Below are 144,179 nucleotides of genomic sequence, written 5' to 3' on the forward strand. Positions count from 1 at the left end.
AGGCATTATTCAGACAACATGGTCTGACCACCTGTATAGGCTTCACAGCAACTGTCTAATTAAGGGTTTCCTCATTAGAAGCAGACAATGATAGGTAATTTACACTTTATACGGAATTCCAGGAAGACTGGCTAACAGACAATCCCATATGTTACAGTCAAAAAATGAAGGAAATATGTTCCTGTTATCCTTAATATCATCAGCACCTCAATATATCTCCACAGCCACTGTCAGCCCTCCCTGCGCTCTGCTGGCCCCCTAAAAAAAACACCAGGCTAGCAACAATCTGCTTGTCGCTAGCCTGCTTTATTTATGTGAGGCTGTCAAGTCGCGACCTAAGAAGTACTCCTGGGTCGCGGCTTAGCTTCCTATTGGAGGAAGCTAACAGAGGCAAAGAGCGGCGGGGGGAGCCTGTCATGGAGGCGGCGGTGAGGAGGAGGCTGAATGACAGCTTCACATAAATAAAGCTATAGCAGCATAGAGGGTGATATAGCGGCTGGGAACGCGGAGAATCAGCCGCGTTCCCAGCCTGTCGGCGGCTGTCGCCGAACCCGGAAGTAGCCGCCGGCGGGGACAGGACGATCGGAGCGGGGCTGCGAGGGCACCATCCAGCTTCAGGGGGCTGAGGGATGCCCCGGTGAGTAAATATCATTTTTGGGGGGGGGGGGCTTAAGTATTCCTTTAACTATGATAAGGCACCGATAAGGCCCCTTATCTCTGTAAGGCACACTAACTCTGATAAGGCCCCTTAACTCTAATAAGGCACACTAAGTGGCTTTTCACTCCAGAGCTAACACTTAGCGCCGGTTAGTGAATCAAGCCCATTGTGTGCATTACACCTCTCTTCCCATTGAGGTTGGAGGGGCTTTCTCTGGGGTCACATGGTGGACGCCAGAGCCAGGACATTGTCCTCCAGCACCCAAGGCTGAGACACCAAAGTGTCCGCCCCCCCACCCCAGCAGTCGCACACTGATTGCTATTAGAACCCCACAAACACGTCTTAATCTTTTGTTATCTGGCTTGCAGTCACTGCCACATATCTCCTTTTCTTATTTCTCTTTGTTTCAAACACAATAGGGGAATGATAGCTGAGTGAGATGTGTGCCTCCTCCAACAGTGCGCCCTGAGGCTGGAGCCTATCTCGCCTCTGCCTGGCCCTGGTGGACATCCAGTTGTTTTTGACCTTAGAGAGCAACGGTCCTTAAAGAGAACCTGTACTGAGCAAAATTATTTAAAATAAACACATGAGGTAACTTCAAATGAACATTACATAGTTACCTTGCCATCAGTTCCTCTCAGAAGCTCCCCATTTTCTTCTTACAGTGATCCCTTCCAGTTCTGACAACATTTTGTCAGAACTGAAATATATCAGTTGCTGTCAGTTATATATCAGTTGCTGTCAGTTACAGCTGAGAGGAGAACTGATGTGTCCATGTTTCCCTATGGCTCAAGTGGACGATGTTACAGTTTAACAGTGTGCTGACCAGGAAGCTGTTATGGGTAATAGCTATTTTCAAAATGGAGGACAGATAATTCCATTGATCACAGTGGACAAACAGGGTGCAGGAGAGGAAAAATAGATTGAGGAGTAGACTACACAGGAGGTAAGTATGACTTGTGTATGTTTATTTTGTCTTTTAATTTTCAGTTCAGGTTTTCTTTAACCAGTCCTGATGAACAGGGGCGTAGCAATAGGGGTTGCAGAGGTAGCCACTGCATCTGGGCCATTGGGTCAGAGGGGCCCTGAAGGGCCCTCCCTCAACTACAGCATTATCTCTCTATTGGTCCTGTGCTCATAATAATCACTTCTATAGATACTTTGAATAGTGGTAATCATTAACAAGCTGTTCCCCGTCCCCTTCTTGCACCTCTGACACTGTAGTTGCCATTGGCAGGTTTTGGTGCACCGTATCAATTGTTATGTATAGAGTGCTTGCATCGGGGCCCACAACTCCTTAGCTACGCCACTGCTGATAAAGCACCCCCAGTCGAGTCAGGTTCATTGTCTCCACTTGTCTCAAGTGAGAGAGGCACTCAATACTATTGGTAATGTGGCACTTGTATTGGCCTGAGGAAGCGTTCTCACAGCTGTGAAACGTGTTATCTGTGCATTATAAATCATTTTGTCTTATCTGACTGTTATCATTGAGGTAAGCCACCTGATTTTTGTACGTTTTATTAGATTTTAACCTAATTGTATCTTTACCTGGGCACCTCTTTACCTTTTTGTGTAGTTCTGCACATGCACATTCATAGTTCTACTGATCAAATATATCCATGCCATCAGCAGGGCTGCCTGTGATCTACAGTTCCTCAATGACTGCAGGATGCCCAGTTCAATACTAAATTATAAGACCAAATGAAGTCCATCTGACACGACTGGGTAATTAATAAAAGATTAGGTGTAATAAGCGACAACTCAACTAGCGCCAACAACAAAGCCCATATAGAAGCATCGTTTTCATGTGACTTGAGTACCACAATGCTATACATCAGGGATTAAGAGAACAAAGATCTCCTTCCAGCAGTCCCCCCTTACCTCTCTGAATATGCAGAGCGCTCTGCCTTTGTTGTGACATGGAGACAAAACTTAGCTGTTTAAAGGGGAGATTATCATCAAGACAGTATGTAAGCATGACCTGACAAAGGCTGAGCACAGTGTTTTCACCCTTTATTTCACTAGACAAAAATATTTGTTTATCTTTGCTTACTATCATTTTCTTATTAGAGCTTCAGGCATTTATTAAGGCATTGGTAGATTCCTACTGCAGAATAGTTTTTTAAAAGTTCAGTTCAAAAAGTAGCAACAGTGACACTTGCAGGTTAAACACTGTATAGTACTTTGTAAATGGGGAAAAAGCTTGAATAGATTAAAAAATGTATCAGAAAAAAATATGGGCAAGAGGAGTAAACTGAAGTAGTTGTTAAAATTTTAATTTTTCATTTTTTTTAGATGTGTATGCAGCCTTGCACTCCTATCCTGTGTGATAATAATATGTGGACCAGTGATATAATGAACTAGAGACAGACTGAGGCAGTGTGCCCCTGAGCAGACTGAGGCAGATCTTACTTAAAGGAGTCATCAGCCAATCTTTGCTACCCCACGATCTACTTACCTGGGCAGGGGCGTAACTAGAAGTCCCCGGGCCCCCCTGCAAGAATTTGAGCGGGTAATGTGAAGCTCTTGCAGATCAGCAACCTTCGTGGCGGATGGAGGTAATTATAGCTGCCACCGCTGCTGCTAACACTTACATAGATGCTGGAGGGGAGCGCAGAGGGGAGAGCCCGAGGTGAGGGAGGGTGGGGACCGTCCCCCCTCCCCACCGAGCTCTCCCCTCATGCTGCAACTCCTCTTGCCCCCCCAAAACGGCCAGGAGCGGGCCCCAGCCCCCCCCCCCCCACACACACACACGGGGGCAGGGGCTGCTTCCCCTATTGTTACGCCAGTGTACCTGGGGCTTCCTCCAGCCCCTTGCAGCTGACATGCTCCACTCTCAGCCGCCGGCCCAGGGTCCCCGCCGGTGCAGAGGGCGACCTCGATCAATCAAATCCACGTTGTCCGGACTGTACTGCGCAGGCAAGGCCGGATTTATTATTTTTCCAGCCCTAGGCCAAGTATGTTGTGCACCCCTTCCATGTACAGCAGTGCCCCTCCCATTCCATGTGCAGCCCCCTCTTCCATGTGTATCATCCATGTACTACAGCTCCCTTGGGCTTCTGCTTCCGTTTTCATGCATTGCTCCACATTTGCAGCCTTCTCTTTCATATGTAGCAACCTCTCTTTCATGTTCAAGTGCCCCCTTAGACTTCAGCCGCCCAAGGCCTGTGCCTTTGAGGCCTTTTTTAGAAATCCGGCCCTGTGCGCAGGTGCAGTAGTCCTGTCCCTGCGCAGTACAGTCTGGACAATGTGGACCTGATTGACAGCGGCGCTCGCACAGGCGCAGTAGAGGACAGCCTGGCGAGATGCTGTCGGAACCCCGAGCCAGCGGCTGAGAGGGGAGCTGCGGTGTGGGACATGTCAGCTGCAAGGGGCTGGAGGAAGCCCCGGGTAAGTAGATTGGGGGTATCAGAGATTGGCTGATGACTCCTTTGAGATATATAAAAATGAAACTTAAAAGAAACTCGAGGTGAGTGACCTATGGAGGCTACCATATTTATTTCCTTTTAAACAATACCAGTTGCCTGGTGTCCTGACAATCTCTCTGGCTGCAGTAGTGTCTGATTCACAACCCTAAAACAAGCATGTGCATAGCTCCCAACTGTCCCCTTTTTGGAGTTCCTCTTTGGGAACCCTGTCCCTCTGTCCATTGTGGGTGGAAAAACAACATATTTTTTCTTATGAAATCTTCATAGTATGCATGACCAGGGGTGTGTCGGGGGAGGGGTTGGGGCATTGGCTTAGAGGTATAGCAGGGGTGTGGCTTAAGAGTCCCTCTTTCTGATCTCAAAAAGTTGGGAGGTAGGTATGTGGCCTATCCAGTCACTTGAGTCAGAGCACCTGATCTGCATGCTTGTTCAAGGTCTATGGGTAAAAGTATTGAAGGCACAGGATCAGCAGGATAGCAAGGTAATCTGCATGTCAGCCTCCATATCCTTTTCACCAGGGCTGTGCAGAGGATCCTCAAAGGAATGGTGCTCAAATTTGAAAAAATGGGCCCCAATCAATGAATTGTGTTAAATTGAGAGGGCATAGTGAAGCCTGGGATCTCTGTCCGTCTTGATCAGCACCCAAGAAGAAGGGGTTGCCAAAATGCAGTGGTTGCTAAGCATAAGTAAGTGCCAAGGTGCAGTAGGTGTTGAGATGCAGTGGGTGGCAAGATGCAAAGCTCCAGTTTGTGCTAAGCTGCAGTGGTGCTGAGGTGCCAAAGTACAGTCTGTGTCAAGCTGCAGTGGGTACCAAGATGCAGCTTGTGCTAGGTTGTAGAGGGTGCTAATTATTGGCTGTAAATGTGCAGTGGGCGCTAAGCAGTATTGGGTGTTGAATTCTAACGATTAGTGGGTGACAAGTAAGTGCTAATTGGTACAGGGAGCCATATGAGTGCTGGGTGCATGCCAAGAGTGGGTACTAGGTGCATGAAAGTGCAGTGGACAGGACATGGGTGAGTAGTGAGTGCTATGTGGGGTCTGGATGTGTGCCATGGGAAAGTACTGAGTGCAGAGCCGGCGCTATCATAGGGGCAAATGGGGCAATTGCCCCAGGGCCCCAGCATCCAGAGGGGCCCCCAAGTGTCCCCATCCACCCCACTGAATCACAAAAATGTTGTGTCCGAGGCTGGCGCCCCCAGTGCCCCCAACTTCCTGCTCCTCCATTTGGACTTTAGTGCCCGATGTGAGAAGCAGGAAGTGGAGAGCAGAATTTACAAGGGATTTACAAGGGAGACAGATGGACCTGCAGCTCCTGGAGGGGAGAAGGGGAGCTACTTGCAGAGAAGGTTGCAGTAAACCTGCACTGATGCTGTCGGTAAGGGAGGGAAAGTGAAAATGACTGGCAAGCCTCTCATATATGCCTTTTGAAAACTGATTAACCCGATTAACTGAAAAGTGATTAATCTGGCTCCTTCTACTCCCCAACCCTTGGTCAGAGGGGCCCCCAGATTACTTTTGCCCCAGGGCCCCACTGTAGCTAGAACCAGCCCTGACTGGGTGTCATATGGGTTCGGACCATGGGTGTGTACTGGGTGCTATTTGGGCGCAGGCCATGGGAGGGTACTGGGTGCAGTTAATGGCTAGGTACTGGGTGACATGTGGAAGCTGATTGCTATGTATGGGGGTACTAAATCCCATGCGGGGACCAAGTGCTGGCTATGGGGGGGAACTTGATGCCATGTAAGAACTGGGTGCCAAGTGGGTACTGAGTGCAGGGTGCCATGTGGGTGATGGGTCCTGGCTAGGGGGTAGTGGTTGGGGGATATGTAGGTTCTGGGAGTGGGCAAAGGATGTCACGTGGGTTCTGGGTATGGGTGAGTATCAAGTATCATGTGGGTGTGGATTGCAGCAGGTGCCATGTGAGTTCTGGGTGTGTGTACTGCATGTCATGTGAGTGTTAGGTGTGGGTACTGGGTGCCAAGTGGAGGCTAGGTGCAGCTGAAACTACTGCAGATGAAACATGTGGAAGCAGGTACTGGGTGTTAAATGGGTACAAATATTTTGTGTTATGCCTGTACTGGGTGCTAGCTATGGGTGGGCATTGTGTGTCATGTGGGTTCTGCGTACAGGTACAACAGATACAGGTACTGGTTATGTGAGTGCAGATAGTGGTTGCCATGGGGTGGCTGTGTGCAGGTGTGAGTACTGGGTGCCATGTTGTGGCTGGGTACAGGTACTGTGCCATGTGGGTACTGTATGCTGGCTGTAGGGGGAAGGGGTACTGGGATACTCGATGCGAGAACTAAGTGCCATATGGAGGTCGGATGCAAGTATTTGGTGCAGTGTGTGTGTGTGTGTGTGTGTGTGTGTGTGTGTGTGTGTGTGTGTGTGTGTGTGTGTGTGTGTGTGTGTGTGTGTGTGTGTGTGTGTGTGTGTGTGTGTGTGTGTGTGTGTGTGTGTGTGTGTGTGTGTTGGGAGGCTAGCCAAACTGGATATTATGTAGATGCTTGGTGCAAGTACTGGGTGCCAGCTATAGGTGCTGCTGGGGAGGAGGGGTGCCGCTGGGGTAGGGAAAGGTCACTGTGGGTGCTGGGGAGGAAGAGGTCAGTGTGGATGCTGTGGGGGGTCACTGTGGCTTCTGGGGGAGGGAAAGGTCAATGTGACTTCTGGGGGAGGGAGAGGTCATTGTGGGTGCTGAGGGAGGCAGGATCACTGCAAGTGCTTGGGAGAAAGAGATCCCTGTGGGTGCTAGGTGCAGGGAGAGGTCACTGTAAGTGCTGGGGGAGGCAGGATCGCTGCAAGTGCTGGGGAGGGAGAAGTCACTGTGGGTGCTATGTGCAGAGAGAGGTCACTGTGGGTGCTATGTGCAGGGGGAGGTCACTGTGGGTGCTGGGGAGGCAGGATAACTGCTAGCGCTGGGGAGGGAGAGGTCACTGTGGGTGCTAGGTGCAGGGAGAGGTCACTGTGGGTGCTGGGGAGGCAGGATAACTGCTAGCGCTGGGGAGGGAGAGGTCACTGTGGGTGCTAAGTGCAGGGGGAGGTCACTGTGGGTGCTGGGGAGGCAGAATAACTGCTAGCGCTGGGGAGGGAGAGGTCACTGTGGGTGCTAGGTGCAGGGAGAGGTCACTGTGGGTGCTGGGAGGCAGGATAACTGCTAGCGCTGGGGAGGGAGAGGTCACTGTGGGTGCTAGGTGCAGGGAGAGGTCACTGTGGGTGCTGGGAGGCAGGATAACTGCTAGCGCTGGGGAGGGAGAGGTCACTGTGGGTGCTAGGTGCAGGGAGAGGTCACTGTGGGTGCTGGGGAGGCAGGATAACTGCTAGCGCTGGGGAGGGAGAGGTCACTGTGGGTGCTGGGTGCAGGGAGAGGTCACTGTGGGTGCAGCCGTCAGGGAGACATCATCTTACTTACCCCCACTTGCACCCACACAATTCACGGAATGGCCACACTAGGTTTACTATCCAAAGCATCTTTACTCCAAAGCGTCCCAGGTGGGGGCAGAATTTCCCACGGGGTGGGTGGAGAGGCCCAGGGAGACTGTGAGGGACTGAGTGGCCTCAAGTAGTGTTGGGCGAACATCTAGATGTTCGGGTTCGGGCCGAACAGGCCGAACATGGCCGCGATGTTCGGGTGTTCGACCCGAACTCCGAACATAATGGAAGTCAATGGGGACCCGAACTTTTGTGGTTTGTAAAGCCTCCTTACATGCTACATACCCCAAATTTACAGGGTATGTGCACCTTGGGAGTGGGTACAAGAGGAAAAAAAATTTAGCAAAAAGAGCTTATAGTTTTTGAGAAAATCGATTTTAAAGTTTCAAAGGGAAAACTGTCTTTTAAATGCGGGAAATGTCTGTTTTCTTTGCACAGGTAACATGCTTTTTGTCGGCATGCAGTCATAAATGTAATACATATAAGAGGTTCCAGGAAAAGGGACCGGTAATGCTAATCCAGCAGCAGCACACGTGATGGAACAGGAGGAGGGTGGCGCAGGAGGAGAAGGCCACGCTTTGAGACACAACAACCCAGGCCTTGCATGAGGACAAGAAGCGTGCGGATAGCATGCTTTGTACCACCATGCAGTCATAAATGTAATAAAGATAAGTGGTTCAATAAACAGGGACCACGCGGCAACGCTAACCCAGCAGCAGCACACGTGATGGAACAGGAGGAGGCGCAGGAGGAGAAGGCCACGCTTTGTGAGACACAACAACCCAGGCCTTGCAGGAGGACAAAAAGCGTGCGGATAGCATGCTTTGTACCGCCATGTAGTCATAAATGTAATAAAGATAAGAGGTTCCATAAACAGGGACCGGCAACGGTAACCCAGCAGCAGCAGCAGCAGCAGCAGCACACGTGATGGAACAGGAGGAGGCGCAGGAGGAGAAGGCCACGCTTTGTGAGACACAACAACCCAGGCCTTGCATGAGGACAAAAAGCGTGCGGATAGCATGCTTTGTACCGCCATGTAGTCATAAATGTAATAAAGATAAGAGGTTCAATAAACAGGGACCACGCGGCAACGCTAACCCAGCAGCAGCAGCAGCAGCACACGTGATGGAACAGGAGGAGGCGCAGGAGGAGAAGGCCACGCTTTGTGAGACACAACAACCCAGGCCTTGCATGAGGACAAAAAGCGTGCGGATAGCATGCTTTGTACCGCCATGTAGTCATAAATGTAATAAAGATAAGAGGTTCAATAAACAGGGACCACGCGGCAACGCTAACCCAGCAGCAGCAGCAGCAGCAGCACACGTGATGGAACAGGAGGAGGCGCAGGAGGAGAAGGCCACGCTTTGTGAGACACAACAACCCAGGCCTTGCATGAGGACAAAAAGCGTGCGGATATAGCAGCAATGCTTTTTGCCGCCATGCAGTCATAAATGTAATACAGATGAGAGGTTCAATAAACAGGGACCGGAAACGCTAAACCATCCCAGATGTTCATCGGTCATGTTACTTGGTTGGGGTCCAGGAGTGTTGCGTAGTCGTTTCCAATCCAGGATTGATTCATTTTAATTTGAGTCAGACGGTCTGCATTTTCTGTGGAGAGGCGGATACGCCGATCTGTGATGATGCCTCCGGCAGCACTGAAACAGCGTTCCGACATAACGCTGGCTGCCGGGCAAGCCAGCACCTCTATTGCGTACATTGCCAGTTCGTGCCAGGTGTCTAGCTTCATGCCCGGTTTCAGGTCCAGCGGTGCCAGCCACAAATCCGTCTGTTCCTTTATTCCCCTCCAAATTTCCTCCCCTGTGTGCTGCTTATCCCCAAGGCAGATCAGCTTCAGCAACGCTTGCTGACGCATGCCAACAGCTGTGCTGCACTGCTTCCACGATCCTACTGCTGCTGGTGCTGGGTTAGCATTTCCGGATGAGGTACAGCTTTGAGATGCGTTGGAGGAGAAGGAGTCAGAGAGGTAGGTGCTGCTGTTGTTATCCAGCTGTTTGCGGCGTGGGCAACACCCGCGCCGTAGCAGGTGAGGAATCGCTGCCAGGCTCCACAAGGTTCACCCAGTGCGCGGTAAGGGAGATGTATCGACCCTGGCCGAACGCACTCGTCCAGGTGTCAGTGGTGAGGTGAACCTTGCAGGCAACGGCATTCTTCAAGCTTCGGGTTATTTAGCTGACCACGTGCTCATGCAACTCAGGCACTGCAGAGCGCGCAAAGTGGTAGCGGCTGGGAACCACGTAACGTGGGATGGCCACTGACATCATGCCCTTGAAGCTGTTTGTCTCCACCACTCGATATGGCAGCATTTCGCAGGCCAGAAGCTTGGCTATGCTGGCTGGCTGTTACTGCCACGGCCCGGGGGTCATTTGCTGGCAATTTCCTCTTGTGCTCAAACATCTCAGAGACAGACAACTCAACCGTAGCGCTGCACACCGAAGGGCTGTTGGTTGTTGTGTTTGATGAACACTGGGAGACCTCAAGAGCACTAGTCCGGAAAGTGACAGTGTCAGCATCGTCTGATGTTTGTGAATGTTGTGAACCACGCAATGGCTGGGCTACTGCTGCTGCTGAGGCGGGTCTGGTGGTGAGTCTGGTGAACCCAAGGGAGGCAGTGTTGCTGGTGGTACCCTGTCCTGCCGCGTTTGCCCACAGAGTGGGATGTTTGGATAGAATGTGGCGGCTCATGCTGGTGGTGGAGAGGTTGTTAATACTTTTCCCCCTGCTCAGGCGGGTCTTGCACACCTTGCAAATCGCCATGGTAACATCCTCAGTGCAGTCTTCAAAGAAAGCCCAGACTTTAACTGGCTGAGGACTCGGACCTCGTGCGTGATGTGCTGGTGCTGCTTAACCCACTGCTGGACGCTTGAGAGGTCATCCAAGTAATTATCTGGTCCTGTTCTTTTGGATCTGTGAGGGTTGTTGTCCTGGACAACATGGGCAGTATTGAGTGGGTTTTCTTGGGTGCTCCCCTGTGGCCTGTACGTGAACCGTCAGGGGAAACACCTCTTCCCTTGCCCCTCCCTCTTTCACCGGATTTCTTCCTCATTTCACTTATCCTTAAAGTACACGCTGACTGGCAGCAGTACAGTGGCAGTACAGAAATGCTATACAGTGGTGGGTGAGCGGTGTACCACTATTGTCAGCAGTGACACAGAGCACAATGCTATACAGTGGCGGGTGAGCGGTGTACTACTGTTCCCAGCAGACACAGAGTGGAAGTAAACACAATGCTATATAGTGTGGCTGAGCCGTGTACACAGAGTGGCATTAAACACAATGCTATATAGTCTGCTATATAGTCACCCCGAACAGGGTGATGTTCTGCAGAACCCGAACAGTGGCAAACACTGTTCGCCCAACACTACTGGGAGGGAACGCAGATTTTAGTACCTAAACACACGATACAACATGTTTTCCGGGGTCGGACTCTGAGGCACATACAGATGGTCCCGATCATCATCCTCATCATACAACTCTTCTCCTGAGTCTGACCCACCCACCACCTCTGCCACCCCAACATCCCCAGACACAGACCCCTCATCGTCCTCAACATTAACTTGGGATGCTGGCCTGAGCCAGACCTCCTCCTCCACATCAGGCCCCATCATCTCCTCAATGGCAGCCCTCATTAATCGCTCTGGCGACGGACTGATGGACACAACGTTCTCCTCCGGGGAGGGCTGCTGCTGACCACTGGCTGCTGGGGTGGATGTTATAGCTTGCGTGGGGCGTTGGCTGTTGCTGTTGTTGGGAGTGCTGCTCACAGCGGAGGTCTCTGGGGAACTCATGTTGAGCTCATATAGTGGTTGACGGTGAGTGGAGTATTACTGATCCCAGCAATATACACACTGACTGGCAGAGTACGCAATGCTATATAGTGTGGCTGAGCGGTGTACACAGAGTGGCAGTAAACACAATGCTATATAGTCTGGCTGAGCGAGCGGTGTACTACTGTTCCCAGCAGAATCAGAGTGGCAGTAAACAATGGTATATAGTCTGGCTGAGCGGTGTACACAGAGTGTCAGTAAACAATGGTATATAGTCTGGCTGAGCGAGCGGTGTACTACTGTTCCCAGCAGAATCAGAGTGGCAGTAAACAATGGTATATAGTCTGGCTGAGCGGTGTACACAGAGTGTCAGTAAACAATGGTATATAGTCTGGCTGAGCGGTGTACACACAATGCTATATAGTCTGCTATATAGTGTCAGTAAACAATGGTATATAGTCTGGCTGAGCGAGCGGTGTACTACTGTTCCCAGCAGAATCAGAGTGGCAGTAAACAATGGTATATAGTCTGGCTGAGCGGTGTACACAGAGTGTCAGTAAACAATGGTATATAGTCTGGCTGAGCGGTGTACACACAATGCTATATAGTCTGCTATATAGTGTCAGTAAACAATGGTATATAGTCTGGCTGAGCGAGCGGTGTACTACTGTTCCCAGCAGAATCAGAGTGGCAGTAAACAATGGTATATAGTCTGGCTGAGCGGTGTACACAGAGTGTCAGTAAACAATGGTATATAGTCTGGCTGAGCGAGCGGTGTACTACTGTTCCCAGCAGAATCAGAGTGGCAGTAAACAATGGTATATAGTCTGGCTGAGCGGTGTACACAGAGTGTCAGTAAACAATGGTATATAGTGTGGCTGAGTGGTGTACACAGAGTGTCAGTAAACAATGGTATATAGTCTGGCTGAGCGGTGTACACAGAGTGGCAGTAAACACAATGCTATATACTCTGGCTGAGCGAGCGGTGTACTACTGTTCCCAGCAGACACAGAACAGTAAACAGAATGCTATATAGTGTGGCTGAGCGAGCGGTGTACCACTATTCCCAGCAGACACAGAACAGTAAACAGAATGCTATATAGTGTGGCTGAGCGAGCGGTGTACCACTATTCCCAGCAGACACAGAACAGTAAACAGAATGCTATATAGTGTGGCTGAGCGAGCGGTGTACCACTATTCCCAGCAGACACAGAACAGTGAACAGAATGCTATATAGTGTGGCTGAGCGAGCGGTGTACCACTATTCCCAGCAGACACAGAACAGTGAACAGAATGCTATATAGTGTGGCTGAGCGAGCGGTGTACCACTATTCCCAGCAGACACAGAACAGTGAACAGAATGCTATATAGTGTGGATGAGCGAGCGGTGTACCACTATTCCCAGCAGACACAGAACAGTAAACAGAATGCTATATAGTGTGGCTGAGCGAGCGGTGTACCACTATTCCCAGCAGACACAGAACAGTGAACAGAATGCTATATAGTGTGGCTGAGCGAGCGGTGTACCACTATTCCCAGCAGACACAGAGTGGCAGTAAACAGAATGCTATATAGTGTGGCTGAGCGAGGTACACAGAGTGGCAGTAAACAGAATGCTATATAGTGTGGCTGAGCAAGCGGTGTACTACTATTCCCAGCAGACACAGAGTGGCAGTAAACAGAATGCTATATAGTGTGGCTGAGCGAGGTACACAGAGTGGCAGTAAACAGAATGCTATATAGTGTGGCTGAGCAAGCGGTGTACTACTGTTCCCAGCAGTGACACAATGACAGGGGGGACCCTGGCTAGCGTGGCTGGAGCGCGAACTACCCTGCCTGCCTACCCAAAGCTAAACCCACAGACAAATGGCGGAGATATGACGTGGTTCGGGTATTTATTTACCCGAACCACGTGACAGTTCGGCCAATCAGAGCGCGTTCGGGTCCGAACCACGTGACCCGTTCGGCCAATCACAGCGCTAGCCGTCGGCCATGCGCTCTTAGTTCGGCCATATGGCCGAACGGTTTGGCCGAGCACCGTCAGGTGTTCGGCCGAACTCGAACATCACCCGAACAGGGTGATGTTCTGCAGAACCCGAACAGTGGCGAACACTGTTCGCCCAACACTAGCCTCAAGGGGGCTGAAGGAAGCTCCAGGTAAGTATAAATCCTGAGACTTATTTCATCTCAGGTACACTATTAGGAAAAGTAAAGTAAATTATACTTTTCAGAGTTAAAGTCTTCATCAAAAGCTACTGCATGCCAGCTCTGTTTTTTTTTATACATAGACAACATCAGCAATCTCTATTTCAAAGTAGGTGCTTCCCCCAACCCCCCCGGACTGTGTTTAATGTTCCTTTCATAGCATAGCAATTTCATAGCATTCTACTTCTTCTGGACTCAGGGAACCTCATGGCCCATTAACTGTTTTAAGGTAAGATTTTAGCTTCTTTTAAAGACCCGCAGACATGCTGACTTATGGCTCTGTACGTTTTCACAGTCATGGCTAGCTTTAAGACGAGGAACCAGCATGATCTAAATTGTCATTGCTTCAGGATAGATTCTCTGCTATTCATTAAATGCACACAAATGAACACAGCGGGAGCTGGGCCTATCAATAATATATTCAACGATTTTCTCTGGTCTGTCAGCAGCGCTTACAAGAACCAGCTGACAGCTGCAGTGACTGTACATTTCTGGAGAGAAACTTCGGCCAGGCCTTGGCAGATCTGGTATGGGACGACTTGTTCTTGGCAGGACTAGCAAATGCCACACTCTGCCAGGGCTTCAATTCTCTAACACAGTCATCAGTGATGCCCGCCTGGCATTAGGCCTACCAAGCAGAGCATGAACGAAGCTGGTCCTTGTAGAACTAGACTGTTGGCTGTGGATTGGGGGTGCCATCATTGTAGTCCCCCCATGTATAGAATGGCTCTGCAACATAGCATTAAAAATAACATGTATGCCAGGCCGGCACTTCTATAGATGTGAAGGGGGAAATTGCCCTAGAGGCCCAGAGCCTGTAGGAGCCCTCAACACAGTTAAGTTGGGGGTGATCTGGGGGAAGGACAATAGCCAGCTCAGGGACCCTGGGGTTAAATGTGGCTGCAATAAAGACCCCTAATGGCAATTTTTGGTCGGGGTGTGGTGGGAAGGGGTCTGTCAGGGGCCACTAGGTTCATTTTGCCTGGGGGCCCCATTGTTACTTAAACCGACCCTGCATGTATGTATTTAATTCGGAACTGTGTTAACGGCCTGAGCACATGGTTGATTTTAGCAACCTGTCTCATTGTGCGATACGCATGGTCATAGACGAGGGGTGCCCTTTGTGTTGATCATGCTCTTCCAGTCAATCGCAAAGGACCAATGAGTAGATCACTGTCATGCATGCCGACCTCAAAAGAGAACGCTGAAGTGGAGTGCCATACAAAGAGATAAAATGCTGAAGTGGAGTGCAGAGTCAGTGGAGCCACTAGGATCCCTCTTCAGCTATGTTGCACAGTCTCATCTCTAGGAGCATCTCTCTGTTGAAGGGGTCATAGAGATGAGACTGCGTGGCAGGCAGGGCTGAAGAGGAATCCTGGCTGGGCCCGCAGGTAAGTGAAGCACACTTCGCATATAGGGGGGAGACTACCTAATACCGAGGGCACATCTGGCTGTCTATGTAAGGGAATGGTCTGCTAATACAGGGGGAACATCTGGCTTTCTATGCTGGGGAGGGGTATGCTAATACAGTGGGAACATATGGATATTTATGCTGGAAAGGGGGCTCCTAATTCTGGGGGTACATCTGACTGCTTATGTTGGGGAGGGGGCTGTTAATACTGGGACACATCTGGCTTTCTATGCTAGGGAGTGGGCTACTAATACTGTGGCCTCATGGAAGATCTGCCCCTGAGCATACAGCTGGGAACATCAGACTTGGAGAAGGACTTGGCAAAACTGGTTGATAACTAGTTAGGTAACTGTATACAATGCCAGGCAGTTGTAGTTAAAGCAAATAAAATTTGGGGATGCATAAAACTGCAAATACAATTTTGAGATGCTAGTATACTGCTTCTTCTGTAAAAGTGAGGCCACTGTATGGGATACAGTGTTGAGCACCACAATATGGCAAGGAAATTAATCAGAGGGATGGAAGATCTCACTTACCAAGAAAGGTTGGACAAACTGGGCTTATTTAGCTTGAAAAAATTCTGAGGCGACTGAGAGGAGACCTGATTAAAGTGTACCCAATGTGGATTTTAGGGGGACAAATGCGTCTGTGTTCTCTTAGCATCTCTCTCGGCCACCTCTTCCCTCAGCTGCCCCTGCGAATCCGACACCAACTTGTCAGTAGCGTAATGGGGAACGGGCATCCTTGCTGGAAAAGCAAACCTGCATAAAGCTCCCTCTAGCATTAGGAACACCCATTCTCTGCCTCTCCGTGCCACTTCCTCATCTCTCCCCACCCCTTCTCTGCCTCTCTGTGCATTCTGCTCAGTGATGATAAGCAGAGAGCAGAGATGCTGCAGCATCTATTTAGAAAGGGGTCCTTCACATTGAGAGTTGTTAAAATCTGGAATACCCTACCTCAAAAAGCAGTTACGGCAAACTCTATATATGCATTTAAGGAAGGCCTGGATGCTTTCCTTGCAGTGAAGGGCATCCATGGCTATAAGTACTGCAGAGTTGATCCAGGAAATTGTTTTACTGCCATCTGGAGAAGGGAAGGAATGTTTCCCTTTTATGGCTAATTGGCCCAGGCCTTGTAAGATTTTTTGCCTTACAATGGATCAGCTGGGATATGTGCAGTTCCTAGACAGTATTTTTTTTCTTTTATGCTTGAATTTGATGAACAGATGTTTTTTTCAACCAAACTACCTACATGATTATGTTACTGAGCACAAGGATGCATGTTTTTATCTTTAAAATGTTCACCATCTAAGCACTGTGTGTTCAGTATTTGCAGGAGTGGCAGTACTTGGGGGTGTAGCTAAATTGGAAGGAAATTACTTGGAAGCGTGGCTATTTATGAGCTGAAGGGGCAGTATTTGCCTCGGTGTATCTGTATTTAGCTTCCTCTTCCCTTTATACTTAAAAGCCATTACTTTGCCTCCTTCAAAATGAGCAACTCAAGTCAACAGCAAATGATAAGTTTTGATAGCTAAGTGGTTGCTACAAGCTGTCACCTTCCATCGAGCTCTCGACTTTTACCTAAGTTTACCCTTCCCATGTCCCACTTTGGATTTGCCAGCAGGCCAAACTTCATTGCAGAGGCCCTGAAAAATTGATGTTGAGCGAAGTGGAGGCCTTTCAGCTCTCAAAAGAATTTTCCCTGTCAAGAACATCAGGGCAGACATTTTAGCGGCAGCCACAGGGGTGACATTTGCAATTATCTAGATGCTGCCAATTGAACTATGCATAACACAATTCTTTTCTAGAGCCTCTCAGCCCACAATAGCGATTCCTATCACGGTGGCTTTTGGGATTTTTAAGCAGGGCCAGCAAGTCGTTCCCGAATAAATGTAATTTGCGAACCTGAGATGCAAAGTGCTTTGCAGCCGTGATAAACAAAATCATCCCCGGCAAACACATAAACCGCGTAACAGATTGCAAAGCAAAAGTGCGAAAAGTAAACAAGTGGAATTACTGTTATTTCTCATATGCGTTACAAGCCTGTGGTTTTAAGGTATTCATAGATTATTATTATTATCACGGTGATCAGGAGCTCATCTTCCTGTGTGCTGTAATTGCTTGGCTTGCTGGCCATTAGAATGAGTAACAGAATTGTTCCCTTGTAGCGTGGCTCTGTACGTTTAGCGCAATTAGTCACCTTAACTGCTAATCATTTTCAGCGGGAGCTGACCAGTGCTTAAGCCTCGAAAGAGCAAGGCTGCCCCCTCTAGTCACAGGGGGATATCCCATCTGTAGAGCTGCGTTCAGACTTGCTATATGTCATGGGACTTATCAGTGATGTAACTACAATTCATGGAGACCTTTAGTAAAAATTTGATGAGGCCCCTCCAGTGTTCACATCCTTTGCCTTGCCTCCCCTTGGTGCTTTTCATGGCCTTGGGGTCCATCTCACAAGGGTCAGAAAACAAGTGTGGCCATCATCATTTTCACACTCATAACATAGCAGAGATATGTATAGGAGAGAAGGGAGGTTAGTAGTTGAGGCCCCCCACAGCTCTTGCCCCCCCCCCCCCCCCCCATAGCTGCGCCACTTGGACTTATGTACCGTAGGATGCCATGGAAACACAAAGTTTAGGGATAAGCACAGAGCAGGGGTATGTCCTAATGTGTATCTGCCTCTCCTACTTGGTTGAAGTGAAAAATAAATAAAACGTTTGCATGTACTCTGTAGATGAGTGTTAGATTTCCAGGCAATCACTGGTTTCCCTTCAGATCTTATGTCCCAATCACCACCACCACACTGTTCTCCTAAAGTCAAGTCCCTTACTTTAAAGTGTACCTGAGGAAGTGCAAGGGGGGGAAGATGGGATACAGAGGCATGTTCCCTGGTCCCCTATGTGCTGCTCTCTACATATCACTGGGATTCCTGTTGGTCCGCATATGCGCGAGGTGACCCTCTATGCTCTGTTGTTTACACCACCTGTTTCATCCATAGACTTCCATTACTCCAAGCTTTGTGCATTAGAGGGTTACTTAAGCCTGCAATAAAAAAAAATACAGTTTTACTCACCTGGGGCTTCTGCCAGCCCCCTGCAGCCATACCGTGCCCGCGCAGTTACGATCGGATCCTCCTGTCCCCCGACGCCAGATAGTTTCATTTTGCTGACAGGCCTGGCCTCGCTTGGCCTTCTTCACATTCCTGTCGGCAATAGCGTCCTGCGCAGGATGCTATTGAGATGGGAAAGTGAAGAAGGAGACACGTGGCCAGGGCTGCGCAGGTGCAGTAATTGAAACTAGCTGGCGGCGGGGGACAGAAGGATCTGTGAGTGACTGCGCGGGCATGGTATGGCTGCAGGGGGCTGGTAGAAGTCCCAGGTGAGTAAAACTGATTTTTTTTTACTGCAGGCTTAAGTATTCCTTTAAGAGCAGTGCTTGCTCCCCTCTAGTTATTTCCCTGTAGACAACCCTCAAGCAATCATTTTGCAGTGTGCAATCCCCCCCATCCCCCTCATGTTCACAAAGCAACCCTAATACTCACTGCCACTTCACAGCCTTTCCCTTGCCAACCCCTTGTGACCCTAAAACCTTGGGAAGCTAATCTTGCAAGGGTCATAAAACACAGGGACAAACTCAGGATTTTCAAGGGGGATTCCTGAAAGTTCTCCCTCAACCATGCACAATAAAGTGTAATAATATGGTAGAGCATCATGCTGGGTGCACATAATGCAATTTCCAATCCGACCGACTGACAATGGGATTGATCAGATGCAGTTTGGATATAGATAACAATGAGGACATCCGGCGTTAGTAGTGAAGGGGAAAGTGAAGCATTCACACAGGGCTGTGCTCATACCTGAGTTCCCTAGAGCTGCTCCCTGCCCTGTACACACGCTGCTGCTCCATGCCCTGTACACACGCTGCTGCTCCATGCTCTGTACACACGCTGCTGCTCCATGCTCTGTACACACGCTGCTGTTCCATGCTCTGTACACGCGCTGCTGCTCCATGCTCTGTACATGCGCTGGTGCTCCATGCTCTGTACACACGCTGCTGCTCCATGCTCTGTACACACGCTGCTGCTCCATGCTCTGTACAGACGCTGCTGCTCCATGCTCTGTACACACGCTGCTGCTCCATGCTCTGTACACACGCTGCTGCTCCATGCTCTGTACACACGCTGCTGCTCCATGCTCTGTACACACGCTGATGCTCCATGCTCTGTACACACGCTGCTGCTGCATGCTCTGTACACACGCTGCTGCTCCATGCTCTGTACACACACTGCTCCTCCATGCTCTGTACACACACTGTTGCTCCATGCTCTGTACACACGCTGCTGCTCCATGCTTTGTACACATGCTGCTGCTCCATGCTCTGTACACACGCTGCTGCTCCATGCTCTGTACACACACTGTTGCTCCATGCTCTGTACACACACTGTTGCTCCATGCTATGTACACACACTGTTGCTCCATGCTCTGTACACACACTGCTGCTCCATGCTCTGTACACACGCTGCTTCTCCATGCTCTGTACACACGCTGCTAATCCATGCTCTGTACACACGCTGCTGCTCCATGCTCTGTACACACGCTGTTGCTCCATGCTCTGTACACACACTGCTGCTCCATGCTCTGTACACACACTGCTGCTCCATGCTCTGTACACATGCTGCTATTCCATGCTCTGTACACACACTGCTGCTCCATGCTCTGTACACACACTGCTGCTCCATGCTCTGTACACACGCTGCTACTCCATGCTCTGTACACACACTGCTGCTCCATGCTCTGTACACACGCTGCTACTCCATGCTCTGTACACACGCTGTTGTTCCATGCTCTGTACACACACTGCTGCTCCATGCTCTGTACACACGCTGCTGCTCTATGTTCTGTACACACGCTGCTGCTCTATGTTCTGTACACACGCTGCTGCTCTATGTTCTGTACACACACTGTTGCTCCATGCTCTGTACACACACTGCTGCTCCATGCTCTGTACACACGCTGCTACTCCATGCTCTGTACACACGCTGTTGTTCCATGCTCTGTACACACACTGCTGCTCCATGCTCTGTACACACGCTGCTGCTCCATGCTCTGTACACACACTGCTGCTCCATGCTCTGTACACACGCTGCTACTCCATGCTCTGTACACACACTGCTGCTCCATGCTCTGTACACACGCTGCTACTCCATGCTCTGTACACATATTGCTGCTCCATCCAAAGTCAACTGTAGCAGAGAACGAAAGGGTGCAGTGCTGTGAGCTGCAGGATGACTGCAAATATTCTGGTGTCTCAACTTGTGCCTGTCCTCAGACACTGTACCAGCCCTGGTCTGAGGGGGGATTCTGGGCAGCTGTAATCCCCCTGCGTTTGCCTATGAAACAAGTGTGGACATGACAATCGTCACGGCCATAACAAGTGTAGCCAAAAAACACCTGATGTGAAGGATGGACTCCTCTATCAGAGGGAGTGAAGTAGTAGTTGGGGCTCCCTTGCAGCTCTGGGCCCCCCTGTAATCGCAGGGCTGCTCCCCTGTGTTTATGCCTCTGGTAATGTATTCTGCCCAGAACTTGTACACGTCCCTTAAACAGGAATGCAGCTGGGGATCTCCATTGCACACTTCACTGCACTGTACAGGTATGAATGATCCCATAGAAAACGCATTGCAAAGTTTTTCCTGTCTGTTGCACATCTGCCACCTGCAGCGTTAAGACGCCAAGCACCCAGCAAAGTGAGAATGGCCGCTTAATGTGAATTAAATTAATAAATTATTGATACAAATGCTCCTTAGAGAGAGAAGCCCTTTTCCCTGTTAGTTGTTTACCAGCATCTGCCATCGCTTAATGGTCAGTATTCCAAACATATGGCTCTCTGCGGGGTCCAGTTAGGTGCTGGTAGCTAAGTGCGTGTAATTGCACGCTCCACGTTCCCCTGTGGTTATCTGAGCCAGGACCTGTGAAGGAGAGCGGTAATAGTCGTGCAGCAATCTGTCATTACAATCACGTTCTAGAATATTATCTATTCCTGCTAACTTAAATTAAAGTCAGTGATGCAAGTTTCCCACAAGTAAAGAAAGATTGCTTTATTAACTCTTAGTTTGATCTTCTGGGTGATAAAATACTTAGTAAGCTCTATAAATATTCATTTATTTGTACCAAGCAATCTATATATCCAATGGATTAGGCTAAACACAGGCATTTGGGCTTGTTTCTGAGCTATAGGTACTGTACGCTGTATTGCTGCTTTATGTAAAATAACGATAGAAGCAAAATATATTTATTAGTAAAGTATATGGATAGTTTTCCAAAGCCTTTAAATATATCATGTACAGCTAGGTACCCAAAATATAATTTAAAAAAAATTAAGACTAGGGATGGGACAAATCCACAATTTCTTCGAATCCGAATCCGGATCCGAATCTAAAAAGGTTCTCGAATATCTCGAACCTTTCGAATCCTGCACATAAGAATTGTGCAATCCGTGGTATAGTTGCCCGCAGTATAGGTACCCAGGCATAGGTAGCGAGGTAAAGGTGCCTTCAATATAGCTAGCTAGGTATGGGTGCCTTCAATATTGGTAGCTTTCAGTATAGGTAGCAAGGTATAGGGGCCTGCAGTATAGGTAGCAAGGTATATGGGCCTTCAGTATAGGTAGCAGGGTATATGGGCCTTCAGTATAGGTAGCAGGGTATATGGGCCTTCAGTATACGTAGCAGGGTCAATGGGCCTTCAGTATAGGTAGCAGGGTATATGGGCCTTCAGTATAGGTAGCAGGGTATATGGGCCTTCAGTATAGGTAGCAGGGTATATGGGCCTTCAGTATAGGTAGCAGGGTATAGAGGCCTTCAGTATCGGTAGCAAGGTACGTGTGCCTTCAGTATCGGTAGCAAGGTACGTGTGCCTTCAGTATCGGTAGCAAGGTACATGTGTCTTCAGTATCGGTAGCAAGGTACGTGTGCCTTCAGTATAGGTAGCAAGGTACGTGTGCCTTCAGTATAGGTAGCAAGGTATACAGGCCTTCAGTATAGGTAGCAGGGTATATGTGCCTTCAGTATAAGTAGGTAGCAGGGTATAGAGGCCTTCAGTATCGGCAGGGCCGGATTTCTGGCAAGGCCACATAGGCCATGGCCTAGGGCACCAGAAGTTCGGGGGCGGCTCAGTGAGGGGCAGTAAAGCTGTTCTATGCAGCCATCACTATCTACAAGGACAGCTTTAACCTTTGAACTCTCTGTCCTGTACTTGTGTCGTCCCTGCAAGACCTGTAAGCTCTATCCTGCAGGTATACTTCAGCCTAACTCTCATGGTGACTCAATGGGTCCATCATTAACAACTCGAGATGGCAAACATAAAAGTTCTTAAGGAAAACATAACTTATAATCTATACGCGTATTACTGAAATGGTTATTGTCTTTGACTTCCAATGATGGAAAGTAAGTTGAATTCTCGGGCACATAGAGATAACAACCATATGTATAGTTGGCCTTGGGCGGTAATTAGTACAAATCCGGCCCTGAGTATCGGTAGCAAGGTACGTCTGCCTTCAGTATCGGTAGCAAGGTAAATGTGCCTTCAGTATCGGTAGCAAGGTATAGGGGCCTTCAGTACAGGTAGCACGGTACATGTGCTTTCAGTATTGGTAGGTAACTAGGTATAGGGGCCTTCAGTATAGGTAGCAGGGTACATGTGCCTTCAGTATAGGTAGGTAGATAGGTATAGGGGCCTTCAGTATAGGTAGTAAGGTACATGTGCCTTCAGTATAGGTAGGTAGGTAGGTAAAGGGACCTTCAGTATAGGTAGCAGGTTTTGTGCCTTAAGTATAGGTAGGTATGTAGGTAGGTAGGTATAGGGGCATATAGGCAGGTATAGGGTCCTTTGGGTAGGTAGGTAAAGGGACCTTCAGTATAGGTAGCAGGGTATAGGGCCTTAAGTATAGGTAGGTATGTAGGTAGGTAGGTATAGGGGCCTTTAGGTAGGTAGGTAGGTAAAGGGACCTTCAGTATAGGTAGCAGGGTATAGGGCCTTAAGTATAGGTAGGTATGTAGGTATAGGGGCCTTTAGGTAGGTAGGTACGTATAGGGTGCCTTTAGGCAGGTAGGTGGGTAGGTAGGTATGTAGGTAGGTAGAGGGACCTTCAGTATAGGTAGCAGGGTATAGGGCCTTATGTATAGGTAGGTGTATAGGTAGGTATGTAGGTAGGTAGAGGGGCCTTTAGGTAGGTAGTCTAGTGCCCCCCAGCATAGGTAGTTTAGTGGCCCCCCACCTGCATATGTAGTTTAGTGCCCCCCAGCAGCATAGGTAGTTTAGTGCCCCCCAGCATAGGTAGGTAGACTAGTGCCCCCAGCATAGGTAGTTTAGTGCGCTCCAGCATAGTTTAGTGCCCTCCAGCATAGGTAGTTTAGTGGCCCCCCACCTGCATAGGTAGTTTAGTGCTGCATAGGTAGTTCAGTGCCCGAGCCCCCCCCCCGGCAGTCTAGTGCACCCCGACCAGCGTAGGTACTCTTACTGCCCCCATACTGTACCTGTCTGCTGTTCTCTCTCCCTCCGTCCGTCCGTTTTCAGTCTCAGCGAGGTCTGCTACGCGAGAGCGACGTCCACACCGTCCACACCTCGGGCGTTCACTGAAATATAGGCGGGGCGGCATCAACGTCATCACGCGGTGACGGAACGCGAGGTCGGCAGTGGTCGTGATGACGTGGCGGCGCATCACACTGCGATGGAACGCGAGGTCGGCGGAGGTCGCGATGACGTCACAAGCGGCGCAGGTAATGTATACACAGCGATCGCGGCGGCGAAACGTGGCAGCGGATGCGTCGGATTCGTCGGATTCGTATGCGCTAAAATGACATGGGGATTTGAATCCACGAATCTCGGATCTTTCTTAAGATTCGAGGGATTCGTGGATTCACCAGATTCGAGGTCCCATCCCTAATTAAGACCATTGAACCCTTTAGCGGACAATTTATTTAAAGCCTTGCAAGTGCCCTAGGTCAATTTATTTTAGCATTTTTATTTCTTATTTGTTAAATTTCCTGGCTTCTAATTAGTACTGCTGTAATGTGTATTTATGTCTACTTGTCACTAGGGGGCAGTGTGAGATAATAACAGAGGACTTCTGCTTTCAGTTTTTATGCTTTCTGCTAGTAGAGAGAGATCAAAGCGTTCCAAGAATTTAAATCACACTTCTGCCAACTGAGGTCAAAAGCAGTGTACTTATCTTAAACGAGATAACTGCCATATATTAAGCAGCAAGCAATTTCTTTCTTTGTGCATAGATTTCTCTGTAAGGCCTGGAACCCACTGAAAAACGCAAACGCAAAACGCAACCGCTAGCGTTTTGTCTGAGCGGTTTGCAAGCGGATTCATACGCGTTTTGGGTTGTGTTTTGCAACATTGTATTTTTTTCCCCAGCGGGTGCCTAGCGTTTTGCGTTTTGCGTTTTTATCCTGATTGGTCCTGTGAATTATTTTTAATTTTGTTACAGTGTGCTGAACCGCAAAACGCTAGCAAAACCGCTCAGTTTAGGTTTTGCTGAGCGTTTCCGCTAGCGGTTCAATACTTTACATTGAAGCGCTAACGCTCCCAAAATGCTGCATGTCCTGCGTTTGCGTTTCTGAGAAACGCAAACGCTCCTGTGGAAGTTGCCCCATCCATTAACATTAGCCCAGCGTTTTGGCAAACTGCTAGCGTATCGCAGTGCTGCCAAAACGCTGCCAAAAGCGCTCCTGTGGGTTCCAGCCCTAAATGAACATTCCGTACAGATCACCTGGCAGAATTAAAGATGTCACCACCAGTGATAAATTTCAGAATGTAAATCGGGAGGGGGGGGCGAGATTTTACAGTGGGCAAACACTTACTAAATAATTTATCAATGAATATTGTAAAAAAATAAGCATTTTTTTTAATTATGTTATTTTTACTACAGTTCCTCATTAAATAGGGTATCCCAGGTGTCTTTTATTCTGGCTCAATAGTGGTTAGGTGAGCTGTGCCTCAATGTTCTAAAGCAGTGTTTCTCAACATTAGTTATCATATACCCCTTTTTAAAGAGGAACTGTAACGACAAAACGGCCCCTGAGGGGTACTCACCTCGGGTGGGGGAAGCCTCAGGATCCTAATGAGGCTTCCCACGCCATCCTGCGACCCTCGGGGGTCTCGCTGTAGCCCTCCGTACAGCCGTGACGCAATATTTACCTTCCTGGCTCCTGCGCAGGCGCTCTGATGGCTGTCGGCGCCGAAGTAGGTGGAAATACCCGATCACCGTCGGGTCTGCTCTACTGCGCAGGCGCAAGTTTCCGGCGCCTGCGCAGTAGAGCGGACCCGGCGGAGATCGGGTATTTCCGTCTATTTCCATGCCGAAAGTCGCCACAGCGCCCCCGCTGGAGCCAGCAAAGGTAAATATTGAAGCTACAGTCGGCTCTGTCGCCGGCTGTTCGGAGGGCTGCAGCGAGACCCCCGTGGGACAGAGGACGGCGTGGGAAGCCTCATTAGGATCCGGAGGCTTCCCCCACCCGAGGTGAGTACCACCCAGGGGAGGTTTTTGTTGTTACAGAGTCTCTTTAAAGAGACACTGAAGCGAAAAAAAAATAAAAAATATTAGAAGCAAAGAAAATATTATTATATTTTTATTTTCAGCTATATAGTTTTTTTATAACATTGCATCATTCTCTAATATCTGCAGTTTACACACTACTCAGCATTCTGAATGATTTTACAGAGCAGCCAAGTGAACTTTTGACCTGTCCTCTACCGAAGAAAAAAGAATACAATTACTGAGGCCTCTTACACAGTGCGACGTTAAAGTCGCACGTTAAAACAACATTTAACGCAGAATAACTCACTGCAATGAAAAATCAATGCCCCATTCACTGTGCACACTTTGCGTAACTAACGCTGCATGTTAAGTGAAAGTACTGCATGCAGTGCGTTAAACACGTTATTAGCTGCGTTGGACTTTTTGCTCATGACTATGACTAAGGGCAGATTATAGGCCTGACACGCATCAGATGATCCTGTGGTTTTATTGCACTTGTCATGTGGAGTTCCTAAATAAAGAATACCAGCGTTTGTTCAACCACTGCTTGGTTTGCGGATCCTTCTGTGTATACTTGTAGATTGGCGTGGCTTACCAGATCCTGCACCCATTGGTATGATCTAATAGGGGGTTGAGCGTTTTTGAACTTTTCCTTCACTCTTTGCACATGCTCAGTAATGACTTGGAAGCATACTTTTCATTGCCAGTATGCTCTACTTTATGCGACGAAAACGGGGCATTACGTTTTTTGGGAGTTGCGTTGTAATTTGCGTTGCGACTTTAACGTTGCATCAAAACCGAGTGTCCTACTGTGAAAGAGGCCTGGCAGTTGAGATAACAAGCTTCAGAAGACAGAGCTCTCTGCGACTTTGAAAGTCGTGGAGCTCAATGGCTCTTTTTGCATAGATAGCAACTGGAGTTTCTTAACTCTTCCTGTACTGGAAACAATATTAGATTTATGTCTCCGTTCCTAATGTTTTGTTTCTTAGCTGTACTACACATACAAATCATTATATCATAATTTTTTTACGCTTCAGTGTCTTTTTAATGACAAGAAGGCGAATGGATCTGCACCACATGAAATAATGGTAAAAATAGCTCTTCATTGTGACACTAGACAGTAGGCCCATTACAATAATGGGCGGTAGAACCTCCTCTAAGCTTCACCACTCCTCCCTCTCATTTTCCCTAATTTTCGCCAACCTCTCTTTTCAATTTGCATCCTCCTCTTCCATAAGTAGCAGTTCCTCTCCCATGTCCAGCCGCCCCCTTGGGCTGCAGCGTGGCAAGACCCGGGCCTTTCAGGCCTCCCAAGAAATCCGTCCCTGCATAGTTCCTTTGCTGACACTAAGGGACCACCTCCTAGCTGGCAACCTTGGCAGCTACTTGACCAATGAGCGATTTAAGGAGCCTCTTTACTTTCATTTTTCAGCATCCGATATGCCTGGAACTGCTGATCGTTTGACAGGCAATTTTCATCAAGGGTGACCTCTAGTCATATATTTTTCATGTTCAGCATCTACCAACATCTCCGAAAAGGTTTGCTTTAAGAATCGAAGGAAATTGAGGTTTATCTGGTATACGTAAAAAGCAGGCAGAGACTCTTCAAGGGTTAGGAATTAATTTCACGAGAGGTGGAAGGGTTTAATTCACGGCAGAATGGCTCTTGACTCTTTGGGCATATAAATGTCAGATTCTCAGAGTCATCCATCATCGTCCCTCGTTCTCTACTGTTGTGCTTGATAAGGCCAAATGCTGTGGGGATGATTAGAAGAAAAGAAAAACAACACAAAATGACATTATAAAAATAGTGACATAATCCCTGCAGACAAGATTTCTTTTTGGAAACCTTTGTGTGTCAGCCCTCAAAACATGAATATTTATGATTGTAAAGCCTATGCAAATCAGATAAGCCTTTTTAAGAGGATCACAAAGGCCCACAACTGCCACGGTATTTCTGATTCATTAACCTCTTGGCTGATCTTATTTGTGTATCGCTGGACGTGAGTTCATGTTTCGTAGATTGATGGTTGTCAGGTGCTGGATGGACTGGGATCTTCTGCAGTGTTAATGTGCTGTAACTGCTATGATGGAATTAACCATCAGGCCTAAGTGAATTGCAAGTGTGTTAACTCAAAGCGCTTTTGGGCCTGGAACGCCTTTTAACCCTATTTTCATAATCCCCCATTTCACACTTCCCAGTGTCGTTCAACAGGAAGAATTTCAGGCATTTCTCATAGATGGGGTGATCGGATGTATAAAACGTGGAACAAGAAAATGTAGAGAAAAGTTGAGCTGTTTCCTAGAGCCTGCAATCAGGTTTGATTGCGCAGAATGCTTCTGGTGATGGTGGCGTGCATCCGAGCTGCACATGCGCAGTGTGTGGCGACAGGAGGCAATTGTAAGATACATCTGGTAAGCCAGCAGAGGACTGAGGCCGAACTAGAACAAAAATCAAAATGGAGTGCTCTCTAGTGCATTATTCTTCATCTAAAGTTTCAACAAATTTAAAGTTGCACTAACAAACTCTGATCTGAAGAAGGCAGAGCCCACCGAAACGCGTCATTGTTATAATTTAAGTAGGCCTCAGTTATTTGGACTGAGTTTTAGGTAAAAGGCTTGTTCGCAGAGTATACCTTTAAATAGAGGTTTTCGTGATGCAGGCAGAAGCATCTCAGTGTCTGCTTGAAGCAGACGATACAAGCAGATACTGAGAAGATGTTCCTGAAGGAAGGCCACAGGCCTACACTGCCCCAGACAAATGGACTGTGAGAACAATCAACATAGGCCATATTTACAAAATATCCCATTCTTGTATGTAAGTGAAAGTGGTCATGGAATATTAATCGAGTAGGTGGGTATTATGACACCACGAGGGGTCTAAGCCAATAGTCGGGTCTGGGGGATGGCTAAGATGAGGTCACATTTAACTCTTTCCTAGTCAGTATTAAAGGGCCGGATGGGCCGACGGAGGGCATTCTTATTACTACTTTCATGCTCTCTATATGCCGACTGGAACCCCTAATTATTTCCTTTCTTTATGTAATCTGATATAATGTATGCTGTACATAGTTAGTCTAGATGTAACGTAGGATAGACATAAAGAGGACCTGATTATCTTCAGCAGCTGTAACGCAAGGCAAGAATCTGCTTGGCTAAGATATGACGAACTGTATCTGTATATCTGTTTCCTTAATAAATAACTTGTACATTGAAGAAACCTGAAAATGGTCTATCTCCAATAATGCTTGCTGTGTGAGAGTCAAGTTATCTCACAGTCTGTGAGGTGCAACTCTACGAAGTTGCTGGTGTCGAAGCAAATAGGTGATTTATAACAGTCATGACGTATTAGGTGCTGAGTCGTGCCCGGAACCGCGTCCGCTCCACTTGCCGAGGCTAGGTTACACTTGCGCAGAGGAAAAACCCACGCTACTGGGGGAGGGGAGTGAGGGGAGACCTACGCGGTGGTGATATGATACAGAAATGGTGACCAGGCATCGGCATATGTGATAAGCCCATTTACTCATAGGAGTTTGTAAGTGCAACTTTTAACTTTGTTTAAGCTTTTAATAAAGAATAATGCACTAGAGAGCGCTCTGTTTTGATTTTTGTTCTAGTTCTGCACACTTGGTTCCCACAAGCTTTGGTGGAGCAGCAGACTCTAGTGGCATTTTTGGATTGGTCGAAACGTTTCTGGGAGAGCAGTTGTTATTGGATCTGCTTTTGTTGCTTAGAGGGTTGAGGCAGCCTGGGAGGATGGGGAGGGAAGCCTCAGGTATGCATAAATGCTTTTTTTTTCCATCTCATGTTTCCTTATAAATAGAAATTGAAGCTCACTGCCTCATCCGCTAAACGCATTGTCTACTCCCTTAGTGTCTCCACCCCACTACCCTCTAGATTGTAAGCTTGCAAGGACTGCGATCTCCCCCTTGTGTTTCCTGTTTTTGTGTATTTCATCAAATGAACATGTAGCACTCTTGCGCCACTGGTTCCCTGTTTCAAGTCTCAGCCAGGGCACTATTTGCATGGAGTTTATACAGTATGTTCTCCCTGTGTCAGTGTGGGTTTCCTCTAGACACTCCGGTTTCCTCACAGTTCCAAAGACATACTGATAAGTCAGCTTATTGGCTTCTCTCCAAATTGGCCCTAGACTTAGATGAACATATGACTATGGTAGGGATTAGATTGTTAGCTCCTCTGAAAGACAGTTAGATGTTGATGCTATATAGATCTTAGATAATTAATAATGTATACAGGACCCCCCTGACATCACTAAAATATCCAGCATGCCGAACATTTAGCGTCACAGACACCAACTAACTCCCTGACAATGAAAGACTGCACATTTTTTTCTTTGTAGGTCTGCTGGGAAAACCTAAAATTATATTTTTGTGCTTTCAAGAAGCTAATAGGACCCAGCAGGTACACCCATCCATTGTCTAGCAGAGATCATCATGAAACAATTGTGGCCAAATAGCCAAACCTCAGCACTGATTATTTTAGGTTTGAATATTTAGCTGTAGCAGAAGGAAATTTGTTTACCCAAGGGCTGGAGTGCGGTACAAATATGAGTGCAGGCAACAGTGAAGCATGGTGGAGGTTCCATGCAAGTTTGGGGCTGGATTTCTGCAAATGGTCCTTAATGCTGAGAAATTCAAGCAGATACTTATTCATCATGCAATACAATCAGTAAAGCATCTGACTGGCCTCAAATGTATTCTTCAGCAGGACAATGACCCCAAATACACAGCCTTTGTCGTTAAGAACTATCTTCAGCATAAAGAAGAATGAGTGCTGGATATGATGGAATAGTTTGCGTAGAGTTCTGCTCTGAACTTCATTAAGTGTGTCTGGGATTAGATGATAACCTAGGACTTGAGGCAGCCTACATCCACAGAAGATCTGGAGATAGTTCTCCAAAATGTTGGGAACAATCTACTTGCTGGGTTCCTTCAAAAACTGCAATGCAAGTGTACCTAGAAGAACTGAAGCTGTTTTGAAGGCAAATATTGACAACTATTCAAATAGAAGAAAATCCAGGCACACAAACTATTGTGTTGATTTATATTTATTTTCTGTTCATTCATTTTGCACTGCTAATTGATAAAAAAAAACCATTAACACGTCTCATTCTACTTCCTGATTCTCAGATCAGGAACTAGAGCATAAGCGGAGCAGCAGAGGAGACAGGAGGAACTTGGACCTCTAATGCCTGGAGCCCAGGGAAGGTGAGCTGTAATACCTGTCTTGCTATACCTGCCCCCAAATTGCACTCCTCCATCCCTCCCACCCCAGTCATCACACACTGATTGCTATTCGACTAAGAGGCGCCCCAGAGCCCCAAACTCCCCCCCCAACACTTTAATCAATAGTTATTTGGCTTGCCATCACTGCCATGTATCCCTTTTTTTATTTCTCTCTGCTTCAAACACAGTAGGGGAATGATAGCTGAGTGAGTTGTGCGCCCCCTCCTGCACTGCACCCTGAGGCTGGAGCCTCTCTCGCCTCTGCCTCGTCCCAGCCCTGCTGCCCACTGTGCCGCTCTCTGGGGGAGGCGGGATCTGGGGGGAGGCGGGAGGATAAAGTCTCAATATGTAGACAAGATAAGGTAAAAAGACAGTGGGAGCCTAACATTATGGGGGGTGGAGAGGGGGGTGGAGACAGTGTAAAGATTAAGGAGGTTGGTAAAACTTCAAGTAGCCCATTTCGTGTAAACAAAATTGGTAAATGTGTTGGTAAAAATATAAAGTGCATGGTAACCAATGCTCGGAGCCTTGCAAATAAAATAGACGAACTAGAGTTCATTCTGAATGACAAAGGCTATGACATTGTGGGAATAACCGAGACATGGATGGATGAAAGCCATGACTGGATAGCTAATTTAAAAGGATACAATGTGTTTAGGAGGGATAGAACAGGGAAAAAAGGTGGAGGGGTTTGTCTCTTTGTTAAGAATTCTTTTACAGCTGTCCTCAACGATGAGATGGAGGAAGATTGCGAAGATGTGGAGTCCGTTTGGGTAAATATTCATGGTGGAAATAAAAGTTGCCAATTGCTTATTGGGGTATGCTACAGACCACCTCTTATTAATGAAGCTGCAGAACTGCGATTACTACAGCAGATTGAAAAAGCTGCAAGTAAAAACGAGGTCATAATTATGGGCGACTTCAACTTTCCAGACATTGACTGGGGTATTGGGGCTACCCATTCTGGTAAAAGCAGCAGATTTCTTGCAGCACTACAGGACAATTACTTGACTCAAATGGTAACGGAACCAACTAGGGGGAATGCGTTACTGGATCTGATCATTTCTAATAGACCAGATAATGTATCAAATGTTCAGGTTCAAGAACATTTGGGAAATAGTGATCACAACATGATAACGTTTGATCTGGTGACTGATAGGCCACGGGGCAGCGGGACCACTAAAACTATGAATTTTAGAAAAGCAAAGTTCAATCAAATTAGGCAGGCACTAAGTTTGGTGAACTGGGATAATGTACTACAAGGGGACGACACTGAAGGGAAATGGCAAGCTTTTAAACGTATTCTCAATCAATATTGTAGTATGTATATCCCATATGGAAACAAAATGTCTAGGAATAAAAAAAGGCCTCTATGGATGAATAGAAAGGTTAGGGATAAAATGAAGAGGAAAAAGAATGCCTATAAGGTCCTAAAACAGGAGGGGACTGAGGCTGCACTAAGCAATTATAAGGAGTGCAATAAAAATTGTAAAAAAGAAATTAGGCTGGCAAAGATCGAAGCTGAAAATCAAATCGCTAGGGATATCAAATCTAACCCAAAAAAGTTTTACAAGTACATCAACTCTAAAAAAAGAAAGGTTGACTGTATAGGAATCCTAAAGGATGAGGGTGGGAACTCAATGGTGGACGACCAAGGTAAGGCAGAGTTATTAAATGCTTTCTTTGCTTCTGTCTTCACAAAGGAAACAGCACTGTTGCAAATTACAGAGGCAGAAGAGTCTCAATCTTCTAACTGTAATATTGAATACTTAACGCAGGAAGAAGTAAAGGCAAGACTAAATAAATTAAAAATAGACAAGGCACCTGGCCCGGATGGCATGCATCCTCGGGTCCTAAGAGAATTAAGTTCAGTTATAGCTAAGCCCCTTTATCTTATTTTTTGTGACTCTCTTGCAACTGGCAGAGTCCCAGTGGATTGGCGTACAGCCCACGTTTTCCCATTATTTAAGAAGGGCAAAAAAATCTGATCCAGGAAATTATAGACCTGTAAGCTTAACATCAGTTGTATGCAAACTATTTGAGGGGTTACTAAGAGATACTATACATGACTTCATAGTAAAAAATAATCTTATTTCTCAGCATCAACATGGGTTTACTAAAGACAGGTCCTGTTTGACTAACATGCTCAGCTTTTATGAGGTAGTGAATGCTAATATGGATATTGGGAATGCTGTAGATGTGATATACTTGGACTTTGCAAAGGCCTTCGACACTGTTCCCCACAGAAGTCTGGTGCAAAAGTTGAGGATGCAAGGACTGGGGAAGAGTTTGTGTGCATGGATAGGGAACTGGCTAATGGAAAGAAAACAAAGAGTTGTGGTCAATGGATCGTACTCAAAATGGGAGACTGTTAGCAGTGGGGTCCCACAGGGGTCTGTACTGGGTCCAGTGCTCTTCAATTTATTTATTAATGACCTAGTAGATGCAGTAGTGAGCAATGTTGCTATTTTTGCAGATGATACAAAATTGTGCAGAATCATCAACTCTCAGGAAGATAGTGTCATATTGCAACAGGATCTGGATAGGATGGCTATATGGGCACATACATGGCAGATGAAATTCAATGTTGACAAATGTAAAGTCATGCATTTTGGTCGTACCAATGGTCTAGCACCATATAAAATAAATGGGATACAGTTGGGAACATCAAACTTGGAGAAGGACTTAGGAGTACTCATCGACAACAAGTTAAATAATCGTACTCAATGCCAAGCCGCTGCAGCTAAAGCGAACAAAATTTTGGGATGCATTAAAAGGGAAATAAAAACTCGAGATGCTAGCATAATATTGCCCCTGTTTAACTCTCTAGTAAGGCCACATTTGGAATATGGAATTCAGTTCTGGGCACCACATTACAAAAAAGATATTGCAGTTTTAGAGCAGGTGCAGAGACGAGCTACAAAATTGATACGTGGGATGGAAGGTCTCGCTTACCAAGAAAGGTTAGATAAACTGGGTTTATTTAGTCTAGAGAAAAGACGCCTTAGAGGAGATCTAATTAACATGTATAAATACATTAGAGGGCAATATAATAGCTTGGCGGATGAGCTTTTTGTCCCTAGGCCTTCTCAAAGGACTAGAGGACATGAGCTGCGCATGGAGGAAAAACGTTTTAGCCATTTATTTAGGAAAGGGTTCTTTACAGTAAGAGTGGTTAAGATGTGGAATGCATTGCCACAGGAAGTCGTTATGGCAAACTCTATACCTGCATTTAAAGGGGGCTTAGATGCTTTCCTTGCGTTGAAAGACATCCATGGCTACAATTACTAGGTTATGCCTAATGATGTTGATCCAGGGATTTTATCTGATTGCCATCTGGAGTCAGGAAGGAATTTTTCCCATTTGGGGCTAATTGGACCATGCCTGGTGGGGTTTTTTTCGCCTTCCTCTGGATCAACAGGGGTATGTGGGGGACGGGCTGGAGTTGTACTTTGTACTGGTTGAACTCGATGGACGTATGTCTTTTTTCAGCCAAAATAACTATGTAACTATGTAACTATGATAAGGGGGAGCACAGGTGGAAACACATTGACAGGAGGGAGTCCAGAGGAGAGGGATGGAGGATAGGAGTAGGACCCCATCCCCCTGCCCATGCCACTCGACACCAGGGAAATGTATAGGTGTGGGGGGGATATTGCCACTAGCAACAGGGAACTGTATAGGGGTGGGAGGGGAGCCACTGTCACTAAACAGCAGTGAAATGTATGGGGGGGGCACTGACACTAACTCCAAGGAAATGTATAGGGGTGGGGCAGGGCATTGCCACTAAACAGGGAACTGTATAGGGGTGAGACGGGGGCCACTGCCACTAGACAGCAGGGAAATGTACAGGGGAGGGAGGAGACCACTAGACCACTAGGGGGGACACCATAGAAGCTTAGGAGAGGGTCGAATCAATACATCCATAATGTGGAGTGTCTGCCTCTGCTGTTGGAAAACCTGCTCCTGGCCCCACATGAAATGTGAAAAAAAAATGTCGGCCTGAACTCTCATAAATGGATGCATGCATGACCATAGTCATCAGATCATGGTCATCCAACAACACATTGGGAGAATGAGCAGCAGAGTTAATGTCACGAACTACTGACCTTTATGTATTTCCCAAATGCATTCATATTGTTATATTACAAAAATGTTGTATTTGTGTTTTGTGCTCTGTTCTAAACTTCTTTATATTTTCATTTCAGTTTTTCATTACACCATTTCTCCTTTCCCAGTGTTTATAATTTAAAGGCTTTGTTATTTAGTTGTTGAAACATCTACGTGCCAGGTTTCTAGGTTCCTCTACCATCTCTTGACAACGCAAACGTCGACTTGTTTACAGGTTGGAAATTAAATGTCTTCCTGTTCTTTTAACAGCAGCAGCTGAACATTAATCTTAAATTGTATATTTCATGGGCCATTTATAATGAAAAACATGAATTTGTGGATGTTTTCCAAACTATATTATGTACAATGATGGAGCAAGCAAAGGTCAAGCTTGAAAATATAGAGGTGAGTTTTACAAGCTTACATTCAATTACTAGAGCTTACCGTAGCCTTGAACAGTAAGTTAGTATACTGGGGGAAGGGTTGTAAATCCAGTAATGGCTATATACTGGTGGCACCTGTACAAATCCCCTTCAGCAACTGATTTATTGGGCAGGAGATTAAATTCTAGAACTTTTTTTTTCACGCAGGATGAGAGTGACTATAATGCATATTATTATGTACCCCATGTTTGTTTCTTATTTTGTACAGCGCCACGGAATATGTGGGCACTTTATAAATCAATAATAATAATAAAAAGGAGGATCATAGCAGATGTATGCAAACTACCTTCGATCATCTAAATTAAAAGATCATTTCTTCACAAAATGCCAGGTGTAGATGTTTGCCTTTTATATGGCTTGTACTATAAATGAGCTCCATGCCATACTTTACATATTTCCTGCATTTCAGTGCGTGGGCAGTTCAAAGAGCTCTTCCACTATAAGTTCCCATATATAATTACACCCAAGTGCTTTTGGGTGAGGACAAAGTGATAAGAAAGAGGACCACATTCCTTAACATTGTGAAACTTTGTTTTATAAGAGGGGCGAGTTTTTGTCACCACCTACCAAGGAATATAACTTCGTGAAGGCCCCACTTCTAGCCATTGCATACAGATGATATGTACAGTTGGTGACAAAGGAGCAGGGACCACAGAGGTCACAAACACAATGGGGCTTTGTGTTTTAGAGTTAAAAAAAACTTTCATACCCCCTTCCTTCTGATCTAGTGCTCAAACTACCCACCATGATGCATCAGTGTTTCCAACACTGTCACACTTACCACTCCCGGGTTCAAGGAAGGTCCTCCGGTACCGACGTGTTTGGGAATGGGTGGTATGTGGGAGGTTCTAGACAGTCTCATGGCAACAGTACTCCAAATAGAGTACACAGAGCTTTGTTGTCAAGGCTCCAAAGAAGAGCTAGCTATTTGAGCTATACTGTCAGATTAGATATTAGCTGGCTGCAAACTGAAACTGAAAAATCACTTTAAATGGGCATAGCAATCTGCTATGGGGCCCTGGAGCAGAGGGGGGCCAGTGGGTACTTTATGTATTCACCATAAACTTTATTGTGTTCCTCCACCCTCAAACTTTGTCTCAGTGCCCATGGGCTATGTGTAGTGTTGATTGCACGAGACTGTAAATTGCCCAACAAACTCATATCCATAGAGTAGGGGCAGGTGGCATTTCTTATGAGTGCCTACATCTGAGGGCTCCATGAAACTTTTGCTATGGGACCCCATGATCTCTAGCTACGCCACTGACCTAAATTACCTTAAAACTACAAAAAGAGTTTTGCAACGCTAGTCCACATTTATCGTAGTCTGATAACGAAAGTGTAATTTCCCTTTAATGACTATTTCAAATAAATGTGACAACATTATCTGCATCAGGGGCAAACCCAGGATTTTCAAGGGGGGATTCCTGAAAGGTCTCCCTCAGCCACGCACAATACAGTATAATAATATGGTAGGACATCATGTTGGGTACACATAATGCAATTTCCCGTCTGACTGACAGGATCTGACAATTATTTCCTAACTGTCCAATCTGCTTCTGATCGACAATGGGATTGATCAGGAGAAGTTTGAATGCTGATAATAATGAGGACAGCCGACATTGCTAATGAAGGTGAAAGTGAAGCATTCACACAGCAGGGCACAGGGCTGTGCTCATACCTGAGTCTGTTAAGTTCCCCAGAGCTGCTTCATGCTCTGTACACACTCTGCTTCTCCATTTAAAGTCAACAGTCACTGCGAAAGAAAGGGGGCAGGCCCCACATAGTGCAGGCAGCAGCATGGTGCTGTGAGCTGTAGGATGCCTGCAGATATTCTGGTGTCTCAACTTGTGCCTGTCCCCAGACACTGCACCGACCCTGGTCTGAGGGGGGATTCTAGGCAGCTGTAATCCCCCCCCCCCCCCTACATTTGCCTATGTGCATCTAGATAGTCTTTCCATATATGCACAGGAGCTGCCATCCTACTGGTGATATCGGCTCTATTGACAGAACATGGAGAATTCACTGGCCTGTGGTTTGTGTGACCCCATCAAGTCAGCATTGAGTGTTAACTGCTACAGAGAACCAGCAAACTAATCACTGTTTTGTTTGTACAAGACACTGAGAGATATGGAGGAGGTCCAAACGGTTCTTAAACACAGAATAAACACAGCTAAGAGCTAGAGGCGCTGTAATTTCAACAACCATGATGTATTAGAGAAAGAGTCAGTAAGGAGTAGAGATGTCGTGAACGGTTCGCCTGCGAACGGTTCCAGGCGAACTTTGGGGATTCACGTTCGCCTGCACCAGGAGAAATTTTGCGGAAGTTCGATTCGCCCCATAATGCACTATGAGGGTCAACTTTGACCCTCTGCATCACAGTCAGCAGGCACATTGTAGCCATTCAGGCTACACTAAGCCCTGGAGCCCCACCCCCCCCCCCCTTATATAGGGCAGGCTGCGGTGGCCATTAGCCTCACTCGTGTGCTTACTAGAGAGTAGAGACAGACTAGGGACAGCTGCTGCAGACTTGTTCTTCTAGGGACAGATTAGTTAGGTTCTTGGCTGCTTAGCTTGCTCCTGGCTGATTGTTATTGCTTTTATAGCACCCCTCAATAGCTCTTTTCAGAGCTCATCCTGTACTTTTTTTTTTTCTGTGTGTCAAACTGACACTTTTTTTGCATGCACAGCCTTGCTAATTGATAGTGTGTGTGCCACTGCCAGCAGCCCAGCACATTCAGTGACTACCTGTGTGTGTGACAGGGAGCTGCACATTGTACTGCCCAGTACTGCATATACCCAGTACCTGTTGTGTTTACTTAACCCACCTCATCACTGCATATACTTAGCTTTGTGTTGAGTAAACTCAGCTCACTGCATCTAACTACCTGTTGTGTTGCGTGAACCCACATCACTGCATCTAAGTACCTTTACTGTTCAGTGAACCCGGCTCACTGCATCTAACTACCTGTTGTGTTGAGTGAACCCACCTCACTGCATCTAAGTACCTTTACTGTTCAGTGAACCCAGCTCACTGCATCTTACTACCTGTTGTGTTCAGTGAACCCATCTCACTGCATCTAAGTACCTTTATTGTTCAGTGAACCCAGCTCACTGCATCCAACTACCTGTTGTGTTGAGTAAACCCAGCTCACTGCATCTAAGTACCTTTATTGTTCAGTGAACCCAGCTCTCTGCATCCAATTACCTGTTGTGTTGAGTGAACCCACCTCACTGCATCTAAGTACCTTTACTGTTCAGTGAACCCAGCTCACTGCATCTTTCTACCTGTTGTGTTCAGTGAACCCAGCTCACTGCATCTAAGTACCTTTATTGTTCATTGAACCCAGCTCACTGCATCCAACTACCTGTTGTGTTGAGTGAACCCAGCTCACTGCATCTAAGTACCTTTAATGTTCAGTGAACCCAGCTCACTGCATCAAACTACCTGTTGTGTTGAGTGAACCCACCTCACTGCATCTAAGTACCTTTACTGTTCAGTGAACCAAGCTCACTGCATCTTACTACCTGTTGTGTTCAGTGAACCCACCTCACTGCATCTAAGTACCTTTACTGTTCAGTGAACCCAGCTCACTGCATCCAACTACCTGTTGTGTTCAGTGAACCCACCTCACTGCATCTAAGTACCTTTACTGTTCAGTGAACCCAGCTCACTGCATCTAACTACCTGTTGTTTTGAGTGAACCCACCTCACTGCATATACCTAGCATCCCCCCAAGATGGACAAACCAGGTAGAGGAAGAGGTAGAGGCAGACCCAGAGGAAGGCCACCAGGCACTGGCAGGTCTGTGCGAGGTGGTGTTGCTGTGATTTCATGCGGACCTGGCCGAAAATACAGTGCTCAGAAGAAGGCACGTGCCATCACTTCCCAAGATCAGGACGTGCTTGACTATTTAACACAGAACACCTCATCTACCGCAGCCACCAGCGCTACAACAAGCACCACATCCGCTGCATTTGACACTTCGCAGGAGTTATTTGGTGGTGGTGGTGAAATCACTGATTCACACCCACTACTGCAACAACAGGAAGAAGGCGCAGGTACACCACCTCATACGTCTGAGTTAGGTGGCGATAGTATGGACGTAACGTGTGAGGAGGGGGATGATAAACCACCTGAAGTTGGTGCAGTTGAAGAGGTGTCTGAGGAAAGCGAAGCTGGCCAGGAGGATTATGATGACGATTATACGGATACCACATATGTTCCCGGTAGAGGAGATGACCAGGGGGACAGTTCAGAGGAAGAGTCAGAGAGGAGTAGGAAGAGACGACTCCATGATAGAAGCAGAGGGAGCTCGTCCTCAGAAACAGCTGAGGGCAGTGTCCGGCACCATGTATCGCCAGCTATGGCCAGCCAGCCAACATGCCCTTCAACGTCAGCTACTGATGCCACCGTAGCGCCATCACCCCAGGGGGGCTCAGCGGTTTGGAAATTTTTTCACGTGTGTGTCTCAGATCGGAGCAAAGCCATCTGTTGTCTCTGCCAGCAAAAATTGAGCCGTGGAAAGGCCAACTCTCACGTAGGGACAAGTGCCTTACGAAGGCACCTGGAGAGAAGGCACAAACAGCTATGGCAAGAACACCTGAGGAAAAGCAGCACCCCTCAAAAGACAAGCCACCCTCCTCCTCTTCCTCCTTCAGGTGCATCGTCTTTATCCACTTTCTCCCTTGCACCTTCACAGCCACCCTCCTCCACACCGCCTCTTCCCTTCAGCGGTTCCTTCTCCTCTGCCCACAGCAGTACCCAGCTGTCCGTGAAGGAAGTATTTGAGCGTAAGAAGCAAATGTCTGCCAGTCACCCTCTTGCCCGGCGTCTGACAGCTGGCGTGGCGGAACTATTAGCTCGCCAGTTATTACCATACAAGCTGGTGGAGTCGGAGGCATTCTGTAAGTTTGTGGCCATTGGTACACCGCAGTGGAAGATACCAGGCCGCAATTATTTTTCACAAAAGGCCATACCCAAACTGTACCATGCAGTTGAAAGGCAAGTGGTGTCATCTCTGGCACACAGCGTTGGGTCAAGGGTCCACCTGACCACGGATGCCTGGTCTGCCAAGCACGGGCAGGGCCACTACATTACATACACAGCCCATTGGGTCAACCTGGTGACCGATGGCAGCAAGCAGGGAGTATGTGGCTGTGCAGCGGACCGACTTGTCACACCTCCACGGCTTGCAGGCAGGCCTCCAGCCACCTCCTCTCCATCTGCTACCACCGCTTCGCTGTCGTCATCCTCCTCCTCCTCCTTGGCTGGTGCCGTGATCTCCTCTCCAGCTACACAGCCCCAGCACCCCAGGGCCTATGCTGCATGCCAGGTACGACGGTGTCACGCAGTGTTAGACATGTCTTGCCTGAAAGCGGAGAGTCACACTGGAGCAGCTCTCCTGGCTGCTCTTAACAAACAGGTGGAGCAATGGCTGACCCCGCACAAGCTTGAGATCGGCAACGTGGTGTGTGACAATGGCAGCAATCTCATTGATGCGTTGAATTTGAGAAAGCTGACACACATACGCTGCATGGCACATGTGCTGAATCTGGTCATGCAAAGATTTGTGTCCAAGTACCCAGGCTTAGAGGATGTCCTGAAGCAGGCCAGGAAGTTGTGTGGGCATTTCAGGCGCTCTTACAAGGCCATGGCACGCTTTGCGGACATTCAGCGTAGAAACAACTTGCCGGTGAGACGCCTGATTTGCGATAGCCCGACTCGCTGGAATTCCACCCTGCTGATGTTCTCTCACCTGCTAGACCAGGTGAAAGCCGTCACCCAGTACGTGTATCATTACATTACAGGGACACAATCTGAGAGGATGGGGATGTTGTGGCCCAACAACTGGACACTGATGCGAAATGCATGCAGGGTCATGGAGCCCTTTGAGGAGGTGACCAAACTGGTGAGTCGCGATGAGGGCACCATCAGCAACTTGATCCCCTACGCCTACTTCCTGGAGCGTGCCGTGCATAGAGTGGTGGATACAGCTGTGGAGGAGCGTGAACGAGAAGCGTTACGGCAGCAGGAGTCGTGGGAGCCATTTACACCCGAACCCGATGTTTCCACAACACCTGCGGCAGCACAGAGGGTGGAGGAGGAGGAGGAGGAGGAAAAAGAGGAGTCGTGTGGGGAAGGAGAGGGGTCAGACTCTGATGATGGTGATGATGAGGAAGGTGTTTCTGTGGAGGAGGAAGAGGCGGCGGAAGAAGAACAACCACGGCAGCCGTCACAGGGGGTTACTGCTGCTCCACGTTCCTGTGGTATTGTTCGTGGCTGGGGGGAGGAAGAGGAGTTGCATCCCGTCACTGAGGAAGAGCAAGAGGAGATGGAGAGTACGTCTGCATCCAGCTTTGTGCAGATGCCCTCTTTCATGTTGTCCAGCCTGTTGAGGGACCCCCGTATCAAAAAATCAAGGCGAATGACCTGTACTGGGTGGCCACGCTACTAGACCCTCGGTACAGGCACAAAGTGGCGGACCTGTTACCAACTCAACACAAAGCGGAAAGGATGCAGCACTTGCAGAACAAGCTGTCGATGATGCTTTACAATGCATTTAAGGGTGATGTGGCTGCACAACGCAATCAAGGTACCACTGGCAGTAACCCTCCTCCTCCCAAGTCCACGCAGGCAAGGACAGGATGCTCCAGCGATCTCAGGGTGATGTCGGACATGCGGACGTTCTTTAGTCCACTCCTCGCCATAGTCCTTCCAGATCCACCCTCCACCAACGCCTGGACCGGCAGGTAGCTGACTACCTGGCCTTGAGTGTGGATGTAGACACTGCGAAAAGCGACGATGAACCCCTGGACTACTGGTTGCGCAGGCTTGACCTGTGGCCAGAGCTGTCCCAATTTGCCATACAACTTCTCTCTTGCCCTGCCGCAAGTGTCCTGTCAGAAAGGACCTTCAGTGCAGCTGGAGGCATAGTTACTGAGAAGAGAAGTCGCCTAAGTCACGACAGTGTTCAGTACCTGACCTTTATCAAAATGAATGAGGAATGGATCACGGATGGCTACTGCACGACCGAAGACTAACTCAGTCCTCACACACAGCATCTCTGCCTGCAGACCGCTTGCCTTCTCCGCCACCACCAACAGGGTCCAGGACTCTAGGCGGATTCCTGAATTTTTAAGGCCGCTGCTAGCAGCGGCCGCTACACTAATTTTTCTGGTGCGTGTACATGCCTGGCTAATTTTTCTGGCTGCACTGCGGGCGGCTGCAACAAAAAAACAAAAGGCATGTACATGTGCCCATCCTCCTTCGTGATCATTACCTTGCCGCGGTGAAGGGGCTTGCGTATCACAATGAAGCAATGACCGCCGGCTATTTGAGTGTCTCGGGTGGGGGTGGCACACAAAAGATAATAAGGTCGTTGCTTCATTGTGGTAAGACCAAATTTGATCAGCTGGACAGTCACTGTTGTTCTATCATTGAGCTACCACAGCCTGGCGACCATATGGGCTTGAAAAACACCACGGCCTACACTCTGGCCACGTTGCGCAAAAGTCCAGCATGGCTGTCACTACGCAAACAGCCCGGCGACCATATGGGCTTGAAAAACGCCACGGCCTACACTCTGGCCACGGTGCGCACCAGTCCAGCACGGCCATCACTACGCAAACAGCTGTTTGCGGTGCGCTACACAGTGAGTTTGGTGTGTCAGTGTGAAGCAGAACTCTAATTACACTCCCTGATTAATGTATACCCATGCAAGATGTTTGAAAGCACTTTAGGCTTGCAATTTAGCATTCAATGTGATTTCTGCCCTTAAAACGCTGCTTTGCGTCAAATCCAGATTTTTCCCCGGGACTTTGGGCATGTATCCCACTCCGCCATGCCCCCCTCCAGGTGTTAGACCCCTTGAAACATCTTTTCCATCACTTTTGTGGCCAGCATAATTTTTTCTATTTTTCAGAGTTCGCCTCCCCATTGAAGTTTATCGCGATTCTCGAACTTTTACGCGAACCAAACCTTCCGCGAAGGTTCGCGAACGGGGTTCACAAACCGAAAATCGGAGGTTCGCGACATCTCTAGTAGGGAGTACCAACAAGCCCAGGTTGTCACTAACATTAACACTAAGATGGCTGAGGAGTATGCCTCTGTCACCACTAAGGGGTATCTAGTCCATCGGCGTAGCAATCACCCCTGCAACCCCTGCCATCACGGGGGGGGGGGGGGGGGCAGAGGCTTTCCACCTCCCTCTCCTTAACCGCAAGTGCAGCCAATTAGAAAAGAACCCCCCCCCCCCCCTCCTATTCACTCACGACAACCATGTGCAGGAGCATGTGCAATTTTTTTTCAGCTTCCAGAGACTGTGTCAGAGCAGAACACTCTCTGCTGCCATTTGCCAGATCCCAATCCCGTGGGGTTCAGGGACAAAAGGGGCCCCATGCTCTCATTTTTGCAGGGGGGGGGGAGGCTATTAAGTCTAGTTACACCCCTGATCTAGTAAATTTAATATGTACAGTATACACTGAAAGCTAAGAATTGATTGGTTCTTTACTTCAGCACAAGAGTTGTTTTAGCAAGGTCATGTACTTCTGTGTATTCAGTGTGCTTCTAAGTCGTACTGTAATAGGGATTGTAACATTAAAAATTAGACAGAGCTAAAAAATGTACATGAAACCCCTTTTTTTCAAAACTCCCTATTTTTCTAAAATAGGTCCCTATATGTCCCCCAGTATTGCTGTTTTCCTTTTTACTTGGTCTGGGTGCATTTGCCAAACTGCAGGGACTGTGCAGTGCCAGAGAGATTGTGTGTTTCTTTGTTTTTGATTTTCTTTTGTTTCTTAGCTACAATAACAAGCTACAATCACAAGCTTATCTCAGCATGCAAATAACAAAAAGCTTCCTATTTTGAATAAGATAAGGCAGTATGAACAGAAGATAATTGAATTCCCCTCTTCCTTGAAGAGTTTACACAGTGATATTGTAAGCCTGTTGTCTAGGCGATGTTAACAGTGGGAGGGACAGTAAGTTGTTGCAGTAGCAAGGGAAAATTAACACTGAGGAGAATTGAAAAAAAAAGCAGAAAAGGGCAGAAGTGATGTCACTTTTGGCATGACAGAAAAACAGTAAAGATGGAAACCAGCAGACATTTCTTTTTTCACATTTTTCCTAAATCTGACAATGGACACTAAAAACAACAGGATATGTAAGCTAAATAGGTAATTTCTTTTTTTTTCTTTTTTTTTTTTCTTTATTTTAGTTATTATGGAGTTTCATCCCTCTATGCCAAATGGCAGCCTTGACGCTAATTTATAATTTATAAATGACATACTGTAAGCTGGTATTCCCCCTTTAAGAAACCAACAAGTTGATCTTAAACAGAAAGATGGGCTTAGCCTGCCAAGTCAACATGTCAGGGTGATGCATAGATCAGGAAAAGCGTGCAGCACAGCACAGAACAGTATTTAAATAAATGATCCGTCATTGTCACAGCCAAGTATAAACAGAGTTTACATTAGCCGAGATCCTCAGTAAAGGTCCCATACAGTGAGAGGGCGTTGACAATATTTCTTTGGGTTGTGAGAAATGCCGTTTCCACTATAATAAATATTTAGCTTCTCTGTCTAATCTATCACACAGAGGCAGGCTTGGGAACTCGTTCACATTCCCAGCAGGGATGGCAAACACTCTTCTCACAGGAGAATCAGCTGTAGTCTTATTATTATCCTATGCTGGACACAGGCACAGATCTATAGTCCTGTCCTCTATTGCAATTTAATATTTTTTTCTACTGGATCTTTGAACCAACGCCGTGGCCTATGTGGGGAAAAGAAGAAAGGATCTTGGGAAACATCGGTTTCAGAAGATAAAAGTAAGTTTCTTTGCTTTAGTTATCTGCAGATTTTGCAATATTTTTTCCATCTTTACTTATACAATAATATAACAATTCAGTACTGAAGGCCAAAAGTACAGATACATCAGACGATATATGAGCAGATTGACCAAGAGACAGATCTCTCTCTGATCTGAGACAAATCTGTTGCCCACCTGTACACCGCAGGCCGGTTCACGATCAAATTCAGCAGGAAATCTCTTGGGAATCGACCTTGTTTCACCAGAGGCATAGCTAGGGTTTTTAGTGTCCGGGGACAAAGATAGTTTTTGCACCCACACCTGGACAAAATGTGCGTGGCCACACATCAGAATGTGCTCAAGGTCATGGGTGGAGTCAAATGTACAAATGCTGTTTAGATAGCCAAATGTGCCCCCTTCCCCTGTTCAGATAGCCAGATGTGCCACCCTTTAAGTAGCCAAACATGCCCCCATTTAGATAGCCAGGTGTGCCCCCCTATAGGCAGCCAAATTTGGTATATATATAGGTAGCCAGATCTTCTCCCCTTTCCCCATTTAGATAGTGAGGTGAGCCCCCTTATAAATAGCCAGATGTGCCCACCTTTAGATAGCCAGATGTGCTCCGTGTTTCTGCCGCTGTTAATGCTCCTGCACTTCTCTGCAGAGGCAGGGAGGGAAGCAGGGCACGTCGGGCAGCCAGCGAGCCACCTCTCACGCATGTAGAGGTGCAGTGGCCGTGCTGAGTGCCCTCACAGTGCTGCGCCTGGGGACATTTGTCTCCCCTTGCCCACTCATAGCTACTCCTCTGTGTGACACCTCATCCACCTCCTCATCCCCCTAATGTAAATTGTGATGCCCCCCGCGGGGCTCTAGGCAGTATACTTTACCTGTTGGTGTCCGCCGCTGGCTCAATCCTCATACATGTGCCCCACGTGGTTGCCCGCTTAACCGTCAGATGCGTATCCACGTATACGCCGGCAACCATGTGGGGCATGTGTATGTGGACGGAGGGCAGAGCACAAAGCCAGAAGCGGACACCGACAGGTAAAGTATACTGCACAGGACACGGGGGGGACATTTTACATTAGGGGGAACAGCGCGGGGGGTTCCGTTGCATTTGTTGCTCGTCCTGATATCGCATGCCATTACCATTGCACACCTGATCAAGCATTTCAGCCTTTCATCTTGCAGTATATCCGATCAATACACGCAACCAGTTTCGACCCAAAGTTGATTCATTAATCGGGCATGTTTTTGGCGGCACCGATTTTTATCTGATCTAATTATAATAATCAAATCCAATGGTTGATCACCCGCCAAGTTGCCTGATGTATAGCCGCCATAAGGCTTGCCATCAGGAGCATAACTAGAAACCACTGGGACTCCTGCACAACTTTAGAAGCTCCCCCCCCCCCCCCATCCAACCACAAACCATCCTCCCAACCCCACCCCACCCGTACACCAACTGCTCCCTCCCTCTCTCAAAAAGGAAATCAGTCAGGATAAAGATACACACACACAACACAGACACACACACATACTATACACACACTCACATACATAGTGTATACACACACACACCCAGACAGGCTGTGTGTCTCACAATTTGCAGCAGCAGCAGCGTAACATCTTCTGCCTTGCCTGGATTCAAGGCTGGTTGTAGACATTTTGCTGCCTGAGGCAAAGTTGTGAGGATGCCCCCCCCCTGAGTTGGAATGATGGCACACAATTTGCACCGCACATTATAGCCCCTAGTATTGGTAGCTAGGTACAGTTGCCTCCAGTATAGGTTAGCCAGGTACAGTTGCCTGCAGTATATGTTGACCAGGCACTCTCTTCACTTCCTGTTTATGCCTGGTGCCTGGTTCCGGGCCATATCTTTCCCTCCTCTATGAAAACACTAACTGTCCCTCTCTGGGCTCTGTCCCTTACCTCCCTTCCTCAATGCCTAAAACTAATTGTCCCTGTTCCTGGCCCTATCCTCCTCTCCCCAATGCCAAAACTAATTACCCTCTCTGGTGCCTTGTCCTAAGCTCCCCCCCCCCCCCCATGCCTAAAACTAACTGCCCCTCTCCGGTGTCTGCCCCAAACCTCCCCAATGCCTAAAACAATCCTCCCATCTCTGGTTCATGGCCCCGTCCTCCCCTCCTCAATGCCTAAACTAACCATCACTCTCTAATGAATGTTTGATTCATTGTGCTAACATAAAAATGATCTCACATGCCAGTGGGTGTGATATGTATTCTGTTGTTATCTAATAAGATTATTTGAGTTGGCCCAGTTACCACAGAGCAGAGACTTTCCAAGATGCTGAACATACTTTGCATATATCACGCCTTACCTTTACCAACTGACGTGACTGACATAAATATACTGTACATGCATAGGGTGGGATTTCAGGAGATGAGTGCCAGAGCTTGAAGACAGAAGAGAGAGAGCTGTGTAGGTTTGAGCAAGATAGTAGAGACTTTTAATCAAGCTCAGAAGACCAGAGGATGCACAATATATCATTGTTATCGAACGGTTATGCAAAAAATTAAAGCAAGAAATAAATAATTAATATTGTAATCTTTAGTGGCAAAAATCTGCAAAATTTCAAGTGTGCTACATGATAAGATAAACATCACGAGATTGATTCACAAAGTGGTGCTAACAGTTAGCACGTTTGTGAAAAGCCCTCTATCACGCCTAAAACCTCAAAGGCCGGTGCGCGCAGAACGTCGCATCGGGTGCGACAAAAATGGCACACCCTATGCACCTTTAAGGTGGCATTGGATGCGCTGTAAACGTTGCATGGATGCAATATATGTTTCACGCGCACCAGCCTTTGTGCGCGCAAAGTTTTGCACGCGGGACTTTGCACGTGATTTGATTCAACTTGGTGCGTGCTAACTATTTAGCACCCTAATTAGTACGCCCAAAGCCTTAAGGCGTGCTAACTAGGTTAGCACCGAATAGTGAATCAGGCCACTGCAAACTGACTACACATGAGGAAGTGTAAGCAATGCAAAGGTGTAAGCGTCAGAAATGCAGATTGAGAACATAAGCAGAAGTAAAGCAAAGCTTGTAACAACGTTATAGCAGCCCTCAATACGACATCCAGCTGCATGATGGTGAGCATGTGTAGTGCACACTGGCACACAAGTCGGAACAGACAGAATGCCTTCTGTTGGTGGCCAAGTCTATGCTGCATATCAGCTCCAAAATTCATGCGGCAATGGTGGAGACTGTTTGCTGGAACTTGGCTATCTGCTGAATTGCCGCAGGGGAAAGGTCTGCTCCTTTACTTCCTTTTGATTCTTGTCGCCCCTCTTGCGCCGCCCCTCCCTCTCACTTCATAGTCTCAGCCCTTTGAATTGTGACACGATCATACCAGCTCAATCCAATGCTTCCTATTGGCAGGTTTTCAGGGGCCAAACATAATGCAAGCGGGGAAAAGCGCACGCGGGCCAAATATGATGCCAATGCAGGCCAAATTTGGCCTGCAGACCAGAGTTTGACATGTATGAGCTAACTTAACCTGTACTACTAATCCACCATGACCATTAACCGTAACCCAGGCTTGTGCAAAGGATTCAGAGGAACACTATCAATACCCAAGTGTTCTAAAATGACAATCTATATATATAATAGACTAAGTGCCTCAACCTTCAAACAAGAAGAAGAAGTACTTTGCATGAGAAAATTTATGCGTGCTCAAACACCAAGTTTAAGGCCTCTTTTCCACGGACTGTTGAGCTGTGTGCTCAGCAAGCAGTTACCAGGCAGCAGCGAGCAGATACCAGGCAGCAGCAAGCAGTTACCAGGCAGCAGCAAGCAGTTACCAGGCAGCAGCAAGCAGTTACCAGGCAGCAGCGAGCAGTTACCAGGCAGCAGCGAGCAGTTACCAGGCAGCAGCGAGCAGTTACCAGGCAGCAACAAGCAGTTACCAGGCAGCAACAAGCAGTTACCAGGCAGCAGTGAGCAGATACCAGGCAGCAGCAAGCAGTTACCAGGCAGCAGCAAGCAGTTACCAGGCAGCAGCAAGCAGTTACCAGGCAGCAGCAAGCAGTTACCAGGCAGCAACAAGCAGTTACCAGGCAGCAGTGAGCAGATACCAGGCAGCAGCAAGCAGTTACCAGGCAGCAGCAAGCAGTTACCAGGCAGCAGGGAGCAGTTGTGAGCGTTTGAGAGCCATTTCACTGCCTATTCACAGTCCATGGAAAAGAGGCCTTACCCTAGCAAGTCTGACATTGAAAATCTGGCCTAATTGGCTATTCATGAGGCAATGCTCATGCAAATGCATGCACAAACCAATACCACAAAGCAGTCACCCTGCTACATGCTACATTAGCACTATCCGGCTAAGTGCACACCAGAGCGGTTCGGCAGCGTTTTGAGATCCACTTGCGGCTGCGGATACGCTTGGGTAATGTATTTCAATGGGCTGGTGCACACCAGAGCGGGAGGCGTTTTGCTGAAATGCATACTCCCGAGGTGAGGCATTTTTTGGATTGCGGAGGCGTTTCTGCCTCCAATGTAAAGTATAGGAAAAACGCAAACCGCTCTGAAAAACGGCAGTTCAGAGCGGTTTTGCAGGCGGTTTGTTACAGAAGCTGTTCAGTAACAGCTTTACTGTAACAATATATGAAATCTACTACACCAAAAACGCTTTACAAAACCGCAAAATGCTAGCTGAAATGCTACAGAAAAATAAGAAAAAGAGTTTCAAAATCTGCTAGCATTTTGCGGATCTGCTAGCAGTTTTTGGTGTGCTCCAGGCCTCCAGGAGCGCCACGGGGAGGATTCCCAATGCCCCCTTTTTATACAACTGGGGGGACCGCAGGGTCCCAGGCTCTCTCACTGCCTGGAAACCACAGCGGCACCCCGGAGGGGGAGGCTGGGTGGCGTGGACGCCCCCCCCCAAGTGTGGCCAGCGCAGGGGAGAGCCGTCTGCACCCACCTCCCAATATTAAAAACAGGCACTTACCTTAACGTCCATTGCGTTCTGCTACATGCGCATTAATTTGGGGGCACCACATGAGAAAGGAGAGAAGCATGGGTCACCCCGAGCTTTAGAGCTCAGGGCTGGCTCACATACAGCACTCCAGAGGGGGGGGGGGGGGGGATTACAGGCGCACTCACTCCAGGGTTCACACCACCGGAGCAAGCCATCCACCACCTGCCTCCAAAGGATACAAACTGCACAAAATGCTTTCCATGAGAAAATTAATGCGCATGTAGCAGAACCCAATGGACGTTAAGGTAAGCGGCAGTTTTTAATATTAGGAGGTGGGTGCGGACGGCTCTCCCCAGCGCTGGCCACGCTTGGGGGGGGGGGGCGCAGCTGCGCCACCCAGCCTCCCACTCCGGGGTGCCGCTGTGGTTCCCAGGCAGCAAGAGAGCACTTTGCAGTATTGGTTTTTTGACCCTGCATAGTTTGGCATGCGAAAGCAAATGCATATTTGCATGAGCATTGCCTCATGAATAGCCAATTAGGCCGGATTTGCAAAGCCAGACTTGCTAGGGTTAAACTTGGTGTTTGAACACGCATACATTTTCTCATGGAATGCCTACTTCTTCTTGCTTCAAGGTTGAGGCACGTACTCTATTAGATAGATAGATGCGGCGTATGCTACGACGCGGGTTGGCTAGTGTACACATAATGTCTAAGTAACTGTGTAAACATTTTCCTACTTTTCATATTAAATATCAGAGGTAAAAGCTGTAATTTGTTGTGTATAGGTTGTAGCAATATTGGAACAATTCATTGGTAAAGGGGTGCTTCAATTTTACAGTGCAAGTGCTGTTCTTTGCATGGGGTGAGACTACAGAGCTCTACAAAGCTGTGGTGTCAGATTTCACACACCATTACAAACAAGAAAAATTTCCTCTGCTCTCCTGCAGACAGCTTAGGCAGAGATACATGTAGCTGCAGTCACACACAGGGTTAACACAGATGTAGTGTGAGGGATTCCCCCTCCCCTCATGATTTACTGGCCCATCACCCTGCTCAGCTTAGCTGTCAGTTTTGTGTGAAAGTATTTTGATAACAGTAAACAAAGATGTAAGCAGTGAAATGTATACACCACCACTTCCCAAACCATGTCTACCTCAATTGAAAAAAATATGTTAATCAATAGTCTTCCTCTAAGAAAAAAAAATTACAAAAAGTAAGCATGGTCATGGCCAACTGTGGGAGTGGCCAAATAACTAATAATAATATATCAAGGAGGTAACTAAAAATCAGTTGTGTCCTCCTGCTCCAGCAAACAGAAAAACTTTGGATGAAGATCTTAAAGAGAAAAAATCTGAGACATAATAAAATAGGTATGTACTGTTTTTCATTACAATCATAGCAATTTTAGATCATAATTGATCAGATATATGTACCAAACAATCGGGCTGCAAGTCTCACCTAACAATGAAATTAGGCACTGTCCCCCCAATTAACATAATTAGGCAGCATGTACCCTACACAACATAATAAGGCAACTTGTGCCACTAAATTACATAATTAGACAGCATATCCCCTAAACCATGATAAGGCAGTGTCCCCTCCAAACCTCATAATTAGGCAACATATTACCCAAACAACAATTGACCAGTGTCCCTTTAAAAACTTAATTATGCACTGTTAAGCAATGTATATCCCCATATAGCTAATTATAGGCAGAATGTCCCCCAAAGCAACATAATTAGGCAGCATGATCCCCAAGCATTTTTCTTCCCCATAACAAAATCAGGCAGTGTATACCCGCAATGAATTGAAAAGCCAATGTCCACCCAAACACAACTATGCCAACCAGTGGGCCCTGTAAATGACTGGGGAGTCTGAAATAGCTCTTCAAGTATTCATTAGTCCTGGAGGCTGCACGGAGGTCCAAAAAGGTAACTGCGACCAACTCTAGGAAAGCAAAGTAGGTGGAAGCAGAGATGGGTTAAGATGTGATGTGGCCCTAGGCAAGGTAGTAGATTTGGGACTTCCTTGTAATCTTTTTGGTAAGCTGAAGTGGAGAGAGGTCAAAGAAGGTGGCTGCTGGGCCCCTTGACATCCACTAGGCCCTAGGCACCTGCCTAGGTTGCCTGGTGGATGATCCTGCTCTGGGTGGAAGAGGATGCAATACAGTATTAGTTGAAACTGCATTGAGAGTAAGGCCCCATACACACATCAGACCATAGTCTTTTGAAAATGAAAGATCACAGACCAATCTTACCACCCTTCATGTAGTATGAGAGCCATACTCTACACAGTCTTTTCTATGGAGCTGAACTTCACATCAGAAAAAAATCTTTGCAAGATGCTGCACACACAGATGCTGTACAGACACAAAAGATCAGTATCTGCAAAAGATCTGTTCCTGCCAAAGATCCGGTCCTGCAAATTGCAATGATAGTCTATGATATCTGCAGATCCTCATACACACCTTGTTTAACAGACATTCATCTGCAGATCAGATCCACCAGGATGGATTTTCAGATCTGCGGATGATTGCTTGATCTGCAGATGAATGTCAGTTAAATCATGTGTGTATGATGATCTGCAGATCTCATAGACTATCATTGCAATTTGCAGGAATGGATTTTTGGCAGGAACAGATCTTTTGCAGATACTGATCTTTTGCGTCTGTGCAGCATTTGTGTGTGCAGCATCTTGCAAAGAATTTTTTCTGATGTGGAGTTCAGCTCCATAGAATAGACTGTGTAGAGTATGGCTCTCATACTACATGAAGGGTGGTAAGATTGGTCTGTGATCTTTCATTTTCCAAAGACTATGGTCTGATGTGTGTATGGGGCCTAATAATGACCTGTGTCATCTGGAAGCCATTTAAAGCAAAATTTAAAGCACATGAATTGTATGAGTAGTACAGATAATGAATAGAACATTAGCCGCAAAGAAAAGAGTCTAATTTTTTTTATTTTCAGTTATATACAGTAGCTTTATATATATATATATATATATATATATATATATATATATATATATATATATATATATATAACATTTCATCCTACTGTCACAGTTGCAGTTTGAAAATCACACTCTGACTTATTAAGCTGTAAATAAAGCAGGAATAGTGACCCTTTGAGCTTCCCTGCAGTAAAACCTTATCTCAAGCTGTCTCTCAGGGCTTATTCACGCAATGAGCACTTTGAGCTTTTTAAAAGTGCTGGTGATTTAAAAAAAAAAAACGCTTTAAAAGTGCTTGAGCAATAATTTTCCATGTGAGTGTTTTCACATGAGCAATGAGCTTTCTTTCCAATCGCACACATGGGTCCTGTAGCATTTTATGAGCGTTTGCGCTTCAATGGAAGATATAGGAAACTAAGCTATAGGAATCACTGAGCGTTTCAAAAGCGATTGGAAAGGCGAACAACAGAAATAGCATTAAACAAGATCATTTCCAGGTAAAAGAGTTTACTTCCTGATTGAGGAAAAAAACGCTAATCGCCAAGCAAAAGCTCTTGGCAAAATCTTGGCACTTGCGGTTGCGCTGCTGATTTATAATGTGAACTAGGCCTCACTGGTTATTGGCTGTTTAAGTGCTTCAGAAAACAGGACTGTATTTCACCCAGTGGGTCGGAGAGCTCAGAGACGCTTTTTTTGCATAGATAACAACTAAACTGTCTTAACTCTTCCTGTACTGTAAAACAAGAGGAGACTCTTTTCTTTGCTACTAATGTGCTATTTCTTAGCTGTACTACACATACAATTCATTGGGCTTGATTCACTAAGACAAATAGCATGCCTTATCAGAGTTAACATGCATTATAAGAGTTAACATGCCTTATCAGAGTAGCACAGCGAGCGCTACGAACTTATGCCTGCTAACTGGCAATGACCAAAGCTCCACTCGTCCTGCTCTGACCCCCTGTGGGTCCAGTCATTTTAAAGGACATTATCCCCGCATTTTGATTGGCCCAATAGGCTGCCTGTCAAGTTTCCTGTCAAGCGACAGGCAGCCTATTGGGCCAATCAAAGGGCATGATTCAAAAAAGGGTGCTAACTTAGTTAGCATGCCTAAAAGCCCCTTAGCACGCCTAAAGCCCTTTAGGACATGCAAAGTTTTGTGCCAGGTGCGATCAAAACGTTGCACCCGGTGCACCCAAAACGTCGCAATAGGCGACGTTTCAGGCGCACCTGGTGCGACGTTTTAGGTGCACCCGGTGCAACGGTTTAATCGCACCCGGTGCAACGCATCACGCGCACCTGCAGCGCTAAACTTTGCGTGCGATCAAGCATTAGGCGTGCTAACTGCTTAGCCCCCTAGTTAGCACTCCCAAAGCTTTTAGGCGTGCTAACTGAGTTAGCACCCTTTTGTGAATCGAGCCCAAGGTGTGCTAACTCTAATAAGGCATGTTAACTCTGATAAGGCATATTAACTCTGATTAGGCATGCTTAGTGAATCAATCCCATTATCTCAGAAGTTTTTTTTCTGCCATTGTATAGGCAGAGGAGGGGATTTATTTTACTGCTGTTGCCACATTTCTTGAAACATTCTCCATCTCTCACCACCACCTGCAAAACCAATAGACAAATACCATAAAATCTGCTTACTTTACTTCTACATCTATTAGGTTTTCAGTTGCGCACAAATTCCTCTCTTAATAGATACTAAATTAAGATTTTTTTTATTGTTATTACCGTACTTTTGCCAATTTAACCAGTATATATTCTAGACTGACTCAGCCGCACAGAATGATCATATAACCACACAATGTCAATATTTTATTACATTTCTCACATTAAGGTGACCAGAACGCCAGCTTTAATCTGAGAGTCTTATAAAAAATTCATTCTATGGGGATCCCCTACGGCTCGAGTCTATTCATTTTTCATAAGTGTCCTGACATTAAAGTAGAGACCCGGTCACATTTTACATGTAGCGGCTGGCAGATATTTTATACGGGGCAGGATAAAGGGCTCTTGCGCACTGTTACGCACCTCGCTTCCCCGCATCGGATGATGTAGATGAAGCTGTTTTATGTCGTAACTGTTTATGCGGCCACTTTATGATGAGAAAATGCAAAGACAAGTTTCACAAAGCATTATGGTCCACCAGAATATATTAAATATTCAGCAGTTCTTAAGATAATGTCGCTTTTAAAGTTACTGTTTTTACAGTATTTAAGGTTACTGGCGGAGCTCAGGGCGATGTTAAAAAGCGCTCTCTATTTTTTTTATTGGTGTATGGCGTAAAGACGTCAGTGTAGATATACAGTTATAAACGACACCCAGTGGTGTAGCTAAGGAGCTATGGGCCCTGATGCAAGTTTTATATTGGGCCCCCCCAAACACTCTATACATACCAATTGATGCTGTGCACCAAAACCTGCCAATGGCAGCTACAGTGTCAGAGGTGCAAGGGGGGGATGGGGAACAGCTTGTTAATGATTACCACTATTCAAAGTATCTAATATCTATAGAAGTGATTATTATGAGGACCAATAGAGAGCTAATACTGCAGTTGAGGGAGGGCCCCTATTGCTATGTCCCCGGCTACACCCCATATAAAATTTCTTTCTTTCTTTCTTTCTTTCTTTCTTTCTTTCTTTCTTTCTTTCTTTCTTTCTTTCTTTCTTTCTTTCTTTCTTTCTTTCTTTCTTTCTTTCTTTCTTTCTTTCTTTCTTTCTTTCTTTCTTTCTTTCTTTCTTTCTTTCTTTCTTTCTTTCTTTCTTTCTTTCTTTCTTTCTTTCTTTCTTTCTTTCTTTCTTTCTTTCACATGTGGACATATGTAAATGAACATATAAAGAAAAAAACATGGAAATTGACTTTACAACATTTATTTAGGATAATATGCCAGTTTGCTCCCGTGGTACAAGTAGGTATACCTTTGGCTACAGTACTTGGTATTGTTTCTTTTGGAAGAAACAGCTTCATTTTGGTGTTTCTTATAACCATCCAACCAATGACATAGGGAAAGGGAACGAAGACGCTACAACCTCACCTGGGCCAGTGGCCTAGCTAAGGCACTATGGGCCCCGGTGCAAGGTGTACATTGCACCCTCCCCCTAGCACTTTAAACATAATAATAATCTTGCCAAGAACAACCATGGTGTCAGAGGTGCAAGAAGGTGATGGGAAACAGTTTGGTAATGATAACTACTATTCAAAGCATCTATAGAAGTGATTGAAATGATTATTACCAGCACAGGACCAATAAAGAGCTAATACTGCAGTTGAGTGAGAGCCCCTCGGGGCCCCTCTGGCCCAAGGGTCCTGGTGTGGACACAACCTCTGCATCCCCTATTGCTAAACCACTGACCAGGGCCCTGGTCCTGAGGGGCCCACAGAAGGTCCTCTTCCAGTTGCTGCATAAAATCTTTATTGGTACTGTAATGATTATGGTGACCTCTATCTATGCTTAGAATAATAATAATCATTAACAACCCATTCCTTCTACTTTGCATACATCTCACACACACACTCGCCATCCTTGGGATGATGGTTCTGGTGATCTATATCAAGTGATTATTATACATAGAGTGCTGGGTTGGGGAGGGGGGGTGTAAAATTTGCACTGTGCTCATGGCTTTAAAGCTACACCACTGTGCCTGAGGCCTCCTTTCCATGGATGTCTGAACTGCTTGTTTGTCCAGCAGTTCAGCATATCGTCTGCCGCCCATGACTGCATAAATATGCTGCCGAATGTCAGCGGCTTTAACACCACACGTGTCAAGCGCTGGCACATGAGATGAAACCGCCATGCTCAGACACAACTCCATGGGGGCTTGTCCGCTGCTCATGCTGAGAGCTAGCAAGCACTTGACTGGTGGATGGGACTGACCAGACCAGCTGACAGGTGTGGAATGCACCACCTGTCAGATGCTCTTGGAAAAGAGGCTTAATGCTGGGCATACACAGCACGATAATGCGCCGGTATCGAGCCAGCGGCTTGATGCCAGCACATCCCCGCTCGTCCACGCGTGCTCCTTATCAGCCGCTCGATTCCCCGCCATTGTCCGCCAGCGGGCATCGAGCGGGTGGGGATCGAGCGGGGTCATTGGACCTGCGGAATATTATCAGCTCCCGGCATCAGCTGCTCGATACACGGTACAGAAACGTACCGTGTATCCCCAGAATTACTGTTATAACTCAAAGTGGACTAGCCTGCTTGACTTTACAATGTTTAACCACTTAATGACAAGCTGACTTATAAAAACATCCTGCTAGAGCCTCTTAATGGCTCCAGGACGTTTTATAAGTCAAACAGTGCTGCTTCCGCTGTGCGCGTGTACTAGGGACATCATTAAAATCTTGTGATAACCAGAACAAATAGGCAGATAAAATGCGTGGGTTTTATGCATAGTAGCAGTGTTTATATATAGGGGGTGAGATTGGAGAAATAGTGTATTTTTTCATTTTTTTCTTGTTTTTCCCTTTAAAATGCATAGAAAATAAAGTAATTACTGAAAACAAATATCAACCCCAAAAAGCCCAATTGGTAGTGAAAAAAACAAGATAAAGATAATTTCATTGTGATTAGTAGTGATTAGTCCCTTTTATTGGCAAATGAAAGGGATGAGCACTGAAAGGTGAAAATCGCTCTTGTCCATTAGGGTAAAACCCGCTTTGGGGTGCAGTGGTTAAACAAACTCCATCCTAGACAACAAAATCACATCAACAACAATAAAGAACTTGCAAACATATAAATGCAGCGATGATAAGCAAATCCACAGCAAATACAAAGAAATCCAAACTATACACACAGCAAACTATACACAGCAAAGCTAGGGTAGGGAGTGAGCAAACAAGGGCAGAGCCGAACAAGTCAGGATTTCAGGAAACAGCCTTGAACTCAGCAAACAGACACAGGTAGACTGGGAGACTGTTTCAATGCAAAGCCAACAAAGAACTATGTACATTTGCTTCCCAACAACCAGTAGAATTCCAAGTAGTACAACCATAAAACACATGCCACTTACAGGTAAAAAAATGTATCTGTTATCTTACACTCACAGGCAGTTATCCAGTTTAATCTTTCTCCTAAGTTTTCTCCTAGGAGATACATTTTTATCTTCTGTTCTGTAACTTTTCAGCACTCTCTGCCAATGAAAAAGTACCAAAAGAAGGTGAAAAAGTACTGCCAAAGGGCTTGATTCACAAAGCGGTGCAAACACTTTGCACGCCTGTGAAAACCCCTTTATCACGCCTAAACTCAGTTTAGGCATGATAAGAAGAAACTCGCGCGAATTTTCCGCGCGCAAAGTTTTGCGCGCGCACGCGCGGAAACTTCACGCGGGTTAGAGCACAAAGCGGTGATAACTTTGCTGGTGCAAAGGTTATCACGCCTAAAGTCTTTTAGGCGTGATAACTGAGTTATCACCGCTTTGTGAATCGAGCCCAAAATGTTTGTGCTTGCTGGTGGCTTAAAGGGCATTTTATTGACAAGATGTAATAATATAACTTAAAGGGGCACTACAGCAAAAAACTGTCAAATTTAAAATGTGTGCAAACTTATATAAATAAGAAGTACATTTCCCTATAAAGAAGTACATTTCCCTATAAAGAGATGGACTAGTCCAAAACCTGTCACTTCTGTCAGATTTCTACTACCTACTGTAAGTGACAGCAACATAGGAGAAAAGTCATTTATGGCTCATTTTACTCTGGAAAAAAATGTACTTTTTATTTGTATATGTTTGCACATATTTTACATTTTACAGTTTTTCGCTGTAGTGCCCCTTTATGAGAAGACTTAGGAGAAAAGGTGAATTGGGTCTGGCCCGCAGTCTCTAACATCAAACTGGATAATTATTTTTCCCATTCCTGAACACAGATTTTTTTTTTAATAAACTGATGTCTAAGTGGTTTCTTGCAATCACAGACTGTTTTATCGCTCCACAGTATCTCGATGGGATTTAGAGCTGGACTCCAGCTTTGCCATTCCAGACCATAATCTTCCAATTATTAATATGTGTTTTATTTTTAGGTACATATTCAGGGTTATCATCATGTAACAAGGTGCATTTTCTATCCTGCCTCATTTTCCTCGGGTAAAATTAAGAATTCAAAGTGAATTCCATGATGTGTAAGCTGCCCAGGCCTGGATGCAGCAGATCAAAGAGTCGGGTGCTGTACAGAAGCGTTGTTCTGTTGCTGTGGATGAATGATGAGGGACAACAATGCGACATTTGATGGAGCTGCTTGCAGCAGGACTGGGTAAGGAGGACAAAGATGCGCTTGAGGCTGGGAACACACTTGGCAGTGCGGAAAACGTAGCGTTTTGCTGCATATGTGTTTGTGCGTTTTAGTGCATTTTCCATGCATTTTCTGTGTTTCTCTTTTTGTGTTTTTCCCGCACATGCGTTTTGCATGCATTTTAATGCGTTTGCAGCTCGCATATATAAATCGAATATGCGTTTTGTGTGTTTTGCATGCTTTTTTTAATTTGTTTTATGCAAATCACCAGGAAGTCAACAGGAAGCAAAAATATATACTCAAACTTTTTTTGTTTTTTAAACGCATAAAAAAGCATACAAAGCACATAAAAAAACGCACTAAATTGCAAAACCTCTGTGTCACCATTGACTTTGCACATTACAGAACGCAGACATATGCTTTTTTTTTTTTTCATAAGGCCCATTGACTTGCAATTTGTGCCTTTTTGCAACGCTAGTGTTTCTGCCTAGCGTGTTCCTACCCTCACAGAGACAATCTGGCACTCAATATCTCCCAGTGACGCACTGGGGAGATTGTACACAAGCTAGATTTTCGTTAGAGGCAGCTCTGATTTGGGGATGGTCAATGAGATGCAAATCATTTTGAGTTGATGAAGGATTATGCAAATTTTGTGTGCAAATGTATGCAGCTTGAAAATGGACCAATCGGATTTGATTGGTACATTTTCAAGCTGCATAACTTTGCAAACAAACGTTGCATAATGCTGCATCAACTCAAAATTATTTGCATCTCATTGACCGTCCCCAGCGCTTCTGATGAGTTGCTTGTCCGTGGACCCTCTAAAGTGTACAAGACATTAGGCTGAGTTTCCACTACATCCTTGTGTTTTCCGCTTGAAAGGTCACATAGGCCTGGTGCACACCAATAACCGCTAGCAGATCCGCAAAATGCTAGCAGATTTTGAAACGCTTTTTCTTCTTTTTCTGTAGCGTTTCAGCTAGGGTTTTGCGGTTTTGTGTAGCGGTTTTGGTGTAGTAGATTTAATATATTGTTACAGTAAAGCTGTTATTGAACAGCTTCTGTAACAAAAACGCCGGCAAAACAGATCTGAACAGGCGTTTTTCAGAGCGGTTTGCGTTTTTCCTAAACTTAACATTGAGGCAGAAACGCTTCCACAATCCAAAAAATGCCTCACCCCGGGAGTATGCGCTTCTGCAAAATGCCTCCCGCTCTGGTGTGCACCAGCCCATTTAAATACATTACCCAAGCGTATCCGCAGCCGCAAACGGATCGCAAAACGCAGCCGAATCGCTCTGGTGTGCACTAGGCCATACACAGGAAAGAAAAATCAGCAAATTTTAGGCAAATTATTATGAGGATTTTTTGCATTCATGTAACATATTGTAAAGTTTGTCCACCATTGCTTTCTATGTAAAGCACATGCAAATGTTTGCATTTCACATGTGGAGGCATGTGCACTTTGGATGCCAGTGGGTCTGCAGCAGGATGTGCGATTTTTTCCACACAGCACATCGCAGATGGAAATTCATATTACATGGAAACTAGCCCATGGGCTATCATTAGCATGATTTCCAAAGCAAATTTTTATTCAGAAAAAATGTGTAAAAATCGGAAATGGAAACTTAGCCTCAGTTGCAGTTAATTACATACAATTTCATGTAAATTAATTGCATTGGTATGCATGGAAAAAAACAGAAAGCGAAAATTTGCACACAAAAAAATGGGAACAATAAAAGAAAAATCACAAATAGCAAATAACGCAGGGATAATTGTTACGGCACCCTTAGTGTAAAGAGTACATATAGCATATTGCTCAAGGCAAATCAGGAAAATAAGGCCCAGGAGCCCTTACCAAAAAAAAGGGCGCCATCACAGGCACCTATTATAAAAAGAAGGGAAATTTGGGCACACGTTGGGGCCTGCTATAATGCTGAAATGTACCTTCTTTGCCGCAAATCGCACCCATTATAAACACCATGATTTGTAGCAAAAGAAAGTACATTTCAGACCCCAGAGGTGCCGCAATGCAATGCTGCAATTTACATATCCACATGCCTCAACACCTTCACTTCTATCGGGTGCCACCGGGTGCCAAAATTGACCTCCTTCTAAATCCCAGCTTTGCAGCAGGGCTAGGGTAAGGTTGGGGAGTGGTTAAGTGTTAGACATAGGTATAGGGACATCTTAGGGTTAGGTACAGGTAGAGGGAGGTCTTAGGGTTAGGCATAGGTAGAGGGAGGTCTTAGGGTTAGACATAGGTAGAGGTAGGTCTTAGAGTTGCCATTGGTAGAGGAAGGTCTTAGGGTTAGGTATAGGTAGAGGTAGGTCTTAGGATTGGCATTGGTAGAGGAAGGTCTTAGGGTTAGGTATAGGTAGAGGGAGGTCTTAGGGTTGACATTGGTAGAGGAAGGTCTTAGAGTTTGGCATTGGTAGTAGGAGGTCTTAGGGTTGGCGTTGGTAGATGAAGGTCTTAGGGATAGGTTTTGGTAGAGGGAGGTCTTAGGGTTTGAAATCGGTAGAGGGAGGTCTTAGGGTTAGGAATCAGTAGAGGGAGGTCTTAGGGTTAGGAATAGGTAGAGGGAGGTCTTAGAGTTAGAAATCGGTAGAGGGAGGTCTTAGGGTAGCCATTGGTAGAGGAAGGTCTTAGGGTTAGGTATTGGTAGAGGGAGGATTTAGGGTTAGGCATCGGTAGAGGGAGAGTTATGTGCCAGAGAAAGGTTAGGTTACAACATAGTAAAATATCAGTATAGCTTACCAATACTTTACTATTGGAATTAAGTAGTAGAATATCAATCATTTTATTGATATTTTACTAGCAACAACTCTTTTTTTTCCAGATGCCTTCTTTACATGTATGTGCTCAAACAACGAATTGTTTTTGATATTGCTCAGTGGATAATATCAGTAAAATAAATGGCAGCTTGTAGCGCATGATTTATAAGCGTCTCCTTGCACAAATCCCAGCCAACTTCATGAGTCATGGAAATTTTGCTGGGATTTGCGCAGAGAGACCTTTACATAGTCCATATTTATGAGGGTTGTACAGAAAGTAATGCCCATTTGCCATTCTCTTCCACAACATGCTAACAAATTTATAGACTGACACAGGCAACAAATACTCCTAGTTCTCGGGCTTAGAAGATCAACTAATCCAAATGACAGCAGCCTTTCCAGTTGTACGTAACCAAGACAAAAATAAAATGTTATTAAACATACTTCGCGAAATAGCTTAGCAGGTTAAAGTGACACTGAAGCGATAAAAAAAAATTATGATATAATGAATTGTATGTGTAGTACAGATAATTCATAGGACATTAGTAGCAAAGAAAATAGTCTCAAATTTTTATTTTCAGTTATATAAACTTTTTTTTAAAAAGCATTGCATCATTCTCTAACATTTGTAGTTTACCAACTACACTCTGTATTTTAATCCATAAAACAGAACAGAGCTAATGATCCTTTGAACTTTTCTGCAGTAAAGCCTTAAAGAGACTCTGTAACAACATTTTGAGCCTTATTTCTTCTATCCTATAAGTTCCTATACCTGTTCTAATGTGGTCTGTCTTAATGCAGCCTTTTCTAGTTGCACTGTCTCTGTAATAAATCTTATCATCTTTCCTCTGTCGGCTCTGTCGGCTCTGTCGGGCTCAGGCTGGAATGTGTGGAATGTGCAGCACTGCTTGTGATAGGCAGAAGCTTTACACACCCTCTCCAAGCTCTCCTCTCAGCCTATTACACTCTGGTTAGCAGCCATGTCTTTTGTTTGTAAACACTGCCTAAAACTGGCAATTACAAGCCAGGATTGCAGCAGGGAGTGGCAGAAACAGCACAGAGGGGTCCAGGAGAACATAATGAATAGAATGGTATGCTTTTTATTGTAAGAATTTTAGAGTACAGATTTTCTTTAAACAAAGAAGAAACAACGAGAGACAGGCTGAGTTAAATGCTGCAGAAAACAGCACTGTAAACAACCAAGCTTGGTCGAAGAGCTCAGTGAAGCTCTTTTGCATAGATAACAACTGAAGTTTCTTAACTCTCCTAGTAATGGAAACAATATGAGACTCATATCTGTGCGACTAATGTTCCATTTCTTGGCTGTACTACATATACAAATAATTATATCATACGTTTTTATCGCTTCAGATTCTCTTTTAGACTACTGAGGCTCTGCTTAGACCTGAACCCTTTTCAGTGCTGAAGTCAGGCAAGCTAGATATCGATATGTCTGTCAACGCGCTCAGCAACTTCCCTGCCTTTACTGGTAATAAATAGGAAATACAGTGCATTGTTCCAAATCTTCCGCTTCCTCCTGGTATGTTTTACAGCATACCCTCCGGCTATACATTACGGTCTCATATATCTCTGTACATTTCCCATTTTGAATGTATTATGTATATGTATAAAACATACATTTCCTTAAATCCTGGGTGTATAATTCCATTCAATTTATCACCATGTACTGCTGAAATAAATAGCACGTCATGCTGATGTGAGCTACACAGTGTATAATATTCAAGGCTAAAATTAACCTATCAACCCATGTATACATATATATCCTACTCTGATTTTTATATTATGCACGATGCATTAGGCTGTAGTTTCCTCTCAGCAGGGCCTCCAGTTTGCTGTGTTTGTTGCTGTAAGCACAGCATGTGCCCATACTGGAGTCTTTTATATTTCTGCTTTTATCCAGCTTTTGACCTTTTTTTCGGATTTTTGCAGATTTAAAACTGCACTGTCATATCAGAGCAAATTCAAAGGAAAAAGCTACAGTACACAAGTGAAAGGACTTCGGGGAAAATTCAGGAGGCCAAGTCAAGAACATACACATGCTTTGGACCAAACTGGTTCCATACTCATGTTTTCTACAGATACTGGCAGCAGAAATCCAAATTCCATTAATAACCAACTGCCGCCTGCCAACTCAATATCTCCCAACTGATCCTTCTTCTGAGGGACAGCGGACAGGTCCTCTTTGATAACAAAAATCTATTTTCCTCATTTGTCCCTCTTTTGATTGTAATTGTTATTCCCATCCAGTAATCCAGCACCTATTCCATAAAGAGACATTGGACAAGACTCCCTAACACTGCTACAGCCTATAGAGCATGTCCTAGTGGCTGCATCGCAAGCACTTTGAGTCCAACAGTATAGAGGTATACTCGTGTGTAACACGTTTCGTGGGTCACGGCCCACTTCCTCAGGAGGCGCCACACAAGTTATGAGACTAACAACAGTTGCTCCGGTTTTCACTGCCTGAGGATGTGGGCTGAGACCCACGAAATGCGTCACAATTTTTGGAGTACATAATAAAAGGGGTTTTGATGACTCTTCTGTAGGAAGGTAAGTTTTATTTCCTCTTGTTTTTACCACTTTAATTAATTTTATTCTAATTGGCACCTGTTTTAGGCCTAGTGCACACCAAAAACCGCTAGCAGATGCGCAAAACGCTAGCCGTTTTTGTGAGCAGATTTCAGAGCGATTTCCTAGGCATGTTTAGAGAGGTTTTCTAAACACGCCTAGTGTTTTTTGGAGCGTTTTTGTGTAGCAGATGTCATATATTGTTACAGTAAAGCTGTTACTGAACAGCTACTGCAACAAAACCGCCTGGCAAACCGCTCTGATCTGCCGTTTTCAGAGCGTTTTGCGTTTTTCCTATACTTAACATTGAAGGCAGAAACGCCTCAGAAATCCAAAAAATGCTGCAGCCCAGGAGTTTACTTTTGGGGAAAAAACGATCCACTCTGGTGTGCACCAGCCCATTCACTTTCATCAGCCAAGCGGTTTCCCCCTGCAAGCGTTTTAAAAAACGCTTCAGAACCGCTCTGGTGTGCACTAGCCCTTACTTGTATACATAACTTATGTAGGGCATATTTACACGTGTGGTGGTAGATTACCCGAAAAACAGTATTACGCTATGTATAATTACTTTCCTCAAAGTGTATGATCTATATACTGATGGAGCAGTACTGGAGCATTTGGTAACTTTAACTGGAATGTGTTTTGGAGCTCCCAGTGATTCCAGATGCTATAAGGAGATTGTATTGGCCACATACTTTGAACCCATAGCTTCAATGGTTGTGGTAACTGGTTAGAGAGCATTGGATATCAAACTAATAATTTGATAATTGATAGTTGCCCAACAGCCTGGCAGTTTCTGGCCATCCCTTTGTGTCTCAAAAAGGACAATGACATTGCATCTAAACAGTGAATACACTAGGACAAAGAGAGGTCCTGGAGAAGATCAAAGCTCTGCCAGGAACATCCCCTCTCCTTCCCCATGTCTCCCAAGGTTCAGTTGTGCCATTGGCAACATTCATTCCTCTGCATACTTGTGTATTTAATGGGTTGCATTGCAGGGGGCTTCAAAGGCGTAACTATGGGGAGATCAGTCCCTCCCTACAACCAAAGATAGGCCCTAGGCTGTGAGGGACCACAACTTATTACTCTGCCTCCAATATAGGCTCCACCTGACCACATTGTAATGGGAGGGGTTATGTTGGCAACAATTGCTACATGAAACCTAGAAGATAGGCCCTCTTGCCATGCAGATTACCATGGGGTGAGAAGGAAGGGGATGTATAGGGGTCCATCAAAATTTTTCTGGGGGGTCACTGTGATTTGTTGTTAAACCCTTTGAGAGTTTCCTTCATGCTTTCTGAATTTGTAATAACTAAAATATTGTAGACAAAAGAGACATAAGAGGTAACCGGGCCTAAAACAAAAATGTTTTTTTTCGATCCCTGATGGTTACCCGTACCTTTCAACTATCTATAGAATGAGAGAGACCAGGAGCCCAATGGTGCAGTATTGTAGGATGACTTGGTATATGTGTATATGAATGTATAAGAAACATACTCATAAAGGTGGGTTGCAACCACCATCAGAGCCTGCAGGAATATAACCGTCCCCAATCGGTTTTCCAGGTCTGTCTAAGCAGATGCTGATTGGTCACTCTGCTTAGAAAGCTGTGAGAACTGCAGGGTCCTCGTGACTGTAAATCCCAAAGGGTATGGATTATGCTAAAAACACTGGTGGAGGCGCCCTTGATGATAGACAACAACTAAAGCCATTATATAGGTGACAAGTGAAATGTCTTACCTTCTAAAAAGGACCAAACAATAATTAATGGAAAAGGTAATTATTGATGCACAATTGACAACACGTTTCATGGATCTCGGCCTGCCTCATCAGGTCAACAAAAGTGCCTGAAATGCTGTCAGTCACGAGTGTGTGCACTTTTAATAAATTAAATGCAATGCCAATAGTGCATCAATAAATACATTTTCCATGAATTATTGGTTTGTCCTTTTGAGAAAGTAAGACAATACACTTCTAGGCCCAAACTAAAGCTACTATATAGGTGAGAACAGGGCAGCCCAATTCCAGTTCTCGAGTGCCATATCCATGCCAGTGTTTAGGATGGACTGAGAAATGGAGAAATGTGTTCTGCTTGATGATTCAAACCTTTCCTGATTCAGTCCCATCAATTAATTTGAGCTGTGCTATAAAAGGGTGCAAGGACCTCGGCCCATGAGGCCTGGAGTTGGGCATTCCTGGCCTAGAAGGTGAGATAAGTATCTTTAAAATGACTAGAAAAAGCTATCAAAGGATAATAACTCTATTTTTTATCAACAGCAGCCATATGGAAACAACAGGGATGGGGGGCTCGAAAAGAGTGGTTCATTCTGTATCAAAGTAGATCATTCCTTTAAATAACTTTATTGAATTCATCATAAAGCATAAAAATGGAACTTCTCACGCCACAAACAAGAGCATAAAATAATATATGATTACCCAGTATCATTTATAACGCTCACTAAACCAAACATCGATAAGAGGCTTGCCTTTTTACAAATTGGAAATCGCCACCATAAAATTTATGGCCCCCAAATTTCACACGCAGGCTGAATTCCACCAGAGCGTCGTTCCCTTGGGTAATGATTTGCTACATAAATATGTATGTGTCGCCTTGAAGGGCTGAAAATGCTGATAATAAAGATAAACTAAGTATATATAATCACAATAGATGTTCTCTTTTTTATACGACTCTATTTGCAATAAAACGAGATCCTCCGATATGGGAAAATTGCTAGGTTAGGAAATAATTGAATGGAGCCAGGGCAGCAAATACGAAAAACGGAAAATCTCAAGAGCAACATCATTTAGTAAGTGGTTCACATGTCAGATATTTATTTTGGATGTAGACCTGGAGCTGGATCCAATAGTTACGCTATTATTTAGCCGATCTTTATTTTAATGTTTTACGGCGTTCTAGATGTCTTCCTCGGTAATACGGCAGGAAAAATGCCCATCGCCAGCCGTAATATATGGGTCATTTTATTTAGTCTGGTGTCAGGCAACATGCGGTAATTTATGGCGATGGTGGGAGTAATTTAAGTCAGCAATGTCATACAAGGACTTGCCAACACTGAATCATGCGGTGTTAGTTCTACTTTTTAATGGTTTTCACTTAGAAAGGGGCCGTAAAATACGGGTTAACCTATTCACTGCAGTGCAGGTCTCTGGCCTAGATAGAACTGCAGTCAGAGGTTTTATGGGTAAGGCTTCATTTATTTAGTGCCCATGGTGTAGTGTTCTTCTACTGGTTGACAGGAGTCCTGGAGGGATGGGGGGGAGGCTGACAGGTGGAGGTGGGTATGGGATACTCACAAGTGGTCACAGAGGCGTAGCTAGGGTTCTCAGTGCACGGGGACAAAGACAGTTTTTGCGCCCCCCCCCCCCTTGGACAAAATGGGCGTGACCACACATCAGAATGTGGCCATAGTCATGGGTGGAGTAAATTGTTATTAAAATAGCCATATGTGCCCTTTCAGAAAGCCAGATGTGCCCCCCTGTTCGCCATTTAGATAGCCAGATGAGCCCCCATTTAAATAACCTTTTTCTGCTGCTAACGCTTTTGCGCTTCTCTGCAGAGGGAGGGAGAGAAGCAGGGGCACTTCAGGCAGTCAGCAAGCCACCTCTCATGCATGTGGAGGTGCAGTGGCCGCGCTGAGCGCCCTCACAGTGCTGCGCCCGGGGACACATGTCCCCCACTGCCCACCCATAGCTACGCCTCTGAGTGGTCGTGGTCATGGCAGCAGCAGCCAGACCGCATTTGTGAAGATCAGCACACAGAACTGCTGGGCAAGACTGCTGCAATGTAAATTGAACCTTTTGTCTGAATTCACATTTTTTTTATAGGTATTTGTTGGAAAGGGGGTTTGGTAAGAGGGAAAAACACTAAAAATCTTTGTATCCACTTTAACCATTCATTTCAGTGCACCTTTAGGCCTGGGGCCCAATGATTGTTCTTGCGCTTGCAATTTTGCAAGTGCTTTGTAAAGCATTTCCAGTAAGTTTTTTACAGTTATTGGAAGTGGTGTGCAATCTACTGCCATGGATGTAAAGCCCTGACTAGTGCTTTTTTTTGTAATTATTATTGTTTTGTGCAAAATAGGTAATTTTCAGCAGGGTTAATTTTAAAAGGGTGTTTAAAGAAGAACTCCAGTGAAAATAATCTAATAAAAAAGTGCTTCATTTTTACAATAATTATGTATAAATGATTTAGTCAGTGTTTGCCCATTGTAAAATATTTTAAATCCCCGATTTACACTCTGACATTTATCACATGGTGACATTTTTACTGTTGGCAGGTGATGTAGCTGCTGCATGCTGTTTTGGCTGTTGCCAACAGCTGTAAACAGCTATTTCCCACAATGTAACAAGGTTCACAGACAGGAAATTGCCAGGAGTACCTCAGTACTTCTTCCGAGAGATACTCTTGTGGGAGGGGTTTCACCACAATATCAGTCATACAGCGCCCCCTGATGGTATGTTTGTGAAAAGAAATACATTTCTCATGTAAAAGGGTATATCAGCTACTGATTGGGAGAAAGTTCAATTTTTGGTCGGAGTTTCTCTTTAATGCTAGGTATTTGGTTGGGGGGGTTAGTTTTAGGCACTAGGAAGGGAAGGTTCAAGTGAGAATGGGTGCCTGGTAAAGTAAAATATTGGTAATGTAAATTACCAATATTTTTACTAGCAGCACCACCAGACCCCAAACTCATGCACTCATTCCTATTCCTAAAACCATGCTGATATTCTCTAGTTTCTGCTCTCTTAATTACCATAGAGTAACACTAGGTGGCATGTATTCGTTGCTTAACATTATTCTATGGGAGCTGGACCAGGTGCAGTCATGGACAGATTTCAGGCAAGGCCACATAGGCTTTGGCCTAGGGCACCAGGAAATCTAGGGGCAGGCTGTGGGCAGCAGGGTGGTAGTAGCACTTAGCCTGCTAAACATTCATCCTCATACACGAGTTTGCACATAGCGGTGGGCGGCTACCAACAGTCAGAACTGGCACTCTGGGGATGAGGGGGCAGCGAACAGACACTTACAGTGATTTCTGAGCTGCCTGTCACTCACTGAATGTGCCATTCACCAAGGAGCTTACAATCTAGTCCCTGCCATCTTGTCACTAACTGTCCTCAGAGGAGCTTATAATGTAATCCCTTCCATCACTTCACTAATTGTCTTCAGAGAAGCCTACGATCTAATTCCTGCTGTGTTGGGGGGGGGGGGGGGTTGGATACTGTTATCAGGGGACAGCTGGTGATAGTGGGCCTTGGGCAGTAAAAAGTACAAATCCGGCCCTGGGTGCAGCGGCAATGAAGTCTTAAAAGACAACCAAGGTGACATGTGACATGAGATAGATGTGTATGTACAGTGCCAAGCACACAAATAACAAGGCTGTGTTCCTTTTTCTTCTTTCTCTGCCTGAAAGAGTAAATATCAGGTATGTAAGTGACAGTTTCTGTCTGAGTCAACACCGGGTCAGACTGGCTCAGACTATAAAATAACCCTCACTGATAAGTAATTATAGCCATAAAACAATTTCCCGTCAGTAAATGGCTTTTGAGAGCAGGAAAGAGATAAAAAGGGTCAATAATTCATAGATTTGAGCTCTGGCATACTTCAATGAAGGTGTAGTTGAGCGGAGACAATGAAACAGTAAAAACTTAAAATTCATATTTAAATATAAAATAAAACTGTGGGATAGCTAAAAAAAAGTGATTTCTAGAAGAAGGAGGACAGATACAATTGTTTTTCTCATCAGTTTATTTTTACCTCTTATGTCCTTTAAGGCTTCCATACACAAACAGATGGGCACCAGATGTGGCCAAAAGATTGGTCCCTCTCTACATCAGAATCTGATCAGAGATGAATCTAAAGGCTCATACACAAATCAGACCATAGTGTTTGGAAAATGAAAGATCACAGACCAATTTTACCCCCTTCCATGTAGTATGAGAGTCATATCTTCACAGTCTTTTCTATGGAGCTGAACTCCCCATCAGACAGAAATCTTTGCAAGATGCTGCACACACAGATGCTGTAGGGCCCGTTTCCACTATTGCGTTGTACACATGCAACAGATCAGTATCTGCAAAAGATCTGTTCCTGCAAAAGATCCGTTCCTGCAAAAGATCCGTTCCTGCAAAATGCATTCGTAGTCTATGAGATCTGCAGATCATCATACACACCTTGTTTAACAGACATTCATCTGCAGATCAGATCCACCAGGATGGATTTTCAGATCTGCAGATGATTGTCTGATCTGCAGATGAATGTCAGTTAAACAAGGTGTGTATGATGATCTGCAGATCTCATAGACTATAAATGCAATTTGCAGGAACGGATCTTTGGCAGGAACAGATCTTTTGCAGATACTGATCTTTTGTGTCTGTACAGCATCTGTGTGTGCAGCATCTTGCAAAGATTTCTTTCTGATGGGGAGTTCAGCTCCATAGAAAAGACTGTGTAGGTATGGCTCTCATACTACATGGAAGGGGGTAAAATTGGTCTGTGATCTTTCATTTTCAAAAGACTATGGTCTGATGTGTGTATGTGGCCTAAGATTGCACACTAGACATAGATGTTTAATATGGTTCACCATTAAATCCATAAATAAAAAAAAAAATTATTGAGCCGCAGCATTACCATGCTCCCTGCAATGTGATGCAACGTTATGGGCTGTTGATCTATTGCCACTCCCGACCCACCACCAATCAATATTTTGTACCCGATCAATCAATTTGATTGATTTTTTATTAAATTATTGATCAGTTTGGCATGTTGGGGCATTGGTTTCTAGCGGATTCGATGAGAGTGACTGAATTTGTTGGACATCAACAGTAAAAAACATAAGGTGTATGGGCACCTTTAACCCCAAACGATAGTGTCAGACATTTTGAAGGGGTGGGAAAGCCACACGCCTCGATACCTACAGAAAAGAGACCAACAGGGCTGTGCTGATCTAGCCAGAACTAGCCATGCCATGGGTTTTTTATTTTACACTAGCTGATGACCCGGCGTTGACTGGGTATGTATTTGTCTGGTGTTGGCTCCGCCCACTTTTTTCTAACCCTAACACACAATTACACAGTTACTCAATGACCAAGTTTGTGAGCTTTGCGGTCTTTGGCATTAATCATTTGCATTGAAATGAAACAAATCTGATTGGCTGTTTGTGGCTCCACCCCCTTTTCTGAATTTGAACCCCAGTCACCCAATGACCAACTGTACTAGGTTTGAGGCTTGTGCCATTAATAGTGCAAAAATGACAGCAATTAAATATTCCACTGAAAAACAATAGGTGAATTTTGATTGGCTTTTGTAGGCTTCACCCACTTTTCTGAATATTAATCCCAGTCACCCAGTAACCAGCTGTGCAAAGTGTGAGAACCCTGCCATTAACAGTGTAAGAATGGCTGCAGTTTTCATTTTCCCAGTGAAATTTGTATTTGTCTCCGCCCACTTTTTGGTTATGGGGATAAAAAGTATCCCATATGTTATTCCTGGTAATGTGCTATGTGCGTGCCAAATTTCATTCAACTCCATTCAGCCATTGTTGCGTGATTCAGTAACAAACCTCCAAACTTTCACATTTATAATATTAGTCAAGACAAGACAAATAACATTTATATTGCGCTTTTCTCCTTGCGGACTCAAAGCGCCAGAGCAGAGCAGCAGCCACTAGGGCGCGCTCTATTGGCAGTAGCAGTGTAAGGGAGACTTGCCAAAGGTCTCCTACTGAATTAGTGCTGGCTTACTGAACAGGCAGAGCCGAGATTCGAACCCTGGTCTCCTGTGTCAGAGGCAGAGCCCTTAACCATTACACCATCAGCGATTTGGAGATCATGTAATTCCTGTGATGATCTCCAGTCCAGGAGAAATTTAGACTTTGGCAGTAACCACTCTTGTTTAATATTTTATCCTTTTAAATTACCAGCTATCAATTGTAGGGATGCTCAAATAACGGATTTGGTAATTAAATCACCTGTGCGGGTGGGCAAGGGGGGTTAATCTTACCCATCAGGTAAGGTAGATCTGTCCCTCTGCGCCTCCCACGATGCGGTCCAAGTGCATCACGTGACTACTACGCTTCCTCCTTCAACCCGGAAGGAGGAAGTGTTTGTAATGACGTGACCACGGCTTGGAACCCATCGTGGGAGGCGCCGAGGGACGGATCTAAGAAGACACCTGATGGGTAAGATTAACCCCCCTCTGCACAGGTGATTTAATTACCTGGATGACATCCGAATAACACCTATTCAGATTTCATCCGTTGCTCGTCACTGATCAATTGCCTGACTGTTCAGAAATGTTGTCAATCTGCCTCTATAGACACAAGCTAGATTAACGAGGCGGCCGATAACAACCGCCTCTGCCAATAATCAGGTTTGTGTACAGCAGCCCCTGTCCGCCAACTGCCTGCAGGTTAATCATTGGCCTGTAGATGGAAGACTGATGGAGTGGAGCAGATGTGACACCATGTGGTGGGGGCGGGTGGCAAGAACAAATCTATCGTCTGTCTCTCGGCCGAGTTATACTGCCTGGCCGATAGCTTTATTCATGCCAGTCGCCCACCTACCGCAGGGCGTCACATCTGCATCGCCCCATCAGCCCTCCACCTGCAGTCCAACTATCCCCATCAGGTGGCATTCATCTGGATTGTCACCATAAAAATTTCAACAGCAATTTCAACAGCAACTGGACTGAGTCTATTAAGTGATAAAGATGCTAATCCTGCATTCAAAACTTTCAAAACTTTAGTTTGGAGTTATCACATACCTTAGGAGCACTGGTCCTTTAACAGCCATTGCCATTCAGTTGCATGCTGGCTTTTTTTCATCTATACTATATTCATCCTCTTCCCTTTATTTCCCTGCCTAGCTGCCTAGCTGAAACATGATCCTCTGCTAACTTGTGTTTACAAGCAAGGCTGAGGTGACTCAGCGATTAGAGGAGAAAAGAAAAAAAAGTTAAGGCAAAAAATGACATCAGGATTTAGCCTCAAACTGTGCACAAAAGACACGGTTTCCACCAGGAACATAATACTCTGTATTTAGTATATAAAATTAACTGAAATCAAAACGTGGACAGTACAATACCTGCGTTATATAAGTAGATCAAGTATCCATCTACTTATATATGTGCTTTTTTTCCCTGGGATAGTATGTCTGATCCTCCTGCTTTAACTCTTTTGCCACTATGTAGCTGCTACCCACTCCAGGCTACCTATAGTGAGGGGCAATTATACTACCTATGGGGGGCGGCATCCTCACAAGTTTGCCTTAGTCTAGAACCGGCCCTGGTCATTCGCATGACATAGTGACGTAATTTGCGGCACTATGTATATAACCCTTTCGGCGCACTCTGCCACAGAGCCAAATAAATTACGTTTTGTGTGATGCAATGGGGCGGAGCATCGCACCACAAACGCAATGGCCAGGTGTAAAACCAGCCACGTGATTGGTTGACAGCAAGGATCTGATTAGTTGCTATACAAAACTGTACTTTGTTACACTTGCTCTTATCACTTCAATTGGCTTCAGGCCTTAAAAGACGCATTGTCTTGAAACATAATCCTTTTCATCAGGTTCAAGTCCCAGTTAATAGATGCTTTGACAAATGTACCTTGAAGGGTAACTACACTCGGGAAAATAATTGAACTTTATTAACTTTAAAAAATGTTAATTTTTACACACCAGTCAAGTCAAACGGCTTCTCCCTGAAGTGTTGCTTTAATTAGTATTGAAAAATGGCCTTCTAACACATGAAAATGAACAGTGAAATGGTACCTGCTGAGATGCATATACATAATCAGAACTCACTCCAGTGGCTGAGTTAGATTGTTGAAATGATGCTGTATTCATCTTTGCTATAGTCCTCCAATCACTGCTGAAATTAGCAGAGGTCACATAAAGGATGAGAGCACTTTCCTGTTCAAACCTACCTCACTGGGGTGTACATTTAGGATGTCTGCAAACAGTAGCGAGAGATCACCATAGCAGCCATAGCGACTGCTATGGGGCCCATAGTAAAGGGGGGCCCATTGCCAATGGCCGGTGGTGATGATCATAATCAGCTAATTACGATTACGTAAAATTACACGTACATTTTTGCAATTACGCCTGTACATAATTACAAATTGTTAATTCAATTAACTTTGTATAATCATTTGTAATTACGCATGAATTTATGCGTAAGTTATGCATAATTACTTGCCAAATTTGGCGTTGAATAGCAAAGCAAAGATATGTTAAAGAGAAACTCCAACCAAGAATTTAACTTTATCCCAATCAGTAGCTGATACCCCCTTTTACAAGAGAAATCTGTTGCTTTTCACAAACAGACCATCAGGGGGCGCTGTATGACTGATATTGTGGTGAAGCCCCTCCCACAAGAAGCTCTGAGGACCACGGTACTTTTGACAGTTTGCCACAATGTAACAAGGTTCACAGACAGGAAATAGCTGTTTACAGCTGTCTCCAACGGCCAAAACAGCTAGCAGCAGCTACATAACCTGCCCACAGTAAAAATGTCACCATGTAATAAATGTCAGAATGTAAATCTGGGAGAGGAAAGATTTTACAATGAGCAAACACTGACTAAATCATTTACAGTATACATAATTATTGTAAAAATGAAGCACTTTTTTATTACACTATTTTCACTGGAGTTCGGAATGAAACCCAGCAGTTCTTCTTTACTCTAAAAAATATTTACAGCATATTATATATGACCAGCATTTTTTTTACTAGAACAGCATTCAAAGATTACACATTGGACTTCAAAGTTCAGTGCAGAGAAATCTGGGCGCATCTGAAAGTGGAGATAATGTAATCTTGTGCAAAGTCGGCTCTCAAAGAAAAAAAATTGTACTTTTGGGAACTTCTAATTTCTAAATGAATACTTATACTTATGCACAAATGCAAATATGCTAACCGTATGGCATATAAAAAGTAGGAAAACATGTTTTTATTGCATATTATGTCAGGGTTTTATACCGCTTTAAGGAGAATAGTGGGTACAATCCAAAAAAATCGTTTTTCAAAAAGACCTTGTAGTTTTTAATAAAAATTGATTTTAAAGATGCAAAGAAAAATGTCTTTTAAACTCTAAAAAAATTCGCTTAAAAAACATTTTTCTTTGTATTTTTAAAATCGATTTTCTCAGAAACTACAAGGTCTGTTTGAAAAACTACGTGTAAATTCATGCGTAATTACAAATACTTAAAATTTACTACAAAATTAGTGATGCTTTTTCCTGAGATTTTGCATTATGATTGCGATGGTTAATTGCAAATTACGATGTGTAATTCCGCATAGGCTTAATTTCTGCTCATCACTAATGGGCGGTGGTGATGATAATGGGGTCTACAGAGAATTTCAAGTGGAGCAAAGGAAAGTAGTTATTGATACTGGGGGTTTCCTATACTTATGGGCTATCTATAACTGGTTGACCCTCTGACTTCCCATACAGTGGGGCTACCTAATTTGGGGGTACCTCTGGCTACCATTAGTGGTGAGTACTTTTGCCTACCTGTACTAGGGAGGTCCTTGGGCTACCTAATACTGGGGTTCCCTCTGGCTACCGATATTGGGGGATTGTCTAATTCTGGGGGTCACATCTTACTGCCGAAAACTGGTGTGAGTGTGTGTGTGTATGAAGGGGAGGATGGGGCACAAAGTTGTCTTATAATTTTTGTGGGAGGCCCCAGCGAAAGTTTTGCTTAGGGGCCCTCAAAGTTTTTAGCTACACCCCGTCTGCAAATTATTTTGTCGTGGATTGATGGCAATAATAATAATATTGGTAATATTCTATTGCTGATATTATACTATCTAGTGCAGGGATGGCCACACTTTTTCAGCTCACAAGCTACTTGTTCAGGGTCTATGGCTAAAAGTATTAGAGGTACAGTATCAGCAGGACATCCAGGCAATGTGCATTGTTTAAATCAGCGGGGACAGCCATACTATCCCAGGAAAAAAAAACACATACATGTGTAGATAAAAAATTGTTACATAACATATGTATTGTACTGTCCATTAGTAGATAAAAAGAAAGCTGTTTCAGGCATTTTCCATCTTTACTACCTCTGACTGAAGCCAATCCTGATGTAATTTCCTCCCTTAATCTTCTTTTCTCCTAGAAACTGCACTGTCATAACTAGCTTGCTTTGTAAACACATGTGAGTTACAACATAGATTGTATTTCAACAGCTTCTGCAGAGGGGTGAGGTGTATTGTGTCACACTGAACTGTCAATCAGTGGGGAGCAGGAATGTGGGAGGGGAGATAACAAACTTCCCTCCCCCTTGCAATGTACCAAATAGAACCAGGCTGAGATAAGAATGATTACAGCAGAAACATTTATGATTATATTGAAATGCTTGCAATGCAGGATCAGGTTGTAGACCGCATAATAAACATAGAGCAGTGGGTAAATGGAATTTGATTTCATAGCTGACAATCCTGCTTTAAAAGGAAATAAATATGGCAGCCTCCACATCCCTCTCTCTTCCCATTAATTCAAGCTCTAGGTTTCTTTTACCTATAATCCAACATAGTGATGTTAAATCAGCCCAGGTTTTGAACATGGACCTTCTGCGGTGGTAGGAAGGGGGTACTTTTTTTTTTTTTTGCACAGCAGTCCACTAAAGTAAAAAAGTGCCACAAAGAAAATATTAACTACAGATAATTCTAAAGAGATCTGTTCTCTAATGCAAATATCACGATAGTGCCATGGAATATGAATAGACAGCCGCAAGCCCTGAAATATAACGGCAAGCAAAGATAAGTCAGAAAATGAAGAAGGAAAAAAAACTGATTAAAAAACCTTCCTTAAAGAAGGCATTGCTGAAATCCCAATCAAAAGGGTAAAAATCATAATATAGGAAACAGCAGCAACAACACATGATGATAGACCTCGAGGGCGCCGAAGAATATTAGAAAAGAGAAATTAAACCGGGGAAAGGTGAATATATGCAGAAAACGCACTGAACCAAACCCAATGTCCCCCGGCCAAGGTAATCTTCTTAAAGTGAACTCACTCTAGGATGAATTACTTTTATGCATGTTTTTCATCTCCTCAAACGATAGCGGGAGCGGCCGTGACAGTAAATTATTGGCACCGTGATGGTTTCGGGTCCCGAGCGCACGGTTCTAAGCCATTTGAAAACAAATATTATATTTATTGCATCTTTAGAGGACAATAAAAAGAAAGGAAAAAGTTCCATTTGGAGGTAATAAAAGGTTAGTGGTAACAAGGCTATGAAATGATGTGGCTTAATGGATGTGGAGCAGCATGTGACAATGGGCGCCCAGCGTTTAAATCAACACGCGGGATTGCAGAGGTTGGCTGTGGGAATGACAAATGTTCAGTCAGATGGGATTCCAGAGGCCGTAAAACGTGCAAACTCCCTCTCCTGCTGTGCTCTCTTGCAGATGCCGCCATCAATTCTGCGGAAGAGGCCGTTAGATAAGGGGGACGCAGCCGGCCAGCAGAAAGCCGAGAGAAGAGTGCGTTTCAGAGAGCCTGAGGCAATCTACTTCCACGGTAAGGAAACAGGTGATAGGAGTAAACGGGAAGCTGCCTTTGTGTGGGTTTCAGACATTCAGAATAAGTCTATCAGATCCACCATGGGCCTATATCCAAGTATCAAAGCCCTAATTTGCCTTCGGCCTGGAACCCACTAGCAGCGCTTTTAAAGCGCTTGTGATTAGTAAAGCTCTTGCTAAAGTAATGCTATGGGGGGACTTAAAAAAAATTGCAACCCTCAAGTGCTTTTTAAATCTCAAGCGCTTCGAAAAGGCTTAGAAAATGCTGCTACAGGTTTCCAGGCTTTCCAGTTTGCTAATTATATTTAATAGAAAATTAGAAATGCAATTTTACTTTTTTTTTTAAAGTTTGTGTAAAAAATTTGCCAAATAAATGCTTGGCCTTTGCGGTCTAAAAATTGAAAGTAACATATCGCTTATGGGAGTCCATTCCAGGGTGGTGTCGGATGTTGCAGGCTCTAGTGGTGACGAGCTCTTAGATTTGGAGTGGGAGCGCAAGTGTGGTGCAATAGTGGCTCCCAAGTGAGAACATGCCAAGAGCGCCATGCTTGCTGGGGCATGGCAGCACCAGGAAGTAGAAGTGGAGGGCGATTTGTGTCGCGATCCTTTCGAGTTTCGGCCCATAGGAGCACTAGTGTATGGTGTTGCTGCGGGGAGGGGGGGAGAAATGAAATACTGTATTTCTCTGACTATAAGACTCACTTTTTCTCCCCCAAAAGTGTGGGGGAAAGTCACTGCGTCTTATAGTCCAAAGGCAGCATGTTCCTAACTTATGAACGTCTGCCAATACGAACCTCCAACCCACCACAATATTCAGAACTCCCTGTACTGTTCCCATGCAGAGGTGGACACAGGGGGACAACAAAGGGCATAGAGAAAGATAAAAGGAGGACAGAGGCGGACACATGTGGGACACAAGGGGGACAGATGAGGACACAGGGAGACACAAGAGGTACAAGGTGGCATGAGGTACAAAGGTGGCATGATCCACAAGATGCTCCTTCACCATGGATGCACCAGGTTTAGTATATATTTTTCCCTTGGTTTTTGTCCTCTAAATCTAGGTGTGTCTTATAGTCAGGAGCGTCTTATAGTCCGGAAAATACGGATAGATCGCAGGGGAAGCCCTCTGAAATTGCCCAGTTTACTATATGGTAGCACCAGTGTTTCCAAAACTATTGGGAATCCCTGAGGCCGGTTTTATGCCTGGCCTGTGCGTTTGCGGTGTGATGGCCCATCGCCATCGCATTTCACTGCAACTAATGTCAATCATTTGACCCTGCAGTAGAGTGCACTGACAGGGTCATAAGCATAGCACTGCCCCTCACCCAGTGGCATACTCCATGCTGGGCAGGAACATGTCACTGGGATTCCTGGGTTTTCCCGTCATATTCCCATTGTTCACCGCACAGCCGCTGCAAACTTATTTAACCACTTGAGGACCGTAGGCTTACACCCCCCTAGTGACCAGGCAATTTTTTACAATTTAGACCACTGCAGCTTTAAGGGCTCTCTGCAGGGCCGTACAACTCAGCACACAAGTGATCCCCCCTTTTCTGCCCACCAACAGAGCTTTCTGTTGCTGGGCTGTGATCGCTGCTGAGATGCTTGTTTGTTTTTTTATAAATATTTATTTGGCTTTTTTTTTTAAATAAATGTAAACATTTTTTTATTATTTTTACTTCCCTCCCTCCCCCTGCCAGCCAATCACAGCAATAAGCTTCAGCCTATGACAGTCGATCACTTCTGTGCCTCCCAGGGAGACAACCGTGCCACACAGCTGTCTCCGGTACAGTGCTGCCGTAGATCGCAGTGCTGTACCATGTAGATAGATGCCGAAACAGTCTACTAGCGGCGATCACCACTAGGAGACAGATGACGGAGCGGAGGACCGTCATTCAGCACAGCGCGCAATCTCCTGCAAAACCCCGCCCCAGGACTTCACGCCAATTGACTTTGAGCGGTCCTGGGGCTGCCACCGCATTCACGCCAATCTGCGTGGAGCGGTCAGCAAGTAGTTACATTTTCTCATTGCTCATTGAGTTATGTTACTTCCGCTGCTGCTGTGTCGTCATGGAAGTCTGACGGTAATGTGCTGTTGACTTTGCCGCGGCTTGGGCACTTCCAGCACGATGCTGTAAGTATGCTACGCCCCATCAGTTTGCATTGAAATTGCGTTACCCTGCGGTAAAACAGGGTAACACAACGCAGATTTGCAAGCCAAGTGTAAATGGGGCCTGAAACAGAGGGACAATTGTAGACTCCAAATCTTGCTGATACAGAACACGTGTCTATCCAAGACTGTGTCATTTCTAAATGCTGTATGTGTTTTTCTTATTACACCACGACAATAACGCTCTATATGTGTTTATTTCAGCAAGCCGCCATTGTCCCAGCAGCGGATTGTCCTTCCTGTTAATCTGCGCTTGTATTCTGCTGATCATGACCGCAGTTCTCTATTGTCACCACGTGCAGCTGGGCTTAAGCGCATTCAAATCAAGATTTGTAATCTTCGCCCTCCGCCTAAAACACAATGCCGCAATCTGCTGGAATCTGCTCAGGAAACAACAATGACATTTTTTTTTTACACGTGATATGAATGTGGAACAATTTATTCCCCAAACTCTGCTTTCCTTTCAGTGAATTTATTTGTACAGAACCAAAACAAATGCAAAACTGTAACAGAAGGGATAATCACTGAGGACTGACGCAGATAATTATTTTGTTTCTTTTTTTTTCCAAGGGTGGATGGATTAAAATTGAATGATGGAAGATTAGAGAGTCCAAGAAGACTTCAAAGTTAGAAAGCAGCTTTGCTACTTGTGCAATATTCTTACACACAACAGATACCGTTATACGTATACTTCTGTGATTAATTCTAATCTGCTAATGATGATTTCATGCACTTTGGTCGTTAACAGCTAATCCATTATTAACATTTAGATGCTTTTTAAAAGATAGGAAGAGAGTTTGATGTTATTGAAGCATTGTCATTTAATCCTCCTAAATGAGAGCTTAGATGATAGCAGTGTAATGAGCCTCTTCTCAACCCATCCAGCTGGCATTAAAGCGGACCTGAACTCAGAACTTCCTCTCCGCTCTAAAAGATAAGCAACAGCATATTAACCTTTAAAGAAAAACATTTCTTTGTTACAGCTGATACAAATCCTGTAATAAATCTGCAGTGAATCTACTTCCTTGCTTTCATGGAAGCAGACATAGGGTTAACATCCTGTGTTTAAAAATTAGCTGCTCTGCCGAGATAGCCAGATGACACAGCTGAGAGATCAAGTTACAGTTGTGATTAGTCACAGATGGGGGGAATTAGACAGGCTAAACTCCCTAAATACATACAGGGTGCATTTCTCTCTGTTTCCCTTCTGTCTGTTTTCTGTCTTTCCCTTCTCTATGTTTTCCTTCTGTCCTGTACAAGAGTTCAGGTCCATTTAACAACCCAATCGCCCCCCCCTCCCCCCAAGAAAACTGAGAAATAATAAATTTTTTACATTTTATCTTAACCACTTCACCCCAAGGCGGTTTTTAACCTAACGGAAAAGAGCGATTTTCACATTTCAGTGCTCATCCCTTTCATTTGCCAATAGCTTAACCCTCCTGGCGGTTTATTAAAATCCGCCAGGGGGCAGCAACGTATTTTTTTAATTGTTTTTTTTTTTTTTTCATGTAGCGAGACAAAGTCTTGCTACATGATAGCCGCTGCTCAGCGGCATCCCCCCAGCCCCTCCGATCGCCTCAGGTGATCGGAGATCAGGAGATCCCGTTCAGAGAACGGGATCTCCTGGAGGGCTTCCCCCGTCACCATGGCGACGGGCGGCATGACGTCACCACGTCATCAACGTCGTGACGTCATTGGGAGTTCCGATCTACCCCTCAGCGCTGCCTGGCACTGATTGGCCAGGCAGCGCACGGGGACTGGGGGAGGGCCTCACGGCGCGGGGAGCGCCGCGTAATCGGCAGAGAGCGGCGGCGATCAGAGAGCACACGCAGCTAGCAAAGTGCTAGCTGTGTGCTGCAAAATTTTTTTCATCAAAATCGCCCCAGCAGGGCCTGAGAAATCCCCCTGCGCGGCATAGCCCGTGCTCAGCACGGGCTTACCGCCAGGGAGGTTAATCACTACTAATCACAATGAAATGATCTATATCTTTTTTTTTCCCCACAAATTGGTCTTTTTGGGGTTGATATTTGTTTTCAGTAATTACTTTATTTTCTATGCATTTTAAAGGGATAAACAAGGACAAAATGAAAAAATACAATATTTCTCCAATTTCATCCCCTATAGTTTTAATATAAACACTGCTACTGTACATAAATCCCACACATTGTATCTGCCCATTTGTCCTGGTTATCACAAGATTTTAAATATGTCCCTAGTACAAAGTATGGTGACAATATATCGTTTGGAAATAAAGGTGTATTTTTTTTTTGGTGGGGTTTTTTTCACAATTTTCCTGTGTACGTGCACGGGGATGCACGTGCTCCCTCGGGAGCGTGTACGTGCACGCGCACAGTGGCAGCAGCACTGTCTGACTTATAAAAACGTCCTGGAGCCATTAAGAGGCTCTAGCAGGAAGTTTTTATAAGTCAGCATTTCATTAAGTGGTTAATAGTCTTGTTAAAATGCAGTTAGAATAAAATAATTCTTAGCAAAATGTACCACCCAAAGAAAGCCTAGTTAGTGGCAAAAGAAAACAAGATATAGATCATTTTGTTGTGATATGTAGTGATAAAGTTATTGGCAAATTAAAAGGAGGTGAGCTGAAACATGAAAATTGCTCTGGTCCATAAGGGGAAAAACCCCTTGGTGGTGAACTAGTTAAAGGACCAATAAGAAGGCTTGAATGTATCTCAGCTCAGTTTTGTTGAGGTCGTTCAACACTTTCTGGGAAAGACTTTATCCATGAAGCTAAAATCAGAGTTCTGTTTTGTTTCTTAGATTATTCAGAAAGACCTTCAACAGTTAACATTTTATTACATTTCTCTGACTGCAGAAGACAAAGTCGCGCAGACTATCCAGCACATAAAAGTTGTAAATTAGAGAACTGCTACTTTTTAAAATCCATAAAGTTTAATCGGAACATAAACTCTGAGAGTTTTCACTCCACAGTTTACGATGCTAATTAATTCATTCAATGGACTATCTTGAAAAATGTTTATCTGGCACTTTTCTATTATATGGCTATTTACTGATCAACATAATATTTCAATCTGTTGCCCCTGATGAGATAGTTATGTCTTTGTTCATAGGCTACTCCTGAACACACACTTTAAAGGAGAACTGCCGGAAACCTCACTGGATTGGGTGCTGGGTAGGAATAATTATTGTGATTTACAGCTTTTAATTTAAAAAAAAGTCCTTAAAAAGTTATGACCCCAAAGGTTTTAAGTTTGCTCACAAGCTCTCTGTAGCCAGCTGTTCAGATCAGATACTAGAGAAAAGGCTTGCTAGATTAGAGTAGTCTTTTGTTTACATTGTTCAGAATAGGGAACTCACACTGGCAGCATGGTGAATTGCCATTTCCATAAAAATACACACTTGACTACTATATACTGTATTTTTTTGGAATATAAAATTTAGAGGGCAAAAACCAGGGAAAGAAATATACTAAACCTGGTGCATCCATGGTCCAGAAGCATCTTGTAGATGGTGTTCTCTGCAATTATTGTGTTCCCCTTGTACCTCATGTGTCCCCTTCTGTCCCTAAAGTGTCCCCTTGACCATGTGTGCTCCTGTGATCCCCTTCTGTCCCCTGTGTATCACCTTCTGTCCCCAAGAGTCCCATTCTGTCCCCCCAGCTCCCGTGTCCTCCTTCACTCCCCAAAAATAAATGACAGTAGCAGCATGGCTCACCTCATCCATAGGCTCCAGCAGCAATCAGAGCCCTTTTACGTCATCTGCAGAAGCCGGCACTAGGGGAGCGGTGAAGGAGAGGAGGAGTCTCACCGGATCCATAAGCTCCAGCGGCGATCAAAGACCTCAAAGACCTCTTCTCAAACACGGGACAATACAGGGAGTGCCCTGACATTGTGGCGGGTCGGCGGTTCGTTGGTATGGTGAGAGTTTGTAAGTTGAGGACTCCTTGTATTTGGAATATAAGATGCAGTGACTTTTTCTCCCCATTTTTGGGGAAGAAAAAGTGCATCTTATATTCCGAAAAATACGGTAGTTTGTCATCTTCTTGACAACTCCTCAAAGTCACAGGTCAACCACTCCCACAGAAGCAGTCTTTTCCATTATCCACTATCATGATTCATCAAGCATACAGCACGATTGTGATGTATTTGAATTTGCGAGAAAAAAAACAGCTGGGAAAATAATCTGAATTGCCAAATAACAGAAAAATCACATAGCCACGCGATTGCTATGCAATTTTTGGAGTGTACCTAGCGTTTTGTGATCTGTTTGCTATCGCAATCAAATCTCAAAACGCACTCAGTGGAGAACAGCCTTATTACAAGCTCACAACAAAGACCGTATGTTATGCTTAAATGCGGGACAGCAGTGGGCCTAGGACAGTAAGCCTATGCAGAACAGAACATAATGTCAGTGGCATTTTTAAACATAGAGCCAATTGCATTTTAAGGCCTGGAATATATGAGATATTTAAGATCAAGAGATTGCATGTCTTGCAGGCAATTGGTTCCACTGTATTACATGCATGGTAAACACAATTTAGCAAATCGAGCAAATAGGAAAGGCATCTACATCTGCCCACATCCACACCCTTCCATTTGTTTGTATAGAAGCATGGGTACAGAGTGAGGGGTTGTGAAATGTGACAAATGGAGCTGTGGTGGGACAGGGCAGCCTGTCACTCAGCCCGGCTTTGCAATGTAGACTGCCAAAAACAGGCCTTCAGGGATTATCATGTTAATACGCAATAATCCCCGCCTGGCATCCAGCCAAACAGGAAGTGATGCTCACTTCCTGTTCAGTAATCAATGACGTGCACAGAAGCGTATTTCTAAAATAAGCTTACACGCATGTGTGACGCAGAAAACTGTGGCAGGTTTTTTAAAAGTGCGTGCGTTGCCATAGACTTACTTGACTACCGGCCAGAAGCAGATTGCCACAGGAGCTGTGTGCAATTGGGCTACAGCACTCCAGGTGCTTTTGTCACGGTCCTGTGCACTCACCTTTCTCTTTACAACATAGCCTGGAGTATGGATGACATGTACAGACAGCAGGACCTGGTGCAGTGAGAATCCAGCACTGGCTCCCTCAATCCGCAGCAGATGGCAATATTTACCTTTGGGATCCAGTGCTGGCACAGTACCATCTTCCCCCTTGGGCTCTGGTGGAAATACAGTAGCTGAGCCTGATTGGGTCCACTCTGCGCAGGCGTCTTGTGCATCTTGACGGCAGATTTCCAGGGCAACAGTGCTGGATCAGGGCTACACAAGAGGACGGGGGAAGCCTCATTAGGATCCAGAGGCTTCCTCCACCCGAGGTAAGTACCCCATAGGGGTACTTTTTTTTCCTTATAGATTCTCTTTAACCGTGAGCAAGACAGGTCAATTTACTCCGGGCCGGATTTGGGCCCTTAATGTTAATTATGGCTATAACAGCACAGTCCGAATTGTAAGAAAATCATTGAAATTGGGGTGCTGGCAATACTCGGACACCAAATTTCATGGCCAAGGTTAAAGTAGGTAATCAGCAGAGGAATATATCTTATTATATACCACGAGATTACACAGTGCAGGAAAACCATCTTTCGGCTGAATTATATGTACTCAACAGTGAGCCTTCAAACTGTGGGCCTGACAAGTGAGTATGAAGGTAGTTTATGTGGAGATGAATTTAAAAAACACAAAACAAAAAAAAAGAAAACATGCTGTAATCAGGTAAAAAAAAAATCAGGAAACGAATCCTTGTTCTGTATAGCAAACTATGCGGGAAGATGGGAGTTTGGGGGCATTCTGTACACACCAAATGGTACATCATTCAGTTGTCATGATTTCAGGAAGTAACATTTTAGAAATGTATACCACTCAGAAACTTGGAATGGGACTGATAATTTTAATAAGTAATACATTTCAAAATAGTTTGTGCAACACTGAAATCAAATGTAACCTATTTAGTGTATTGTGGAATAAGTGAAAATAAAATAAAAAAAACAAACAGACACTAAACAGCCAAAGTATCAGACATTATTTATTCCTAAATAAAAAATCATGATATACTGTAGAATACATTACATACAGTTGTTTGTTTTTTTTTTGTTTTTTTTACAGGCAGAAATAAATACTATTTATCAGAGTTTAAAAAATAATAATGATACCAAATGGCTATACAGAAGTAATACATCTTTTTTTCAGCATAGAGTTATAAATGTGCACTAGAGCAGCACTGGAATAGCAGCAGTACAATCATCAGTTACATGCTTGAAAGATTTTTAAAACCAGCATATGATAAAGTTGTTACACAACATTGCAAGTCATTTCTTTGCAGTGTAGCGTTAGCAGAGTGTAGCGGAAGCCTCAGTGTAGAGGGTTACCTTTGCTGCTATACAGGGGGGATGCACTGCCCTCATTGCTCTCCTTACAGAATAGTCTTAAGGGTTGGTTTACCAAGACAAGTGCAGAAAAAACTTACAGAGGAACTTTAACTTTGATCTTCATTGTAATCAATAGCTAAGCTGACACCCCCGATCCCGCCAGAAATCTTTACCTTTCCTCAAATAGACCATCAGGGGGGTCCGTGTGGCTGATATTGCTGTAAAACCCCTCCCACAGTGTGATGTCATGTCCATGGTCTTGACAGTCTGCTGTCTGTTGAAAATAACTGCTTTTTCCAACTGCCAAGCATGTAATATCTCCCTCTCTACCTAGAGCTCTCAGTAAATTAACATTCCGTACAGATCACCTGGCAGAACTAAAGATTTCACCACCAGTGATACATTTCAGAATGTAAATGAGGGAGAGGAAAGATTTTACAGAAAGATTTTGGGCTTGATTCACTAAGACAAATAGTATGCCTTATCCGAGTTAACACGCCTAATCCGAGATAACTCATCTTATCAGAAATAACATGCCTTATCAAAGTTAACATGCCTTATCAGAGTAGCATAGCGTGCGCGACGGACCCACAGGGGCCCGGAGCAGGAGGGGTGGAGCTCTCGCCATTGCCATTTAGCAGGCATAAGTTCGTAGCGCTCGCTATGCTACTCTGATAAGATGTGTTATCTCTGATAAGGAGTGTTAACTCGGATAAGGCGTGTTAACTCGGATAAGGCATGCTACTTGTCTTAGTGAATCAAGCCCTTTGAGTCAAACAACTACATATAGGCAAAATAGTTTTTGATCAAATATGATCCTTTCATTTAAGGGTAAAGGTGGTTAAAAATTTTGGTCCTATTTTATAAAACTGATCAATTTAAGACATTCCATTTTAGATGCTTTTGCATATTAAAATCAATTGTTTAGTAATATTGCACTATATACAGTACATGTGTGGCCATCATTGAACTTTCGATTCCCAGTCGATTGACAAAGCAATCATTTTTAATGTACCTACAATTCATTGTGCTGGAGACTAAGTAAACACAGATTTACTATACTGAGCATAGCTATTCAAGCACAACACAAGATTAAAAGTATAAAATGGATAAAGCAGAATAGAATAAATAGATAGATAGATAGATAGATAGATAGATAGATAGATCAGATAGATACTGGAAGAGTGAGGTGAAGCAGCCATGTTTGAAAGACAGGAAAATATGACCAGTGTTAAAGAGAATCTGTACTCTAAAATTTTTACAATAAAAAGCATACCATTCTATTCATTATGTTCTCCTGGGCCCCTCTCTGCTGTTTCTGCCACTCCCTGCTGCAATCCTGGCTTGTAATTGCCATATTTAGGCAGTGTTTACAAACAAAAGACATGGATGCTAACCAGCATGTGATAGGCTGAGAAAAGCTCAGTCTGTGACTCATACAGAGCCTGCAGGGGGCTTAGAGAGGGTGTGTATAACTTATCACAGCAGAGCAGAGCAGCACATTCCTGCCTGAGCTGAGAAAGCCAGCAAAGGAAAGAAGATTAGATTATTTAACAGAAGAAGAATAGATTATTTAACAGAGATAATACAGCCACTGTGCAACTAGAAAAGGCTGCAGTAAGACAGACCACATTAGAACAGGTATAGGAAGGATAGAAGAAATAAGGCTGAACATTTTGTTACAGAGTCTCTTTAAGTGGGATGAAACGCCATATTAACTGAAAAAATTAAAAAATCATCCAGTAAGAAATTACTTATTTAGCTTACCTATCATGTTGTTTTTAGTGTTCACTGTCAGATTTAGGAGAAATATGATATTAAAAAACGAAAAGAATATTTTTGCTTGTTTCCATCTTTACTGTTCCTCTGTAATCCCCTTTATTTATTATTTTTCTAACCCAGCTCAGTATTCATTTTCCCTCCCTACTGCTACAGCTTACTGTCCCTCCCACAGTAAACATCGCCTAGACAACACCAGACCTACTGTAAACTCTTCAAAGGTACGGAGGGATTCAATTAACTTTTGGTCATAGTTCTTCCTGAAGCATGACTGGCAACATAACTTTATCCCCGTGAAGTCCCTTTCCTCAGATATTACCTCCGGTCTACAGACGGAACGTGAAAATGTCTCAGTTATGGGACTTCACAGAGACAAACCAAAAGTATTTGTTTGCTCTCTTTCAAAGAATGTTTAGGTACATACCTTTGCTTTTTCTCTGCCAGGCCCCATTCTTCACATAATTCCACATTCTGCTTACAGACAGTCTACAAGCAAGAAGTGGAAATATCTAAAGAGACAAAGTAAAGTTATGTAGCTAATCACGCTTTTCGGGGGGAATGTACAAACGGGTTTATATGAAAAGGGCGCCTGTAAAAAAGGGCGCCTGGTAGAGCCCATATATACCAACTTCGGCTACAAAAAAGGCGCCTGGTGTAGCCCATATAAAAACTTCGGCTACAAAAAAAACTCCAGGATGTGTTAATTACTACTCCCCCTCCAAGCCGCCATGGATAGTGGAGGAATGAAATAATTTGTCTTCCAGCGCTTGTAGCCCATATAAAAACTTTGGCCAGTGGTGCTCAGCAGAGCTCGAATATTCGAGTAGCTCGAATATTCGAGCTCTTTTCCAGCTATTCGAGCTCGGTATTCGAGCTCCGAATAGCTGGAGCTATTCGAATGGGCTATCCGAGTACACTCGAATAGCCCATTCACTATTCGAGCTATTCGAGCAACCCGGCACTATTCGAGCTCGGTACCGAGCTCGAATAGCGTCATAGCCCAGATTGATGTCCTTAGAGCCAATCAGAGGGCTCCCAGGCCCTCTGACGGCAGCCAATCACAGAGGGGGACCCTGGCCAGCCCCTACCCTATAAATAGCGGCCGCCATGTTCCGTTTCTCCATGCTTGCCTGAGACTTGTACAGAGAGAGAGTTGCTCCTTTGTGCTTTGGCTTAGCAAGTGCTCTATTGTGATCATTTACCTAGCGTTTTTGCTCACCTACACCTGCCATATACACCTATATTGTTGTTAGTTAGATAGACATTGTATTTTAGTTAGTAGCTTGTGTGTTACATTAGAGACAGGCAGCTGCTGCAAGCTTACAGGTTTAGGCCTCAGGGGGGCCTTGCCTCTGTGGGCAGCTGTCCTCTGTTTATTTCTCTCATCTATACCAGTATTTCTGCTGTCCTTTACTAATAGTATTGTAGTTATACTGTACTAGGAGTAGGACACTCACTGACTGTCACTGTTTATAGGCTACTAGCTAGCTCCTGCGTGTGTGCACTCACTCACTGTCTGTGTGTACACACACTCTATTTCCTTCTGATTACTGATAGATTATTGTTATTTAGTTGTACTTACTTACTACTTACTCTTACTGTACCCGTAGGGACACTCACTGTCACTGTTCATATAGGCTACTAGCTCCTGCGTGTGCGCACTGCACTCACTGTCTGAGTGTACACACACAACACACACTCTATTTCCTTCTGATCGCTGATTGATTATCGTAATTAGTTAGTTGTACTTACTGTTACTACTTACTCTTACTGTACTAGGAGTCTAGGACACTCGGTCACTGTCCATAGGCTACTAGCTCCTGCGTGCGTGCACTCACTGTCTGAGTGTACACACACCCACACTCCATTTCCTTCTGATCGCTGATTGATTATCGTAATTAGTTAGTTCTACTTACTGTTACTACTTACTCTTACTGTACTAGGAGTCTAGGACACTCAGTCACTGTGTTCATAGGCTACTAGCTCCTGCGTGCGGTCACTCACTGTCTGAGTGTACACACACCACCCACACTCTATTTCCTTCTGATCGCTGATTGATTATTGTAATTAGTTAGTTCTACTTACTGTTACTACTTACTCTTACTGTACTAGGAGTCTAGGACACTCAGTCACTGTGTTCATAGGCTACTAGCTCCTGCGTGCGTGCACTCACTGTCTGAGTGTACACACACCCACACTCCATTTCCTTCTGATCGCTGATTGATTATTGTAATTAGTTAGTTCTACTTACTGTTACTACTTACTCTTACTGTACTAGGAGTCTAGGACACTCAGTCACTGTGTTCATAGGCTACTAGCTCCTGCGTGCGTGCACTCACTGTCTGAGTGTACACACACCCACACTCCATTTCCTTCTGATCGCTGATTGATTATTGTAATTAGTTAGTTCTACTTACTGTTACTAGTTACTCTTACTGTACTAGGAGTCTAGGACACTCAGTCACTGTCCATAGGCTACTAGCTCCTGCGTGCGGTCACTCACTGTCTGAGTGTACACACACCCACACTCCATTTCCTTCTGATCGCTGATTGATTATTGTAATTAGTTAGTTCTACTTACTGTTACTACTTACTCTTACTGTACTAGGAGTCTAGGACACTCAGTCACTGTGTTGATAGGCTACTAGCTCCTGCGTGCGTGCACTCACTGTCTGAGTGTACACACACCCACACTCCATTTCCTTCTGATCGCTGATTGATTATTGTAATTAGTTAGTTCTTCTTACTGTTACTACTTACTCTTACTGTACTAGGAGTCTAGGACACTCAGTCACTGTGTTCATAGGCTACTAGCTCCTGCGTGCGTGCACTCACTGTCTGAGTGTACACACACCCACACTCCATTTCCTTCTGATCGCTGATTGATTATTGTAATTAGTTAGTTCTACTTACTGTTACTAGTTACTCTTACTGTACTAGGAGTCTAGGACACTTAGTCACTGTCCATAGGCTACTAGCTCCTGCGTGCGGTCACTCACTGTCTGAGTGTACACACACCCACACTCCATTTCCTTCTGATCGCTGATTGATTATTGTAATTAGTTAGTTCTACTTACTGTTACTACTTACTCTTACTGTACTAGGAGTCTAGGACACTCAGTCACTGTGTTCATAGGCTACTAGCTCCTGCGTGCGTGCACTCACTGTCTGAGTGTACACACACCCACACTCCATTTCCTTCTGATCGCTGATTGATTATTGTAATTAGTTAGTTCTACTTACTGTTACTACTTACTCTTACTGTACTAGGAGTCTAGGACACTCAGTCACTGTGTTCATAGGCTACTAGCTCCTGCGTGCGTGCACTCACTGTTTGAGTGTACACACACCCTTCTGATCGCTGATTGATTATTGTAATTAGTTAGTTCTACTTACTGTTACTACTTACTCTTACTGTACTAGGAGTCTAGGACACTCAGTCACTGTGTTCATAGGCTACTAGCTCCTGCGTGCGTGCACTCACTGTCTGAGTGTACACACACCCACACTCCATTTCCTTCTGATCGCTGATTGATTATTGTAATTAGTTAGTTCTACTTACTGTTACTACTTACTCTTACTGTACTAGGAGTCTAGGACACTCAGTCACTGTGTTCATAGGCTACTAGCTCCTGCGTGCGTGCACTCACTGTCTGAGTGTACACACACCCTTCTGATCGCTGATTGATTATTGTAATTAGTTAGTTCTACTTACTGTTACTACTTACTCTTACTGTACTAGGAGTCTAGGACACTCAGTCACTGTGTTGATAGGCTACTAGCTCCTGCGTGCGTGCACTCACTGTCTGAGTGTACACACACCCACACTCCATTTCCTTCTGATCGCTGATTGATTATTGTAATTAGTTAGTTCTTCTTACTGTTACTACTTACTCTTACTGTACTAGGAGTCTAGGACACTCAGTCACTGTGTTCATAGGCTACTAGCTCCTGCGTGCGTGCACTCACTGTCTGAGTGTACACACACCCACACTCCATTTCCTTCTGATCGCTGATTGATTATTGTAATTAGTTAGTTCTACTTACTGTTACTAGTTACTCTTACTGTACTAGGAGTCTAGGACACTCAGTCACTGTCCATAGGCTACTAGCTCCTGCGTGCGGTCACTCACTGTCTGAGTGTACACACACCCACACTCCATTTCCTTCTGATCGCTGATTGATTATTGTAATTAGTTAGTTCTACTTACTGTTACTACTTACTCTTACTGTACTAGGAGTCTAGGACACTCAGTCACTGTGTTCATAGGCTACTAGCTCCTGCGTGCGTGCACTCACTGTCTGAGTGTACACACACCCACACTCCATTTCCTTCTGATCGCTGATTGATTATTGTAATTAGTTAGTTCTACTTACTGTTACTACTTACTCTTACTGTACTAGGAGTCTAGGACACTCAGTCACTGTGTTCATAGGCTACTAGCTCCTGCGTGCGTGCACTCACTGTCTGAGTGTACACACACCCTTCTGATCGCTGATTGATTATTGTAATTAGTTAGTTCTACTTACTGTTACTACTTACTCTTACTGTACTAGGAGTCTAGGACACTCAGTCACTGTGTTCATAGGCTACTAGCTCCTGCGTGCGTGCACTCACTGTCTGAGTGTACACACACAACACACACTCTATTTCCTTCTGATCGCTGATTGATTATCGTAATTAGTTAGTTCTACTTACTGTTACTACTTACTCTTACTGTACTAGGAGTCTAGGACACTCAGTCACTGTCCATAGGCTACTAGCTCCTGCGTGCGTGCACTCACTGTCTGAGTGTACACACACTAAATTTACTTGTGATTACTACTGATTATTGTAACTGCTAGTTGTACTTCCTGACTGTTACTACTTACTTACTGTACTAGGGGACACTCACTCAGTCACCTCACCAACCAACCCACTCCATTAAAGTACCCCACTTTTCAGCCGCCCTTTTAAAAAACTTTTCTCTATACGCCCAAAACATTGAAGATGTCTGGAAGTGGCAGCCAGCGCGGTTTGGGCAAGGGGAAGGGCAGCAAGGGAATCAGGAGGAGAGGGAGCAGCATTGTGGCAAGCCGCGGCCGCGGGCGCGCCACCATGCACAGTTCCGCAGCAGCAGCAGCAGCGTCAGTGGCTAACATTCCTCCCATAGCCACTGGCCGTGGACGCCTTGGGCGCCGCCCAGCAGGAGCATCTGCAACTCACGCTGCAGAGACACAGCAGCAGCAGCGTGTAGCACCTGCTCCCATTTTCCTCCAGCCGGGTCGGAAACGTCCCATTGAGGAAAAGGATGCAGACACTGTGGTGCAACTCATGACGGAGGATGAGCAGCCCGCCATCAGCTCTGCATCCGAGGCCTCCACCCTCACCACCACCACCACCACCACCCCTGTTCGCAGCAGCCGCCCAGCAGGGTCTGGGGAGGAGGCCAGTTCACCGTCACTCGCCGACCTGTCATTCAGCAGTCTTTTGACCCCAGGCATCATGAGTAAATTGTCTGCTGTTGTTGGCGATCTTGAGGAGGAGATGCTGATGGGCACTTTGGGGGATGAGGGATTGGACAGCAAGACTGTGGCGACAGTCAAGCAGCCCATCCATGCATCAGGAGAGGAGTTTGGGGGGTCCTCATCCCAGCAGGACATGTTTCAGGAGGGGGAGGATGATGATGACCCGGTGACAGACAGAGACTGGGTGCCACCACCTCCAGGGGATGTCGTCCTCAGCAGCTCTGAGGAGGAGGAGGAGGATGCTCTTGTGGGCCTTGCAAGGAGGCGCATCATTGCAAGCATTGGCAGCAGCAGTAGGCAGGTCCCACAGCCTGCTGGTGTCTCAGGCTCAGCAGCAGCAGCAGCAGCATCTGCCAGTACCACCACCAGCCGCACCCAAGCCCCCCAAGCCCCCCCCCCCAACCACCACAGGGAGACAGGCAGCAGCGCTTCCATGCCGTAGGGGGATGTTTAAGTCACCAATCTGGCGATATTTCACCATGCCCACTGTGTACAGCAAGTACGCCACTTGCAACCACTGTCAGCGGAAGTTGAGCAGAGGTGCAGACCCCTTAAAGTTCTGCACCAGCTCGCTCATCAACCACCTTGCGGCTAAACATTTCCACCAGCATGAGGAGTTCCAGAGGCTGAAGGCATCTGGTGCTGGCAGTGGCACCACACCCATCACTGCACAGCCTTCAGCAGCAGCAGCAGCAACAGCAGCCACCCGCCCTCCTGCTCCTCCAGCAGCACCAGCAGGAGTGCGGAAACGCACTGCTCCTCCCCCCTCTGCAACTCCTGCCGCCGACACTGAGGCCTGTTCTGGCAGCCAGTCCTCAGTGGCCTCCTCCGCTGTGTCTGCTGATTCCCGTGCCAGCAAAAGGCCACGCCAGAGCCTTTTGAGCGAGTCCTTCCAGGGGGTGGTTAGGGCTCTGCCTCCCAGCAGCCGTCGCGTGCGGCAGCTGAACGGCTTGCTGGCACGGGCCATGTGCTCCCAACTCCTGCCGTACACGCTCGTGCAGGAGGGGAGCGACATTCGTGCGCTGCTTGCTTGCGCAGCCCCAGACTGGCAGCTCCCCAGCAGACACTTCTTTGCCCGCAAGGCCATTCCTGCACTGCACCGCTTTGTGATGGCCAATGTGGAGCGAGGGCTGGAGCACGCGGTTGGTGAAAGGGTCCACGTCACCATGGACTCCTGGAGCAGCCGCTTCGGGACAGGCCGCTACCTGTCCTTCACTGTCCACTGGGTCAGCTTGGTGGAAGGGGGTGAGGATGGGAGAGCAGCAGCGGGCACAGCAGCAGCAGCAACACAGTGGGTGGTGCCACCCCGCAGGGTCAGGGGAACTGCAGCAGGTTCCTCCGATCCTCTGCCATCCTCCGGCACACCTGGCCAAACCCCCCGCCTCAGCAGCAGCGTGAAGGCCCGCCACTGCCAAGCGCTGCTGCACTTGGTCAGCCTTGGGAAGACCAAGCTGACGGCAACCCATGTGTTGGCCAAACTCCAGGAGCAGGAGAGGATTTGGCTGACCCCCAGAGGCCTCAGAGTCGGAGAGGTGGTGGCCGACAATGGGGCCAATCTGGTTGCCGCAATAGACAGGGGAAACCTGACCCACATCCCCTGTCTTGCCCACGTGCTGAACCTGGTGGTGCAGAAGTTCCTGCGCACCTACCAGGGGATGGGCGAACTGCTGGAAACGGCAAGGAATGTTGTGCGTCACTTCCGGCGCTCGGCTGCAGCCTGTGCGAGCCTGGAAGACGTGCAAAAGGAGCTGGATCTGCCACGCCATCGGCTGATCCTTGACGTTCCGACTCGCTGGAACTCCACCCTGGCGATGTTGGAGCGTCTGGTTGAACAGAGGCACGCTGTCAACCAGTACCTTGCCCTGGCCACTGTTTCCGCAGCTCAGAGAAGGGACAAGACCAGCAACATCCCGTCCATCGTCCCCGATGATGACTGGAGGCACATGCAGCAGGTGTGCTTTGTGCTGGCTCCCTTCCTGCAGGCCACAAACATGGTGAGCAGGGACCATGCTATGGTCTGCGAGTGGGTGCCCCTGGTTTCTCTGCTGAACAGGGCCCTCGATGCTTTGCTGGAACAGGGAGCGGCAGCCTTGGACCAGCAGGAGCGGCAACCAGCTGCGCAGTCCACCTCTGAGGGGGAGGAGGAGGAGGACTTGGTGGAGGTCCCTGACCTGGCTGCTGATGAGGGGGATCAGCACAGCGCAGCTGAGTTGGTGCGGGGGTGGAGAGAGGATGAGGCGGCAGAGGAGGAGGATGAGGACAGCACTGACGTCGATGTGCCAGCAGACGTGGCCCGCCTCTTCCCAATGGCAGCGCACATGCTGACGTGCCTGCGCAGGGACCCCAGGGTGATCCAGATGAAGCAGAGGGAGGACATCTGGATCAGCATGATGTTGGACCCACGCCTCAAGGGGAAGTTGAGCCAGTTCCTGCCGCCTGCAGGAGGAGACCCAGCGCAACAAATAAGGAGCTTGCAGCAGGCCCTTGTTGAGCGCTTGGAGGAAGCCTTCCCCCAGCCTTCCACCCCCACTGTCCAGCAGCCAGCACAGAGGCAGCAGCAGGTGCCTGCATCCAGCAGCAGCAAGCGCCCCACAGACCTGCTGTCTCTCAGCCACGAGCTCTACAGGACTGTAGAGGCTCCGGCAGCAGTGACTAGAGAGGAGATGCATGCAGCAGCATCCTCCTCCGGTCACAGCCAGCGCCTGACCCGCATGGTGGCTGACTACATGGGGTCGTACAGCGGGCTTGACAGCGATGCCCCTGTTGATCCCATGGAGTATTGGGTCAAGCGCATGGAGATCTGGAGCGAGCTGGCGCAGTACGCCCTGGAAGTGCTGTCCTGCCCCCCTTCCAGCGTGCTGTCCGAGCGCTGCTTCAGTGCAGCTGGTGGCGTGGTCACCGAGAAACGCTCACGTCTGTCTCACAAGTCTGTGGACAGACTGACGTTTCTCAAGATGAACCAGGCGTGGGTGGAAGGCGAGTTCCTGGCCCCTGTTGTCGGCGAGAGGGGGACATGAACTGGCTGCCGGAACCATCGTTAATGTGCCTTACCACCCTTTACCACCTCCTGGCTCCTGCTCACTAAGCCAGCCTGGTTCACTTTGACTATTACGTCGCCTGCAGCCACACATTTTACACCTACAGTGGGCTGCTGTGTACTGCCCTTCTGCTGTCTGTCTGTGTTTCCCACTGCCAGGGTACACAGAATTACCTTCTTCTGCTGCCACTCTGCCACCAGCTATTACGTCAAACAATAGCTATATTGGTTGCAAAACCAAAACCAAACAAACCATTAAAAAAAATAAAAGGTTTAATTTTTCGGAGGTGCCCGGGTTGAAAACTGTGTTGTCCCAGTTGTGTATTGGACACAATGTGGGCTGCACGACCGCTGTCTGGGACCTCCTGTTGTGTTTATTTACAGCCCTGGTATCACCGCTAGGTACCAGGGCTATTATGTCACGCTGCCTACCTGCTGCCACACTCACACTGCTCCTCCACACCTCCTCCTGCTGCTGCTGCTGCTGTCTGTCTGTGTTTCCCACTGCCAGGGTACACAGATGATTTACCTTCTGCTGCCACTCTGCCACCAGCTATTACGTCAAACAATAGCTGCTCGCCTACTCCTCTATTCCTCCTCCTGCTGCTGCTGTCTGTCTGTGTTTCCCACTGCCAGGGTACACAGCATTACCTTCTTCTGCTGCCACTCTGCCACCAGCTATTACGTCAAACAATAGCTATATTGGTTGTAAAACCAAAAACCAAAAAACCATTAAAAAAAAAAAAAGGTTTAATTTTTCTGAGGTGCCCGGGTTGAAAACTGTGTTGTCCCAGTTGTGTATTGGACACAATGTGGGCTGCACGACCGCTGTCTGGGACCTCCTGTTGTGTTTATTTACAGCCCTGGTATCACCGCTAGGTACCAGGGCTATTATGTCACGGCGAGCTGCCTGCCTCATTGACTGCCTGCTGCCACACACTCATCCTCCACCTCCTGCTGCTGAATTTACCTCCTGCTGTCTTTGTGTTTCCACTGCCAGGGAGCACATACAATGGCGCTTCCAACATGCGTGCGCCCACCAGCTATTTGTTACGCTCAAAAATAGCTGCATTTCTTTAAAAAAAAATTGAAAAGAGAAATACGTGAAGATGATGAAGAAGAAGATGAAAAAGAAGAAGAAGATAAAGAAGAAGAAGATGAAGAAGATGAAGAAGAAGAAGATGAAGAAGAAGATGAAGAAGAAGATGAAGAAGAAGATGAAAAAGAAGATGAAAAAGAAGAAGAAGATGAAGAAGATGAAGAAGAAGAAGAAGAAGATGAAGAAGAAGAAGATGAAGAAGAAGAAGAAGATGAAGAAGATGAAGAAGAAGAAGATGAAGAAGATGAAGAAGAAGAAGATGAAGAAGATGAAGATGAAGAAGAAGAAGATGAAGAAGAAGAAGAAGATGAAGAAGAAGAAGATGAAGAAGATGAAGATGAAGAAGAAGATGAAGATGAAGATGAAGAAGAAGATGAAGAAGATGAAGAAGAAGATGATGATGAAGAAGAAGAAGAAGAAGAAGATGATGAAGAAGAAGATCTAGAAGAAGAAGAAAGATAAAGAAGAAGAAGAACAAGTATATACAGTAACACTACTGAACAAAATTTAGGACACAACTTCTCTTTCCACATTTTTTTTTAAAGGAACATCCCCACATAATCACTTGCTGTTGTTACTTGGAAAAAAAGATGTTTCTTGCATCATTCACCCTCAAAACAAGTGTTGGAAGCTATTTAAGGCCAATTCGAATAGTCAGCTCGAATAGTGAGCTCGAATACCGACTCGAATAGTGAGCTCGAAGTCCGAGGTCGAATCGAATAGTAAAAATTATTCGACTCGAATATTCGACTGACCTCGAATAATTTACTATTCGAATTCGACCAAACTCGAATTTTAAAAAGGGGTATTTGAGCATCACTAACTTTGGCTACAAAAATACTCTGGGATGTGTTAATTACTATGCCCCCTCCAGGCCGCCATGGATAGTGGGGGAATGAAATAATTCGGCTTAGAGCGCTTGTAGCCCATATAAAAACTTAGGCTACAAAAAAGGCGCCTGGTGTAGCCCATATAAAAACTTCGGCAACAAAAAAAGGCAATAATATGGGCTACAAAGGTGCACCCTACTGTAGCCGAAAACCTTGTAGCCGAAAAATATGGGCTACAAAGGGGCGCCCTACTGTAGCCGAAAACCTTGTAGCCGAAAAAATTTGGGCTACAAAGGGGAGCCCGCTTGTAGCCTATATCAAAACTCGGGCGCCCTTCTCTACACCTTGTAGCCCATATTTCCAGAAATAACATTGATGTCTATGGCGGCGCCCTTTTCATACAGGCAGCCCAGACGCCCTTTTCAACCGATACCATACAAACACTGAGTTTAAAGCTCAGGTATGAGTTAGATGTAAATTTCCGAGCAAACCTAGCAAATTCTAGCTGGCCAGGCACTAAAGTAGGTTGTTTTTTTTTAACAAAATTGCATTACAAAATGGCTACTACAATACTGAAAAATGTTCATTCATATTTTCTAATAAAGATGCAGTTTCATGTTAAGTGGCACAGCTATGTTTGCATGCATTGTCAACACAGGTTCATATGATTGTCATTCCCTACAGCAGGTTATATGAAGACTAGCATGCCCATTGTAATAAGCTCATGTTATGATATGACAATATTAAAACATAAGAAGAGATAAATTACAAGAATAAACAGTATATACTGTATATTTACCATACATACATTTAGCTTAGTGCACATCCTTTACAGTTGGTTGCCCAACTCTATTCCCCAAGGGCCAGGATCGTATATTTTTAGCATAAGTTGAAGGCCCTGTTTCCACTATGTCCGATTTCTGGACACTAAATACGTACGAAATATGCATCACCCTGCTCCTGCAAAAGTCCCGGCGCCGTTAATTACTATTCCCCTTCCAGGCTGACATGGACTCCAGCTATTGGCTTCCAGCTATTCCTGGTGGATGAATTACGCTGTTTGTTAAGTAATTTGGGCTCCGTCATTTGACAGCGCCCAAATTACCGTCTGAGCGCAACTATAGCTGTAATTCCCATTACTGCCTATAGCGGCGCATGGTGCGCCCAAATTTCCTGACATCGTTTTGGTCTGTTTCGAGTGTAACAGCCCATTACAAATCATTGGGCTGTTTCTACTCACTGCAGGAAATCATGTGTTTTTGTACGGAATGAAACCTTTTGTGCCTGCAACATTTACCTGGACGATGTGTGCCTTCCTCCACAGAGGAACCTAGCCCCGCCCCCATGATGCACACTATTTTTTTTGCATATCTATGAAGCTTGAAAATTGAGAGATCAAATGCATCACCTGCTGAATTTCTTTGGTTAATTTCCAAACTGCATATTTGCATGCATTTATCATAGCATTTGCATCAACTCAAAATCCTCAAGGACTGGACTTGGACAACCCCAACATTCATGACGTCTATTCAGTGATGTCAATAGTACATATCTCTTCCAAAATACCACTCTTCACTTATTTTGCTTTTGATCTGTTTTCCAACACTTAAAGGATCACTATTGCGCAAAAAAAAAATCAGTATTACATACAAAATGCACTATGACTTTTTTCATTGTTCCTGTCGCTTACAGTAGACAGTCACAGATTACCCAACCAGCTTATAGTGAACCAGAACAAAGTCCTAGGAGTGTTTAAGGGGCTACAAAGGACCAAAAAGCCTTGTAACTAAAATGTAATTTTAGGTAAGGTATTTGCAATTATTCAGGTTGGAGTGAGTATATGATGTCTCCCACAATGCTTCACTGCTGAATATGCAAATCATACTTTGTTGTCCCTGTAAGCTAGCCACACCTCCAGAACCACTGGAATACAATGATGTGACAGCTTGTTAATTGTACAGAGCCACAATAATCCAACATGCATACAGACTGTTTTGGATTGGTTGATCCTTATCAGTGCACGGCATGGATTAATGTGTCTCTATGTGGCAGGACTTGAAGCACCCAGTGTTACAGACTAACCAGCAACCTCATGGTGACCCAGAACTCCAAGGAGTGTGTAAGGGGCTACAATGGACAAAAAAAGCCCTCTTACTAAAATGTAATGCAAAATCTGACAAGTTGTAGGCTAGTCCACATGAGGCATTCACTGTAACTCATTTACAATTTACAAAAGCAAACTATGGATAGCATCTATACAAAGATGTCGGTCAGCCTCCATACTCATGCACACTATTTTGGCAGTTGGACTGAGCTACTGCCCTTCAGTAAGTACTAGAGTAAGTAAAGTAAGTAAAGAAAACCCTGAGAATATCTCATGAGTAGATGGAATAGTCCAAAACCTGTAAGTTATACTGAAGCTACAGAAACATAGCAGAAAGCAGAAAGATGATTTATAAAGCGTTTTACTCTGGGAGAAAAGTACTTCTTATACGTATGAGTACATTCATTTTAAAAATTGACCCCCCCCCATAGTGGTCCTTTAAGGTGGGTGCCAATCAATGATACGCATTTGATTGTACAATCATAACAAATCTATGTAGACAAAATAAAACTTGTACAATCAAGACTGTATCATTGATGGGCACCTCAACATGTAATAAGTGGACAGAACAATATCCGACTGGACAAGTACATTTATGAATGTACCTACGGGTGAGCGGAACCTGCAAGTCCACACTGGGCGACTTAAAGAAAACCTCTATGGAAAAAAGAGCCCATGGGGGGTACTTACTTCGGGAGGGGAAGCCTCTGAATCCTAATGAGGCTTCCCGGTCCTCCTGAGTCGACCCGATCCAGCACTGGAAGAAAAGGAAAAAAAAAACATTCCTGTTCTCCGCTGCACGCATGCGCACTAGCGGCTTCCCACGCAGCCTCAAGCAGAAATAGCCGAGCCCGATCCGGTCCGCTTTACTGCGCAGCCGAAGGTGTCTGTGCCTGCACGGTAGAGTTAACCTGACCAAGCTCAGGTGGAAAGCCCCTAGTGCACATGCACACACCAACAAGCAGCCAACAAGGACATCTTCAAGTCCCTCACTGGATCCCCTATGGTGAGGAGGATTGGGGAAGCCTCTTTAGGATCTACAGCAGGGATGTCAAACTCAAATACAAAGTGAGCCAAAATTGACCTTTAAGACCAAGTCGCAGGCCGACCTCAATGTCTAGTGGCCACCTTTATCCCTTTTAAAGTTCCCTGGTGTCTAATAGACCCCCTCCATCCCCTATAAAGTTTCCTGATGTTTAGTGGTCTTCCCTCCCCTATACAGTTTCCTAGTGTCTATTTGTCCCCTTCCCTCTCATATACAGTTTCCTGGTGTGTAGTGCTTTCATCCTCCCCATATGGCTTCCCTGGTGATCTAGGGTTTAACCTCCAGTATAGCTTCCCTGGTGGTCTAGAGTGGGCCAAACATGATGCAAAGTGGGGAAACCACTTGGGGGCCAATTTAATGGCTCTGAGGGCCAGATTTGGCCCACGGGCCGAAATTTGACATGTATAATTTAGAGGCTACCTCTCCCAGTGTAAGTTGCCCCTAGTGGATTTTATTTTTCACTACAGGTTGTCTTTAAGTACAAATGAAAGACTTGCAACTCTTTCTAGCACTACTTATAGTACACAAATCTATACATCTTAAAGTGCTTTTTAATACTTTTCAAGCACGAGACAGTTAAAGCTATTGATTATTCATGAAACTTCTCTTTGCCTATTTGAATGAGGCTTTCACCCACAGGCAGCCAGTTAGTTCACTGAGGCAACATGCATGAGAGTGCAGCACCATGCTTCTATAACACTAGTGACTCATTAAATGGCTGCCTCCGTTAAAAATAATGTATATTCTAAAATACTAAATAATAACAACACATTCAATACTGCTGGATATTTGAAGAAGTACCGTATTTACATTTATCCAAGGTTCCTCTTTAACATCTGTCCCTTGTGACAAGTGGCAAACAAGTACCTAGTTAGAAACCAACATTTTCTTACTTGGGCCTTATTTAGCAATACAGTACAAAATGCAATGGGCAACCAATCATCATTAGGCCTGGAACCCACTACAAATCGCAAGTTGCTAGCACAATGGCAAGCTTTTTTTAAAGCAGCGTTTTGTAAGCGATTTCATGAGCGTTTTCCGGCAATTTTATAAAGCTTTTTGGCAGCAATTGTTATAGCGATTTGCGATGAGCGATTTTTAATTTTGATTGGTCCTTTCAAATTATTATAATTTTTTTTTACAGTTTGCAATAATTTAAAATCGCACACAAATCGCTATGTGTAGTGATTCATGAGCGATTTGCCATCGATTCAATTCTTTACATTGAAGAGCAAATGCTTCCAAAATGCTGCATGTCCTGTGATTGCGATTTTGCTTATCGCAATCGCTACTGTGGAATTTGCTACATTTATTTACATTGGCAGAGCATTTAGGGAAATCACTAGCGATTTAAAGCACTCCCTAAATGCTCAAAACACGTTCTAGTGGGTTCCAGGCCTGAATCTGATAGGCTGTCCATCAGCAACTTTGGACAGCGATCAGAACACATACTGGTATTGTCAGATTTCAGCAGATACCACCAAACAATCAATATCAGCAACAAGACAGGATGAAAAACTTAAGCCAATAAGCTATTGTCATATTAAAGGTACGTACACACGTCCAACTTTATGCCTGATTGTCGTTTGGATCAGTCATTTGAACGACTTGTCAGGCAAACAAAAACAGGTTGTTAAAACGTCACGTACACACGTCCAAACAAAGCTGCCGACAAACTAATTTACATGTCATTTTAAGTTTTGTCCAACTCTCGTCAAACCCACTTTGACTTATTAGTTGGTTGAATGACCGCTGGACGTTTGTACACACGACAGTCGTTTGACCGACAGTTGGTCCAACTGTTCGGCCAAGTGGATCAGGCAAACCGGCTGTTATCAGTCACTCGAATGTGGGTACACGCGTCCAACTTGTCATTCAAACAACAAGTTGGGCGTAAAATCAGGACGTGTGTACGTACCTTAAAGCTGGCCACTAATGGACCAATTTCTAGCAAAAAATCGTTCGAGCGATCAGAAATTCTGATTGGACGAAAAATCGTTCACTACACTATCAACGAACCAATCTTTGCTTCCTATCAATCACAACCAACAAGAAAATCCAAATTTTGGTTTGACAAAAATCCAATCGGACGACTATTTTTATAATCGTTTGTAATTGATTGTGCCCATCACCTGAGATTATCTACAACCAATCCGATCAGAATTTCTAATCGCTTGGACGATTTTTCTCTAGAAATTGGACCATTAGTGGCCCCCTTAAGCCTTATACAGGGTGAAAGGAGGTGGCCCAGTATGAGTGTAAACTACAAGTTTCACAATTAATAAGGAACAGACTTACCTTCATTTGGAGGTTAAATAGTAATTTATTAGATATCAAAAACAAATGATGCGTTTCTTGGGTTTCACGCATTTCTTCAGGTTAATAGCACAGTGTCTTTAATCCCTGTAGCAATGGCAAGCCAATGAGTTCAACCAATGGCAAGCCAACCAATGAGTTCACCTGTATTGCTGCTGGTTGAAAATGTTTGGTCAGCACAGTCACACTGGGGTGCCTCCTTCCACCCTGTATAGTAGAGTCCCCCTTTTAGGGGTCACCCCTGCAACTGATATCCAGTGGTTCCGGTGGATCTTTTGGATTGGAGTGTGACCCAAATTTGGAAGAGGACTTTTCATCCGAGTGGAGACATTTTTCTCCACATGCTCTAAACAGTGGTTGCCAGTGGTGTAGCTAAGGAGCTACGGGCTCCAGTGCAAGTTTAACACTGGGCCAAGCCCCCAAGCACTCTATACATAACAATTGATACGGCGCACCAAAACCTGCCAAGGACAACAACAGTGTCAGAGGTGCTAGAAAGGGATGGGGAACAGCATGTTAATTACCATTCAAAACAACTATAGAAGTGATTATTACCAGCACAGGACCAATAGAGAGCTAGTACTGTGGTTGAGGGAGGGCCCTACGGGGTGCCTCTGGCCCAAGTGCCCCGATGTGGTCGCTACCTCTGCACCCCCTATTGCTACGCCACTGGTGGTTGTCAAAAAGCAATCCATGTTTGTAAGTAGTATAATTGTGGATGTATTTTCCCTTCTGTGAAAATACTACCCTATTAGTGCTCCTGGTTTGTTTCTGTCTTTTTACTTTCCAGTCACTGGAGTTCCACGCTGACCTCGTCATGACGAACACCTCCTTACTAATCTAAGGCCCTGTCCACAATACATCCATTTTTTCACTTTTCACCACAAACTCTGGGTGGCATGGTGGTGTAGTGACTAGCATTCTGGCCTTGCAGCAGTGGAGTCCCGGAGTTGTAGAGCTTTAAAGAACCTGAACTAAAAAGTCAAAATAACCATACACAGGTCACACTTACCTCCTGTGTAGTCTACTACTCAATCTCTTTCTCCTCTCCTGCATCCCATTTGCCCACTGTGATCAATGGATTTCTCTGTCCTCCATTTTAAAAATGGCCATTTCCCCATAACAGCTTCCTGGTCAGCACACTGTTAAACTGAAATATCACCCACTTGAGCCATAGGGAAACATGGACATTACCTTGCACATTCAGTTGTAACTGACAGCATCCGATATATAACTGACAGCAACTGGTTTATTTCAGTTCTGACAAAATATAGTCAGAACTGGAAGGGATCACTGTAAGAAGAAAATAGTGAGCTTCTGAGAGTTACTGACGGTGAGGTTAGTATGTAATATTCATTTGCAGCTACCCCGTGTGTTTATTTTAAATAATTTTCCTCGCTTCAGGTTGCCTTTAAGTTTTACATGCAAATTTGCACATATATATTTGTGCTGGCCTATAAAGGGAACCTGAAGCGAGAGGGATATGGGGGCTGACATAATTACTTCCTTTGAAACACTACTGGCCGTCCTGCTGATCCTCTGCCTCTGATATGTTTAGCCGTAGCCCCTGAACAAGCATGCAGATCAGATTTTCTGGCCCAAGTCTGACCCATTTAGCTGCATGCTTGTTTCTGGTCTGATTCAGACACTGCAGCAGCCAAAGAGATCAGTAGGACTGTCAGGCAAGTGGTATTGTTTAAAAGGAAATAAATATGGCAGCCTCCATCTCTTCTCACTTCAGGTTCCCTTTAAAGCAATCCTGAAGTCAATTTAACATCTTCCAGATGCAATTTATTGAAATCTATGCCCTGCTTGGAGCCTCTTATATCTGCCAAGGCGTAGATTTCAGTATCCCATCTCCCCCCACTCCCACCGCTATCGGTGCTTCCTCGCTGCTAAGCTCACCTGTCTGCTCTAACCAAAGTGTAAAAAAATACATTGCCTTGAAATCAATTTAAATACCATCCATGATAAAAACTGAAGTCTGATTGGTGGCACAGCACATGTTCCCTTGTTTGGCCTAAACTAGATATACAAATACTGATTAAGGATTAGAGTAGGTTCACAATTGTTTTAAAAACGTATCCGTGGCTCCATTTTTTGGCCCGGATCAAAACCGGAGTCACGGATACCAATTTTAAAAATAGCGGCCATCTTCACTTAATTTAAAAATGGATTTGTGTGCGTTCCCGGGGGATCTGTGCTAAAAAACTGAACAGACTGTCCAGATTTACCAGGTCTTTCATGGACCCCGGATACATGGAGGGGTAGTGAAAACCTATGCAAAAACAGACCTTCCTCTACCCAGGCAGCTCTGGACACAGAAACGGATCCATTTCTGTTGTCCCAGCCCTGTCTGTGGGTGGGGAGGGGGCCGCCATGCTGGAGGGGGTATCAGGCAGGAAGGGGGACAGTGGCAAGGAGGGGTGTCGGACCCCTTCCTCCCTCACCTGGGTCCCCCCTTCCCCTCCAGCTAGTTTCTTTTAAAAATCATTTTTAAATCAATTTAGCAGGAATTTGCGAGTGAGGAACATACTTCGCTGCATCACTTGCTGCAATGCTGTCCAACAAAGTACAGAGGGCAGCATTGCAGGAAGTGACGCGGCGAGCGGTTGAACGCAGAGAAGTAAGTTCCCCACTCGCCACTAAATTCATTTAAAAATGATTTTTAAAAGAAACTAGCTGGAGGGGGAGCCAGGAAGGGGGGACCCAGGTGAGGGGGTGTGACCCCCCTCCCTGCCACTGTGCACGCTGCCCCCCTTCCGGGCTACTACCGCCTCCAGCATGGCGGCCCCATCCCCACCCACAGACAGGGCTGGGGATAAGTTTCCATGAACTGGTAACGTGTGCTGCAAAAAAGACAAACGGGGAGACAACATTTTTTTTTTAGAAAAATGGATCCATTTGAAACGGATCCAATCTGCAACTGGGCATGGTGGACCTAGCCTATAGAATGGTAAAATCTATGGCACTGATAAATACTGTCCATAGAAACTTTGGCTTAAAGTTACTTGGATCACAGTTAGGATTTTAAAGAGAATCGGAAACAAATAGGCATGTGTAATAATCCAAATCTCAACTAAGAGTGTTGATTTACCCTCCACTACCAGATTTGTCCTTTCATTTATTAACATTGTCTTCACACACTTCTGGGCATGTCACGTCTGGAGGAGGCTTGAAGGAATCATAAGGTATGCTTCACTGCCTGACTTCAGTGCTCTGCTATCCCTCCATTGCTGATAACTGTCACATAAACTATTTAAATCCCGTACACACACTTGACTTAAGTCAGCTAAGGCGACCTATAATGATTGACCACCTCAGCTGATAATCAGGCGTGTGTACGGCCCAGTGGCAATGGCTGGCAGCGATGAGGGGGTCTGTGGCAGACAACCTGGGGTGCAGAGGTACATGAGCAGAGTACTTCTTGCTACTTAATACTAAGAGCCCCTCTGGCTAGCTACATCTGGCGCTATCCATTCTCAGGGCTATCTAATACAGGGCGTCCCCCTGAATGCCCATACTGGAAGGCTACCTAATTCTGGAGGTACCTCTGGCTATTTATAGCAGGGAGTATTTCTGGCTACCTATACTGGGGGCCTACCTGGGGCTACTTAAAACTAGGGGGTACCTCTGGCTATCAATAAAGCCATCTTGATAGCTGGTAAAGCTGTCTTGATATGTAAACAAGCTAACAGCCACCCATGTGAATTAAGTAAGATTTGTATTTAACACAAGTTCCTGGCAAGCTTAAATCATGCTGGATTGCTGTTAAAAGACCTCTCAAACAGGACAGTTTTTGTTCTTCATTAGGACAAACTGAGAAACTCTTTAGGGGCCCAAAGTCAGAGATAGTGGGGGTCACAAGAACTTTATGGTCAGTACAGTAGTAAAATGAAAGGGGGACCCTGAGCCCATAAAACTGTCCCTGCTATTAACCAAACCCGATCAGTGCTGAATGTCCTTTCTCAAGAGGCAAGAAAGTGTAAATGTTAAAGCAAAAAGCTGTGTCTGGCTTAAAAATTGGGATCATAATTTATAAGTGGGGATTTGGGCTATTATCAATGCCCATTCATAAACTCAAATAATGAGACTGTGGTGATCACATCACATAATTGATATGACATTTTGCAATTTGGCTAATTCATTGGTCAGAAGGCCTGCCTAAATTCAGTAGCCACCATTTTTGAGGATGAGTTAAAAAGGCGAGTGTATCAGAGGATATAATGTATGCTTTGTTTAGGAATAAAATGTGGCTATGGCTTATGGCTTCGCTTTCTGTTAGATCATTCCGCTTTTCTCTTCATTCATTGACTGTTTTGATGAAGACCTTCCAATCAGATGTTCCTTCTCCTGAATTAGACTGTCCAGCAGGTCCTCCTGTCTGTAATTGTGGTAGACCTTCAAGAATGCAAGGATCGCAATGGCCAGCCAAGCCAGCCAGGCTGCCCATAGTCCAAACTAGAAAAAGAAAAAAAATTTTTTTTTAAAGAGACACTGTAACAAAATTTTCAGCCTTATTTCTTCTATCCTATAAGTTCCTATACCTGTTCAAATGTGGTCTGGCTTACTGCAGCCATTTCTAGTTGCACAGTGGCTGTGTTATCTCTGTTATATAATCTAATCTTCTCTCTTCGGTCGGCTCTGTCGGGCTCAGGCAGGAATGTGCAGAAGCTATACACACCCTCTCCACAGCCTATCACAAACTGGTAACAGCCATGTCTTTTGTTTGTAAACACTGTCTAAAACTGGCAATTACAAGCCAGGATTGCAGCAGGGAGTGGCAGAAACAGCACACAGGGGCCCAGGAGAACATAATGAATAGAATGGTATACTTTTTAATGTAAGAATTTTACAGTACAGATTCTCTTTAAGTTAAATTTTTGATAATTGATGAAACACCAGCTAAAAGGATAAGTGACTTCATACATACTCTTAATAACCTCTACATCTTCCCCTTAAAGTGCACCTTAAGTGAAAATAAACTGACGAGATAAACAATTTTAGATACTCCACAGTTTTATGTTATGTTTAAAACCATTAAAAAAGAGTTAGTGTTTTTCTTTGCTCAATGGCACAAAGTTCCTGTGTTTCAGAGAGCTAAAATATAAACATGACTTACATATTCATGTTCTGAATCCCATATCTGTGACCTGTTATCTGCTTATTAGCCTGAAAAGTGCTCTCTGTGCTCCAGTTACTTCCTGTCTATGCCTAAAAGCTGGCCATACAACAAGCTATACTGCGGCCCAATCGACCATCTGGTTCGATCATTTTATCAAAATGGATGAAAATCAGTGCCACAACAAGCATCTCCGATCAAGCATCCGCAATCGACCAGCACCGGCCAAAGGGTGCGGGTAGAGTTGGATTAGGTAGGTGGGTTTGGAGAAGAGTTGGAGGGTTTTAATGACCCCTCAAACCTGACATTGGAGAAGACAACTGGGGCGAGGGACAGAATGTAAGTGGGGGCAGAATAATGACTCACATGTAAATGACGCAGCACCCAATTCATTGGGATTGTTTCAATCACTCTTGCAAGAATTAAACTGAATTTAGTCAACTTTTCTGAATTAGCTGCTTTGCATAATAGGCCAATATATATGGGTGACAGAATTATTACAGGAAGCTAATAATCTCTTGAGAAATTATTGCAATAATAATGTTAATATAAGAAACGCAAAACGTAAAAAAAAAGTAATCTTACACTAAATTATCTACAGTTCATTTATACATTCATTGAATTAAAAAACTGTGCGGTGCAAAGCAAGGGAGAAAAAAAATCAGCTCCTACCTACCCGTATACTGGAGTAGGGGGGTAGTGAATGAGATGCTAATGATTCAGAGATGATGCAAATATTATATTTATTTGTGCAGCTTGGAAATGGACCAATCAAATTAAGTCACTGTGGAAGGAGAGTTGCTCTCTGATTGGCTACCTGAGCTTGTGCTTATAACAGGCAGGGTGGTTAGGGTTACATGATGAGAGGGAGGAGGGCATTGTTTAGAGATAACCGATTGACAGGAAAGTGTGCTGAAACCCCGACAAAAGTGCCATCACATAACATTGTAATACTGATAGATTATCGGTAACAGCACTTTAGTTTTCTTTTCTCTTCTTTTTTATCTGGCTTAAATTAACAGGTATGCAAATCAAACATACGTAACACAAACAGGTGTAACCGGCAGTGATAGGCATCCGTCCCACATGGTTTTCCAGGACATGTGACCACTAATGACCAGTCTGTGGACATCTGGTGTCACCAGTACTCTGGAAAGGCACTCAGAACAATAATTAATTATCAATTCGGGTGTCCCAAGTTGAAGGTGTGTAAAAGCCCTAAATAGGGCAGCAGTTTATGGAAAGATTTAAAGTGAACTTGAACCGAATAAAATTATTTAAAATAAGCACATGATGTACCTGCAAATTAATATTACATACTTACCTCATCATCAGAAGCTCACCATTTTCTTATCCCCATGATTCCTTACAGTTTTGACAAGATTTTGTCAAAACTGAAATATATCAGTTGCTGTCAGTTATATATCAGTTGCTGTCAGCTACGACTGAAAGGATAACTAATGTGCAAGATAATGTCCATGTTTCCCTATGGCTCAAGTGGGTGATATTACAGTTTAACCGTATGCTGTCGAGGAAGCTTTTATGGGGTAATGGCCATTTTCAAAATGGTGGATGGAGAACTCCATTGATCGCAGTGGACAAACGGGATGCAGAGAAGGAGAAAAAGATTGATGAGTAGACTACGCAGGAGGTAAGTATGAAGTGTGTATGTTTATTCTGACTTTTAGTTTTCAGTTCAGGTTTACTTTAAATATCTGTTACCTTCCATAGCCATGCCTGTTTCATGACTTTCCTTCAGCTTTATGATTAATCCTTGCATACATCCGATTAACATTGATTCCCTTTTATAATCCAAATACAGTGAAAGCCAAAGCCTATAGAAGGACACAGTACTCCTAGACAGATGACTGTTCTGCCCTTCAAAACGATGCTTTAGTACCTTAGATGATCAAATGAAAGACTTTCCATCCAATATGTGCTACACATAACATGAAAGTCATCTCAGAAGCTCCCATTGCACAGGAATGCTCTCAAAAGGCAACTCTGTAAATCTATGAATGGAGTTCTTAGAAAATCAATGGTGCGTCCTTTATACCAGCTATTTGCATTTAAATTGAGTAAAAGAGATGGAGCTTTGAAGAACACGATGCTTTCGCAAGGTCAGAGTCCTCGTCAATCAATGCTGCGACAACATTTAACTAACCTATAGGTTTCATGGAGGACTGGCAGTTTGGCATTTCACAGGAATTCTTTCAAAGTGGACCTGTGAGGGTTGAACTGAGTGAGCTGACATTACAAAATTTGTTTTTAGATGCAAGTTCTAAAACTATCGTCCTGAACACGGTTTAGGGAAAATTATGTGAAACAAGCATGAGGAGAAGATCCGCTCTTCGTGCTTAAAGGAGTTATCAGGCAACGTAAAGTAAAATGAGTGGTACTTCCCAGGGGTTTCCTCCAGTTCCAAGCTCCCAGGATGTCCCTCGCCGCAGCTCTCCCCGCAGCCGTTCGCCAGTGATGACGTTAGAGTGACCCGGAGGTCACTCTGTACTGCGCCTGCGTGAGTGGCACTGTCAATCACCACCACGTGGGCCGGAGCAGACTGCGCAGGCGCAGTAGTTCTGCGTTTGCACAGTCCGCTCCGGCCCACGTGGCGGTGATTGACAGCGCCGCTCTCGCAGGCGCAGTACAGAGAGACCTGGAGGTCAGCCTGATGTCATCGCCGGGGACCGGGTCGGAGCTGCGGTGAACGGCCACAGGGAGAGCTGTGGCGAGCCCCCGGTAAGTACCACTCATTTTACTTTGCGTTGCCTGATGACTCCTTTATTAGGGCAGCCGAGGTGACATGTGACATGTTGAGATAGACACGTGTATATACAGTGCCAGGCACACAAATAACTAGGCTGAATTCCTTTAATTTTTTCCCTGCCTTAAAGAGTTAAAAATTAGGTATGCAAGTGAAAGTTTCTGTCCAGGTCAGACTGGGTCAGACTATAGCATAACCTTCATTGATTAGTAATTACAGTCATAAAATACTTTCCTGTCAGTAAATGGCTTCTGAGAGCAGGAAAGAGATAAAAGGGTCAATAATTCATAGATTTGAGCTCTGGCATACTTCAAGGAAGGTGTTATTGAGCAAAGACAATGAAACAGTAAAAGCTTAAAAACTAGATTTAAATATAAAATAAAACTGTGGTATACATAAGAAAGTAATTTTTAGGAAGAGGATAAATAGGATAGGAGCATTAGGAGGAATGCAAATTCCTCCAGGTATCTGATCTAGATCATCTGACACAATTTCTCATGTTTTTGGGCTGCGGAAACCTCATGTGACAACCAAATTGTGCACTGTGATTACTAAGGTATCAAAGAGGGTATTTAGATCAGTGCCTGCAATGTGGTGTTAATAACGACTTACCTGCGCAATCGCAAACTGATCATAGAAAGAGGAGTTTTCTACGTTAAGTTCAAGATCTTTCTCCTGGAGTTCTTCACAACTGCAGAAAAGATCGGATACAGTGAAGACAGAAATCACAGGGTAAGAAGAATTAGTTTGTTTCCTAGACTATAACATCAGTCATACCATTCCTTTCTCAACCAATCACGAGTCATCTTTTTCAGTTACTCTTCGGACTGTTCTACACTGATGTAAGGAGACACAAGTGCTAGGAGTTGAAACAGCCTTTCCCGGCACTATCTTGAAACGAAGGGGCCCTATTCAATTAACTTTTCCACTTGTGTTTTCCCCTAGGTCAAGGGTCAGGAACCTTTTTGGCTGAGAGAGCCATAAACGCCACATATTTTAAAATGTTATTCCCTGAGAGCCATACAATATGTTTCAAACTAAATACAAGTACAATTGGAGCGCTGGTTAGTTTTGGAGGGAGGGTGAGTAAGTTAGTAGTGCATGCTACAGCAGTAGCGTACCTACTTTGAAAATGTTACTTGCGCTGCCACACTAAGCTGAGCTGCTTGAGCAGTGTAGCTTAGTGAATCAACCCCTACTGATTTGTAAGAGAGACAGATGCAGCCATCAAAAGAGCCACATCTGGCTCCCGAGCCATAGGTTCCCTACCTCTATCCTAGGTGGTATTTCCACAATCTGTCAATAAAATGCCTTTTAAGCCACCAACAAGCAAAAAAAGTACTATCAAAATAATGTTGATAGTACTTTATTTATTTATTTTAAATATATTGTGAACCTAAAAAGTAGCTTTAAATATTAACCAGTTCAGCCTATCTGGACGAGCTTCCTCATCCAGATAGGCACTGCTGCTCCCGCTGCATGGTGCGCGCGATCCGGCACACTCCCACGCGCGCACCCGCCGCTAGCCCCCCGATCAGTGAATGGGAATATAATTCCCATTCACCGATATAAACTCCCCGCCGAAATACTGACGCATTCTATCCAGAGAGCGAGGTATTTCTGCCCCCAGGAAACTTCTCCTCTGCTTTTTGGATCGTTCGCATCCAGGACTTTTTTCACTTTTTAAACTGCACCCACATATATTTTTAATTAAACAAATATATTATTTTACATTTAAAATAAGCAGTTTCCCTCCCACACCAAAAATTACCCACATAATTTTTTATTAAAAAAAAAAATAATAAAAAATACAATAAAAAAAAGAAAAACTTCATAAATAGTTACCCAAGGGTCTAAACTTTTTTAAATATGCACGTCAAGAGAGTATGTTATTATATTATTTAAAATTATAAGCTTATAAATAGTGATGGACACAAATTGAAAAAATGCACCTTTATTTCTAAATAAAATATCGGCACCATAAATTGTGATAGGGACACCGTTTAAATGGTGTAATAACCGGGACAGATGGGCAAATAAAATACATGGGTTTTAATTACGGTAGCGTATACTAATTTCAAACTATAATGGCCAAAAACTAAGAAATAATGAATTTTTTTCATTTATTTCTTAATTTTCCTGTTAAAATGGATTTAGAAAAAAATAATTCTTAGCAAAATGTACCACCCAAAGAAAGCCTAATTAGTGGCGGAGATATAGATCAATTCATTGTGATAAGTAGCAATAAAGTTATAGGCGAATGAATGGGAGGTGAACGTTGCTCGGATGCATGAATTTTCGGCACTGCGGTGCTGAACCGGTTAAAGCAACGTGTTTGTGGACAGCATTAAAAATAAAGGAAAATAAAAAAGAAGAACTCCAGTGAAAAAAAAGTGCTTAATTTTTTACAATAATTATATATAAATGATTAAGTCAGTGTTTGCCCATTGTAAAATTTTTCCTCTCCCTGATTTACATTCTGACATTTATCACATGGCGACATTTTTACTGCTGGCAGGTGATGTCACTGGAAGGAGAGGCTGCTTGCTTTTTTGGCAGTTGGAATTAGCTGTTATTTCCCACAATGCAACAAGGCTCCCACAGTGGGATGTCAGTACCATGGTCTTGACATCACACTGTGGGAGGGGTTTCACCACAATATCAGCCATACAGAGCCCCCTGAAGTTCCTTTTGAGAAAAGGAAAAGATTTCTCATGGGAAAGGGGGTATCAGCTACTGATTGGGATGAAGTTGAGTTCTTGGTTACGGTTTCTCTTTAAGGCCCCTTGTACGTGGCATTACCTGTTGTACCGCAGGGTGATGCAACAGCAATGCAAGGCAATGGGGCCTAGCACACTTAACCCATCACCGGAATTGCCAGAACCACCACAAAATCAACAGCACGTTACCACTGGACTTCCATGCCGGCAGAAATAATGTAAGTCAATGAGCAAAGCATACCTTATAGAAAGGTTGGGAATACAACAGGAATCCCAGTGAAGTACTTCCTGTTCAGCGAGGAGCATGTCACTGGGCGCGGGGGGGTCAGCACTACAGTGTTCTCCCCAGAAATTTTTTCCAGCTGGGTGGCATGAAAAAGTAGCCGGGTGGGGCAATATGAGAGAATGCAGGACCAGTGCTTCTGTGCGCAACTCTGCTTACACCATAGGAGGAGGTGAGCCGGTGACAGCCGGGTGTTCACCAAAAATAGCCGGGTGGAGCACCCGGCTAAAAGAGTCTGGGGAGAACACTGCACTATGCATATGACTCTGTCTGCCTACTCTGCCGCAAGGTCATATGTTTGTGATGTTGTGCGTTGCGGTGCAATGCAATGCGGCGGGGCATCGCAACACATGCCTCAAATGTAAAACCAGCCTAAAGGACAATTATCATGAAAAATTGTGAAGTTTAAAATACATTTCTCACAGAATAAAATGCACTTTAAATTACTTTTTCCCTATGTTGCTGTCACTTACAGTACGCAATGAAAATACGACCAGTCCATCTCCCCATGGGGGATTCTCGGTTATTTTTTTATTTACAAAAGTACTTACAGAACAGCAGTTACTCAGTCCACCTGACAAAATAGTGTTCAAATAAGGAGGAAAGCTGACTAACATCTTTGTATAGATTGTTTCCAGGGAGTGCTTTTGTAAAGAATAAAAGTAATAATAGTGAATCTCCCATGAGGAGATGGACTAGCCCAAAACCCGTCAGATCTGTCAGGTTTTTACCACCTACAGTAAATGACAGCAACTTAGGGAAAAAGTAATTTACAATGCATTTTACTCTGAGTAAATTGTACATTTTATGGGTGTATATTTAAAATTTTACAAATTATTTTTTTTTTTTTTTTGCAATAGTGGTCCTTTAATAAGGATTTAAATCTATTAAAATATATGGACCTGTTAAATGCAAAAATGGCCCTGAACTTGAGCTTGAAGTGAAGGGCAGGCATAAATCTCCCGTGCTTACCTGTTGGGCATGCTGCCTTTCTCTGTAACCGCATCGCACCACATGTTAAACCCCACACTCACGATGGTGCTGGCAATGAAAGTATCGAAAACCACAAAGGAGCTGATCAGCAGATTCAAGAAGGCATAAAAGAAAGAGCTGCAATAAAAAAAGGAAAGACAACATAACTCACTGCAAAGCAAAAAGAACACGATCAGCAAACACCTCAGCCAACATCCAACCAGCATAGAGCAGGAATAAGTGGTCTCCTAAGACATCTGTATTAATTAATAATGCCGAGGAGAGACAGGAAGACCCGAGATTACTCTTCCCCGCTCTCATTATCCTTGTCACTTAAATTACTTTATTTTTTCACTTAATGAGATTTTAAATCATTAATCCTCAACCGTCTTTTAAGCATATATCACACAGTACAATCAAAAACAGTTAGCGGACGACACGAAAAACCTGAGATGATTAAAATCTACAGCTGTTCTACCTGTGTTTGCCTGGAATCTCACTGTACCAGATTACAGGCTGCATCCAGGGCCAGGCTGGGGCTACAATGCAGCTTTAAAGCATTCCTGAAGCAAATAAAACAAAAACAAAACAAAAAAATACCTATGGAGAGGCAGGACTCTGGGTCTTATAGAGTCTTCCTGTTCTTCTCATGGTCCACTCGTTCCAGCGCTGTCACCCCTTTTAGCAGTCTTCTACTGATGGGTTGAAGACTGCTCTGTGCCACCACGGGATGCATCAGAGGTGTTCAGGGGCAGCTCCGTACAGCAGTGCTGGTCGTAATGGAAAAATCTACGCTTACGGATCATTACGCGTAATTTTACGCTATTACGCATTACGCAATTACGGTTACAGCGTAGGAAATTATCTACGGTACATCACTGTAATTACGTGTAAACTTACGCAGTTATGCGTAAGGATACTGTAATGTAGGCGCTTACACTACGATGTTATGCGTAGTGCTGTAATACCCATTAATGCGTATTTTTTTACGCATACAGACGATATGTACGCAATAGCCGTCAATGTGACAGTTATTGCGTACATATCATTCGTATGCGTCAAAACGTACGCTTATACTGAAGGGCGGGAGAAGATACTATTGGTTGCTTAGGATGTTGACTGATTGGCTACTCTTAGAAAAGGGGAGTTTTTACGTTCGTAATTACGCGTAAAATTACGCGTGTTCATAAAATTACGCATACCTAGCAATTACGGTAGACAGTGTAATTACGAAACCACTCTACTGCTTACGTGTAAATAATTACGCGTAAGACCGTAATTTACGCGTAAATTTACATTGAATTACGATGCGTAATTACGCTCATGCGTAATTTCGGCCCAGCACTGCCGTACAGCCGCCCATCTTCAGGAGCACTCCGAAGACTTTCGAACCCTCCCCGGAGGGAGGTTTGAATGGCGGTGGAACGAGGGGACTGTGAAAGGAATAGGAAGGCTCTACAGGAGGACCCAGAGTCTTCCCTCCATTGGTAAGTATCTGTCTTTTTTTTTTTTATTTGCTTCAAGCAAACAAAGGTGGAGGCCAGGCAGCGACACAAGGTGGCCCCTGCATGTGGTACTGCAGCTATGACCTGCGGGCTGCATGGTATTAACAACTGTAGAGAGCTTGAGGGGCCACAAAAAAAAGGCTCGGTTGGCGACATTTGGCCCTTGGGCCTGACTTTGGACATAGGAAAAAGTTTCCTGTAAAATAGTAGCCAGGTGGGGCGAGATGAGAGAATGCAGGGCTGGTGCTTCTGTGAGTAACTTTGCTTATAGCTTAGGAGATAGAAAGTATCTAACATACACTAACTTGGCTTCTCTGGGTCCTCTTACCTCATTATCTGCCCATCCTGAGTTCCAGAATCTTTACTGGTTAAACTGTCACAATGGTCATGTGACTGGAGTGTCACATGACAATTCAATGAACAACACCAACCCTATACAGCCCCAAATGTATTTGCACCAGGGAATCAATTCAGAAAGCTCTGACCTGAGGGACACAGCCCACGCAAGCATCCAAAGATCTGGGACTCCACTTAGATTTAGTCAAGCAAACTGCTGCTCTATGGTAAGAATATCACAACATGGAGCACAACATTTCCATCCAATTTACCTTTACCAATTTACCTTTTTCACCAGCGAAGTGATCAGATAAATGACTGATTGGATTGGCAGAAAATTAACCTCATTGATGTCCCATATCGACTGTGAACTATTTGAAATGTTGATCATTTGCGACAATTTAGCTGATCAGAAAAACGTTTTTATAATTGGTTGTGGTAAACGGGAGATATTGGTTTGGTGATGGTGAAATAATCGATGTATTACCACATATTATTTCCTATCGCATTTACCTGATCGCTTGGGTGAGTCTTTGCTGAAAATTGTACCATTACTGGGAACATTACACTTTGGTAAAATGGGTCACATAGACTACAATGTTAATTGCGACTATAGCAGCCCCCAGGGGTATTAAGGCGGAGCGAATATTGGGGGACTGGGGTTTTGGTGCCAAAGGCGGTGCATATATTAGCATCTTTTGAGGTGGAGGCTTTGGACAGTTAGGGTTAGGCATTGATAGATTGAAAATTAGTGTGAAAACAGGTTTAAGTTTTAGTGCTAGTAAAAAAAATTTAATCCATATCGGTAAAAAAATCGTATTACCCATTTCCTAATAGTAGAATTTCGATTATTTGAGAATATTCTACTAACGGCTATTCCTGACACCCTGATTACCGTAAGCACCTTTTTTACAAGTATGTCCTAACTGCTAAGCAGGTTACTTTGGCGCAGTCCCTACCCAGCAGTGTGCCTGGCCTGGGTTCCACCATAGTCGTTTGTGTTATTACATCTATGGCCACACATCGGTATAAACAGTGTAATTTGGGTGCCAGCGATAGCCAGACCTCAAACTACTTCTCCCTCTGAGCTGCAACAACTTGGAGGGGGAATAGTAATTAACGCTGCCTGGGGTTTCAGCAGCAGCTGGGTGAGCCATCATTCCGCTCACCCTGTGCCCAACTGACTGGGCAGCCAAATCATATGTATGCCCCTAACCAATGATGGGTTCATTTTAAATGAGGACCCAGGCAAAGTAGTACGTTTTGCTTATCCTGGTGGTGCATTAGACAATCTGAGGTGGGAAACAGAACTTAGTTCTCAAGCAGTTGGGCTCCCTGACACCCATTACACCCTAAGCCAGTGATCTGCAAACTTGGCTCTCCAGCTGTTAAGGAACTACAAGTCCCACAATGCATTTGCCTTTATGAATTATGACTGTGGCTGTCAGACTACTGCAATGCATTGTGGGACTTGTAGTTCCTTAACAGCTGGAGAGCCAAGTTTGCAGATCACTGCCCTAGGCACCTGCCTGGGTTGCCTTGTGGATGATCCTGCTCTGCCCCTAACTGGGCTTCCTCAAACATGGGCCCACTTGCAAGCACAACCTTTGCTACCTCTGCTCCTGTACTACTGGAGAATGGAGATGAGGGGGGCAGGAAACTTGTCCTGGAGTGTGGAGAGGAGGCAGAACATGTATCAGCCACAGAGGTATATATACACTGCAGTTGGATAGAATGACATGCGGAGGAGAGTCCCTGCCACCCATCCCCTGCACATAGCTATGGGCGGCTATGTCATACTCACTCCTCGTGGCCCTTGCAGAGGAAGAAGAGCGTCCTCCACGCCTGCACGGCGGCGGCCAGCAGGGACACCACCCCGGAGAAGACGCTGAACCTGCAGGCGGACTCCGGCCCCCACTCGTCCACAGTGAAGTGCTCCCGCTCCAGCGTGATGTTGCCGCTCAGCCACACGCCCTCGGTGAAGAGCAGGCATTTCCCGTGGAAGTCGGCGCTGTTCTCGGACAGCGGCACCACGGCGATGAAGCTGAAGAGGAAGGCCAGGAAATAGAGGATGCACTGGGCGAAGAGGAAATTATTCAGCGCCATGTTCCAGGCTGGGAGGGCGGCTCATAGAGGATGCGCAAATGCAGCCCGGGGGAGATGCTGAGGATGAGGTGTGGGCAGCAGCGGCGTCATTAGTGATTTCCTGCATCAGGCAGGTACAGCCTCAGCCACCATCACTGCAGGCGCTGCTATGGCCGGGGGGATGCCAGTACTGAGGCTTCAGCACCATGGACAGCCCTGCAGGCTTCAGCACCATGGACAGCCCTGCAGGCTTCAGCACCATGGACAGCCCTGCACGCTTCAGCACCATGGAGTACTCTGCAGGCTGCACATTGCTGGAGCCTGATTGCTACAGGGGCAATCACTTTCCTCCAGGCCTGTGTTGAGGGGCATTTAGTATCAATATAAGGGTGCCCATACTTAATAATGCCAGCTGAATCGGAAATGCTGAAAAATCTCGGTCACAAGGGCTCGATTGGGTGTGTGTTCGAAATCGCAATGATCCCTCCAAGTGTATTTGTGTCCTCCCGGTGTGAAGTGTTAAAGGATACATCCGAGGACCTAAAAAAATAAAAAAAATCCACTTACCTCGGGCTTCCTCCAGCCTCTGCCAGCCGTCCTGTGCCCATGCCGCAGCTCCACTCCACGCTGGCGGTCTGGGGTCCCCTCTGGTGAATAATGCGCGAGCGGCTCTAAGAGTCGCGCTGAAGTCATCCGAACTGTACTGTGCAGGCGTAGTAATTCTGCACCTACGCAGAACAGCCCGGATGACATCTGTGTGACTCAATAAGCCGCACAGTGGAACGCAAGAAGATGGAGGAAGATGCCAACCTGGCGAGGTCGGCCTCTGCACCGGAGGGAACTGGGAGCCAACGGAGCTGCGGCAAGGGCACAAGTCGGTAGCCAGAGGCTGGAGGTAAGTAGATTTCTTTTTCTTTTCTTCCTGGGACCTTCCCTTTAACGGCTCTCTTGTCACACCAGTGTGAATCCTGGCATGGTTTGGGGTTTGGCGTCACCATGAGCACCTGTACCACATGGGACCCGGCGCATGTAGGGACATCACCAAATGTGCGGTGTCACGAAGACAAGACATAGAACATTTATATTGCGCTTTTCTCCTGGCAGATTTAAAGCACCAGAGCTGCAGCCACCAGGGCACGCTCTGTAGGCAGTAGCAGTGTTAGGTAATCTCACCCAAGGTCTCCTTACTGAATAGGTGCTGGCTTACTGAACAGGAAGAGCCGAGATTTGAACCCAGGTCTCCTATGTCAGTGGCAGAGCCCTTAACCATTACACTTCCCAGCCACATAGTACAGGTGTTTGCAGTGATGCTTGACACCGGAGACCAGGATTTTCCCCGGGGGACAAGTGAGCATTCAACACTTCACATGGGTACACATATACACTTAGGGGGCAGCAGCAGGGCAATTTCCAATAGATGTCATGCTGAAATCTACTGAAAATCCCTGTGCAGTGGTGTGGGCAAGCAAGCAATAGATCCCTCTCTGATCAGTTTCGATGGCTGAATAGCGTACTGGTTAAGGGCTCTGCCTCTGACACTGGAGACCTTGGTTAAAATCTCATCTCTTGGTGTTCGGTAAGCTTCACCTATTCAGTAGGAGACCTTGGGCAAGTCTCCCTAACATTGCTACTGCCTACTGAGTGTGCTCTTGTGACAGGAGAAAGTCGCTGTACAAATACTGGAATAATTATTATCTGATGGCCGATCTGGTCATACATTGAGTGATGTATGGCCATATTAAGTTAAAGAAGCACCATAGTGACATACAGTAGAATGTAGCTTAGTTGAGGGGACCCAGTGGTAAATCACATAGACCAAACAGACCAGCTCGCGTAATCAGGTTGCATCCACTAATGTGTAATAAATAGGGAACCCCCAATTAACTAACACTCCCTATGGCTACCACCTCTGCTCGCGCAACTTTACTAAACCTATTTGGTTGGTGGATAGTGTTTCCTGCTGAGTCCCCTATTTCTTACAGGTTAGTTGATGCAGCTAGATTGCCATGAGCTGGTGGCCACGCCCCCCCAGCCCCAACTAGACTAGCATCGTAAATTATTCAAGATACCCACTTTTTCCTTAATTATCCTGGTTTCAGCAGAAACATTTCCTATCGCTATATATTGCTATATATTGGTTTTTAGTCCCACCCTCTCAGTGAGGTTACAGTTTATGCTGTTAAGCTAGCAACATTCTTCTCCCAGAACACTCTGGGAGACTAGGGGCCTGATTCACAAAGCGGTGCAAAGTGTTTGCACGCCTGTGAAAAGCCCCTTATCACGCCTAAACTCAGTTTAGGCGTGATAAAATGAAACTCGCGCGAAATTGCCGCGCGCAGTGCGCGCGATGCGCCCATTAAACCCTATGGGCGCTGCGCGCGTAAAACTTTGCGCGCGGGACTTTGCGCGCGATAAAGAGCACAAATCGGTGCTAACTCAGCGGTGCAAAGTTTATCACGCCTAAAGTCTTTTAGGCATGATAACTGAGTTATCACCGCTTTGTGAATCAGGCCCTAGGAGTTATTTCTACTGCCTTCAGAACAGAAGAGCAAATAAACATTCCACAGCGATGCACCTCCCAGCAATAAAGATGTTGCCAACTGTGATAAATTTAAGAATGTAAATCATGGTGAGGAAATATTTTACAATGAGCAAACTGTTGCTAAATCATTTATAAAGCAATGTTATTCATTACATTATTTTTAGTAGATTTTTACTCTTTATCAGTCAAGATACTGGCATGCCTGGCTATTTTGTCACATTAAGTGTCCGGTCCATAAAAACAGAGAATTCAGATAGCGGCATACTTTACATTTTTGTCACTGAAAATTATAAAAAAAATTTGTGCCAGTTTATCCCTAATTACAGTGTGAAGCCCACGCTGCTTGGCTTGTAGTGCAGCAGAATGTCCTGTTCTGTGGTGGGGGAGGTTGAGCTGTGGCTTCTGTAGTGTGGGTTCCATAATAGCATCAGCCAAGGTTTTTCCACTATGCCTGATTATTGAAATCAAGACACACTTGTGCGGAATCTATTAGTTTGGCTAGATACAATTGCAATTCAAGTCAAATTCAAGTCATTTTTGGCGATGAGAACTGAAGGTGTGCTAGTGAAACTACAGCACTCATATCACACCATTTCACTGTCTGAAGACAAAGCTGAAGGGAAAATGCCACAAGAACAAGCAGGAACTGAAGACAGTTGCAGTAGAGGCCTGAGAGCATCACAAGGGATGAAACCCGGCGTCTGGTGAGGTCTATGTCCATCTCTGCTGGATTCCAATAAAATCACTGTAATTTGGGTGTTAGCAATAGCTGGACCCTGGATTACATGTCCACTGGAAGGAATTAGGTAATCAGTTGTGGAATTTATATAACTACCTTAAGACCATACCACGCCAATGGGCGTGGACGCGGCGTCAGCCCCAGGACCGCCTAATGCCAATTGGCGTCAAGTCCAGGGGCTGCAGTTTGCAGGAGATCTCGCGCAGGCTGCGCGCGCATCTCCTGCTTGGGGGGTGGAGTTCCACCCCGCCTTCAGTCTCCGAGCAGCGATCACCATTTGGGAGACTGTTAGATGGCGAAATCGCCGTCTAATTAACATGTATAGCGCTGCGATCGGCAGTGCGATGTACTGGGGACAGCCGTGTGACACGGCTGTCCCCTCCAAATGCTGGGGAGTGATAGGCTGTATTAGGCTGAAGCCTATGACAGCGGATAATGCTGATCGATTGGCTGGCGGGGGGGAGGGAGGGAGGGAAGAAATAAAAAAAATAGTCATTTTTATAAAAAAAAAAACAAAAAAAAATATTGATAAAAAAATAAACATGGGGGGGGGGGGGGTCTGCGATCAGACTCTACCAACAGACAGCTCTGTTGGTGGGGAGAAAAGTGTGGGGGGGGGGGATCACTTGTGTGCTGTGTTGTGCTGCCCTGAAGCTTGGCCTTAAAGCTGGATTTTCCCATTTTGAAAGATATAGCCTGGTGGGGGGGTTTAGCACTGTGGTCCTGAAGTGGTTAATATATACCCCGGGATTACCATATTTTTGGACCATAAGACACACTTTTTTCTCTTCAAACATTGGGGGGGGGGGGGGAATTCAGCTCATCTTATGGTCCAAACGTGTCCCCCATAAGTGCCCCTTTGGTCCTCTGTTGCTGGCCAGCGTCCCTGTGTCTTCCTGTGTCTCACTGGCCCCCCTGTGTCACATCTGTTCCCCTGTGCCTTAATAGACCCCCTGTGACTTTGTGTGTCCCTGTGAACAGTATATCTCCATCTGCCCCCATGCCCAGTGTCCCCCTGCATCTCACCAGCCCACTCTGTCCCATCAGGCAGAAACAAAATCAGGGACACAATAGCTACATAGTTACTTTGGTTGAAAAAAGACATACGTCCATTGAGTTCAACCAGAGAACAAAGTACAACTCCAGCCTGCTCCCTCACATATCCCTGTTGATCCAGAGGAAAGCTAAAAAACCCTTAAACGGCATGGTCCAATTAGCCCCAAAAGGGAAAAAAATTATTTCCCGACTCCAGATGGCAATCAGATAAAATCCCTGGATCAACATCATTAGGCATAACCTAGTAATTGTAGCTATGGATGTCTTTCAACGCAAGGAAAGCATCTAAGCCCCCTTTAAATGCCGGTATAGAGTTTGCCATAACGACTTCCTGTGGTAATGCATTCCACATCTTAATCACTCTTAATGTAAAGAACCCTTTCCTAAATAAATGGCTAAAACGTGTTTCCTCCATGCGCAGATCATGTCCTCTAGTCCTTTGAGGACATGATCTGGGCAGGGGACTGGTGAGACACAGAGGACACTGACCAAAGGGGGAGACAGGAGGGCACAGGGGGGCAGATGGGACATGGGAGGACACTTGGGACAAAGGACGACACATGGGGACGCAATAATTGGGGGAAAACATCTACAAGATGCCCCTGGACCACAGGCACACCAGGTTTAATATATATTTTTTTTCCCTGGCTTTTGCCCTCTAAACCTAGGGGAGTCTTATAACCTGGAGCATCTTATAGTCCGAAAAATACGGTACCTAGGGCAGGGAGAAGTGTCCTTCAGCTATTTCCTGCACCCAAATCAGCAGCAGCTGGAACATGCATACGCGATCCATGGAGAGGAACACAAAAAACTCCAACAAAATTACTGTCATTCAGCCATCACAACAGCTCTTCATTAGTATTCTATTTCCCTCACCCAGAATCCAAGGTAACAGGCATACAAACCGATTATATCAATTACGGCACATTAGGATGCTGAGAATTTTAGCTAACCCATCACCCAGCAACCTCCAATCCATGCCCCCCTTTATGCAATGACAGAGAAGGCTGAAAAACACAACAGCTTTTTATTTGACATATGAGGGGCGCCTTTATATTTTGTTTTTACTACTGAGCCCGCCATGGCTTTTAAGTGCACCTGTGTCTGTTACTTTTGCCATCTGAATGCCAAGACAAAGTAGAACTAATTTGATTACAGTCTACCCCGATGTGACTCAAACAATAACACAATAACAGTAATATCCAAATTTAAAATAGGAAGAAAAAGAAAAGGATTTCCATTAGCGCTGATTCTTTGCGTTCCATTATATGTGTGAGCTTGAAAACTATGTCATTGATACAGTTCAATTACTACTGCTTCGGCATGTCAATTTGCCGCTAATTGCTCTAAACAAACAATATTTATGCAAATTGTACTCTTTCGCCTTTGAAAATTTATGATGATCTGACTTCTCCTCTTGCAATAGGTGTTCCATCATGTTCTAAAATACTTGCCCGGGTTGTATAAACACGTGTGACACATTCCTAATTCCTCTGTGGCTGAAAAAGGTTTTCAAGTGAAAGTCACACTCGCCGTTAACAGCCATCTCTTTTACCTCTGTAATATAATTAGTCCTCCTATCTTTCTCCTCTGTGTACTTTGCTGTAATTGCTTCATTTAAATAATTACAGCCATCGGAGTTACAAAGAAGAGCTGTATTGTGCTGAATGTGTGGGAGGTGAAATAATAATCATTTAGAGCAATTTGCTTGGAGAAGAACAATCTAGATGTTCCGTAAGTTGTGCTGTGCGTTGTCGGAATGCGGAGCTTTAAACCAAGTAAACTATCGTTTTATTACTTAAAGGGGACAAACAACGATAACAGTGCTAGCACTGCCATTGCTGCTGTTTTGTAACAGTTGCTAAGCAGATTGTCAGGATCTTCGTGAAAAATGTCTAAAAACTGACCACTTGCCATAAAATCCAGGTTTTATTGGTTAGCCGTGCCCTTTTTGCCATTGCAAAGACTGCTAAGGTATTGTGTCATCTGTGGGGGGGAGGAGCCTCATAATGTGGCCCGAGGAGTCCTCTGCTTCTACCTTTGCCACTGAGCAAGCCTATCACAGAGAGGTGCTCTTCTTCTACCTGTGCCACTGAGCCAGCCTATCACAGATAGGTGCTCTGCTTCTACCTGTGCCACTATGCCAGCCTATCACAGAGAGGTGCTCTGCTTCTACCTGTGCCACTGAGCCAGTCTATCACAGAGAGGTGCCACTAACCCAGCCTATCACAGAGAGGTGCTCTGCTTCTACCTGTGCCACTAAGCCAGCCTATCACAGAGAGGTGCTCTGCTTCTACCTGTGCCACTATGATAGCCTATCACAGACAGGTGCTCTGCTTCTACCTGTGCCACTATGCCAGCCTATCACAGAGAGGTGCTCTGCTTCTACCTGTGCCACTATGATAGCCTATCACAGAGAGGTGCTCCGCTTCTACCTGTGCCACTGAGCCAGCCTATCACAGAGAGGTGCTCTGCTTCTACCTGTGCCACTATGCCAGCCTATCACAGAGAGGTGCTCTGCTTCTACCTGTGCCACTTAGCCAGCCTATCACAAAGAGAGAGGAGAGAAGTAAATAGTGAATCTTGCCCTCTATCAAGCTTTAGTGCCCGCAGTGCCTCCTATCCTATGACAGCCACAGGTGATGCTCTGGACTTAGAATGGAGCAGAATACTACAGGGAAATAGAGCACTCCATAGTGCAAAATCAAAGGGGGCGTTTATTGCACAATAGAAAACTACTTACAAGATAAAAGCTTGAACAACGCATGTATCAATGAAACCGACTGCATCTCCTCTCCTCAATGTGGCACATATCACCGGGCTGTGGCCAGCAGCGCGGTGTCCAGTCTCTGGGATGGTCAGCGGCAGAGTGGTGGGTGGATCCTACTTCCAGCGAACCCTCAGTGCCATTATGCATTTTGACATACAGTGCCTTCATCAGATGACGCTGGGACGTGGGCGCGAAGCTTATCTAAGGCCAGCCGCCATTGTCATGACAGCCAGAGTCATGATGCGATGGAGGAGGCGGTGGCTAGAGGTCTGCATTCACTAGTACATGGAAAGTACAGTAATTACTGAAAACAAATATCACCCCCAAAAAGCCTTATTGGTGGCGAAAAAAAAACCAATGTTTAGTGATTAAGTTATTGTCGAATGAATGAGAGGAGTACTGAAATGTGAAAATTGCTCTGGTCCGCAAGGGAAACCCCCCTAAGTGGTAAACTAACTAGTTAATACTGAAAGAGGGGTTTGTCTTTTGGTGAGAGGAGTATTAGAAGGCTTATGTACATATGTCCAAGCTGATAGTGTTATTGCAATGGAGGGGTGTTTGGCTGTACTCTCATCTCAGGTAACTATGACCATGTCAAGTAGAGGAGATCAGAAAGGGGGGCTGGGGCTAGTGCGGATTCCAAGTCAACTCAGTATTTGTGTTGTTGTCGATGCCACTTGATGATGTAATTTTGTGTTTGTTTCAGCATGTGATGACATAAGGTGTCACATCCTGTGTGCTTGCATGAGGCTGCATAAACAAATGTTCATGTTAGCGCATGCGCAGTGTGCAATAATTCACACCCAAACACAGGCATTGGCCTAGACCAGCTAGTCGCTCTCTGCAGTAGGTGCTGACAGATCACTGTTTGGGTTAGATTTAGTTATTGTAATTGGCGTGCTTGTTTTCTGATTGACTCCTGTGTACTTACCTTTGGCTTGTTTCCCAACTACATCTGATTTCCGCTTGCCCTGACTACGAGTTCTGCAACTCGGTGTCAACTGTTCTCCAAACCAGTGTTATGCTGAATACTCACCTGAAGACGCAGGAAGATAGATCACAGCCATGTCACCCAACGATGAGGGTAGCAGGAAAAAAGGGCGCAGGCTGTGGGTGGATGAAAAGGGCACCGCCATAAACTTTAATGCAATTATCGTTAATATGGCGAAAAAAAGCAGAAAAAAGGGCACCCGATAAATATTGTTAGCAACATTAGAACAGTAAAGTTTTTGAAGTATGTTATCGTCTTAGAAGCTTGCAACGTTATAATTTTTGTCATATTATTTTGTTTGTATGTACAGATTTTACATTATCAAAGATATTATCGTTTCTATGTGTAATAGGGTGTTTCTGCAGGGGGAGTGGTTAGGGTTAGGCACCACCAGGGGGAGTGGTTAGGGTTAGCCACCACCCGGGTGGCGGTTAGTTTTAGGCAACACAGGGGGGGGGATGGTGGTTAGGGTTAGGCACCACTGGGGGGGTTAGGCACCACCGGGGGAGTGGTTAGTTTTAGGCTCCACCAGGGGAGGGTTCTGTGTGAGAGTAGGGATGGGTTAAGTTGTATTGTTGAATCACGTAATGATTTTTAGCGTTAATATCTTTTCATTATTTCCCATCTGTTTTAAAAAAATGGAATTTATCATTAACCAAGATTGGCAACGATGTTTATCATTAAAATATTTTGTTATCCACCAGTGCCATTTCGTTATCCAGCCCGGCCCTTTTTTCATGTATGCAACGGCACAGGACGGGCAGTCGGGCACAAATGAGCATTCAAATAATCGCGGCACTTTGCGCAGGAGTTGTCAGGGATCATAAAGACCCAATCCGCCGTGAGGGTCATTATCACCGCATGTTGCACAGCGCCGTACGCCTAATCCTACACTCGTACCCACAGTGCAAGATCACGAAAATAGTCACTCATAGCTAAAAAAAAATGCATACGTGTCCATGAGCTTTTAGGGTTTTCCAGTAGTGTAACCCTGTGGGCAGGTTGCACTACGGATGGGCATTAAGGCCTGGGTGTAACCTAAATTAGGCAGACACTAGTTGTCTCCTGTTCAAGTCGGGACATGCCACACGGGGTGAAGATTGCGGAGGTAGAATAGGACATTTTTCTCAGAATAGTTTTGATTTCCTCCAGTGTTCTGCAATATGTAGTTCACAGAAGTATTTAACCTCCCTGGCGGTAAGCCCGAGCTGAGATCGGGCTAAGCCGTCGTGGAGGATTTCTCAGGCCCTGGTGGCCCGATTTGCATAGGTTTTTTTTGGTGGCAAAGTGCTAGCTGCGTGTACAAACTGATCGCCACCACTCCACGCTTATTCGCCGCTACCCGCTGCACCGCCCCCCGACCCCTTGCGTAGCCTGGCCAATCACCGGCAGGCAGCGCTAAGGGGTGGATCGGGACTCCCCCGTGCGCCATGACATGGATGACGTCATCCCGATCGTCGCCATGGCGACAGGGGAAGCCAAACAGGAAATCTCGTTCTGAACGGGATTTCCTGTTTGCTCTGATCGCCTGAGGCAATCAGAAGGGGAGGGGGGATGCCGCTGCACAGCGGCTATAATGTAACTAGCGCTTGGCTAGCTACATGATTTTTAAAAAAGTGCTGTGCTGCCTCCTGGCGGTTTTACTAGACTGCCAGGGAGGTTAATAAGTCAAAAAGTAATATGCAAATTGTAGTAACCCTTTAAAGTTTTGGAGGAACATCTGAGTCCCTAAACTTGGTGCTCTGTATATTCTGTGATACTGCTTATGATGTAATTAACAAGATATCCCAGGTTTAAGGAAATATAAAAGGGGAGACCGAGAGACCATGCATGTATCGCACACAATTTGTATATGTAGGTGAAAGGTGGTTCTATTACATGTGCAGCAACTGTGCGGTCTTTGAAACAAGAACCATGCATTTGCAGAGCCTTCCCTGCAACAGGAGCGCAAATGAGAAGGGCATGCAGATGGGGCTGCACATGCGCAGTCGCTGTAACTCACATTTGGGTCGCACGTGTATTGGAGCCACCAACAGAAGGGACCCAGAGGATGCCAAGGGACCTCACGGACTACGGGGGCTGGAAGACGCTTCATGTAAGTACAAAACTGCAGATTTTAACTCCAGTTCAGATTTCCTTTAATTCAAGGTAGAGTACTACTCACAAGCCAGGATTATGCAATAACTGTAACTGCAGGTGGGGAGAACAGGAAGTAGAATGGAGCCAGATGCCGGAGCGGATGAACACGTCACATGGAGCAGGACAGGTGAGTCATTTACAAAACGCACCACTGCACCACTCTGCAGGGAGACAGGAGGGGAGCCAATGGAGGAGGAATGGTGTTGGCCCCACTTCTGCTGGGCACCCCCAGTGGGTGATGGTGGTCCCCCTGGGCCCTGTTATTTTGCAGAGTGCATGCAGTGGAGTGTTCTTATCTGTCTGGCTGGCACGGTGCTTCTTTTTTCGACAGCGTTTTTCCATCTGCATCCCCACGGCATCTCTGTCCCTATGACCCTCTGGCATGTTACATACGTACATGCCTGGCAATGGGGTAGCAGAGGAGCTTGGGGCCCCAGTGTGAGTTTTATATGGGGCCCCAAGCACTTTGTTGATATGAAGCCCCACAACCTAACAAGGACAGTTTCAGTGTCAGAGAAGTGTAATAGGATTAAGGAAACCGTTGAACTTCATCCCAATCAGTAGAATTGAACTTCATGCCCTTTCCCAGTAGAAATCTTTTCCTTTTCACAAACGGATCATCAGGGGGCTCTGTATGGCTGATATTGTGGTGAAACCCCACCCACAGTGTGATGTCAGGGTCCTGACAGTTTCCTGTCTGTGAACCTCATTGCATTGTGGGAAATAACAGCTGATTACAGCTGTTTCCAAATGCCAAAAAAGGCAAGCAGCATCTCCTTCCACTGACATCACCTACCAGCAGTAAAAATGTCACCATGTGATAAATGTCAGAATGTAAATCAGGGAGAGGAAATATTTTACAATGGTACTGACTGAATCATTTATACACATTTATAGTAAAAAGGAAGCACTTTTTTATTACATTATTTTCAATGGAGTACAACTGACACTTTATTCTGCTATCTGGGGGGTACCATCACCATCTAATGTTTCTGTCAGTGGCGGGGGGGGGTAGGGAGTGGGAGACAAATACCACTTAAATTGGATCAGAGATAAACTTTTAATCATTGGATAATTATGTTCCTTTCAAATAGCTTATAGGGCATTCCTCAAGCCAAATATTTTTTTTTGTTTTATTTTAATACTCTAATTCCCTATAAACTACACAAGCCTCACCCACAGCTCCTTTTGTGCCTTGGAAGTGCAGCAAGGGCTTATGGGAGATCAGTCTGGGCAGGAGCAGGAGAAGGTTCAGATAAGATATATAGACAAGTTACATGTTATGGTTAGTTTTTCATCTCAGATCCGCTTTAATGCTACTATATGGGGGGGATAAAGGTCACCTAGAGCTGCTATTGGGGGGGAGACAAAGGTCACCTAATGGGGTTCTCTGGGGGGGTGAAGTCAAAGGCCAGCCCTAATGTTACTATCGGGAAGGGGGAACTGAATACCATTATATTGGGGGGATCAGAGAGGCCCTATGTTAACTTTTGCCCTAGGCCACATTTTACCTAGAGGCAACCCTGGTCATTGACCACCTCTGTTTATTACCAAATTGTTGAGAACCACCTGTAAATAGACCGCTTGAAGTTTAGTGCTTATTAGCAAGACAATATTTCCTGCCCTATCAAGTAAACCTCCAAGCTTTGCATCTCTCCCCTACATTTTTATATTGATTTTAACCAAGACGCATTTACTTCGACAAACAGTTGCCAAGCATCCCACATGTTATAAAGCGCACGCGGCGGCGTTCTTTATGACGCTGGCATTAATAGCCATATAATTTTATTAGCTTTTTTATGATAACCCCTAGTTTTTATTTACACCAAATAATATAAGTGCCATAAAGGATTGATGAAGAAGCCCGATGGAGAAATTTACGCAGATTTCTCTGCGTCTCGGCTGACACATGCGAATGATAAACACGGTGGAATTTAATTCCGCTGTTGTGACATTTTAAATTAAACAGAGGGCAAATCATTGCAACGCTGTGCCTTGGAAAAAGAAAAAGCCTAAATAGATTGGGATGGTAAAGTTAACATAGTAATTATGTTACAAGCAGGAAGAAGGAAAAAGTCATTTGGTAGGTTGAGTGGTATAGGATAGGATATCTTGTAAATGTGGCCATACATCAGGCAACTTGGCAGCTGGTCGACCATCCAATTCGATTATAATCTAATCGAATGAAAATTGGTGGCGCCAAGTGCATGCTCGATCAATGGCATGACCAATTTCAGGCTGAAATTGGTTGCATTACTTGGTCTGACATGCTGCAAGATGTTGGGCCATTGTGGTTGGTCGGGTACGCAGCAATAACGGAGAGCAATATCCGGACGAGCAACAAAACCCCCCATGCTGTCCCTTCTGATGGTCAAAGGTCCCAATGTCCAGTGCCCTATACATTACCCACCCGCCTCCAAAGCTGGCTACGGGCACTGTCCTCCATCCATACACACAACCCTTGTGGTTGCCAGCATGGTTGATGTCACACATACACACACGTTACTCCGGCAACCACGTAAGATACGTGTATGGATGGAGGAGCACAGAGCCAGTGGTGGACACGGATAGGTAATGTATGGCACACTGGACACTGGGGAAGGGGACACACTGACCATTGGCGAGACATCGTCGGGCTGCCGAGTCGGCAGATGCGCCATCACAAGGCCGATTCCGGATGGATTTAAGCATGAAATTGATCGGGAACCAGTCTGTGGTGTATGGGCAGGCAACAGATATCTCTCTAATCAGATTTGATCACAGAGAGACACCGGTCTCTTGGTCGATCTGCCCATACACCATCTGATGTATTCAACCTGACTAGCTATGGCTTCATATTTATATCAGGCACTGCCTCTCAGCTCCTGAGTGTGCATAAGAGTAACTTTTATTTATGTTTTACAGGTACAGGCTAGAGAACGATATAGATACTTACCAGTAGAGGGAAACCTTTGGATACTCCAAAAGTTTCCTGAGACCTTCTTCCTGTTTGCAGCCACGCTCCAGTTTATGTATGAGTGCGACTGTATGAAGCTTGTGTCAGTATGATCCATACCAGCGCGGTGGCACTAAGCAACTTGTACATGGGGGCAAAAAGCCATTCATGAACAACTTTGTGCTACTGCACAGGCACAGACCGTACTACTTTTTAGCTATATTGTAACTCACTTGTCCTAAGTGCCAGGACCAGCGAGTTATAATACAGCCAAAAACCGAGCAGGAGCCCCGCACTCTGTGCGCAGCAGGAAGCGCTGGGTAACTAGGGGGTGGGGACTAGACTTCCTCAGTGCTGCACTTCTAGTGCAGCGTGTTCCGGGTATTCGGCTGCTGTCTGCATAAAGTAAAGATGAGTGGCAGCAGGGAGCAGAAGTATGGCGATCAGAGCAGTATTGTTCAGGGCAGTTACAGGGAGTAGTCGGCCCTGGGTAACACAATGCAAACCTGCACGTGTACAGGGGGCCTCCAGTAAAGATTGTTTTAGGGAAATTATTTCTAAAGATAAAAATAAGGTTTTTCAAGTAGTGTTTTTTCTTCCGCAGAAAGAAAGGAAAAAAAAACGGAAAGAGTGGGTGATTGAGATGAATAGCTGTACATACCCTGGCCTCATGAATGTTTTATAACAACATATTTGCGCTGTAGAGGCTGCTGGCTGTACTCCCTCAGCATATTCAGCCTGACGTCCTGTAGCAGTGATGAATGCTTGCTAATAGCATCCATCATAGGCATTTAATTGGCGAACGCTCCCTGAAATGGGCTGTACTGTAGAAAGAGTTATTACACGCCATCTATCAAACGCAGGATAAAGAAAGACCTGTGAGTGGGACGAATGACTTCCGTGTTCTGCAAAAGAATATCCAAAGAGGCCTTAAAGAGAAACCGTAACCAAGAATCGCACTTCATCCCAATCAGCAGCCAATACTCTGAATGGGGTCTGAACAGAGCCGGATTAAGGCTAAATGGGGCCCTAAGCAAAGTAACTGATTTGGGCCCCCCCCCATCATGTCGTAATAGAATCAGAAGATGCAGCTGCACAGCAACATGCCACACTCACCGGGGCAGCCGAGCTACTGGTTGCTATGGGCAACAGCCCGCTTTCCTCTGTGGGTGCACAATGCAGGGAATAGCAGTGGCAAAATGCAGAGTGAGAGATGAATGGCTGGGACATTTGCACTCAGGGGCTGGGGCACCCCTGTGAAGAGGGCGCCAGATATCACAGCAGCAGCACTTTCCCCCTGCATCTCCAGCCTGGCAATAGCAGAAAGCTCTGGACACCGCCAAACTGGAAGCCGTTCCCCAGACAGAATTACATAACCACCCCCACCACCGAACAACCGATTACCTACCAAACTAGACAGCCACCATGCAGCCTCCATCCCAGTGAATACGATAGTCCAGCAGAGAAGGCAGCCTCAGCGGGTTGAGAATGACAGCACCAGATGACTCACATTCACCTATTACGATCCAAGCAATAGAGGTCCCGTCATCCGGAGCCCATCTGTCTCCTCTAGAGTGCTGCCGCTCTGTTACTACTACTATTACTACTTCCTATCTGATCTGAGAATCAGGAAGTTCAGAGCGAGCGGCTGCACTGTAGAAGAGACAGATGGGTTTCAGATGACGGGATCTCTATCGCTTGGATCATGGATAGGTGAGTGAGCATTTGCCATCTGCTGCTATCATTCTTGCTGCAGCTGTGGTTCTCTGTGGGAAGAGAGGGAGGAGTGGGCAGCGGCAGAATGCACAGTAGCAGGAGGGGGACCTAGGAGGAGAGCCTGGTTCTGAAGACAATCAGCAGCGCACGGCATCATATGACAAGACAAGACAACTAACATTTATATCACGCTTTTCTCCGGGCGGACTCATAGCGCCAGAGCTGCAGCCACCAGGATGCACCCTATAGGCAGTAGCAGTGTTAGAGAGACTTGCCTAAGGTCTCCTACTGAATAGGTGCTGGCTTACTGAACAGGCACAGCCGAGATTCGAACCCTGGTCTCCTGTGTCAGAGGCAGAGCCCTTAAAGGGACTCCGAGCAGTGCCTGTGGGTATGCCTTTAAGCATACACACAACTAATTAATTACATACATGTTGCCTGGTCGGTAATCCGGCCCTGGTCTGAATGGCGGATATTGTGGTGAAACCCCTCCTACAGTGTGATGTCAGGACTGTGGTGCTGACATCACACTGTGGGAGCCTTGTTGCATTGTTGGAAATAAGAGCTGGTTCCAACTGCCAAAAAAAAGCAAGCAGCATCTCCTTCCACTGCCCTCACCTGCCAGCAGTAAAAATATCACCTATTGATAAATGTCGGAATGTATATCAGGGAGAGGAAAGATTTTACAATGGACAAACACTGACTAAATCATTTCTACATAATTATTGTAAAAATGAAGCACTTTTTTATTACATTATTTTCACTAGAGTGTCTCTTTAAAGCAGAACTCTGGACAAAAACACATTATTTCTCGGTTCAAATGTAGCTGACAACTTTGTTATAAAAAGGTAAGTAAGAGTTTTCTGTTACGCAATTCACATACTAGCCGTGCTGCAGTTACATGGCCGTGAGGCACCCGCACAAGTATGGCTGCGCCTACACAGTAGCATGGAGATCCTCGTAGACCAGCTTACTGCGCGGACATGGCTGTACTCACACAGGCCCAGTACGAGCCTAGGATTATGCATAAAGAGCAGCACGACATGGCGTAGCTCCTCCTCTCAAATTCCCTAACATATACAGTATAGACAGAATTCCCCTTTTAAAGTGATCCCGAGCCAAAGCTCAGGATCAAAATGAGATACTTACCTAAAGAGAGGGAAGCCTCCAGATCCTATTGAGGTATCCCTCGGTGCTCTGATTTCCCCGTCGCTGAGCGTCACTCCCCTCCAGATCAGTGCCGTGCTCCTCCTCTGTTACAAGTGCGGCCGTGAGGTGGCTAGGCGAGCACGGCTGCGCATGCGCAGTAGCACAGAGCTGCTTGTACATGAGCGGCTCCAGCTTACTGCACATGCGCAGATGAGCTCTCACGGCCATGCTGCAGGAAGAAGTCCTGTATGGGCAGATATGATTAGCGACATTGTCACTAAGCTTCCAGGGGGCACGCTCAAAAAAAAAAAGTAGAGTGCCCCCAAAAGTCATCATAGTTAAGCTGTGCACCCCCCACATCCTGTGTGTTAAAGGAGACCTATAAATAAATAGTAAAAAAAAAAAAAATAGGCAGTATACTCACCTGCAGCTTGGTACCACCTTGTGTCCTCAGCAGTGCAGCTAGAGAATCTTCCGCCGTACTATAATGATGTCCTGGGAAATGCAGTTGCACACATATCTCTCCACATCATTTGAGACTATCATTACAGGCAGCCTTGGCCAATCTGATTACTCCGCTGCTGCTCTGCCTCCGGGCCACGGAGATCCTGAGCAGGACTAGGTGTGCAGAAGGATCTGAGCACCAAAAATTTCGGGTCGACGCCACTGATCTCCAAACAGCTAAATAAAGGGCAGTTACTACAGTCATGGCTGAAATTGTTGGCACCCCAGAATTTTTTTTTTAGAGAGAGTGCTACTTACAGAGGTGGCTTTCTAGATGGCAAAAGAGATTTAGTTCATGTGGAGAACCCCATGTCCACGTGAATTCAATCAGGGTTCTTCCTTAAAGAAAAATTCAAGCCTCTTAAAATCCCATTTTTTATTCAACATTTAACTTCAGCACTATAAGCCCTGCTAAAACACAGCATCACTGCGTCAGAAAGCCGTTTAGAAACGCCTAAACACCGGGGCAAAAATCCACGACTTTCTTGGTCATGGATTTTGCTACTCGGGGAGGCAGAGCTTAGTGCTGTAACTCTACCTCCATTAGCATCAATCACCGCTGACCGCTGCCTCTCCCCCACCCCTCTCAGTGAAGGAAGGCTGAGAGGGGCGGGGAGAGGCAGCGATCAGAGGGGGATTGATGAAAGTAGAGGCATAGCTACAGCCCTAAGCTCTGCCTCTACTAGGAAGTGATCCCCGCATTTAGCCCAGGGGATTTGGGGGGTTTCTGAACAGCTTTCTGCCAAGGGGATGCAGCGTTTTAGCAGACTGATAGTGCTGAAGTTAAATGCTGGATAAAAAGTTGGATTTTAGGTGACTTCAGAGTCTCTTTAACCACTTAACGACCGCCTAACGCCGATAGGCATCGGCGGGTCGTTAGTGGTATAGCATGGAAACGGCCGCTCAATCGAGCGGCCTTTCCATGCCAGTTCACGGAGGCTGTCTCCGTTAACAGCCAGAGAGCCGCCGATCGCGGCTCGCCAGCGAACTGTAAACAGGCGGGGAAGAAATCTCCGCTGTTTACATCACACGGCCTCTGATTGGCCGGGGATCGCCGGCATATGATAGGCTGAAGCCTATCCTTCAATGCGCAGGACGGAAATCCGTCCTGCACATCCCATGGAGGGAGAGGGAGGTAAGGGGAAGGAGGGAGCGCCGAAAACGCTGCGGAGGGGGGCTTTGAAGAGCCCCCCGCAGATCACAAACAGCCGGCGACAATCAGACCTCCCCAGCAGGACATCCCCTAGTGGGTAAAAAAAGGGGGGGGGGGAGTCTGATCGCCAAGGCTCAATCCTGATCGGTGCTGCGGGCTGGAGAGCCCATGCAGCACCGATCACTGCAGAAAGCCCTGGTCCTTAAGTGGTTAAACTGTTGTCAGACACTGTGCAGAAAAACGAAACAAACAAAACTGCTGGGTATAATGACAAGGGGAATGCTCCTAGATGTGAGGAAGGACTGAGATGGGAGGGAGGAGCCACGCCAGTGATGTAAAATATTTAAAAACTGTTTGAAAAGAAATTTTAAACGAGGAGTGAGGAAATTAATTTTTATCGGACACCATGGCCGTATTTGAGACAAATCCACAAAGGCCATGGCCTAGGGCACCAGGAAAAAAAGGGGTGGGCAGCAGGCTGGCACACTAAGGCAGATAAACTGCCAAACATGTAAATGGCATCAGTCACAGACCCGGTCCGTGGCAGTGAAAGACATCATAGGACAGGGAGGACAGAACAGGGGGGACGGGCGGGGGGGGAGGAGAACAGCACAGGTGGGCGGTGGGGTTGGTGGCAGTGGGCTTTGGAGGGTGAAATGTACAAATCTGGCCCTGTTGGACACAAAACAATGATTTTGTGGTTCTTACCCTACCTTGAGTAAATAATATAGTGTCTGCAAGACAATCTCATAGACTTGGAGGGTCTGTTTAAAGCAATGAAAATTAATTTCTTCACTGCTCTATTTGAGGCAGTGGAATAGCTAAGATGTACTGGGCCCCAGTGCAAGTTTTACATTGGGCCCACTCCCCTAAGCACTCTATACATAACAATACATGCACCAAAATCTGCCAAGGACAGCAGCAGTGTCAGGCATGGGAAGGGGATGGGAACAGCTTGTTAATGATTACTACCATTCAAAGCATCTATAGAAGTGAATATTACAAGTACAGGAATACTTCAGTTGAGGGAGGGCCCTACGGGGCCAGTCTGGCCCAAGGGCCCCGGTGCGTTTGAGACCTCTGCAACCCGTATTGTTACGCCACTGTTAAGGGAAGACTATTTATTTTGTTTAATCAGTTGTTTTATATTTTATATCCCTGGGACGCAACCTTCCACCCATCTCTGCGGTCTCTGTAATCCATATATGGTGAGAATGCTCTAAACTGGTATGCTTTGGAAGACTCCAACCTTTTTCTTCTGGTTATTAAACTAGGAACAATTAAAAGTGCCACACAATCTTATTTAACATATTTGGAGACCTTGGGTTGATGATAGGGGAGGACCAAATATTTTTAACAATCTAAATATCTAAAAGTACTGACCAACACTACTTCCCAGGGGACGCTGTATCCATATAGGAACCAAACTTATTGGTAAAAGAAAGGAAATCAATATCTTTATCATTAGAGGGTAATACAGTTGTCAGGCTTGTCTGGTCAATGACTATAGGTCAGGCTGTATGCCCATGTGACTGACCTATAGCCCAGCCCGTAACACCTACGCAAACTCCTGCCTAACACAATACTACAATACCCTGCAGGTAGATGTACCATACAGACTGGCAGATAGTATTCACCACAGAGAAACCTAAGGTACAATGCATGGCACAGTATACACAGGTATATAGTCACCTGAGGCCTGGAAGACGAAGCAATCCAGATGAGAGTCAGGTGGTTGTTAGCAGGTAGGATGGAATGCAGTTCAGGCACTAAGAGGTAGCGTGGTCAGTGTAGCCAGTGTCGGTCCAGGTAGCAGACAGGCAAGGTCCAGGTACACAGCAGAGTTGGCAACGTGTAATCCAATATCTGTGAGCGCATACCCAGCAACAAGCCAAAGCTAAATGCTATTACGGGCCATGTCTGGGGGCGCGCACCATGCTTAAATACAAGGACTAACCAATCAGAAACAAACAGAACTAAAATCAACCAATAGAAGCTAAGTGTACCAGCTGGAACATAGGCAGACACGTGGCTACTGTTTACATCAGCGGAGTGCGCACTGAGAATGCGTCCTCTGCCTGCCGGCCTGCGCAGCACGTAAGTCAGCGGCAGGGCCGGCAGCATTATGTGAGTCAGCGGCAGTGCCGGCAGCGACATGCACATTCCTCACAACAGTAAATTACAAACCTGACTCTATCTGATTTAATTTTGATTTAATTGCACGCTTAACTTGAGAAACTGCTTTGCTTTATTGACCTGAGGAAGCTGGTGAATGCCTGCAAAATGTGTTGTCCAGTGTTTTTGAATACATTTTTTTTTCATCTTAGTCCTCATCTTAGGGTAAGTTTTTCTTACCTTTTAAACTTTTTCCTGATGTAGTTTCCTCCCTTGCCCTTTTCTTTCTCTCCTAGAAACTGCACTGTTATTTCTAGCTTGCTTTGTAAACACATGTGAGCAGAGCATAGATTGTATTTCAGCATCTTCTGCAGAGGGGTGAGGTGTGCTCCTGTCACACTGAACTGCCCCCAGCCAATCAGTGAGAAGCAGGAATGTGGGGATATACAGTAACAAGCTTCCGTCTTCTTGGCAATGTTCCAAATAGAGCCAGGTTGACTGAGATAAAGATTTCTGCTGTAATAAATCTTATGATTATATTAGAATGCTTGCAATGCAGGGTCAGGTTGTAGACTGCATAATAAACACAGAGCAGTGGCATTGGCAAACGCAGGGGGAGATTACAGCTGCCCAGAATCCCCCCTCAGTTTAGGGACAGTGCAGTGTCGGGGGACAGGCACAAGTTGAGACACAAGAATATCTGCAGGTATCCTGCAGCTCTCAGTACCGTGCTGCTGCCTGCACTATGTTCCGCCCCCTTTCTTTACCTGCTACAGCTGACTTTGGATGGAGCAGCAGCATGTGTACAGAGCATGGAGCAGCTTTGGGGAACTTAACAGGGTCAGGTATGAACACAGCCCTGTACCCTACTGTGTGAATGCTTCACTTTCCCCTTCATTACCAATGTCGGCTGTCCTCATTATTATCTGCATCCAAACTGCTCCCGATCGATCCTGTTGTCAATAGGGAGCACATCGGACATTTAGGAAATAATCAGATCCTGTCAGATCAGATCCTGTCAGTCGGTCGGGAAATTGAATTATGTGTACCCAGCATGATGTCCTAACATAATATTATACTATATTGAGGGAAACCTTTCAGGAATACCCCCCTTGAAAATCCTGGGTTTGCCCCTGAGTGGGTAAATGGAATTTGATTTTATGGCTGACAATCCCGCTTTAAGCTAGACTGGAGTTTGCCTTTAAGCCGCAGAAGCTCACATGAACAGTAGATCTTCCTCGTTCCTCTTCCAAATTTAACAGCTCACAGTGGCCAGTGACTAAATTACAACATTTTACGACTAAATTATAATTATACATCCACCAGCGCCTCTGAAATACCCAGCAGGGCCAAATAAAAGCCTGCGCTGGAAAAGGATAAATTTTTATTCGGAGGCATTATGTACAGAGAGGCAGCTTAGTCCATTATTAACAGAGATGTGTGAGTATTCCCTTTTACAACTGACCTTTATTTCCGCTTTCCATCATAAAATCTTTTGAAATGTTAACAAAACAGTAATTCATTGATGCTTTCTTTACGATTCGTTTATCAGCCCCCTTTGGTTCAGCATATTGTTATATTTCAGGATGACAGTCAATAAACTTTGGCGGATGGCGCGCTGCAGAACATTTTCCACCCCGTGGGTGTTCTGAACTTATAACCCAGCAGGCTTTCACGGTTCATCCAAAAACATGGAACATTGCAATACATCCTCAGGCAGGGGGGGACCTGGGCGCTCTGTGCCCATGCTACAGATTCTTGGCACCCAAGCCTGATTTCCCATGACGCATCAGTAGATGTGTCTTGGGGGTCTATAGATTTTTTTTTAGGGCATGTCCAAAAATTGTTAAAACTATAACTGCAGCACAAGCCATTTTGTATTTTAACCTCCTTGCCGGTTCAATTCACGCCAGCAAGGAGGCAGTGCAGAACTTTTTTTTTTCTTTTTTTTTTCTTTAAATCATGTAGCGAACCCAGGGCTCGCTACATGATAGCCGCTGAGCGGCGGCATCCCCCCAGCCACTCCGATCGCCTTCGGCGATCAGAGTAAGCAGGAAATCCCGTTCAGAACAGGGCTTCCCCGGTCGCCATGGCGACGGGGCGGGATGACGTCACCGACATCATGGACGTCGGGACTTCATAGGGAATCCCGATCCACCCCTCAGCGCTGCCTGGCACTGATTGGCCAAGCTGTGCAGGGGTCTGGGGCGGGGGGGCGGCTCAGTGCGGCGGATAGCGGTGAATCGGCGGGTGGTGGCGGTGATCGCGTACTACATGCAGCTAGCAAAGTGCTAGGGAAAAAAAAATTATGCAAATCGGCCCAGTGGGGCCTGAGAAATCCTCCTGCGCAGGTTACCCCGAGCTGAGCTCGGGATAACCGGCAAGGAGGCTAAAGGACACGCAAGGTGAAAATAAACTAATGAAATAAACAATTGTATCTATGATCCTTCTCCTAAAAATTACTTAAGATATTCCACAGTTTTATTTTATATTTTAGTCTACTTTAAGTTTTTACTGTTTTATTGTTTTTGCTCAATGACACTCAATGATTGAATACTCAATGATTGAAGTATGCCAGAGCTAAAATCTATGAACTATTGACTCTTTTTATCTTTTTCCTGCTCTCTGAAGCCATTTTCTGCTAGGAAAGGGTTTTAGATTTGTAATTTCTTATCAGTGAGGGTCACACTGTAGTCTGGCCCAGTCCTGACTTAGACAGGAACTGCCACTTACATACCTGATGTTTAACTCTTTCAGGCAGAGAAAGAAAAAAAAGGAACACAGCACAGTTATTTTTGTGCTAGACACTGTACATACACATCTATCTCATAACGTCACATGTCACCTTGGGTATCCTTTAATTTAACCTTTTCACTCAGTCTGCAACTAAATATAACTTACTAATATGGTAAGTAAAATAGTGAAAACAAGGTATACAGTTAGCAGGGGTGTTTTTTAGGGTCATTCATCTTCCTCCTTCAAAAAGTCTAAAGGTGGCCACTAACGATACAATTTGCCAAACGATCGTCTACAAGCGATTCTTTGTATGAATGAGCAGAACTGATGGGCAAAATTCTCCTAACCAACCTGATCAGATTAATTAAATCGATCCGAAAATTTGATAAATTTATATGAAAATTGGATCTGTTTCATTAATCTGATCAGATTGGTTAGTAGATTTTTGTCCATTAGTGGCCGCAAACGATGATTTCTGATCGTACATACGAAGAATTGGTCATACACGATCGTTTGGCAAATTGTATCATTAGTGGCCATCTTAAGCCCTATCTCAAAGGTTAGCAGGTTGCTTGACACACAGGCCCGGATTTACCTCACAGGAGCCTATAGACACAGATATACTGGCACCTTAGATATCGCCCTCCATGAACCTACAAACACCCTAACCGCACCGCAAGTGTGCTGACTGTCCGAGCTGTCACTCATCCCTTACTTCCCTTGCCCGTCATAGGTAGGTACAGGTGCCCCTTAGTATCAGGTAGCCAGAAGTACACTAAATATTAAGGTGCCCCCAAGTATTAGGTAGCTAGAGGAACCTCAGTATTAAGTAGCTAGAGGTGCCCCGACTGAACAGTGTTCTCATCAGTGGAATGCCTAGAGCTGGGTAAGTGTAAGGATCTCCAGTTCTGCCTGTCATTGCAGTGATGTGCTGACTTTGCATTGGTTTCAGTCTGCACATTACTGCAATGGAATTGTATGCAAGTCTGTGAGGATTCCCAGTTCTGTTTCTCACTGCAGTTATGGGCTGGCTTTGCATTTGGCTCAGTCTTGCTGCAGTGAGATTACATGGGAGTGTCTGAACACCTGCAAGGTGAGGGCCTTGTTAGCAGAGTACTTAAGATCCAGACTTCCCAGCAGCCTTTGCTGTCGCATTGTTTGTCCTCCCTGCTTGTGCAGCCTCAGTTCTTGTTCCTGTCTTGCCTGAGTCCTTGGAATATTATCTGTCTGTTAGCTCCAGTCCTGCCTGACTTCTTGGAGTTATAACCCGTGTGTTTGCTCTTGTCCTGTATGCTGTATTCTGGTTGAATATCTACATACCTGCTGGTGGACTTGAACTTATTAACAAACACTGTCTGGGTAAATATTCCTGCAAAGCTGCTTCATGAGCATAATGTCGCATGCTTGTTCCTGAACTGTCTGGAATCTACTCTGAACGTTTTCATGTACATATCTTCACTGTAAATAAAACATCACTTTGCATCAAATCCTGGGCATCTGCATCTT

At 45.3% G+C, this 144,179-nt stretch overlaps 2 protein-coding genes across 3 annotated transcripts; one reads left to right on the top strand and one right to left on the bottom strand.

The window, feature by feature from the left end:
• Positions 1–35,147: 35,147 nt before the first annotated feature.
• C9H14orf180 (chromosome 9 C14orf180 homolog) lies at positions 35,148–80,857 on the top strand. Of its 2 annotated transcripts, none has more exons than XM_068252028.1 (3): positions 35,148–35,224; positions 77,994–78,105; positions 80,485–80,857. In XM_068252028.1, exons 1-3 carry the CDS (start codon positions 35,186–35,188, stop codon positions 80,679–80,681), a joined length of 348 nt encoding a protein of 115 aa, XP_068108129.1. In that variant the 5' UTR covers positions 35,148–35,185; the 3' UTR covers positions 80,682–80,857. The 2 variants fall into 2 exon arrangements, 1 of the variants encoding a protein (XP_068108129.1); XR_011023827.1 differs by lacking the exon at positions 35,148–35,224 and adding an exon at positions 44,939–45,089.
• A 26,319-nt stretch (positions 80,858–107,176) lies between these two features.
• TMEM179 (transmembrane protein 179) lies at positions 107,177–120,164 on the bottom strand. The gene is made up of 4 exons (XM_068252029.1): positions 119,848–120,164; positions 116,203–116,340; positions 112,840–112,918; positions 107,177–108,802 (listed from the first exon to the last, which is right to left on the bottom strand). Exons 1-4 carry the CDS (start codon positions 120,147–120,149, stop codon positions 108,623–108,625), a joined length of 699 nt encoding a protein of 232 aa, XP_068108130.1. The 5' UTR covers positions 120,150–120,164; the 3' UTR covers positions 107,177–108,622.
• Positions 120,165–144,179: the final 24,015 nt, after the last annotated feature.

Source organism: Hyperolius riggenbachi, chromosome 9 (genome assembly GCF_040937935.1).
Source record: "Hyperolius riggenbachi isolate aHypRig1 chromosome 9, aHypRig1.pri, whole genome shotgun sequence".
Taxonomy (NCBI): domain Eukaryota; kingdom Metazoa; phylum Chordata; class Amphibia; order Anura; family Hyperoliidae; genus Hyperolius; species Hyperolius riggenbachi.

Coding starts and splice junctions, on each gene's coding strand:
- TMEM179 (XM_068252029.1), bottom strand. CDS start 120,149: ATGGCGCTGAATAATTTCCTCTTCGCCCAGTGCATCCTCTATTTCCTG. Junction 116,341..119,847: donor CTCTGCAAGGGCCACGAGGA/GTGAGTATGACA, acceptor TTTTTATTGCAG/CTCTTTCTTTTATGCCTTCT. Junction 108,803..112,839: donor ATCAGTTTGCGATTGCGCAG/GTAAGTCGTTAT, acceptor TTCTTTTTCTAG/TTTGGACTATGGGCAGCCTG.
- C9H14orf180 (XM_068252028.1), top strand. CDS start 35,186: ATGATGGAGCAAGCAAAGGTCAAGCTTGAAAATATAGAG. Junction 35,225..77,993: donor TCAAGCTTGAAAATATAGAG/GTGAGTTTTACA, acceptor GCTCTCTTGCAG/ATGCCGCCATCAATTCTGCG. Junction 78,106..80,484: donor TGAGGCAATCTACTTCCACG/GTAAGGAAACAG, acceptor TGTTTATTTCAG/CAAGCCGCCATTGTCCCAGC.